Source organism: Crinia signifera, chromosome 6 (genome assembly GCF_055691185.1).
Source record: "Crinia signifera chromosome 6, ASM5569118v1, whole genome shotgun sequence".
Lineage (NCBI taxonomy): Eukaryota > Metazoa > Chordata > Amphibia > Anura > Myobatrachidae > Crinia > Crinia signifera.
The window spans coordinates 11,997,228-12,131,410 of NC_139222.1; the positions used below are offsets into that span (position 1 = coordinate 11,997,228).

A 134,183-nucleotide genomic window follows, 5' to 3' on the forward strand; every position below is an offset into this window, starting at 1 on the left:
AACAAATAATTATGCAAACAGAGATATAGAACAAACTTTCTGCCCCACCATACCGTTGCCCAGCATACTACACATGCGACCGTCAAACTACCCAACTGAAGTCTCTAATAATCCACTGATAATAACGACATGCCAGGCTTGGAGGATGACTCGCTCCAGACTGAAATTATCCACCCACCACACGATATTTAACTTCTTAAGCTACAATAGTCAATCTAACACACCGACAGTGCAAGACTCTAGACTGACCGCACATTGGGAGACGGAGGGACTGAGGCTAATGTATCACTTTATGAACGAAGATGGTGATACAATACTAACCCACCAGCAAATTCACGATAAATACCCTACAATAAATATACCCATCTTTGTTTACTTTCAATTAAGGAGCTACATTAAACATCAGTTCAGACAGATCCCGACAAATGACCTTTCTGCAGGGCTAGACGTAATGATAAGACATGCACATAACAGACCCAGCACAACCTCGTTGTTGTACCTACACATAAAGAGGCGACTGGACATAGAGGGGGAAATTTACTAAAGGAAATGTGTAAAAAATAGGTGTAAAAATATGTGTATTTGTATCCAGAAATACACTTATTTTTGACATTTTCTATCCCGAAAATACGGCAATTCGTATTGATAGCACATCAATACGAATTGCCGTATTTTCGGGATAGAAAATGTCAAAAATAAGTGTATTTCTGGATACAAATACACATATTTTTACACCTATTTTTTACACATTTCCTTTAGTAAATTTCCCCCAGAGAGTCTGGAATCAGGTATGAAAAAATTGTCAGTAGACCTGCCTGATCTTTTGTCAGCATTTGTTCGACTGGACAAAACTTTAGTTTCGGTCACATATATGGAAATGAACTATAAATTATTACACCGTGCTTATTACACACCAAAGCGTAGAATGCTGATGGGGACAGCGACAAACTCCTGCTGTTTCAAATGTGGAGCACCTGAAGCTGATATATTACACTGTATGTGGAGTTGTCCCGAAGTCAAAGCATTTTGGTTAACAGTAGCTAACTACATCCAGACCCAATATGGCATCTCCCATACCCCAACACCTGAGTGGGCATTGTGGGACATATACCCCGCTACCAATACCATCAGGCAGTCAGCGGATCAGAGAATACTTCTGGCTAAATTAGCGGCTGCAGCTCGTAAAACTATCCTATCACAATGGATCTCAACAAACACTCTGACCATCACGCTATTCTTACCGAGAGTCTCGTATCCTCTTCCAAATGGACTGGTTGGAGATGTCGCTCAATAAAGAGACAAAAGTGAAAAAATTCTTTGCAGTATGGTTACCCCATGTACGGTCATTACCCTCTCCCACCAAAGACCAACTTAGAAAAGCTGTCCAATTAACATCCTGGTATAATGTTATGTTTCTCCAATCCAATGCACCCCCTTTTTGATCAGTTGCCCCGTGTTCTTTACCCTCTCCTGATAAATTTAATGTCATGTATTGTGTGATTTGTATAGGATATGTTCTAAACAATTGGATTACTGACTAAGGATAATAGAAACAAAAAACTCCATGTTCTTAGATTCGTAGAACCTTTATTCATTATGTCAATTTTGCTTTGATATTACAATATGTCATACTGTCCTTTTCATTGTTTGTATGCTGCAGTTCTTCAATAAAATATTTAAAAAAAAAAATTGACCACATTTTATGGTATCCTTAATAATATGGTTGGGGGTTTACCAGATTCTGGTGATTTTGAAAGCCTATAGGATAGTTCTTTAAATCCTTGGAGGGCCCCTGGTTCTCCGGATAAACCTGGCTCTCAGGTACTTCCCAAATCTCCAGCTCTGGATACCTCTCTCCCATATGCAACACTCCAACCTCCTGCAACGCGTATCGGGAATTGCTTGTCCCTTCGTCAGGCAGTGAGGTAGGAGTGAACACTGTTGCTATATTTATACCCCATTCATGATTCATTTCCGGGTCGGGGGTCTTGTGCAATTTACTACTAAAAAAGCTCTTTAAAACGTCTTAATTAAAACCATATGATCCCTTCATATAAAATCCTAAAGTTGCACTGTTTCAATCTATGCATATATCAATTTACAACACCTTATAATTGCCCATACGGAGATCGCGGCCAAATGGAACGCAAGAACACGTTCCTATATCAAGTTTTTTAGTTCTAGCTTTGCAGAATCTGTACTGCACATCATGTGGGGCACTCACCCTATAGAAAAGTGTGGCTAACATACACAGAATTGCCAGCATTAGTGTTACACACTGACTTCCTGCCATAAGTTTAGACAGGAAATGACCTCACACTCAAAGGGGTATATAAGAGGTTCCTGTGGAGCAGTCCGTACACTGGCTCTCTAAGGACCTGTGCTACATAGCGATTTCCCTATTGAGGTAAGGTTGCACCTGGTCAGACTCCATTTATGTTTAATTGAATTGTATAGAAGTTTTTCTGATGTGAAGTTACCTTCTTCTAGTTTTATTGGAGTCTAAAGCAATTCCTGATCTATTTGGAGTTTGTATGCAGCATATGTAAAATCGGTATGTTTTATAACTTTATTTCAAATCCTTCCCCTCCCAATCTGGTTATTTGAAACCTATGATGCTCAAAAATCCAACATACTTTTTTGGTTTTAAAAAAGCTCATTTTATTTGTAGACGGCCTAGAAAATCTCTGTCGCATTTAAACAAAATCTTGCTGCATCATATGTAAAATCGGTATGTTATACAACTTTATTTCTATTCAAAACCCATGATGTTTTGTATTACCCAGTACATACTTTGGTTATTGAAAAACCCATTTTATTTATAGGCGGCCTAGAAAATTTCTGTCGCATTTAAACAACAACATCAAAAACTTGTTTTTGACACCATCTTCTCCATTTTTATCAGAGGATCTAGTACCTCTAGGTATGTAAACCTTTTCCCATTCCACATTTTTTCTCCTCCTCCTCCTTCCGGATCACTGTTCCTCCTATTCACTCTTTGGATCTAACGGATGTTTTATGATTTTTTTTATCTTTGTATATGTTATATTTTAATATGTGAGTAACGGCAGACTTCTCACTATTTGTAGAGATTTGTTTATTGCCCCTGATGAAGACCTGAGGGACGAAACGCGTTGGGCTGCGGATTGATCTTTCGTTTGACACCTGTGAAAAAGCTGATGAATTGTGAAACCCAATAAATGTCAAGGTATATAACACACAGGGGTGCTATGACCTAATTTACATACAGCCCAATACTGTCCCACCATGCTCTAATCCCCACTGTCTGATCACAGAACCTGGGGGAGCTGCTGCAGTCATAGATGCAGTTACTGGGAGACCAGGACATGCCGGAGCACAGCCCTGGCAGCAGCAGTAAGGAGCCTCCAGCAGCATGCATAGGCGCTAACTATATTAAAATGGCCGCCGGAGCCAAGTTTTAGCTGGGGAAGTGCCTGGGTCACTGGGAGCAAACCCCGCGGTAAGCTCCCCACCCTGCCAGCTCCGTCTCCTTACAATGGTGCTTTAGAAAAGTGGCCAAGGACCGCCTTTATAGTACCTGAACCCCTCCTCTGCTAGCAGGGGTCAGAGCATACTTACATCTACCTAGGCTGTCTGGTGGCGGTATGGCTGAGGGGAGCGTGACGCAAGCTGCAATGCAGTGGCATCCGGTAACTCTGGGACAGAGGTCTAAGGCGCCGGGGACCCTGCCGCAAACCGCATGCAATGGTGATGGGGTCCCCCCAGCAGCTCCCACGGTGCAGACAGGCAGTGTCTGTCCTCAGTGTAAAATCAGTAAAACGAACATAAAATCGAAAATAAAAATTTCGATTTGTCCTGAGAGAGCAAAACAATGCACCCAGCTCCTCCGGGCACAGTCTAAGACGGGCTGGGATGGGGAAGTAGAGAGGAGGAGTCAGCCACACTTGTAAATTTCTTAAAGTGCCCATGCTAATAGTGGTCGCCCTCTATTCCCCACTGTAACTCCAGTGCCACCCAGTGGATGAAGGAGAAAGATCATAAAATAGTCTCATAGCATTATACAAATAACCATCAGTGAGAAACCAGCAGGATAATATCACCCATGTCCCACAGCTTAATACATTCCACCCAAGTGATCTATTGGAGACTTATTCTATTATTACATGGTAATATATTGTGTAGCCCCCATATCCCAGTGATGACAATATATGATGTGTATTACAGCCAGCCTGTACCATGTCTCTTATCTCCCGTGTATTACATTACACCTGGGGTGGATTTTCTGGTGTTTAACAAGTTGTGATTTACCTGTATAACATTTCCCACACTCAGAACATGCATACGGCTTCTCCCCTGTGTGAGTTCTCTGATGTACAACAAGAGCTGATTTATGTCTATAACATTTCCCACACTCAGAACATGGAAATGGCTTCTTCCCTGTGTGAGTTCTCTGATGTTCAATAAGACTTCCTTTCACTGCAAAACATTTCCCACACTCAGAACACTGAAACGGCTTCTCCCCTGTGTGAGTTCTCTGATGTATGACAAGACCTGATTTATGTATAAAACATTTCCCACACTCGGAACACTGAAATGGCTTCTCCCCCTTGTGACTTCTCTGATGTCTTACAAGATGTGATTTAAGTCTAAAATAAATCCCGCACACAGAACATGGAAACGGCTTCTCCCCTGTGTGAGTTCTCTGATGTGCAACAAGACCTTCTTTAAGTCTAAAACATTTCCCACATTCAGAGCATGGAAACGGCTTCTCCCCGGTGTGAGTTCTCTGATGTACAATAAGAAGTGATAAATGTGTAAAACATTTCCCACACTCAGAGCATGTAAATGGCTTCTCCCCTGTGTGAGTTCTCTGATGTCTAACAAGACCATTTTTATATACAAAACATTTCCGACACTCAGAGCATGGAAACGGCCTCTCACCTGTGTGAGTTCTCTGATGTTGAACTAACTTTGCATTAGATGGATAACACTTATCACATTCACAACAGGCAAATATTTTGTGAGCTGCACCAGGTGTACTAACATCGGTGCCATCAGTGGTACATTCCTCACTATCACTGTCATCAGTGGAACATTCCTCACTATCAGAGGGAGCAGGCGATGTATCTGCACTGTGATGGACTGAATGTATAGTTAGAGGAATGCGGTTTTCTCCTGGATAACTTCCTGTGATGTCATCTTCTATTTTCAAATCTGAAAAACAAAATGGGGTTTATCCATCAGGGTTATTCCTTCTTTGGTGTCCTTGTGCTGGGAATACAATACATGCATGGAAAGAGGGATTTTGTACTTACCGTAAATCCTTTTCTCCGAGTGCACTGGAGTTACACTGGGGAATAGAAGGCGACCACAGGGAGCATGTGCACTTTAAATATAAAATTAGTGTGGCCAACTCCTCCCCTTCTACTTCCCCCCTCAGGCAGTCTCAAAGATTGTGCCCGAAAGGTAGCAGGAAGATAATAACACACTGAGTGAGAAAAAACACTGAAAACTAAAACATACAGAGTCAACAGACAACATAGTATTATAATATAATAGTTTTAACCCTAACAGGGAAACTCCAAGGTAATGATCATTGTAGGTAACATGCCCGAAGGCAACAGAGAACAGCGCTGAGGCGGGCGTCCAGTGACACCTGTGGACTCAGAGAAAAGGATTTACGGTAAGTACAAAACCCCTCTTTCTCCTTCATCCACTAGGTGTCACTGGAGTTACATTGGGGACGTCCCAGAGCTTGCAACCCGGGTGGGTGAGCGCCGAGAGCACCGTAATACCTTGCAGCCGAACACTGAAGCAGGAGCCTCAAAGATATTAAACCTGTAGAACAAAAGTTCTACTGCCTGACCAGGTAGCAGCTCTGCAGAGTTGCTGGAGGGAGACACCTCGGGCAGCCGCCAAAAGAGGGACTCACTAATCTGGTTGAATGCGCTGTGATACAAGCAGGAGTAGGCATAGTAGAGGCGATATAGGTCTGACGAATGGTCAGCTGAATCCACCTCGAAAGTGTTTGCTTAGAAGCTGGCCACCCGTGACATAGTGGGTCGTAGGTGACAAACTGAGTGTCAGACTTTCTAATGGGGTCTGTGCGTGATACATAGATGCGCAGAGCCCTGACAACATCCAATGATCTAGCCTCTGGCGAGTCATCTGTGAAAGCTGGAACCATGATGGGTTGGTTCAGGTGGAAAGCAGAGACTGCCTTTGGTCGAAAGGACAGACTAGTACGGAGCTCCGCTCTGTCAGAATGGAACTGAAGGAAGGGGGAACGACAAGAGAGCCCCCAGTTCAGATTCCCACCTGGCGGACACCAGAGCCAGTAACAGGACCACCTTCCATGTGAGATAACGGAGGTCCACCTCCTCCAAAGGCTCAAACACTGAAATCTTTAATTACTGGAGGACCAAGTCAAGGTCCCAGGGAGCCTTTGGAGGACGAATGGGTGGTTGTAAACGTACTACCCCCTGGAAAAAGGTTTGCACCTCAGGAAGGAAGGCCAATTTCCTCTGGAAAAAGATGGAGAGAGCGAAGACCTGTACCTTCAGGGTATTCAGCCTCAGCCCCGAATTCATTCCTGTAGAAAAAGGAGGAGTCTTGCTTTTTTGAACAAGGATGTGGAGACTCCAAGCCTCTCACACCAAACCACATAAGAACGCCATATGCGGTGATAGTGTGCCGAGGTGACCTCCTTTCTAGCATGTAGCATGGTGGGTATCACCGCTCTGGGGATACCAGCACGCCTCAAGATGGACCTTTCATCAGCCACGCCGTCAAATGAAGACTACCTAAATCTGGGAAGATGAAGGGTCCCTGGCGGAGAAGGTCACCCTGAAGAGGCAGAGGCCACGGCTTGTCTATCAGCAGTGCTGTAAGGTTGGTGTACCAAGACCGACGAGGCCAGTCTGGCGCTATCAACAGAGCCGTGACTCCTTCTCTCCGGATGTGTTGAAGAACTCAAGGTATCAACGGAAACGGTGGAAAGAGGTACACATACTGGAAGTGCCACGGAGCAACCAGCGCGTCCACCCCTTCTGCTTGTGGGTCTCACGTTCGAGTGAAGAACCTGGGGAGTTGAAAGTAGTGATGGGACGCCGTCAGGTCCACCCGAGAGGACCCCCATCGATAGATCACTCTGAAAAATCTGAGGGTGTAAGCACCACTCCCCCTGATGTACATCCTGCCGACTGAGAAAGTCGGCCTCCCAGTTTTCTATGCCGGGTATGAAAATGGCCAACAGAGTAGAGCGTGAGTCTGCGCTCAGAGCAGGATCCTGCTGACCTCCTTCATGGCTGCACAACTGCGGGTGCCTCCCCGCTTGTTGATATATGCCACGGCCGTGGCGTTGTCAGACTGGACACAGATGGCCTTGCCCTGAAGGAGACTTTTCATCTGGAGAAGAGCGTAATAGACGGCTCTTAGCTCCAGAACATTGATCGAGAGGAGACTTTCCTGTCGTGTCCACAACCCCTGGAACTGGTGTTCCAAGGTGACCGCTCCCCAACCCCGGAGACTGGCGTCCTTGGTGAGAAGGGTTTAATCCCAGATCACAAACCCCTTACTGGAGGTTGGAGGTGTTGAGCTATACGAGACAAATGCCTCAGACGAGCTTCCACCCTGGGGTCCCCCAGCTGGGACGAAAGACCGTCATGCTGTAGGCTTGGTGGTTTTTGGGTCGTGTGGTTGTAGAGGCACCTCTGCCGCAGCCTCTGGAACCTCGGACTGAAGGAGCACCCCCTCTGGATCGACCCCGAAGTCTGTTTGAGGGACAAAAGGACCGAAAGGATGAAACCTGGGCGGTCCTGCGAGAAGGAGGCGGTGCTGCAGAGAGGAGGAAGTGAGACTTACCTCCTGTCGCCTGGGATATCCATTTATCCAGCTCTGGGCCAAACAGGAGCTCCCCATTGAAAGCCAAGGACTCCACTGCACGCTTTGATTCAGCGTCCTCCTGCCACTGCCGTAGCCAGAGGGCTCTTCAAGCCACAATAGATAGTGCAGAACTCTATCTGCAACAATACAAACATCAGAGGAGGCCTCCATCAGAAAAGTGGAAGCCTCTTGAATCTGTTCTGACAACTGCATGATAGTAGCAGGGTCTGAGCCCTCACGTATCTCAGATGAGATTCGTGAGGCCCATATGCCTATGGTCTTATTAACGCAGCATCCGACTTGTGCCGGACGCTGAAATACCCCAGCAGCTGAATAAATATTTTTCAAGGTTAACTCCAACTTGGGGTCAGAGATGTCCTTGAGGGTGGTGGCCCCAGGAACTGGAAGGACTGTCTTTTTTGACACGGATGAGTCCACCGCTGGGGGTATTTCTACCTTCTTTCTGGCTTCAGGCAGTAAGGGATAATTTTGTAAAAACCTGTGAGGGGTTTGAAAACACTTGTCTGGATGTTTCCAGGCCTCGTTTACATGGTCATCTAATTCCTCCGCAGTGGGGAAGTTGGATGACTGCTTTTGTTTTTAGCCAAAAAGGGATGGTCGGCTAGGAGTATCTACTCCCTTTGTAACATTACAGGTGACTTTGACCATGTCAATTAAGTCCTCAATCCCCTGTGAGGGTTGGGCAGGGTCTTGTGTGTCAAAAGAGAATACATCCTGCACATCCTCTGGGGGTGCAAATTCACCCTCATCTAATTCTGGCTTTGTTGTCAGAATCAGGGGAGTTTTTATTGCAACAGCTGCATCCACCCAAGATGCCACCCCGCTGGGGTGCAAGCCTACTAGCAGCCAGGAGAATTACTATATTAAGGTATTCTCCAACTTCCATTGAACAGGAACCTTGAAAGTTATTCCTGGTGAAATTACAACTTCAGAGTCCAATGTTGGTGGAGTCTGCCATAGTGCCCTGTTCTATGTAGGAAAGGGGTTTGACCAATGGTTGTATGGGTGGATAAACAGACAAGGACTATGGCCATGCCGTGTTATAAAGTTTTGCAGAGGTCTATAACACATTACAAGTGTCTGGGCCAGAACTGTAACTAGCTCTGTATGTGTACACTGTATTAGGCCCAAAATATTGTTATTGTGCATGGGATGGGTTTGGGAGTGTGATTCCCTCTTTGTTGGTATGGCTGGTCTGCTCCAGGTTGACACACCCTAACACTTTATTAACATTTATGTTTTTCCCTATCACATTGTATGTATTATTTTAACCACACCTTCACTTCCCTACATAGCACTTATGTGCTTCTTATTAACCCTTACTAATTTTCATTTGTGTGCTGCCCTGGAGTACTCAGCCTGTGCCGGCATATTGGGGGCCCACACCCCAGACCCATACCCAGTGTTAGGGACCCCCAGTGACAGAGATGCCTTGACGTACGGCCTGGGGGCTTAGCCCTATATCTGCAGATATAAGCAACCAAGATCTCTGTATTATCTGATTATTATATGTATATTTCTCATTCAGTGTGCAATAGGGATACAAACTGTTTTTTTTCCTAACCAGATTTACCCCTCCCTGTTGGCACCTGAATGACAATACCTTTGATTGAGCAGCTTGCCAATAAAAGTGTTTTGCAGTTGAGAGGCATAGATGGGTCAGCATTAGGAGGGATTGCTGACACCTGAGTGCCATTGGAGAAGCCAGGGGTATCTCCAGGTAAGCTGGCTCTCAGATGTTGTAAGCCATTATCATGTGGCCTTACACTGGGCTATTAGGCCCAAAAATTTGTTATTGTGCATGGGATGGGTTTGGGAGTGTGATTCCCTCTTTGTTGGTATGGCTGGTCTGCTCCAGGGTAGCACACCCTAACACTTTATTAACATTTATGTTTTTCCCTATCACATTGTATGTATTATTTTAACCACACCTTCACCTCCTTACATAGCACTTATGTGCTTCTTATTTAACACCTACTAACTTTCATTTGTGTGCTGCCCTGGGGTAGTCAGCCTGTGCCGGCATATTGGGGGCCCACACCCCAGACCCATACCCAGTGTTAGGGACCCCCAGTGACAGAGATGCCTTGACGTACGGCCTGGGGGCTTAGCCCTATATCTGCAGATATATGCAACCAAGATCTCTGTATTATCTGATTATTATATGCATATTTCTCATTCAGTGTGCAATTGGGATACAAACTGTTTTTTTTCCTACACTGTAGTGTTACAAGCCCTGTACCTCTGCATCAGAGTAAGGCAGTGACCCGTGTCACCCTGAGGTAACATCAGCGTACATCTGATCTGATGAAACATTGTAACAGAACAGCTAGGCTGAAGCTTCCTGCTGTCCTCTGTACGACCCTGCAAACTGTCCCCCCTCAAACTGCATGTCCACACTGACTGTAATAATCTGAGGACACAGTGTATATTTCTTGCAGGAGAGGCAGTAACTAGGCTCTGCCAGCCGAGGCCGCCTCTCATTGTCCCTTTGGGAAGCAGTATCGCATAATAGCAGTGAGCTGAGTTAGTGTTCTACAAGTGGATGGCTGAAAGCATTCATCCTGGAGCCCAAACTCTAGTTATCCACAGCAGAGGCTTTTCTTGAAGTCTCTCTGTCCTGAGAAGTGTAAGCTCAGAGGATAAGCAGCCCAAGCAGGGCTATCCACAGGGGATTGTACCAAAGTGGGGTCACTGTGCACATATCACAAAGTAACATGCCTTTAAAAGCTTGTATAAATTTAGCATTGCATCTATACAATAATAGGGTTCTCTGTGTTACACTTCTTGTAAGCAACTCTCTTGGAGTTACCCCCTACCACTAGTAGTGGAGAGGCCCTCCTCCTCTGCAAGAGAGAGAGGGGGGGAAGGGTGAGGGTCAGAGTGCCCTGGAGCGAAGGCTCTGGTGAGGCTCTGTACCACAGAGACTAAATCACTCTGCTGGCTTTTAGAGGTCTCCATCTCTTTCGGAGACTGAGAGCACAGAAGATAAGCGTGTCATGACATTTGTAGGCTGTGTGGCCCAGAAAGGGGGGTCCACTGGGGCTTGTGACACGGGGGGGGGGGGGGGGGATTTACAGTGCATCTATCACAGTATACAGGGAGCGTTATAGCCCTAATGTTTAACACAGACCAACTGTCTACACCCAGCTCTAAACCCCCACTATACCTCACAGACCGGGTAGAGCTGTAGCAGGACGGTCACCAGGAGGGTATGGGTGTTGTAACATGCAGCCTTGGGAGAGCGTGCAGTGTAACACAGAGCCTCCAGCAGCGTGTCCAGCGGCGCCAAGTTTCAAGAAAATGGCCGCCGCCTGCACCCTGTAATGCTGGGGAGAGCTGGGGCTTGCTGGGAGCACCACGCGGTAGCTCCGCCCCCCGCCCGGCAGCTCCATCTCCAATGACGCCAGATTCAAAAGAATCCTCGGTACTTGTTTCCCAGCACGGCGCCCGTCGTAAGTGATCGCATACCTTAACTTAAGGTATACGATGGACACGACCGACACGATTTTAGGGCTATTTTTAGCCTTTTCCCCGACAATGAAAAAAATCGCATCCATCGCATGCCTTAAGTTAAGGTCCCGATGCGACCGACGCGATTTAACATTCAATGCATTGTATTCAATGTTAAATGCCTATGTAAAATCGGGTCCATTGTATGCCATTATAATGGCATATAATGCGACCGATGCGATGGACCCGATTTTACATAGGTAACAATGTTAAATGGGCCAATGGACCCAATCTTTCATTGTATACCCACCCTGATGGGTATTTTACATGACAAATGCCCCCCCATTGTTAACGCCACCCCACGATGAACGTCAACCCGAAACGTGGCGAGCGGCGGCGGTAAGCGTCCTCCGACCTTTTCATACCCCCACTATCCACGTTGGCGTGGAGTTGATTTTATATAGTGTACCTGTGAAGTTATGCACGTGCGCTCGCCACGCTTCGGGCTCGGTGGCTCGCCACACTATATAAAATCAACTTAATGCCGACGTGGATAGTGGGGGTATGAAAAGGTCAGAGGACGCATACCACTGCCCTCGCCACGCTTCGGGTTGGCGTTCATCATGGGGTGGCGTTAACAATGGGGGGGGGGGCATTTGACCCATCAGGGTGGGGATCCAATGAAAATTGGGGTCTGGGGGGCATTTAACATTGATTCCAATGTAAAAATCGCGTCGATCGCATAGCATGCAATTTGGTTGCATGCGATGCGATCTACGCAATTTTTTGGGTCCCGATGGGTACAGTTTTTATCGCTGGCGCTGTGCTAGTAAACAAGTGCCGAATCCTCTGCTTTAGCCGCCTTGTTTGTGCCCTGACCTCCGCTGCTAGTCAGTGAGGCAGGGTATACTCACAGTAGCTGCAGCCTGCTGTCGGCGGGGAGGATCGGGGCACGCACCTCGTTGAGCGGCGCCCATTACATCTCCAGAGACGGTGGTCTCTGCAGCCAGGGAGCCGGGCGCAAACCGTAGCAGCAGCCGGCTCCCTTCGGCAGGCTTTCCACGTAGCAGGCAGATAGTAGCAGCAACTATCTGCCTGCCGTGCAGCTCCAAACCCACTCCCGGCCGCCCGCCCGCTCCCTTATGTAAGTAGATGTGCGGGTCGGCCGGGGTGGGTCCAATGCTAATAAAGGGCTTTTTGGTTTGGATGCCAATCCCGGGATTGAGCATTTTTCAATCCCGGATCGCGGGATTGAAAAAATGCCCCGGGATTGGCATCCCTACTTGGGATGTAGTAGGGTCCGCAGTAGCAAAGGTACCGATGCTGACTTCTTTTGGAAAGCAGGCTCCTCCCTGCTGCATCCCAGAATGCTTCAGTTCAAACTTCAAAAGCCCACTAGGATAGACAACTCAGTACAAGGCCTGAACATCCAATCCATATAACCATTAACATGACAATATATGAACAGTGTGACTTACTGAGCGTAAGGGAGGGATCGCTGTGCCGCCAGGATGGACTTAGAGAAAGGGGTTTGAACGGTAAGTTCTTACAAGAATCCCCTTTTCTCTATCCTGGTGACACAGCTAACCTTGGGACGTTCACGAGCCGGTCCTTTGGGAGGGTACGCTCAGGCTTACAGTTCTCATCACTGCTTGCCCAATTGAGGCATCCTCTGACGCAAACTCATGAAATCTGTAAAATTTGGTAAAGGTAGGAACAGAGGACCAAGTGGCATCCCTGCACAACTGCTTCGCTGTAGCCTCATGACGCACAGCCCAAGAGGAAGCAACTGACCTGGTGGTATGTGCATTGATCCGCAAAAGAACAGGTCGACCTACCTTGGTGTAAGCAAAGGCAATCACTGACCTCAACCATCTGGCAATGGTCTGCTTAGAAGCAGGCCACCCAATCTTATGCACATCATACAGCACCAAAAGCAAATCCGATTTGCGAATTCCCTTTACTCTTTCCACGTAAATCCGCAAGGCGCGGACAACGTCCAACTTTTTTAAATTTGTCCCTATTTCTAACCCCTTCAGGAGGGTAAAACACCAGGAGCACAATCTCTTGGTTCAAATTAAAAGAAGAAACAACCTTTGGTAGAAACCTAGTGTAACGATCAGATCAGGTGATCGATCAAATTAACGTATGCCTCCTGTTATGATTATCTGTCCGGTCAATGTATGTCTGATATTGGTGTAATAGTTATGTCTCCTGTGAGTATTGGAATCAGGACATGTCTTGTATGTAAACTGTAGGTGACCCTGGTTTGAGTTTGAGGCCTGTATTTCCTCAGTGTGACATCTGTGGACTCCTCCGGAGTTAGGATGTAAGATAAGATCTGAGCCCTCATAAACCATGGTCCAGAAGAAGAGGTTAGAGTTTGTCCCCTTCCTTCACATCTCTTATCAGTGGGTCTGCTATGCAAAGAAAGAGGATCAATCACTTTGAAAACAGCAGACTGTACATTGCCAGGGACCTTCCACACTCCTTCAGCATGGAAAGAGTGGAATCCCAAGGGTGGGAGGGATGAGGGAGTCTGCAAGGTATAACTAAGACCCTTCTCCCTATAGTCAGAGTCACTACCTGGGGGTCTAGCAAAACAGGCTGTAGGCGACGAGAGATTTTTCTTGTGGAGGACCCCCCCACGTCAGGATCTGTATTTAAGTGTAAGATAGGTTCTGTCTTTTTTCCCTTTTTATTTTTGAAATTGCATTTAAAACTCGTGTGTACTTTTAAAATCATTGTAATGTCTTGTAAGCATTTTGTTTAAAGCTCTGTAGTATTTCTAGGAATAAATAATATATATTCCCAGTTCTGGTTCTGTGTTCCTAAGACTCATTAGCCTCGGAAGAGAACGGCTGAAAAACGTTACCATTGTTATCTTGTATTGTGTGGTCAGGGGCGAGCCAAGCCGCCCCTTGCGCAGTTTCAGGCGCTAAAATCAGGTTTTGGCTGGTGGCAGTGTACCTCAAGGAAAGGACCCGAGTGTCCTGAGTGAACCCCAGTCACGGCCGGCGCTGCTCAGATTGACGTATTGGAGCAGGCGACCGGTGGGTACCGTGACATTTGGTGGCAAGCGGTGGGGTGGAGAATTCATTTTTCTCTTTAAGAACTTAAGTGAGTGTGGGTAGAATTTTGTGAGAAATACCCACATCACCAGAATCAGAACTCAGAGCTTTACTATAGTTTTAAAAGTCACACAGTGGATGCAATTTCTGTTCCCTCCCTTCTCTTGTTTTTCTTTCCTATCATTTTATTTGACAAGTGTGAGACTCCGGATGGCTGATTACCAGCAGATGAGGAGAGATGACCTGGCGGTCGTGTGTGTGCAGAGGAATATCCCTTGGTCTGGCCAGAGTAGAAAACGTATGATTCAGGCACTAGTGGATGCCGATCGGACTCTAGCTGCTGGAGGAAACCAGTCCATGGACAATCCTACCCCAGGGGCTCAGTCAGCACTGGACAGTACAAACGATGTCGTGCCAGGGTCAGACACTTCTGCTGGACCCAGCAAGTCTACACTGCAGAGCGACCTTCTAGCTGCTAGCAGGCAATTGAAGGATGTGAACCCCGTATTCGCTTTGCAGCTGGTGCAGTTCTGCCAAGGCATTGTCGACAGAGAGGCTGCGGAGCGCAAAGCCGTACGAGAGGCTGCAGAGCGTCAGGCCCAGCGTGAGTACCAGTTGAAACTGGTGAGGCTCAGTGGCCTGATCGCTGTTGGTAAACCAGTGGAGGATGATACAGGGCATCATGATGGCGAACCTTTACGTGAGACTTTATCTGCCGTGGCTACTGAGTTAGCAGGAGATGGGCTTCGTACTGAACTTTTACTGTCTGCGGAAGTAAATAATGTGTTGGATCATGGTGTGGACTCTGTTATCAATCATGGGGAGCCTAACAAGGGACAGAGGTCCCAAATGACCGCTGACGCGAATTTCACCGGACCGCGTCATGCACAGTTCCCTGTCTTGGAAGCAGACAGAGGAAGCCAAGTGAGTGTCAGCTTGGTTGTGAGTAATGAGCTGACCCTGGACACTACAACCGATGCTCAGAGAGGTGACATCTCTGCTAGCACCAGGGAGACTGTAGGATGTGTGGCAGTCAGGGAGACTGCAGAGTACCAATCCCCTACAGCACCAGAAGAGCCCAGTGGGTATATTGACCCAGTGGAGGATGATGATATGTTTACCCTACTGAGCACAGAGGAACTAACGGAAGAATGCCAGCTGCAAGGTATCTCCTGCCACAACCATACTCGTGGGGAGATGATCATGCAGCTCACCCAGGCCAGGGACGATGAGTGCAATGCCTTCAGCCAGTATCGTGCAGCATTTCGTTTCTGGGGTCCATCCGCGTCTCCTTGGGTGCTGCTGAGAGAACTGGGACAATGTTACAAATTTGCGCAGCAGGAGGTCGATGCTTGGAGAAAGCTGGATACCCCATTTTGGGGAGATCAGTGCCGCCGGATAGGTGTGGAGTGGCGTCGCCTAGAACAGCTGCTGTTACCAGCTCTGAAAGCAAAGTTCCAGTTTAAACGGTTGAGAGAAGCAGAAGCTGAGGATGTCAGCAGCTTGCTCTCACCAGGGGTGCCCTACCAGGACAAGGTGCCTCTGCCTACTACAGTCGTCATGGAACCTGCTCAGGAGACCTCACATCACAAGGCCCAGTTTAAACTGCTGGAAGATGTGAGCAGCATGTTCCCACCCGTTGCTCCAGATTTGTTGCCGGAAGCGGCTGGCTGCATAGTGAAAGTATGCAGGGGAGAGACTATGTCGGAAATAGGAATGGGACTTTCTGACTGTATGCACACAAGTATGTGTGGGACTACTGATGTGGGACTTTTATTAACTCCACACATATCTGTCGCTAACCCTTCTGAACCATATGATGCATCTCAGGTAGTATGTAACCATGCTGAACATTGCAATGTTGTTATTTTGTGTGAAGCCCCTGGGATGATCTGTGATAGTGCCGTACCTTCGGTAGAGGTGGAGGGTGAGTTAGAGACAGGTATAGTGGGTAATCCTTGCCAGTTTGTGGGGTTAAATGAATGCCCTAATCTAGTTGGGAATGAGACACCCTCACTCACCAGTGGTAGGAGTGCTGCTGGTGATGTCATTAGGGTTGCTGTGCTAGAAGTTAACCCTGTTCTTCCAGTGATGTCTGGTTGTGACATGGTGCCATGGGACGCTAACTGCACCAATGGGACCGATCTGAGTTGGTTGCAGGCAGAGCATGTACCTGCCAATAAGTTACTGGTGATAACATGCTCAGATAACCCCATTCCTGCTCAGAGACAATGGGATCCAGATATAGTGTTTTTGCCACGGTGCAATTGTAAGCCAGCAGGATGGGCCCCATGTGTTGTGGAAGATGCACAGGCTGCCATATACCTGGGAAGTGGGAAAGATACCCCTGAGTACAGTGAGAGGGTTGTTTCAGGAATAGAGCCAGTGGCTAGTAGGGAAGCTGCTGTGTGTAACCAGAATGGTGGGAGGGCCTGCGAAGCACAGGTAAACTCAGCTCCATTAACCTCGGAAAAGCTGAGCTGGGATGTTTCAGAGACAGGTGACAATGACCTGCTGGTATTCCCCCTTGCAGAAACGTGCCCCCCTTCACAATTCACACACACAGACACAGAGGGCGAATCTCCTCACAAAAGGATGAGGTGTGAGGTGTTGAGTGAGTGGACCTTCCCCCCAGTGAAGGGGAGGGGGGGTCAGTCAGCTCAGGAGAGGTGCCGGGAAGACATGTTTAAGTCTGTATATAGTACTGGGAGAATGCCCCACACCTGTGGTACAGTTAAACGTGCCGAGTTACGAGTCCCAGGGGGATGGCCGTTTGGGGTGTGGCGGAATAGTCTGGTACTGATCTCAGTGAGTAAGGCCAAACTGCCAGCTGCAGGGGAGAATCCGTGTCCAGGAGTCCGACGCACAGCTGTGGTGGGCTGTGTCAATACCAGCCGGGATGGACACAGCTCCCACTATATCAGTGTGCTCACAGACTATGGGTTCGAGGACACCTGTGTGCTTTTAGTTTGCCATCTCCTGCGAGAGGGACAGGGACTATGCCCATTGCCCACCCTAGCCACGGCTATGGCGTCCGGTGGTGCCATGACAGACGTCAAGTATAGTGAAGTGTTAGTACAGATCCCGCAGAATCAGTGGCAGTCTGTCTCAGCACAGAGACCACTGCTACCTGTCCAGGTGATGTAGTTAATAGCGCACTGATGAGACGGTGACGTGGGTCACCGCCTCTGTGCGCCATTTTAAAAGGGGGAGGTGTAACGATCAGATCAGGTGATCGATCAAATTAACGTATGCCTCCTGTTATGATTATCTGTCCGGTCAATGTATGTCTGATATTGGTGTAATAGTTATGTCTCCTGTGAGTATTGGAATCAGGACATGTCTTGTATGTAAACTGTAGGTGACCCTGGTTTGAGTTTGAGGCCTGTATTTCCTCAGTGTGACATCTGTGGACTCCTCCGGAGTTAGGATGTAAGATAAGATCTGAGCCCTCATAAACCATGGTCCAGAAGAAGAGGTTAGAGTTTGTCCCCTTCCTTCTCATCTCTTATCAGTGGGTCTGCTATGCAAAGAAAGAGGATCAATCACTTTGAAAACAGCAGACTGTACATTGCCAGGGACCTTCCACACTCCTTCAGCATGGAAAGAGTGGAATCCCAAGGGTGGGAGGGATGAGGGAGTCTGCAAGGTATAACTAAGACCCTTCTCCCTATAGTCAGAGTCACTACCTGGGGGTCTAGCAAAACAGGCTGTAGGCGACGAGAGATTTTTCTTGTGGAGGACCCCCCCACGTCAGGATCTGTATTTAAGTGTAAGATAGGTTCTGTCTTTTTTCCCTTTTTATTTTTGAAATTGCATTTAAAACTCGTGTGTACTTTTAAAATCATTGTAATGTCTTGTAAGCATTTTGTTTAAAGCTCTGTAGTATTTCTAGGAATAAATAATATATATTCCCAGTTCTGGTTCTGTGTTCCTAAGACTCATTAGCCTCGGAAGAGAACGGCTGAAAAACGTTACCATTGTTATCTTGTATTGTGTGGTCAGGGGCGAGCCAAGCCGCCCCTTGCGCAGTTTCAGGCGCTAAAATCAGGTTTTGGCTGGTGGCAGTGTACCTCAAGGAAAGGACCCGAGTGTCCTGAGTGAACCCCAGTCACGGCCGGCGCTGCTCAGATTGACGTATTGGAGCAGGCGACCGGTGGGTACCGTGACACCTAGGTACTGTTCGAAGCACAGCCCTGTCATCATGAAAAATCAAAAATGGAGACTTGCAAGACAAAGCTCCCAACTCCGAAACACGTCTAGCCAAAGCAATGGCCAACAAAAAGGTAAGTTTCCATGAAACAAATTTAAGATCAGCCGATCTTAACGGTTCAAAAGGAGGATTTTGTAAAACGGACAAAACTAAAGCTAAATCCGAAGGCGCCACCGGCTGCCTATAAGGAGGTTTTAGTCTAGTTACCCCTTGTAAAAATGTCTGAACCTCATACTGGCATCGGTCGTAATCACCAGCCAAGTCCATGAGCGGAGGAATCATCCCAGCTGTAAAGTCTCCAGATCCGTACACCACACCAGAGACTCCTTTGTCTCCCGAGACAGCAACAACCTTTCCTGTTAAATGGTTTTCGCATTCCCTGACCAAAACGCTAGAATATTCCACTGGAGAATCCTCGAATGGAACCTCGCAAATTATAGCGTCTCGAAAGTCGCTACCATCTTGCCCAGAAGCTGTACTCCCTGCCAAACAGTCAGGCTCGGAGAACGCAGGATCTGTAGCACCAGTTGCCGGATGTCCACTGCTTTGGATTCTGGAAGAAATACCCTGTGTAGATGGGTATCCAGGATCACCCCAAGAAACTGAAGTATCTGTGTTGGTGTCAAATGAGACTTGGGTAGATTTAACACCCAACCCTGATCTTGCAAAAACGGAGTCGCAATCTTCAGATGTTCCAGGAGCTTCTCCACTGATTCCTCCTTGAACAGGAGGTCGTCCAGGTAAGGTATATTTACAATGCCTTTCAACCTGAGGGCTGCTGCCATCACCCCCATTATCTTGGTAAAGACCCTCGGGCCGTGGCCAGCCCGAACGGCAGGGCCTGGAACTGCAGATGTAACTGTCCTATTGCAAAGCGTAGTAAGGACTGATGTTCCTTGCAAATAGTTACATGTAGATAGGCATCTTGGATGTCCACTGATGCTAGAAACTCCCCTGGCTCTATGCTTAAGAGCACTGACTGAAGGGATTCCATGCGGAAATGGTCCACCCTCAGATGTAGATGTAAAGATTTCAAATTTAGAATGGGTCAGAAAGACCCATCTGGCTTGGTTACAAGTAAAAGAGTTGAATAAAAACCGCTTTTCCTCTCCTCCTGAGGTACCGGAACCACCACGCTCTTGTCCATGAGAGACGTTGCCGCTGCCAACAGGGAGTAGGAATAAATCTCCTTGGAGGGCCACCCCTTAGATTTATCCTGTAGCCCTGGGAGACAATAGAATAGACCCAAGGATCCATGACAGAACTTTTCCACCTGTCCCGAAACTGCAGGAGGCGACCGACCAATCTGAGCCCAGAATGGGGAGTCTCCGCCCCGTCACGCAGAGGATTTATCATCTCCTTTAGACTTGTTTTTCTTTGAGAAGGCCCCGAAACGTGATCTGGGTTCCTTCCCCATACTGGCTGTGAACCTTCCTCTACCTGCTTGTCCTCTGCTGGAAGCTCTACCCCAAAAGGAAGAACGAAAGGTGTAAAAACTAAAAATTTTGAACTGGCAGGCTTTGACGTAGGGGGAAGGTACTCTTACCCCCTGTGGCTTGCTTTATAATATCCTCAAGCTCTGAGCCAAACAGGAGTTCACCTTTAAAGGCCAAAGCCTCAAGCGACTTCTTTGATTCGCTATCCGCTTCCCAAGGCTTAAGCCAAAGAGCACGTCTCGCTGATACAGACGTGGCGGACACCTTTAACGCGATCTTGGCTCCTTCCTCCCCAGCCTCACAAATATATTCAGCTGCACATCTAAGCTTTTCTGCCAAAAGGAAAGCCTCAGATTCCGGCTGAAGCTGACCTACCAAGGCCTCAGCCCACTTATTCATCGCCTTGGAAACCCAAAACCCAATTATGGGACGCAGGGTGAAACCCACACCTTCAAACATCGCCTTAAGGCATCCTTCCACTTTTTTTATCAGCCGGATCCTTAAAAGCTGCTCCCCTGTATAGGAAGTGCAATGGCCTTTGATAATCTGGCCATGGGAGCATCTACCAAGGGAACCTTTTCCCATAACTTTAAATGGCTCTCCGGCATAGGATACAAATTAGCATACTTCCTGGACATAGTCAATTTCTTGTCCGGATTTTTCCAAGTCGTTTTCAACAAGGCTACCATGCCCTCATCCAAGGGAAAGGTTACAGAGTCCCTGCAAACCTTTTTAAAACACACAATGGGCTGGTACTTTGTACTCTTCTGACAGAGTCAATGTCTGCCTAACAGCACAAATGAAATCCTCAATGCCCGGCACAGAAACATCCTCCTCATTCTGTCCCCAGGGCACCTCTTCTTCACATACACCCTCCTCTTCAGAATCCACATTCAACAGGGGAGAAGAGGGTAATGGGTGTCTATGAGCAACACTATCCGAATTTTGGGCAAACTGCTCCATAAACACATTAAGTTAAACTGCACCAACATAGGGCCCCCTTGAGATGGGGTAATGGAGCCCAGTGAAGTCTGGGAGGAAGAAAGACGGCCAGGAGACTTTCCCAAACTCTCACTTTGCCTATTTAAATCCTTAACCAAGGCATCCATAGACCTCCCCAACGCAGCTGCCCACAGAGGCTCAGATTGCTCAGGCCTCTGGGCTTGTGCACCGCTGGGCACAGACTCACATGAGGGGCACAAATCCCCTTGGTCCATCTGTTCACATGTTAATTTAAGAATTTGCAGTCAACTAACATGACAGACGCTCTCTCCCCTAAGGCAACAGCAGTACACCCTTCAGTTATGACTAAAGCACAGTACACAATGTCAGGCAAATGTACAGAATTGTGTAACAGTGTACTTATCTGTCTACAAACGCTGCCAGAGATCCTCTGTGATCAGTGGGGGAAGCGCTGCCCAGGAGAAACTTTATCCTCTGTGTTGTATCTGAAAAACCCTGCTTCAGCTCCGCAGCCTGGAGAGAGAAGGCCCTACCACAGAGCAGGAAGAGACCAAGTCTCTGCATCAGCAGGGAAGATCAGCCTTTTGGCGCCTTACCCCTTCAGCCGCTCCCACTTGCGCTATCTCCTTTCTTCCAGTGCCTCCCCCTTCTTCAAGGGATCACTTGGAAGCGTCCAGCACCGCTGGACTCCTGTAACAGACTTCACCTCCCCTAGGGGATTTCAGTCTGTAAGCCCTGCAAGATGGCGGGGAGCCCATCCCCCATGATCCCCCTCTACAAGGGAGCTGGATCAGGACCCCCCCCCCCCCAGAGCCCAGGAAAAACCTCTTTTAAAAGAGATTTAAGCGCTGTGCAGAGGGAGCAGACAGCTTCCCTCTGCACACAGAGAGCTGACAGGACGTGCTTCTGTCAGCCTCTGCTGCGCTCTCAGTGTGTGGAATCTTCTCTTAAGTAGTAACACACTGGTAAAGCCTGTTCTTAACTAGTGCATTAATAACAAAAACAAACACCTAGCTATACTATTCCATCAGAAAAATGGCTGTAGTCAGCAGCCTGTCAGCAAAGCACCCAGTCCGGTGGGCACCTAAAACGAACTGAAGCATTCTGGGATGCAGCAGGGAGGAGCCTGCTTTCCAAAAGAAGTCAGCATAGGTGCCTTTGCTCCTGCGGACCCTACTACATCCCAAGGTTAGCTGTATCGCCAGGATGGACGAAAGAGAAAATCACCCTACCAAGGTAAACCCTTTGGGCCCGAACCACATCCAAACGCATCAATGCAATATCCAGAAGACACGCAAGCTTCCAAGTGAGAACCTTTGGGCGAGTTTTAATGTGATGCAGATTTTATCGCACTTTCCGAAATCACACGTTTTAAAATGAAAATTTTTTCCTGCGAATCCGCATATTTAATGATATGTAAATTTGCGGCAAAAACGTGCGATGCGGATCGATTTCTAGTCATGAAAATGAGAGAATTTGAGGACATGTGCAATTTTTGCTAAAAGATGAAAAAAAAAAGTCATATGTATCATGCTCACTGTGGCTGGTCAGCCCTGGACAGGGTTCCATGGAGACGCTTTAAACCAATTAAGGCTAGCTTAGCCCTGATTGGCTGAAAGCATCTCCATGGAGAGTCATAGAGCCAACCACGCTAACTGCATTTTTACTGCACCAGAATCCATGTGATTAAGGTCGGTCATCACAACTACCCAAGACCAGACCATCAGGAGCATGTCCAGGTCCGACCACCACTGGTGGGAAAGACAAGTCTCCCGAGACAACGTCAGACACTCCTGCTTCATGGACTTCGATCCCCAGACCAACTCCGTAGGATGTTCCCCTGAAAACTCTTGGGAGTGGAACCAAGCATACTGCAAGGTCTCGTAGGTAACCACCATTTTGCCCGACAGTCTGATACATGTCCAAACTGGTGGGTATAGGGTTAGATGGGGAGCTGGTTGGGGGGGGGGGGGGGGGGGGAAATGAGGCCCATGACTTCCTTACCAGATACATGGGAGAAGGATGTCAGAGTCGGTAAAGGGGGGGAAGGGGATTGTGAGGGAGAGGAAGTGGCAGGTTGCAGATGGTCTGGTTGGATGTGACATCTGACGTATGGAGTCAATTTTGGATGCAAAGTAAGTGGAAAAGTCAAGATCAGAGAGTGAGGAGGGGAGGGGGGGTGGGCAGAGGGGGGAGTTGACAGTGACAAAGAGGCGCCGGGGATTTTTAGACTGGGTGTAGATGAGGGTCTCCAAGTTTAGCAAGGAAACGGGCGGCACTGAAGGATGAAAGCATAAGTGTGAGATGGAGGAAGTCTGCCTTGGAGCGTGATCTCCTCCAATGTCAAGTTCTTAAGTGACGTTCTGCAGCCGGTCACATAGGCAGCGATAACAACAAGTCTCTCATTGCCACCAAATAGCCCCTCTTGGCGCACCACCCCCCATACACCTCACCCGCGCACAGCGTCTTTCTCACGTTACAGTTACATCTTAGCTGCACAAGTAAAACCACATTGAGGTAACACATGACATTGCTGGTGTGCACTGATCCCTGGGGTGTGCGACACTTCTAGATGTGTGTGAGTGTGACTCTGTGCAAGAAGGGCTCCGAGGCAGCGGGTGCATCTTATTCCCCTCGGTGAGGTCTGTTGTGCTTCCTCTGTGACACTGGTGTGTAATGTACCAATTCCTGTGCAGTTACTCGCAGCCAACTATCTCTAATACAATGACAGCGGATTATAGTTGTGTCTGCGCTATGACTAATATGCAGCATATACAGTAATATACAGTACGCTACAGCTCTCAGGCAGATACATCTCCCTTATTCCTACTGACAGAGGAGGGGGCGGGGTAAGAGATCAGGGGCAGTGACAGAGGAAGGGGCGGGGTAGGAGATCAGGGGCAGTGACAGAGGAGGGGGCGGGGTAAGAGATCAGGGGCAGTGACAGAGGAGGGGGCGGGGTAAGAGATCAGGGGCAGTGACAGAGGAGGGGGGGCGGGGTAAGAGATTAGGCCAGTGACAGAGGAGGGGGTGGGGTAAGAGATCAGGGGCAGTGACAGAGGAGGAGGGGCGGGGTAAGAGATTAGGCCAGTGACAGAGGGGGCGGGGTAAGAGATTAGGGGCGGTGACAGGGGAGGGGGGCGGGATAAGAGATTAGGGCAGTGACAGAGGAGGGGGGCGGGATAAGAGATTAGGGCAGTGACAGAGGAGGGGGGCGGGATAAGAGATTAGAGCAGTGACAGAGGAGGGGGGCGGGATAAGAGATTAGGGCAGTGACAGAGGAGGGGGGCGGGATAAGAGATTAGGGCAGTGACAGAGGAGGGGGGCGGGATAAGAGATTAGGGCAGTGACAGAGGAGGGGGGCGGGATAAGAGATTAGGGCAGTGACAGAGGAGGGGGGCGGGATAAGAGATTAGGGCAGTGACAGAGGAGGGGGCGGGATAAGAGATTAGGGGCAGTGACAGAGGAGGGGGCGGGATAAGAGATTAGGGGCAGTGACAGAGGAGGGGGCGGGATAGGAGATTAGGGCAGTGACAGAGGAGGGGGCGGGATATGAGATTAGGGGCAGTGACAGAGGAGGGGGCGGGATAAGAGATTAGGGCAGTGACAGAGGAGGGGGCAGGGTAAGAGATGAGGCCAGTGACAGAGGAGGGGGCGGGGTAAGAAATGAGGCCAGTGACAGAGGAGGGGGCGGGATAAGAGATGAGGTCAGTGACAAAGGAGGGGGCGGGATAAGGGGCAGTGACAGCGGAGGGGGCGGGATAAGAGATTAGGGCAGTGACAGAGGAGGGGGCGGGATAAGAGATTAGGTCAGTGACAGAGGAGGGGGCGGGAAAGAGATTGATGTAGTGACTGAATATATGCAGCTTCTATATACATAGGAGTAGATGTACTAAGCCGTAGAGAGCAACCAATCAGCTGCTGTCATTTTCCAAACACAGCCCTTAACATGGCAGCTAGGAGCTGATTGGCTGGTACTATACCACGCCCCTTATATTACTCACCTGTGCTGATACATGTAGGGATCTCCTCCTCCTTACACGGCTGATCTCCCCTCACATACGTCTCCTCTTCTCCTTCTAGGTTCTCCTCTTTAATATTAGTCAGAGCTTCCTCCTATTACCCCACAATACAATGAGATACAGAATGCAGAATACACAGAAGTCTATCAGTAAGACGCACACAGCCGCTGTACAGCAGGAAGTCACTGGTGTGTGATGGGAGCTAACCTCTATCTATGTGATACATGTGCAATGACACGTATGATCTGTGCACATAACACGGGTCTATGTTACACATAATTACTCTGTACAGGCTTTAGTAAAGGGGACATTGGTTTGCAGATTGGGGAAGAGACGGTATTTCCCTGTGTCTGATTATATTCCCCCGGAGTACGGCCATCGGCGTGGTGGACCTAAATGACCGCCATATATCCATCAGCGTGATTCCTTGTAAGGGGACCAGTGGCAGTTTTACTACCGGACCTTCCATCATCCACCACCAACAGACCCCGGGGATACCGACTCTCTGATATGTGATGTCACTGTGACGCTCCCAGACCCCCTCACCTCCCCAGTCAGGTCCCTGTGTCAGTAACAGAGATAAGAGTGATGTCACTGTGATGCTTCCAGACCCCCTCACCTCCCCGGTCAGGTCCCTGTGTCAGTAATAGAGATAAGAGTGATGTCACTGTGACGCTCCCAGACCCCCTCACCTCCCCAGTCAGGTCCCTGTGTCAGTAATAGAGATAAGAGTGATGTCACTGTGACGCTCCCAGACCCCCTCACCTCCCCAGTCAGGTCCCTGTGTCAGTAATAGAGATAAGAGTGATGTCACTGTGACGCTCCCAGACCCCCTCACCTCCCCAGTCAGGTCCCTGTGTCAGTAATAGAGATAAGAGTGATGTCACTGTGACGCTCCCAGACCCCCTCACCTCCCCAGTCAGGTCCCTGTGTCAGTAATAGAGATAAGAGTGATGTCACATGTGACCTCTGACCTTGTATATTACCGCTTCCATGATGGCGTCTCTACAGTCCTCTGTGTAACGTCTCTGTGCGCGTCTCGCAGCGTAATCCCTCTGCCAATAGGGGAGAATAAACACACATGTAACGAACGGAGCCGTAGCACAATGTGCATAAAGTGACAATAAGCAGCACAAAGTCCCCTAATACTGGGAACACGTCCCCCCCACGCTGCATTCTGTAGTAGGGTAGAGGGACTATGGCCGGCGCTAGCGTCCAGTGAGGATGTAATAATACCACAGATACCCCCATTAGGATTAATAACGTATGTACCAATAATTTATATTGTAACTATTCTTATCTTATTATGTGTGTTCTTATTATTATGCTATTACTCTTATCTGTACTCGAACCTTGCTGTAACACTGAAATTTCTCCATTGTGAGACGAATAAAGGAATTCTATTCTAATTACAGGACATAAATGTAAACAAGTTATTGTATACAAACTACATACATAATACACACATACATAGTGATAGCAGGGGTGGTGACCAATAGCAGCCTGGCGCCAGGTGTGGGCGCTGCGGTGGGATTAGGAAGTGCGGGGGGGTCCCGGTATTAGCGGTTTGGCGTCATCCTGATGCGTTTCATACACAGAGACCCATCATCCTGTATGGAGAGCGCGCACGTCACATTCCGGGGTATTTATACCTTTTACAAGCTCCCGATTGGTCAGATATAGGATCCCACCGGATCACACACACCATTGGTACACATACACAATGCTGGTGGGGGGAGCTACCATCAGATCAGCCCACTGATAGTACAATCGATGGTGGAAAGTTACAGTTCTCCACCATCGATGTAGCAAGTCTCTCTAGCACCGGACATTATACCATCGATGATGGAGGACCAGGCCCTACCTCCCCCCACACACACACAGGTGTAACCTGTAATAGGGACTGTGCGGGCTCCTTCTTCCCATCCACCGCACCCAGACCATCCTCATCCTCACACCCCGCCATGCTCACCCCCAGTGCCACCTCTCCCCCCGCCTCCCGGCAGCCGCTCCCCGTGGCTCTGACTCACACACACTGGGCACCGCCGCTGCTGCTGCTGTCCTCTGCCGGAGACTACAGGAAAATGGCCGCCGGTACTGGTCGCTGCCTGGCACTCGCTGCTCAGCTGCTGCAATGCATATGGGTAGCTCTCGTCAGCATCCGGCGGAGTCGCTGAATAACCGGAAGTGACGACATTACGTTTGTAGCGTTTCAGTTTCTAGAGTAATATAGCTTCAACTGTTCTTACTGAGAACGAACTAGCGGCGGCCATTTTCCTGTAGTCTCCGGCAGAGGACAGCAGCAGGCAGCGGCTGTGGTGCCCACTGCCCAGTGTGTGTGAGTCAGAGCCCCGGGGAGCGGCTGCCGGCGGGGGGAGAGGCGGCACTGTCTGGGGGTGATCATGGTAGAGACTAGTTCCCATGCAGTATTGGTTACAGGAAGTGATTTTCAGTGAGGGCGGAAGTTGTTAGATGCCCTCACAACGTTTTTTTTATTTTATCCGTAATTCACGTAGGTGTAGGTTATTTTGTTTTATTATAGGTACATTGTACCCTCGCGGGCTCGCTACGCTCGCATGCTTCAGGCACGGTGGCTCGCTTCCCTTGCCACAGATTTATATTCCACCCCCAGGTATACGTGGACCCAGGGCATACCTCCCAACTTTTGACGCTCTGCAGGCGGGAAGGTGCTCCTGCGGGGGGCGTGGCCTAATTTGGGGGCGTGACCTATACTCGCGGCTCTTCCGCTAGGCCACGCCCCCATTTTGCCGCTATGGGGGCATGACCCAGAGGCTCTGTGAGCCTCTAGCCATGCCCCCAGTCCCCTGGCTGCGGGAATACATACCTCCCAACTGTCACGATTCCGTCGGGACAGTCCCGATTTTCGGGTCCTGTCACGACGTCCCACCCGCGGCAGGCATTGTCCCGCTGCGGGGGGTGGCAGTTGGGAGACCCCCCAATCTAGTAGAATAGACGCTGTGCGCATGCGCACGGCGTCTATTCTCGTATGAAAATGATGTCGCTGCTAATTAGCATAAGCTGCGCCCTCATTTGCATACGCCCCGCCCCCTTTTCGGGCGCTCGCTATTTCCTCCGGACAGAAGTTGGGAGGTATGGGAATAGGCGCTGTGCGCATGCGCACAGCGTTTATTCCCCCGCTGCTTAGCAGCTGACAGGGGGGACTCCCACCAGCCCCCCCACACCGCGGGACACTGCCACCCGCGGGTGGGACATCGGGACAGGCCCCCGACAATCGGGACTGTCCCGATCAAATCGGGATTGTTGGGAGGTATGCAGGGCATGATGGGGAAAATTGTCAAAACTGAAGGGGATCTAGACACTACCGGGTGGGGGGGGGGGGACATGGGCGGTGTATGAGGATGGTCTGGGTGCGGTGGATGGGAAGAAGGAGCCCGCACAGTCCCTATTACAGGTTTCACCTGTGTGTGTGGGGGGAGGTAGGGCCTGGCCCTCGATCATCGATGGTTTAATGCTGGGTTCCAGAGACTTGCTCCATCGATGGTGGTAAACCGTATGACTATCCACCATCGATGGTACCACCAAGGTTTTTCTTAGTGATTAATGAGGGCTGTTCTGATGGCAGCTTCCAACCCCCCCAGCAGCAGTGTGTATGTGGGATCCTATATCTGACCAATCAAGAGCTTGTGAATGGTATAAATACCCCGGAATGTAACGTGCTCGCTCTCCATACAGGATGATGGGTCTCTGTGTACGAAACGCGTCAGGATGGTGCCAAGCCGCTAATACCGGGACCCCCCACGATTCCAAATCCCTCCACAGCACCCACACCTGGTGCCAGGCTGCTATTGGTCACCACCCTGCTATCACTATGTATGTGTGTATTATGTATGTAGTTTGTGTACAATAACTTGTTTACATTTATGTCCTGTAATTTGGGGTAATTATTGGTACATACGTTATTAATCCTAATGGGGGTATCTGTGGTATTATTACATCCTCACTGGACGCTAGCGCCGGCCATATTCCCTCTACCCTACTACAGAATGCAGCGTGGGGGCGTCGTGTTCCCGGTATTAGGGGACTTTGTGCTGCTTATTGTCACTTTATGCACATTGTGCTACGGCTCCGTTCTTTTGCTTCCGTTTACATGTGTGTTTATTCTCCCCTATTGGCAGAGGGATTACGCTGCGAGACGCCCACAGAGACGTTACACAGAGGACTGTAGAGGCGCCATCATGGAAACAGTAATATACAAGGTCAGAGGTCACTTGTGACATCACTCTTATCTCTATTACTGACACAGGGACCTGACTGGGGAGGAGAGGGGGTCTGGGAGCGTCACAGTGACATCACTCTTATCTCTATTACTGACACAGGGACCTGACGGGAGGTGAGGGGGTCTGGGAGCGTCACAGTGACATCACTCTTATCTCTATTACTGACACAGGGACCTGACGGGAGGTGAGGGGGTCTGGGAGCGTCACAGTGACATCACTCTTATCTCTATTACTAACACAGGGACCTGACTGGGGAGGTGAGGGAGTCTGGGAGCGTCACAGTGACATCACTCTTATCTCTATCACTGACACAGGGACCTGACTGGAGAGGTGAGGGGGTCTGGGAGCATCACAGTGACATCACTCTAATCTCTATTACTGACACAGGGACCTGACCGGGGAGGTGAGGGGGTCTGGGAGCGTCACAGTGACATCACTCTTATCTCTATCACTGACACAGGGACCTGACTGGGGAGGTGAGGGGGTCTGGGAGTGTCACAGTGACACTCCTATCTCTATTACTGACACAGGGATGTTGGTTGCCCATAGCAATATCCCTTGTGAACTCCCATTTTAGTACGTTTCTCCCCAAGACTGTACAGTGTCCACCTGCATCACCAATGCATTGCTGACGGTTGTTTGTTTTCATCATCCAAATTAGCCTAAAGGATAATAGAATATTCCCCTTACAGATGAGTAAAGGGAAGGCTGTATGATGAGGAGGGATAGGAGGCACCAGGGAGACAAGGATAACACTACGGGACATGTTAGCAGGGGCAAGCAGAGGACCCACGAGACATCCCAGATGGCTGAATCAAAGGCTCACTGGGACCTGGACCGATGTTGGGAGGTCACGCACTAGATCTAGGTCACGCTACACGTCGTCCACTCCACCTGACATCACATATCAGAGAGTCAGGGTCCCCGGGGTCTGTTGGTGGTGGATGATGGAAGGTCCGGTAGTAAAACTGCCACTGATCCCCTTACAAGGAATCACGCTGATGGATATATGGCGGTCATGTAGGTCCTCCACGCCGATGGCCATACTCCGGGGGAATATAATCCCGAGGTGACAGCGCTCCCCGGGGCAGGTGTCTACCACAGGGGAACACAGGCATGTGATCCCCGGTGCTGTAGCTGGGATAGGACCGAGGGTGGCAGCAGGTAGGACCTAGGCCTAAGTAATAACCAGACACAGGGAAATACCATCTCTTCCCCAATCTGCAAACCAATGTCCCCTGTACTAAAGCCTGTACATAGTAATTATGTGTAACATAGACCCGTGTTATGTGCACAGATCATACATGACATTGCACATGTATCACATAGATAGAGATTAGCTCCCATCACACACCAGTGACTTCCTGCTGTACAGCGGCTGTGTGCGTCTTACTGATAGACTTCTGTGTATTCTGCATTACTGACCATTACTCCTGTATCTCATTGTATTGTGGGGTAATAGGAGGAAGCTCTGACTAATATTAAAGAGGAGAACCTAGAAGGAGAAGAGGAGACGTATGTGAGGGGAGATCAGCCGTGTAAGGAGGAGGAGATCCCTACAGGTATCAGCACAGGTGAGTGGTATAAGGGGAGTGGTATAGTACCAGCCAATCAGATCCTAGCTGCCATGTTATGGGCTGTGTTTGATAAATGACAGGAGCTGATTGGTTGCTTTCTAAGGCTTAGTACATCTGCCCCTACGTACACATGAGTTGTATATGTTCAGTCACTACATCAGTCTCTTGTCCCGCCCCCTCCTCTGTCACTGACCTAATCTCTTACCCCGCCCCCTCCTCTGTCACTGCCCCATATCTCTTATCCCGCCCCCTCCTCTGTCACTGCCCTAATCTCTTATCCCGCCCCCTCCTCTGTCACTGCCCTAATCTCTTATCCCGCCCCCTCCTCTGTCACTGCCCTAATCTCTTATCCCGCCCCCTCCTCTGTCACTGCCCCTAATCTCTTATCCCGCCCCCTCCTCTGTCACTGCCCCTAATCTCTTATCCCGCCCCCTCCTCTGTCACTGCCTGAAGAGAATCGATCATACGCCGATGTATCGATTGTCTGATCTATTAATTACCTTATTTGACCTCAGTGTGAAGACCCCTTAGAGCTCCGTGAGAGTGCAACCTCATATGATATGACCAGTAACGATGACCACAGATACAAGGTTGAACTCTGATTTAATGATGACGAAAACAACATATTTATACACAACAAACGACGCTGGTTCAATTACATGATTGGTTAATATTTGGTGCAGAGGTAGGGCAATAGCAGTGTCTTTGTGGGGTGGCTTATACATCGCCTTGTGTAGTATTCGTTAGTTATGAGAAAGCACAGAATGTACAGTGTCTAAGGAAAGTAACAAAGTTTATGATAGCAGCGAGTACTGGAAAAGAGCCAGGATATAACCACCTTGAAATCAGCAGGGACAGACATAGAGAAACAAGATGGCTGATTAACCCTTCAATGAAAACAAGATGGCTGATTAACCCTTCAATCCCCTCTTAGAATCAATGTCCTTTTTAGACAATTTGATTCTTGTAGATGGCATCTTGTTTGGTACGATGGATTTTAACATATTCACTATAATCTTCTGGTGAGGGAAGGCTTTTGGCGAGATCAGTGTACATAGCAGGTGTTACATTATCCAGGTACTTGGAACCAATCTTCTTACATATGGGAAAGACACAATATCCTACTATCATAAGTACAATAATTATAATGAGAATAAACATGCCTATTTGTGTTAGTTAGTGCGTGTTTCCAATCGTTTAGCCATCCAAACCAGCTACTCCAGGGGTCCGTGACACCTGAGTTCTTCTTGAGTTCGATGGATAAATCTTCTAGATGTTTAATAGCTAGGGTAGTTTTCCCATTAGGACCTGTGTTGTCTGGGATATAAGTACAGCATCCATCAATCTTACCTATGTACACACAGGTTCCTCCTTTCTCGGCAAGCATCATATCTAAAGCCATACAATTCTGAAATGTCATTTGTGATGTAACTTCCAACTGTTCAGCAATACCTTTCAAAGCGTCCCTAGTATCATTAACGAAGCGCTGTTGATTATAATATATGTAATTTATCCAGTTCACATTTTTATTGATGGTTACCTGGGGAAACAGGGACTCGAAGCCGGCAGCGACCTCATCACGAGCCTTAAATTCTTTAGGAACTCCCCGGGGAACACCAATAGTGTCTATGTATATGTGTGGATCGAAGCTTTCCTTTGGAGCTTCTCTTTTGTTTCTGGAGTTTGTGTTAGGTTTATCTGTGGGAGGAGGCTCAGGCAAATCGGCTGGGAGAATGTGTATGGGCATAATGATCTTTGCCAGGGCACACTCTCCTTTCCAAGGATTATCCAGCTTTGTCCTGAGTCTCATGTCTCCACAAATAAAATAAATATCTCCCAAAGATTTCTTCATGGTGGGTATGGTGATATGTCTTCTTTCAGCACAATACCCATCAGGAAACAATTTCAATTGTACAACATTTTGATCAGTACTATTAGAGAAATAACAAGTGTAATTACCGGGGTAAATAGTTATAGTACTACCAGGGTTGGTATTCTTTGTCATAATGGGGTATTCCTTTTTCCATTGTTCACATTTGGCTTCTTCTATTACAGTGTCAGTGTATAAACTAAAAAAGCATTTATCCTGTTCAGGTGGTATGTGTATGGGTACAGTACCTAAATGGGGTCTGGACTTTCCACACACATAGCAATCAGTTTGATTAACCTTGCGGGCATTATTCTTCATCCATTCTAACCAATAGTTTACATCAGAGAAACCTGTTTCCATAGACATGGTATCTTCATACGTGGGATTATTAATGGCTAACATATCATTAAAAGTAGTGACATGTGGTTTAAGGAATGATGGTGGTGTTTTAGGTTTTACAGTGGCTTTGAGGGCGGTGTATTCTGGGTTATCGTACATGTCCTTTAAATGGAATTTTCCTCTTGGGCCCCCGTTTTCCCCTGATTGATATTTACCCAAGACATACAGTCCGGCATCACCGGGGGCCGGGTTTTCTAAGTTAATGATAAATTGGCCATTGCAGGTGCCCTTTTTTCGTAGGGACATACGGGCTAGTAAGGATCGACCATTGGACCATTTATGGATGCCAACATCGGGGTAATATCCCCAGTCTTGGCTGATATCAAAGGCAGTGGTATCTGCTCTAGTGTTCCACCCAACAGCCCCCCATGAGTTGCAAGAATCTCCCCAGTAAGTACTAGTGACACAGATATATACGTGACTTACAGCGTGTGGTGTGTGTTGGATGTTACACAGCCAGGGCAGCGGTGGTTCTTCTCGATTCCCGCCTTGATTGTTTGAACAAGATACAATATCACAATAAGAAAATATGAAAGTAGCAACAGTTGTACTAGAAGAATTATACCAGAAGGTAAAACGTCCATCATTCTGAGTAATATCAACTTCAGCAAAACAGTTATAAAGAACAAGCCCGAATAAAATCACTAGGGCTAAGGTGGGGGGAGTCATATCCTGTAGCGTCGTCCTCGGCTTCAGAATGTTGTACCCCTGATTCCTCATCACCTCCAGCCGGCAGGTCTTCTCCAAGTTGGAGGTCAGAGCCACTGGCTCCCGTTATTACCTCTCTCGTCCCGTCTGTGTCAGTCTCGGGATCGGTGTCGACCTCTGTGTTGACGTGTGGTGGAGGTGGAATTTTCTTCACTCTGGATGCATGGATCCACGTTGGTCCTTCGTCGGTGAGGACAGCCGTCCTGGTAACCGCGACCACTTCTGTTTCTGGACCGTAGGTGAAATCTCCGGGGTGCTTGTTTCTCGGCAACACTTTCACTACGACCTTGTCTCCAACCCTGAATGGGTGAGTGGGTATCTGTGGATGAGAAGGATTCTTAAAGATAACATTTTGTTCAACTTCATTAAGTTTCTGTATTAGGGATCTGACATACTCTTCTCTTATTATTTCTAAGTCTCCTTCTGTGGTAACTAAAGGGTTCTTTGCCCAGGGAGTGGGGAAAGGTCTGCCCATTAGTATTTCAAAGGGGGAGTAACCTAGAGTCTTTTGTGGAGTCATTCTCTGTGGGTGATATGGAATGTGAAACTTCCATTCTATTTGCAGTGCTTTGACTAGTTCTGCTGTGACTTTGGCTGTGAAGGCTGAACCTTTATCGCTATTGATTCGGAGCGGGCATCCTCAGCGCGGAATGATCTCTCGCGTGAGTATGCGGGCTACTGTTTTTGCATCTTCTGATTTAGTGGCATATGCTTCTGGCCACCGAGAAAACATGTCGACAATGACCAGGGCATATTCCTGTCTTCCTGCATTATTGATATGTGTAAAATCGATTTGCAGGTGAGTGAATGGAGTGGTTGGGTATTCTAGGTGCTGGTGTCTTGCTTTGTCTGGGTTATTTGGGTTGTTTCTGAGACATATTATACATCTACTGATGTATTGTTTAATGAGATCTTTTGCATTAGTAATGTAGAAATCATTGGAGAGGAGTAAAGTAGTTGTTACTATATTATGGTGTCCTACTCCGTGGTAGTGTGCTATGAACAATGATGCACTGGTTTGGGGTATACATGGTTTCCCCTCTTTGCAGATTAATCCAGTCCGTGGATTCTTCTGCAGTATTGGATATGTCCAATCTGATAGATCTGAATTAGAGGCAGCAGCCTGTAATTCTGTCAGTAGGTATGTATCATCTAACGAAGGAGGCGAGATGACAGCAAGAGTGAGGTTATATGTTGCTATAGTGGCAGCACGTTTAGCAGCGGTATCAGCAAGAGCGTTGCCTTTGCTGATATCATCCTTTCCTCCAGTGTGTGCTTTACAATGAAGGATGGCAATTTGAGATGGTAATGTAATGGCGTGTAAGAGATCTGTGATGAGTTGCGCATGTGATATGCCTTTCCCATCAGCGCCAGTGAAGCCTCGGCGTTGCCAGATCATACCATGATCATGAACAACTCCGTAAACGTATTTGGAGTCTGTGTAAATTGTGACAGGTTTGTCTTTGTAAATGTGACAAGCTCGAGTGAGTGCAATGAGTTCTGCAGCTTGTGCTGACTGTAAGGGGACTGTCTTTGCTTCAAGGGTGGTGTTTGGAAGTTTAACCACTGCATATCCTGCCTGGTACGTGTTGTCATTGGGACGGCTGCAGGAGCCGTCAACAAATATTATGTCGGCATCGGGGATAGGCACAGTCGACATGTCTTGTCTGGGTGAAGTTTCTGAGTCAATTGTCAGAGTACAGTCATGTTGAGGCGGCGCCTCGTCGTCAGGTCCTTTAAGACCTAAAAGTGCGTTTAGTACAGGGACAGGTCCTTCTGTGTTTGTTGCGTATTTTACAGTGAGAGAAGGGTTCCCTAGTAGGAGTACTTCATAGCCGCTGAGTCTTTGGGCAGACATGTGTTGTGTGTGTAGACCTTTAAGGATGGAGAGGACATTATGTGTGGTATGTAACACAGTAGGATGTCCTAATGTAAGTGATGTGGACATCTCAACAACCATTGCACAGGCAGCCAGTGCTCGAAGACAAGCTGGCATTCCTTGCACAGTGACAGGCATTACCTTTGAGAAGAATGCGACTGGGCGCATTTTGCCTCCATGAAGTTGGGTCAGTACACCCGCCATAGTTGTACATGTGTCCCTTGCAAACAAGTGAAATGATAACATATAGTCCGGGAGACCAAGCGCGGGACTCTGTACTAACATTTCTTTCAATTTTTTAAATGCAGAATACATTTCATCTGACCATTGTATAACCTTGGGTTTGTCTTTGAGTGTGCATTGTCTCAAGATATTATCATAGTAGGAACAATCAGAGATCCACTGTCTGCAGTAACTTACCATACCCAAGAAAGACAACATATCCTTCTGGGTAGTTGGGGTGACCAGGCCCAATACAGACTGTATGCGTTGTGGACTGATTTTTCTTTCTCCCTCAGAGAGTACAAAACCCAGGTAATTGACATGCGTTTTACACCATTGCAATTTTTCTCTTGACACTTTGTGTCCACATTCTGCTAACCAGTTTAACAATGAGATTCCATCTAACCGGCTGGTCTCCTCGGTGACACTACAGAGAAGCAGATCATCTGCATACTGTAGCAGGACAGAACTATGGGGGGGGTGCCATGGAGCCAATGTGGCTTGGAGGATTATGCTATAGACCACTGGAGAGTCAATATAGCCTTGGGGTAAACGACACCAGGTTAATTGTTTACCTTCAAATGAAAAAGTAAAGAGTAATTGGGTCTCTGTGTCTATAGGAATGCTAAAGATGCGTTTTTCAAATCTATGACATTAAAGTGGGTTGCGTTTGCAGGGATTGCTGAGATGAGTGAATTGATGTCAGGTACTATGGGTGCAATAGGAACAATGAGATCATTTACTTTTCTCAAGTCTTGTACGAATCTAACAGAGCCATCGGCCTTAGCAACAGGGTTGATAGGTGTCGAGTAAGGTGAGACAATGTACCTGAGTATGCCTTGTTCGAGGAAGTCATGTATCATAGGTCTAAGACCTTCAATCTTTTCTGGTGAGAGTGGATATTGTCTGCAAAACACGGGTTGTGTATCTGGTTTGAGCTTGGCTTTGTATGGTGTACAGGGTATGAAGCCAGTGTCATAAGGGCCAATGGCCCAAATTCTATCATCAATTTGATCAAGTGAGTTGTCCAGAGTATTTTGTAGTGACACAAAGTGTGGGGAGGTGACTTGGAGCTCACTCCCTTGTGGAGAGGGTGAGATGGAGATGTGGAATTTACTAAACAAGTCACGGCCCAGTAAGTTAACAGGACATTCTGGGATGATCCTGAATTGGTGTATCCCTAAGTGTTTTCCCTTGTCAGAGCGTATGATAACTGGGTCAGTCAGGTATGTGTCAGTGGGTATCCCGTTGATTCCCATTGAAGGAGTAGTCTTTTGCAGTTCACCATCATAGTTAAGAGAACACAAAACACTGGTTGTTGCCCCACTGTCTACTAGAAAGGACAGTTTTTTTTATCATCAACATATAATGTGATGAGGGGTGAATCTTCCCAATGAGTAGTGAACTGTGCAAAAGATGGGATACCCTCCTCCGGGCCCCGTCAATGTGCAGGGTCAGACCAGTCCACTCTGAAACGTACATGGTCTTGAACTGATGTTGAGTGTGGTCTGTATGGTCCCTGTTGGGGTCTGGGAATGTAAGGTTGTTGTGGTTTCTGGGGAGGGAGTGGACAGTCCCTAGCCCAGTGTGTATTCCGGCCACAGTTGAAACAAGTTGTTTGTCTTGGTACTGCACCAGTATTGTTGTAATCTCTGTTGTATGGAGGCGCACGGGGTGTTGGACCCTGAGGGGGTCTATATGGTCTTTTCTGGTTATTTTGTGGGATCCCCCTATTTGGTCTATTTGGTGGGCCTCTGTTATTATTTTGGAAGTTGTGAGTAGAAGTGACGACAGTCTTCTTCATATCAAAACATCCAGCAGATTCTTTTTCATATAAGTGCTCACTAAATTCAGTGAGTTTGTCAGATGTCCAGGTAGAGACATTCTGTTTGACTGGCGTGGAAATGGAGGGGTGTAGGTTATTGGTAAAGGTGGAAATGAGTAAAGGGAATATTTCAAGAAATAGTCCCGTTTCCTCAGTCCAGCATCTTTTAAATCTCTTCCAAAATTCAGTGACTGTAGGTTTCTATTTTCATGAAACTGCAATAGGCAGCGATGTTCAGTGTTAGGGAGAGAGAGGCCAATACTGCAGCTCCCCCCTCAGACCCCCCTCTTCCAGCAAAGACACAGAAGCCCAGCAGGAATCCGCCGTACACCCTGAGAGCTCAATAGAAAATAGATCTTTCAAAGCTGAACTGGTGTACGGTGATTTCATTCCACATGTCAGTTATCTCCTGTGCTTTGTTAAGGGGATAATCTGCAGCTGTTTACTATATTGCAGGGATCGGGGTATTAATACTGGGGACTTGATTCCAGTCCCATCTATTATATTGTCCACCTCATGGATTAACAAGGTAATAATTTGTGGGCAACATACTCCTTACATATTTCACTAGGTAATGGGGGTGGATAGACTGTTTTATTCTTACTATTATTTCCACCCATGTCGGGGTATGATTGTGTATCAATATTTCTGACTATGAATGGGAGCGTGGAAAGTTCTTAATACTCAGACCAGGGGCACCGTCTTCAGTCAGGCAGGTCGGGACCTGTGGCAGCAGACTGTGAGGGTTGGTCTTTATCTGAATATTATATGAACTATATTTCCTCTAGATACATCCCATTAAATATAAAAGTACAAAATGTTAGTGAAACAACAGACCGTCTACGTGACGGTGGACAGAGTCTTGTTGTTATGTTGCTGAGAACTGTATGTGAAGCCTCACGTTGCGTTACTCCGAGAAGGAGAGCATAAAGTCCGCAAGTCTGTTGGCATACAGTAGTCAGATTAGACAAATGGTGAAGTTATTGTGCGTGAACTTACCAGCCGCACGGTTTACAAGGAAATACAGATATCACGAGTGTGTATACTCACCAATCACACAGGGATATTGAATGAAAAAAAAACTTATACTTTAAGACAATACAATAAAGACAATTGGCCAATAAAGAATGGGCGTTCAAAGTGAGGTACTATTTAGACTAAAGACCCCAGGTCTCCTTCGTACTCCAAGTACGGCATCTGATCCCAGATCAGGTTATGTGCACAAAAATAGAAGACTTTAACTTCTATGATAGAAGACTCTAACTTCTATATAAGACATTCAACATACCCCAGGCATGGTGTCACAGGTTCGAAGACTTTAACTTCTATGATAGAAGACTCTAACTTCTATATAAGACATTCAACATACCCCAGGCATGGTGTCACAGGTTCAGGATCGAGTATGTCCGTAACCTCACAACAGATTCAGGCAGACTGTAAAATCTTTATGACATCTGTGTAGGAATGGACCTCGCATCCCGGTGGCCGAGCCCCCACTTGAAGAGAATCGATCATACGCCGATGTATCGATTGTCTGATCTATTAATTACCTTATTTGACCTCAGTGTGAAGACCCCTTAGAGCTCCGTGAGAGTGCAACCTCATATGATATGACCAGTAACGATGACCACAGATACAAGGTTGAACTCTGATTTAATGATGACGAAAACAACATATTTATACACAACAAACGACGCTGGTTCAATTACATGATTGGTTAATATTTGGTGCAGAGGTAGGGCAATAGCAGTGTCTTTGTGGGGTGGCTTATACATCGCCTTGTGTAGTATTCGTTAGTTATGAGAAAGCACAGAATGTACAGTGTCTAAGGAAAGTAACAAAGTTTATGATAGCAGCGAGTACTGGAAAAGAGCCAGGATATAACCACCTTGAAATCAGCAGGGACAGACATAGAGAAACAAGATGGCTGATTAACCCTTCAATGAAAACAAGATGGCTGATTAACCCTTCACTGCCCCTAATCTCTTATCCCGCCCCCTCCTCTGTCACTGCCTCTAATCTCTTATCCCGCCCCCTCCTCTGTCACTGGCCTAATCTCTTATCCCGCCCCCTCCTCTGTCACTGCCCCTAATCTCTTATCCCGCCCCCTCCTCTGTCACTGCCCCTAATCTCTTATCCCGCCCCCTCCTCTGTCACTGCCCCTAATCTTTTTTCTCCTTCGGGAGACATCAGGGGCCACAGCGTTACAGTGGGTAGTAAGGAGATGGGAGAGCACCAGCACCCTAGAGGTTAAACTTGAACTGCCTCCCAGGCAGTCGGGCTCCTCCCCTCCTCTACCCCGCCTCCAGGCCAGGAAGCTCAGTTTTTTCGGGTGCTGGCAGGAGCCAGATACACCTACTAGAGGGGCTGCTATTTTAGCAGCCTAAATTCATTTTTATATTTTATTTTTATTTTACACTGACTGCTGTCAGTGACAGAGCAGCAGCACTGGGGGTCTGTAAAGACCCCTGTGCTGCAGGCTCCATCACCCGGGTCCGGAGCTGCATCGCCACTCATGGGTGGGGACCTGCAGCGGCCCCAGGGCACTGGGGAGCATACAGCCACCACCGGACGCCGGGGACCACAAGTGCAGGGCAAGGCGCTCCCCGCCGGGAGCGCATGCGAGTAGCGCAACGAGGCGCACATAGCGGCTGTTCCAGCCGGCGAGGGGGTCCGCCGGCTGTGGCTAGCAAGCGGTCGGCCGGTTTGCCGCCAGTCCCGCTGGACCACCAGGGTAACTTGTTTGTGGACAGCAGCGCACGGTATGCGGGACCGCCCGGCGCGCGCCGGATCCCCACCATTTTACCAGCGCTGCATGAGGACTCAATCCCTGGTGGCCATTTGCTAGCAGGGGGAGAAGGCTCCCCCCCACATCAGCCTCTCCACCCGGGGACAGTAGGCAGGGAACTGTGTTTATAACACAGAGAGTTCCCGCCACTGACATCCCTTCCTGCCTGCTACATGTGAGAAGGGACACGGGGGAGCTCACAGCCACCCGAAGGTCCACTTCTTCACTGCCAGGTCATTTGGGCAAGTCCCCCCTGTACCCCTCCTTCGGGACACTGTACAGTATAGTGCTCCAGCCAGCCTTTGTTGCTGCATAGCCATTGTGCCATTATTGCATTGCATTCTGCTATGCTTGCCTGCATTGTATTACAGCATGTGTAGAGGGACACAGAGAGCTTATTGGCCAGTCTGGTGTTCCACTCTTTCACTGCCGGGCACCTGACCAGTCTCCCCTGTACCTCAGTCTCCTCAAAAACAGGAGTCAGGTTACAGACAGAGTTCATGCCCTAGTCGGCTATTGCAGCTGCAGAGCTCAGCCTCAGTGCAAAGTTGCAACAATGTATGGGTATATTAACATATGCCTAGTACAAGCAATGTACGACTAATACAAGCTTCCTGTGTACTGTATATAGCCTTAACACTATCACTGCCTGTCAGACTGTTGGCTGTACCATATAGGCCTATGCCTAATACAGGTCGGGTATCCCGTATCCGAATTTATTCCAAAAACCGTGTTTTTTTGGAATAATTCAAATTTTTTTTGTTTCCCCCCCCCCCCCCGCCTGGGAACTTACGCAAAGCACTCCTGGGACCGCTGGAGATGCCGGAGACGGTGCTGGTGGCCTGCCTTGGACGCCGGAGGACTCCATGGACGCCGAGGGACCATCGGTGGACCCACCAGGGGCAGGTAAGTATAGCTAAAAAAAAAATATTCCAAAAACCGGAATATTCCCTTATCCGGAATGCTCGTGGTCCCGAGCATTTCGGATAAGGGATACTCAACCTGTACAAACAATATTTGCCTAGTACATGCCTTGTACACACAGGTATGCTGTGTTATCGGCACCATATAGGCTGCCTGCCTATATCATTGCAATATGTGCTTAGTACAAGCTTACTGGGTACTGTGCGTAGCTTTCACAGGTATGATGTGTTGGTGGTGCCATATAGGCGTCCTGCCTATTTTATGGCATTGTTTGCCTTGTATGCTTGCTGTATATTGTGTACTGTATTAACACTATTCCTGCTTGTCAAAAGTATGTTGTGTTCACGGTGCCTTTAGCTGCCGGTTCACAGTGCAATAATACTGCAATACCTTCCAGGGGAGTCCCTGGGGCTCCGGCGCTGATGTCTGGTACATCCTGTGATGCTGGCCTAGGCCCCCATGACTGAGTAAAGCTTATACGCAAGCTGCTACAATGCGTGGGCGAAGCCTACAGCTACAGCCTCCTCTCAGGAGCCTGCTTGGCCCAAGTTCTTTACTCAGTTGACGGTGCAGCTAGTAGACAAAGCTCTCATCTACACCGCCCCTGCAGCCTTGGACTAGCATTATCCTCAGGGTGGAACCCCCTTGAGTGGGTGCTTCCCTGTCCATCCTTGGCGGGTGTGGCCCCACGCACAGGGGAAGCGTTCTGTACACACAGTCCTCCATCAGGAGAGACAGAAGTGAGGACACCTAGAATTAGGATTGTCTAGAGGGGGCCGTCGACGACGGTATTGTCGATGGGGGGGCCTGTGATGAGGTCAATCCAACTCCTCGTTTTGAGGTGCCGGCCTTCATCTCAGCTATCTAAGAGGTCCTTGCCCTAAATGACCCCGCTGAGTCGCCTACACCTTTGGGAACCTCCTTAGGTGTACTCTGGGTTTCTTCCGTAAATCAGTATACTCGACAAGTTATCCGTTGGGAAGTTTATCTTGCCATAAGCGGTTTCCCTTCCTTTTACCCACTTCCACAGGAGGATAGAGTCCCCTGGGAGACAGTCCCTAAGGTGGACGCACTCCTGCCCCAGGTGTCTGCTTAGGTGGCTATGGCCTTAGTTACGTGAGCAACTCCTCTTGCAGCGGACAGGTGTCTGGGGAAAACCTGTTGCCTTCTATTAAGTATCAGGTGACACTTTACCATGGGGGTGGCGGCTCTGGGCTGCACACACCTACTGGGGTCTGCGCTCTTGGAAGGCCCGAACTCAAAAACCCTTTTGAGGGTTCCTTCTTATTCGGGCCAGAGCCATTAGATACTGTTTGGCAGCGGATATCCCTTCTGGGGGATTGCCATCTGCCCTACAGTCCAGGATCAGCCATCTCTTCTCCCCCTGGCGGGTGTCTGTGCATGCCTGCATGGGGGGGCCCTACGGTTTGTGGTGTCGGCCTTTGCATTGGCAAAATAGGCTGTTCCATTCCTCTACATGGGAGGACTCTCTCCAGGGGGTTGGGACCCTACCACAATATCCGGCCCCAGAAGTTCACACAACAGTGCCTCTCTCTCTTTCAGGGTGGCTTCGGGGCGGAACTTCACTACGTGGATGGCCTTTCGGGATCCACCAGTGGACACTCTTTACCACGGAGGCTAGTCTCCATGTTTAGGGGGAGGTCATTTGTCAAAGGTCATTCCAGGGTATCTGGACCACTCTGTAGGCCCAGCTCTCCATCATCGTCCTCGAACTGAGGACAGTCTTCCGGGCTCTCCGCCTGGCGGAACCCTGACTTAAGGATCGCCCAGTGCAGGTTCAGTCGGACATTGCGACACGGGTGGCTTATGTTAACCACCAAGGTGGCACTCGCTGTCAGCCAGCAATGACAGAACCATCCTGCATCTTTTATGGGCTAAAGAAGAGGATCCCTGTTCTTTCTGCGATCTTTATCCTTGGAGCCCTATCTTGGGTAACGGTCTTCCTCGGCCATCAGACCCTTGATGCCGGCTACTTGACTCCATAAGGAGGTGTTTCAAATGCTGGTACCATGGTGGAGCCTAACCGAGGTGGCCTTGTTGCCCTCTCGCTATAACCACATATCTCCACTGGGCGGGTCCGGGTCTTATGACCTGGGGGGGCTTGCCTGGTGGAAGCCCTGTCCGCCCCGTGGCCGTCCACACTGATGGCGCATTTCCGCCATTCTTACTCCTCTTGCGAATGACTCGCAACCTTATGCCGGAGGATGGCACGTTGATGGCGCATTTCCACCATACTCACTCCTCTTGCGAATTACTCGCAAGCGGATGCCGGAGGAGGACACGTTGATCCTGGTTGCTCCACCGTGGCCCAGACGGATCTGGGTTTTGGATCTGCAGCCCCTGTCAGTAGCTCCTCCTATTCGCTTACCCCTATGCATAGGCCTGCTCTCTCAGGGTCCACGTCTAATTCTTGGCCTTGAGGCACCTGGCATTGACTGGGGGGCTGTTGAGACCTCCGGGTTAAAGACCCAGGGGCTTTCACTCAAGAGTGATCCCCACCATGCTCAAGGCGAGGAAACCTTCCTAGACGGGGGTGTACCATCGCATATGGAGGGCTTATCTTTCCTGGTGTCAAGCTCTACGCTACAAATTCCGGGACTTACTACCTGGCTTAGGGTTCTGTCCTTTTTGCAGAAGGGCCTGGAGGCTGGGTTGCATTTATCATCTTTAAAGGTTCAGATTTCGGCCTTGTACATCTGGTTCTGTCGACGGGTGGCCCTGTCAACGGATGTCTGCACATTCCTGCAGGGTGTCTTGCATATCCAGCCTCCCTTTGTTACCCAGTTGCCCCATGGGATCTCTCTAGTCCTGTCTGCTTCAGGGCCCACCTTTTGTGGCCTTTGCGGTAGGTGAACCGGTGTTGACTCGCCTGGAAGATCATTTTCTTCTACGATCCCCATGGCAGCCATTACCTAGGGATTTCATCCCACATCCTTGAGTTAGACAGGTTACTTTTTTCCTCGGGAACCTCCCCCTCTGGTATAAATCCCAGCTCCTCCCTCTCCTGAGTGTCTTTTTTTCCTGTCTCCTTGTTAGTTTGAGATAGGTAGTGTTATTTTTTTTCCTGGCTTACCTCATTAGAAGGGTTCACTCTGGTGGGAAGCAGCATGGAAGTGTGGCCCCTTTGGGGTGTCTGTTCATGTATATCCATGGTGGTGAAGCAGGCTGGGCTGTAAGACTTCAGGAGGTAAATGCTCTATTGTATGGGCGCCAAGAGCCGGGGTCCGGCCGGTATCTGGAGACGCTAGTACAGCGTGAGACCACAGGACGCGGCTAGAGAGCAGCGTGGTGCTGGACTCCATTTCCCAGCGGTCAGTGGGGCATCGCACGTGGACGGTGCGGTAAGACTATGCGCAACGTCACTTCCGGCCGCGGCAGCAGGGAGCCGGGACTACAGGTTCCAGGAGGCTGTGCGCGGCGGCAGGGGCTTCTGGTAGCGCGCTCTGCTGATTCTAGGCGGCTATTTAAACGGCAGCTAGACGCTGCTGTTCTAGGAGGTGAATGGCAGTCGGATTCTATACTGAGCTGGTCTGAGGCATCTGAAGACACGGTAAGACCTCCTGTCGGAGGCATGTGCAGGCATAGGTCTGCGGAAGCGGCATTTTATGCAATTATTGGTGTGGTGTATATATATTGATATATACTAATGCTATTATATGCTCATTAGGTGTGTATAGATGGATCTGCCTTCCCCCCCCCCCCCCCCAGGACTGATAGTGCCCCTGTGAGGTGAGCCATAGTATTTTTTGCCGCACTATAGGGTAGTGTTTTTATTTATAGTATAGTGATAGAAATCTTCTTCTTTCTTCTTAGTGTGCCTGTTGTAGTTCCTAAGAAGAAAACTGGGAAGAAGAAGCATATCAACCTTAATTGCATGGCTTGTGATAAATTATTTGAAGGGTCACAAGAGAAGACTTTATGTGAAGATTGTGATGTTCAGTCTACACCAGTGGATAGTCATAAGAAAATGTTAAGGGATCTGATGGACTGGATGAGGCAGTCGTTTGTATCTAAGGAGGAATTCAGTCAGTCACCGGGCCAGAAGAGGTCTAGGACACAGGCGGAGTTTGAAACCGTGTCATCTGAAGAGGAGTTTGAGGTAGTAGCGGATTCAGAAGAAGAACCAGGGGAAGTTAAAGAAGAGAATAGAGTCTTTAACTTCGAGATTGTAGAAAATGTATTGAAGAATATTTATAAAACAATGAACTATAAAGAAGAGGTAGTTCAGGCGGAAGGAGAAGATTTATTGTTTGAGGACAGGTCTAAGAAGACTAAATAAATATTTCCCAGTACATCAAGTTATGAAGACTCTGATATCATAAGAGTGGGTGAATGTTAAAAAGAAACAAGGAAAGTTATTTTGCATTGACCGTATGTATCCTGTGAAAGATGATCTGTTTTTACAATGGTGCGGACTACCGAAAGTAGATGCTGCGGTTGCAGAGATAACCTCTCGGACAACCATTCCACTGGAGGATGGTGCCTCCTTTAAGGACCCTATGGATAGGAGAATGGAGGGGTCTCTGAGAAAGTTACACTTGTCGGCAGCAGTATCCTTAAAGGCCAGTGTTTCTATTGCTTCAGTAGTTAGAGCCTTGAGGCTATGGTGTACTACGCTTCATTCTGATATTGGAGTTGGAACTTCTAGACAGTATATTCTTAAGAAATTAGAAACTGTTCAAAAAGCGATAGAATTTTTGTGTGAAGCATCCCTAGATGTCACGTCATTTTCCGCCAGATCAATGGCAGCGGGTGTAGCAACCAGAAGAGCGCTCTGGCTGAGATCTTGGTCGGCGGATGCACACTCGAAAAATAGACTGGTGTCACTCCCCTTTGAAGGGTCGTTTCTGTTTGGCTCAAAGTTAGATGCTCTCATACACAGACTAACAGGAGGGAAATCCTTAAAGTTACCACAAGAAAAGAAGTTTAAATATCCAGTTTCTTCTTTTTCAGCGAAGCAGACGTATAGAGAAGGGAAGGCATATAGGCCAGGAAGACCGTATTCGCAAAGAGGAGCGTTTGGCACTTCTAGAAGATTTTTTCGTTCCAATTTCAAGCGGGGAGCAAGACAATGACAGTCAGAGTCACCCATCAGTAGGAGCACGTCTTCTTCAGTTTGCAAGCATTTGGGAGGCTTCAATACAAGACAGATGGGTGAGAAATATAATACTAGAAGGTTACAAGATAGAATTTGTACAAGTACCGAGAGAAAGTCATTATTCGATCAAGGATGCCTACGGCGGTTTTGGAGAGAAAGGAGCTACTAAAGATTGTGAAGCAGTTGATAGACATCAAAGCAGTAGAAAGAGTTCCGTTCCATCAACAGAAGAAGGGGTTCTATTCCAGCCTGTTCTTGGTGGAGAAGGCGACAGGGGGGTACAGGACCATTATAGACCTAAGAAGACTAAATCGCTTTATAGAACTAAAGAAGTTCAGAATGGAAACGCTAAGGACAATTACAGCGGGCATAAAGAAGGGAAGTTTCATGGTCTCCTTTGACCTGAAGGACGCATACTATCATATACCAATACATCTCTCGCATCGACAGTTTCTAAGATTTTGTATCCAGGGGGAACACTTCCAGTTTACGTGCCTTCCATTCGGACTCACAACATCCCCAAGAGTGTTTACAAAGGTGCTGGTAACACTAATTGCGAATCTAAGAAGAACAGGGATTCAACTTTGGCCGTACCTTGACGACATTCTTATTGCAGCGTTGTCAAGAGAGAAAGTTCTGAGAGACCTGGATACAGTAATGAGCATGCTTCAGGAGCACGGGTGGTTAATAAACCTTCCCAAGAGTCAATTAATACCAACTCAGGAGATAAAATTTCTAGGAGTAATCATCGATGCAAAGAACTTCAAATTGCAACTATCGAAGGAGAGATGTACAAAGATTATTTCTCTGGCAAAGGACCTCACTGTAAGGACAACGGTTCCATTGAAGAAATGTCTACAACTTTTGGAAATGATGTCCTCTACAATTGGGGTTGTGCCTTGGGCACAGTGGAAAATGAGGTCACTACAATGGGCCGTGCTCTTGGTAGCTATTACCTCCGCCAGGAGAGTGAGTGAAATCCAAGCACCAAGGGGCGGAAGAGCCATACCTGAAGATTATGCCGGATAGGATTGTACTAAGAACCAATCCTCACTTCTTACCTAAGGTTGTCTCGGCGTTTCACCTTAATCAGGAGATCACGTTGCCGTCATTTTACCCAAATCCTGAAAATAAGGAGGAGGAATTATGGCACAACTTGGACGTGGTAAGAAGTATTACTACGTATTTGGACAGATCAAGAGAGATCAGAAAGTCCAAAAATTTATTTGTGATCCCAGAAGGGACAAGAAGTGGTCTTCCTCCAACAAAACAAACCATCTCGAGGTGGATAAGAGAACTGATAACGTTCGTATATAAGAGAGAAAATAAGGAAGTTCCTCCCATTATTAAGGCACACTCCACCAGGGCAATAGCGACTTCGTGGGCTTGGAAGGCGAAAGCTTCTATCAAAGATATATGTGATGCAGCGACTTGGTCCTCAGTACACACATTTACCAACCACTATGAGCTTGACGTATCTCAACCGCAATTTGGGGTGCAAGTCCTGCAAGGAGTCCTTGATGATTAAAAAATTAGTGAATTCAATCTATATTGGGTCCCTCCCTTATTTGTTCATATGCTTTGGTATTTCCCTAGGTAATGGCTGCCATGGGGATTGTAGAAGAAAACATCGGATTATGCTTACCGATAATTCCTTTTCTTCCTAGAGATCCCATGGCAGCCATCAAGTTGCCCTCCCTTGTTGTCTCTTTTTTCCTAGGAACCTTAAAAGAAGGAGACACTCGAAAAGACACTCAGGAGAGGGAGGAGCTGGGATTTATACCAGAGGGGGAGGTTCCCGAGGAAAAAAGTAAACTGTCTAACTCAAGGATGTGGGATGAAATCCCTAGGTAATGGCTGCCATGGGATCTCTAGGAAGAAAAGGAATTATCGGTAAGTATAATCCGATGTTTTCTTGTCTACAGTATGTGCGCCGTTCTGGGCCATTGCACTAGTTAGACTCTCTCTCTCTTTGTACTCCTATGGCTTTCAGATGAGAGGGTGGCCTGCCTCTACGCAAACTACTGCCCGCTGGATTCGCTCTGGCAGGCATATTTGGGAGCCTCCCTCCCGGTTCCGGTGGGGATTTGGGCACATTCCGTTAGGTTTGTGGGGGTGTCCTGGGCTGTTAGGGGCGGTGCTACAGTTGAACAAGCTTGCAGGGCGGCGACTTGGTTGTCCGCCAATACTGTCTTGCGTTTTTGACATGTTTGCCTCCCAGGACTCGGCCAGAGTGTGTTGGCTGCGGCACAGGCGCGTCCCCACCCATAGGTGGCTGCTTTAGGACGTCCCACTGTAACGCTGTGGCCCCTGATGTCTCCCGAAGGAGAAAATGAGATTTATGTCTTACCTGGTAAATCTCTTTCTTCGAGGACATCAGGGGCCACAGGGATCCCTCCCTGCCGCGCCTGCTTTACTTCCGTTACAGTTAAGTTATGATTATGTTATATTATCCCTCGGTTGAGGGTACTAACATCATGTTTCAGAATGTGTTTCTGTGCGGTGCTTCTCTTCCTTCTCTCTTGTCTCCTGTCTTGGCTTGTTAAAAAAACTGAGCTTCGCCTGGAGGCGGGGTAGAGGAGGGGAGGAGCCCGGCTGCCTGGGAGGCAGTTCAAGTTTAACCTGTAGGGTGCTGGTGCTCTCTCCCACTACCCACTGTAACGCTGTGGCCCCTGATGTCCTCGAAGAAAGAGATTTACCAGGCAAGACATAAATCTCATTATCCCGCCCCCTCCTCTGTCACTGCCCTAATCTCATTATCCCGCCCCCTCCTCTGTCACTGCCCTAATCTCTTATCCCTCCCCCTCCTCTGTCACTGCCCTAATCTCTTATCCCGCCCCCTCCTCTGTCACTGCCCTAATCTCTTATCCCGCCCCCTCCTCTGTCACTGCCCTAATCTCTTATCCCGCCCCCTCCTCTGTCACTGCCCTAATCTCTTATCCCTGCCCCCCCTCCTCTGCCCACTGGCCTAATCTCATCCCGCCCCCTCCTCTGCCCACTGCCCTAATCTCTTATCCCGCCCCCTCCTCTGTCACTGCCCTAATATCTTATCCCGCCCCCTCCTCTGTCACTGCCCTAATATCTTATCCCGCCCCCCCCCTCTGTCACTGCCCTAATCTCTTATCCCGCCCCCTTCTCTGTCACTGCCCCTGATCTCTTACCCCGCCCCCTCCTCTGTCACTGCCCCTGATCTCTTACCCGCCCCCCTCCTCTGTCACTGCCCCTGATCTCTTACCCCGCCCCCCTCCTCTGTCACTGCCCCTGATCTCTTACCTCGCCCCCCTCCTCTGTCAGTAGGAATAAGGGAGACGTATCTGCCTGAGAGCTGTAGTGTACTGTATATTATTGTATATTCTGCATATTAGTCGTAGCGCAGACACAACTATAATCCGCTGTCATTGTATTAGAGATAGTTGGCTGCAAATAACTGCACAGGAATTGGTACATTACACACCAGTGTCACAGAGGAAGCACAACAGACCTCACCGAGGGGAATTAGATGCACCCGCTGCCTCGGAGCCCTTCTTGCACAGACTCACACTCACACACATCTAGAAGTGTCGCACACCCCAGTGATCAGTGCACACCAGCAATGTCATGTGTTACCTCAATGTGGTTTTACTTGTGCAGACATCACATCCAACCAGACCATCTGCAACCTGCCACTTCCTCCCCCCCTACCGACTCTGACATCCTTCTCCCATGTATCTGGTAAGGAAGTCATGGGCTTCATCCACCCCCCCCCCCCCCCCCAACCAGCTCCCCATCTAACTCTATACCCACCAGTTTGGACATGTATCAGACTGTCGGGCAAAATGGTGATTACCTACGAGACCTTGCAGTATGCTTGGTTCCACTCAGAGTTTTCAGGGGAACATCCTACGGAGTTGGTCTGGGGATCGAAGTCCATGAAGCAGGAGTGTCTGACGTTGTCTCGGGAGACTTGTCTTTCCCACCAGTGGTGGTTGGATCTGGACATGCTCCTGATGGCCTGGTCTCTGGTAGTTGTGATGCCGACCTTAATCACATGGATTCTGGTGCAGTAAAAATTCATCTCAGGCTTCAGGGTCTCTGGTTACCAGAGAAGTCTCTTCTGGAGGCAGAAAAACGTTTAACAGGTTTGCGGGTTCAGAGTAAGCCCGACAATGCCACACGGGTGGCATACGTAAACCTCCAGGGAGGGACTAGCAGCTGGGCAGCAATGCTCGAGGTGTCCCAGATCTTGAGGTGGGTGAAATCCCATGTGCCGTCTGCCATTTTCTTTCCGGGGATCTGGAATGTAGAGGCGGATTTCCTGAGCAGGACTCCGTTACTGGAAGGGGAGTGGTCCATGCACCCGTGGTCGTTCAGAACCTGGTGGAGCGCTGGGGGTTGCCAGAGGTGGATCTGATGGCTTCCCGGCAGAATTGTCAGGTTCCACGGTTCTGTTCCAGAGTTAGAGATCCCAGAGCTTGGGACGGTTCCCTGGGTGTTCAGGATGGAGAATATTCCCTCCATTTTCCATGATAGCGAGAGTGCTGAAACTTAGTAGTCTCCGTTTTTTTTTATTGGTCCGGATTGGCAAAGGTCTTGGTACTCGGACATTCTCAGGTTGTCAGCAGCTCCGGGTTGGCGTCTTCCTCTGAGACCAGACTTGTTATGACAGGGTCTGTTTTTGCATCAGGACTTTGCTTGCTTGGCTTTGACAGTGTGGCTTTTGAGACCAACTTGTTGAGAAAGAAGTGTTTTTCGGAGGCCATAGTCCAGACTGTTACGGACTTGGAAGACTGTTTCTTCCACCAACTATCATAGGGTGTGGAAGAAATATATTCAGTGGTGTGAGCGCCAAAAGGTTCATACTTCCTGTTTTAAGCTGTCTAAAGTACTGGAGTTCCTTCAGGATGGCTTTTACAGTGGGGTTGAGTCTCAAATCTTGGAAGGTTCAGATTTCGGCCTTGTCTTTTTTCGTTTAGAAATGTGTGGCTTTTACCAGAGGTACAGACATTTTTGCAGGGCATGGTTTTTATGTATATATATATATGTATGTGACCAAAAGAAATCCGGCACTCCCACTGTAGGTCGAGTATGGCTCCGGTGCCTTCCCAGGGGGATCACCCCAAATATACAGCACAATAGCTCACCAAAGCAGGGGCGTCGTTCTTTATACAAAAAAGATATGAACAATCCAACAATTGTTTCGAGCCTACAATACGTGCCTTCGGGATTGAAAAATGCCCGATCCCGGGATTGGCTTTCCTAATGCAAAAACCCGCCCGCATATTTAATTACAGGTACGGCCGGGCGGATGCAGCCTGGGTGGGTGCCATGATGCAGCCTGGGCGGGTGATGGTACGGGGGTCAGCCTCGGTGGGTGGGCGGTCTCAGAGGCGGCGGGAGGTCAGCGCGGCGGGAGGTCAGCGCGTCAGGCTGTCGTGTGGCCTGCGCAGCGTGACCTCTGACGTCGTCACGCTGCGCAGAGCCGCACTGCCCGGGATGGGAGAAGCACAAGCTCAGACGCTGGCCGGCATTAGACTGCGCATGAGCAGTGTAATCATGAAATCCCGGGTTTGAACACTCCAATCCCGGGATTGAAATCCCGGCGTTTTAGGGACCAAATCCCGGGATCCCACCGATCCGGATCCCGGGATTGGCGACCCTAGCAGTGTGGCAAGATGTTGAATCCATTGAGCTTCACACCTCAGGAGCTGCGAGGAGTGATTGTTCCTGCAGGCAGAGGCAGCCACATTGTCGGTGATAATATACCTTTATGGGGTGTACACAAGTTGCAATTTACCCTTCAATTTTGACTATATAGTCAAAATTGAATCGGTAACGCATAGAATGGTGATTGAACCATGTTTTTAAGCTCCCGTTTCGATGCCGATGCTGATCAGCTGATCGAAAAGCCAAATAGACTATGACTATATAGTGCACAATGCATGTACTACTATTACTATTGTCTACTATTGTAAAGTGTTACGGAATCTGCTGCGCTATATAAGACAATGTAATGGAATCTGCTGCGCTATATGAAGCTGTAACGGAATCTGCTGCTCTATATAAGACGCTGTAACGGAATCTGCTGCGCTATATAAGATGCTGTAACGGAATCTGCTGCGCTATATAAGACGCTGTAACGGAATCTGCTGCGCTATACAAGACGCTGTAACGGAATCTGCTGCGCTATACAAGACGCTGTAACGGAATCTGCTGCGCTATACAAGACGCTGTAACGGAATCTGCTGCGCTATACAAGACGCTGTAACGGAATCTGCTGCGCTATACAAGACGCTGTAACGGAATCTGCTGCCCTATACAAGACGCTGTAACGGAATCTGCTGCCCTATACAAGACGCTGTAACGGAATCTGCTGCCCTATATAAGACGCTGTAACGGAATCTGCTGCCCTATAGAAGACGCTGTAACGGAATCTGCTGCCCTATAGAAGACGCTGTAACGGAATCTGCTGCCCTATACAAGACGCTGTAACGGAATCTGCTGCCCTATACAAGACGCTGTAACGGAATCTGCTGCGCTATACAAGACGCTGTAACGGAATCTGCTGCGCTATACAAGACGCTGTAACGGAATCTGCTGCGCTATACAAGACGCTGTAACGGAATCTGCTGCGCTATACAAGACGCTGTAACGGAATCTGCTGCGCTATACAAGACGCTGTAACGGAATCTGCTGCGCTATACAAGACGCTGTAACGGAATCTGCTGCGCTATACAAGACGCTGTAACGGAATCTGCTGCGCTATACAAGACGCTGTAACGGAATCTGCTGCGCTATACAAGACGCTGTAACGGAATCTGCTGCGCTATACAAGACGCTGTAACGGAATCTGCTGCGCTATACAAGACGCTGTAACGGAATCTGCTGCGCTATACAAGACGCTGTAACGGAATCTGCTGCGCTATACAAGACGCTGTAACGGAATCTGCTGCGCTATACAAGACGCTGTAACGGAATCTGCTGCGCTATACAAGACGCTGTAACGGAATCTGCTGCGCTATACAAGACGCTGTAACGGAATCTGCTGCGCTATACAAGACGCTGTAACGGAATCTGCTGCGCTATATAAGACGCTGTAACGGAATCTATATAAGACGCTGTAACGGAATCTGCTGCGCTATACAAGACGCTGTAACGGAATCTGCTGCGCTATACAAGACGCTGTAACGGAATCTGCTGCGCTATACAAGACGCTGTAACGGAATCTGCTGCGCTATACAAGACGCTGTAACGGAATCTGCTGCGCTATACAAGACGCTGTAACGGAATCTATATAAGACGCTGTAACGGAATCTGCTGCGCTATAAAGGACGCTGTAACGGAATCTATATAAGACGCTGTAACGGAATCTGCTGCGCTATAAAGGACGCTGTAACGGAATCTGCTGCGCTATAAAGGACGCTGTAACGGAATCTGCTGCGCTATAAAGGACGCTGTAACGGAATCTGCTGCGCTATACAAGACGCTGTAACGGAATCTGCTGCGCTATACAAGACGCTGTAACGGAATCAGCTGCGCTATACAAGACGCTGTAACGGAATCTGCTGCGCTATACAAGACGCTGTAACGGAATCTGCTGCGCTATACAAGACGCTGTAACAGAATCTGCTGCGCTATACAAGACGCTGTAACGGAATCTGCTGCGCTATATAAGACGCTGTAACGGAATCTATATAAGACGCTGTAACGGAATCTGCTGCGCTATAAAGGACGCTGTAACGGAATCTGCTGCGCTATAAAGGACGCTGTAACGGAATCTATATAAGACGCTGTAACGGAATCTGCTGCGCTATAAAGGACGCTGTAACGGAATCTGCTGCGCTATAAAGGACGCTGTAACGGAATCTGCTGCGCTATACAAGACGCTGTAACGGAATCAGCTGCGCTATACAAGACGCTGTAACGGAATCTGCTGCGCTATACAAGACGCTGTAACGGAATCTGCTGCGCTATACAAGACGCTGTAACGGAATCTGCTGCGCTATACAAGACGCTGTAACGGAATCTGCTGCGCTATACAAGACGCTGTAACGGAATCTGCTGCGCTATACAAGACGCTGTAACGGAATCTGCTGCGCTATACAAGACGCTGTAACGGAATCTGCTGCGCTATACAAGACGCTGTAACGGAATCTGCTGCGCTATACAAGACGCTGTAACGGAATCTGCTGCGCTATACAAGACGCTGTAACGGAATCTGCTGCGCTATACAAGACGCTGTAACGGAATCTGCTGCGCTATACAAGACGCTGTAACGGAATCTGCTGCGCTATACAAGACGCTGTAACGGAATCTATATAAGACGCTGTAAAGGAATCTGCCGCGCTATATAAGACGCTGTAACGGAATCTGCCGCGCTATATAAGGCGCTGTAACGGAATCTGCCGCGCTATATAAGGCGCTGTAACGGAATCTGCCGCGCTATATAAGGCGCTGTAACGGAATCTGCCGCGCTATATAAGGCGTTGTAACGGAATCTGCTGCTCTATATAAGGCGCTGTAAATATATAAATGTAGATAGTATGAATTGAGAGCATAGCAATCGAATCGTAGTGGAATAGCATAGGAATCTCACCGTGTACGCACCATTCGAGTGGCCGCACTGTGACCCGTCGGCATGAAATGACGGGCCACCATCTAGGCACCCTGCTCTTTTCTCAATGTCCAGTTTAATTCGTGACCTGTGGGCAGCTATCCGCTGGCGTAGGTGGCTGTGGCACTGCTTTTTCTACGACTGGTAATGTAAAGACCGTACTGTTTCTTACATCGCAACATCTTCTGCACAGCACCTTACGTTTGGGTCCTGCTTGTTCAGCCTGCAACATTGATGCCTTTGAACCCGCTCCCAGTGAGTGCTGAGGTCAGCACCTTAAGATGCGCTTGTTCATCTGTATAGACCCCTTGCTACAAACGGGCACTTGCATAAACGACATTTGGACCCTGCACCCCTGTAAAGATGGCCGCTGCAGCAAAGGAGACAGCCGCTAGAGGCGCAGAAGTACTTCTAGCATGTCTTCTCTGTGATGGCGGCACAGACTCTGCGCCTCTGCGATGCTGCTCCCTCCCGCTGCCGCGCAGGTACAGTGGTGGAAGGTGGGAGTGAGATTAACTACAGGGGGAAAACTGGAAGAAAGGAGAGAGGCACAGGGGTGAGAGGTACACAAAGACACTGCAGCCAGACACGCCTGAAATTCTGATCCCTCACCTTATTGTACAGGATGAGGACAGTCGGACAGGCCGCCTTCACGGAGCTTTGTGGTGTGCTGCTCGGCCTGGCTCTGATGTGCGGGTACGGCTGAGTGTGGCAGCTGCTGCAGGACAAGGGCCTTCATGACATCATATGCAAAACGTCTCCCCGCCCGCAGGAGGAGCCAAGTATGTGGCGCAGGGAGGAGGAGGACTAGAAGAGCCTTCCGCTGCGCCGCCATGAGAGTTCAACTGGATACACTATATGCCGATGTCTGCATTCTTGTCACAGGTGACTGGTACAGTGGCTGTGTTGTTGAGGCCGGAGGGGGCGGGGCTTAGGAGGCTGGGGGCTGCAGAAGAAGGATTTTTTTTTCCCTGGCTTCTGCAGCAGAGAATCACTGCAGATGCTGTGGGACGGTTTGCAGTGTGGTCCTGGAGCTGCAGCTCCATCAGGCCCATTGTTATTCGGCCCTGGTTTTCTCAGTGTTGTGACCAGATGACTTATATCATTAGCCCCCTCCCCCACAGCGGTTTACCACGAATCGCTGTAAAATGCGGGTTGTGCACAACGATACCCCGTTCCCTAGCTTCTCTGTCCTGCAGGGGCTTCTCTGCTGCTTTTCGTGGAGGACTCCAGTGCTGCTGTGCCCAGTCGGGAGTCCCCAGCTGTCATCCCAACCTCAGCTCCACCATCAGATGAGCTGCTGCTGCTGCTGGTGTTAGCTCCGCTGACTAGCACATTGCTGGAGCCGGGGAACTGCCTCCGGGCTACCCATAACTCTGCGGTGGCCGGCCCCTTGTTTCCTGCCATCCATTACCTTAGTGATGGGGCAGTGCAGTGCAGTGGGGGATTGCTAATATCCGGGCCTCAGGGTCAGACGGCTTCCCGGGAAACTTCCATGTAACTTTATTGGCCAATCCGCCCCTTGTTGGCTGGCCTCGAAGCAGACAGTTGCTCGTTGGCTGATGACGGGATTCTTTTTGCTTATACAGACCGCTTCCATCTAGGATCAATGCCCATACCACGAGCTCGGTAGCCTCTTCCTGGGCTTGGCGTCACGGAGCTTCGGCAGAGAAGCTGTGCAAGGCTGCTACCTGGTCCTCACACTTACCAAATTCTACCGGTTTCATGAGTTTGCATCTGAGAATTTCCTTAGAATGACTTCCTATAAATGTGGAGATGATCTGACGACCTCCTGGACACGTCACATAAAGATACACAGAAGTAACACATTGCACACAGGAGTACAGGCAACAGCTCGCTCCTGCCATCAGCGGTTTCCTTCTGCATCACCCCCGGCAGAGTCTCCCGCTCATCAGCGGCCATCTCTGGTGAACAGGAGACACTGAGCAATATATTGCACCGTGTGTACACAGCTTTATATAGATTTATGCTTTGTGCAGTGCTCCTAGGTGTATATACATTGATGTCATCCTACAACTGTGCTTACAGCACTACAGATATAGAATGTTACCACATGTTCTAAACATGACAAGAGCCCGCTTTCGTGTAAAGATGGCGCTGCAGCACAGGGATTAACCCCATCAGCGCAGGGGCGTCCATTTTGTTCGGTGTGGGAGGGGGTCTCCGGAAATGCTCCCTGGTGTAAAAATAAGATAGCTATTTCCTTGCATATATGGTATTCCCAGCACAAGGACACCAAAGTAGGAATAACCGACGGAGAACACTTCCCCCCCCCCCTTTTTTTTTTTTAGGTTTGAAAATAGAAGATGACATCACAGGAAGTTCTCCAGGAGAAAGTCGCATTCCTCTAACTATACATTCAGTCCATCACAGTGCAGATACATCGCCTGCTCCCTCCGATAGTGAGGAATGTTCCACTGTTGCCACCGATAATGAGGAATGTACCACTGATGGCACCGATGTTGGTACACCTGGTGCAGCTCACAAAATATTTGCCTGTTGTGAATGTGATAAGCATTTTCTGTGTAAGTCAAAGTTAGTTGAACATCAGAGAACTCACACAGGTGAGAGGCCGTTTCCATGCTCTGACTGTGGGAAATGTTTTGCATATAAAAAAGTTCTTGTTACACATAAGAGAACTCACACAGGGGAGAAGCCGTTTCCATGTTCTGAGTGTGGGATTTGTTTTGCACAAAGCTCACAACTTGTAAAACATCAGAGAGGTCACACGGGTGAGAAGCCATTTGCATGCTCTGAATGTGGGAAATGTTTTTCCGGGAAACCTGGTCTTCTTGCACATCAGAGAACTCACACAGGGGAGAAGCCATTTACATGCTCTGAATGTGGAAACTGTTTTACACTTAAATCAGGCTTTGTCCGACATCTTAGAACTCACACAGGGGAGAAGCCATTTTCATGTTCCGAGTGCTGTAAATGTTTTATACGTAAATCAGCTCTTGCTGTACATCAGAGAAGTCACACAGGGGTGAAGCCGTTTCAGTGTTCTGAGTGTGAGAAATGTTGTGCATCGAAAGCTCATCTTGATGAACATCAGAAAACTCACACAGGGGAGAAGCCGTTTCAGTGTTCTGAGTGTGGGAAATGTTTTATACGTAAATCAGCTCTTGTTGAACATCAGAAAACTCACACAGGGGAGAAGCCGTTTAAGTGTTCTGAGTGTGGGAAATGTTTTATACGTAAATCAGCTCTTGTTGCACATCAGAGAACTCACACAGGGGAGAAGCCATTTCCGTGTTCTGAGTGTGGGAAATGTTTTATACGTAAATCAGCTCTTGTTGAACATCAGAGAACTCACACAGGGGAGAAGCCGTTTAAGTGTTCTGAGTGTGGGAAATGTTTTATACGTAAATCAGCTCTTGTTGAACATCAGAGAACTCACACAGGGGAGAAGCCGTTTCAGTGTTCTGAGTGTGAGAAATGTTGTGCATCGAAAGCTCATCTTGCTGTACATCAGAGAACCCACACAGGGGAGAAGCCGTTTCAGTGTTCTGAGTGTGAGAAATGTTGTGCATCGAAAGCTCATCTTGATAAACATCAGAGAACTCACACGGGAGAGAAGCCATTTCAGTGTTCTGAGTGTGGGAAATGTTTTTCAGAAATACATGAACTTCATAGGCATCAGAAAACTCACACAGGGGAGAAGCCATTTCTGTGTTCTGAGTGTGGGAAATGTTTTATACATAAATCAGCTCTTGTTATACATCAGAGATCTCACACAGGGGAGAAGCCGTAGGCATGTTCTGAGTGTGGGATATGTTATACAGGTAAATCACAACTTGCTAGACACCAGAAAATCCACACACAGGTGTAATGTAATACACGGAGGATGAGAGACATGGTACAGGCTGGCTGTAATACACATCATATATTGTCATCACTGAGACATGGGGGCTACACAATATATTAGTAGTAGTAGTTTGTTTATTTATAAGGTGCCACAAAGTGTCCGCAGCGCCGTACATAGCAAACAAAAAAAAACAAATTACAAGGTAACGTATAGGGTGTGTTGATAAAATACAGCATAAATAGGGGTATAGCTGGTAGAACTAAGATCAACATCAGTTCAGAGGTAGGTGTGGAAATTTTTGAGACTGAAAATGAAGTAGAGGAAGGGAAGAACAGGGCAGGAGCGCTGGTGAGGTAAAGAGGTAGGGTGAGTACGTGAGGAAGGAGGGCCCTACTCATAAGAGTTAACAGACTAAAAGGAGGTGGGTGGACGAACGAAAAACAATAGGATAAGTAGGAACGGATGAAGGGGTAGGGTAGGCAGGATAGGAGGAGCGGAAGAGGTTAGGAGGAGGAGGAGGGACAGGCTAGTCGGAAGAAGTGGGTTTTGAGGGAGCGCTTGAAGGAGGTAAGGGAATCAGAAAACCTGATGGGTGGCGGGAGGTTGTTCCAGTGCAGGGGGGGCAGCGGGAGAGAAGTCTTGGACACGGGAGTTGAAGGAGGTGATTAGGTGAGAGGTCAGGCGGCGGAGCGAAGAGGACGGAAGGGAGTGTGGATAGAGATCAGTGAAGAGCGGTGGAGGAGGAGAGAGCCTTGTAGGTGGTGGTGAGGAGTTTAAAGAGAACTCGGAAAGGAATGGGGAGCCAGTGAAGAGATAGACAGAGGGGGGAGGTGGAGGTAGAGTGGCGGGAGATGAAGATGAGCCTAGCAGCGGCATTAAGAATGGATTGGAGAGGGGCGAGAGGTAGCCCGGAGAGCAGGATGTTTCAGTAGTCAAGGCGGGAGATGACAAGAGAGTGAATGAGAATTTTGATTGCGTCATGTGAAGAGGAATGGTCTGATGTGCGAGATGTTGCAGAGGTGAAAGAGAGGGAGGATTCAATGATGACACCGAGGCAGCACGTTTGGTCGGTGGAGGTGATCTCTGTTTCACCAATGCTGATGGAGATAGTGGGAGAAGAGGGGATGGAAGACTAGAAGTTCTGTTTTAGCCATGTTTAGTTTCAGGAAGCGTTGGGTCATCCAGGCTGAGATGGCCATGAGGCATTCGGAGACCTTGGACAGGAGTGATGGGGATAGGTCAGAGGAGGAGAGATAGATTAAGGTATCATCAGCATAAAGGTGGTAATGGAAGACGTAGGAGCTGATGAGGGTGCCCAGAGAGGTGGTGTAGAGGGAGAAGAGGAGAGGGCCAAGGACTGACCCTTGGGGAACACTGATTGGCATCGGAGAAGGAGCGATTGGAGAGGTATGAGGTGAACCAGGAGAAGACTGTGCCAGTGATGCCAAAGGAGCAGAGGGTGTTGAGCAGGAGAGGGTGGTTAACCGTGTTAAAGGCAGCCAACAGATCAAGCTGGATGAGGATAGAGAAGAGGCCTTTGGATTTAGCCGATAGTATGTCGTTAGTGACTTTGGTCAAGGCAGTTTCAGTGGAATGTAAAGGGCGGAACCCGGATTGGAGGGGGTCTAGAATGGAGTTAGCAGTAAGGTGGCTTAGGAGACAATTCTAGGCCAGACGTTCTAGGAGCTTGGAGGCAAAAGGGAGGAGGGAGATGGGCCTGTAGTTGGATGGAGATTTGGGGTCCAGATTTTTGTGTTTTGAGAATTGGGGAGACAAGAGCGTGTTTGAAGAAGGAGGGGAAGATCCCAGAGGATAGGGAAAGATTAAAGAGGTGAGCCAGGTGAGAGCAGACCGACGGACTAAGATGACGGATAATATTGGAGGGAATAGGATCGAGCGGGCAGGTGGAGGGAGAAGCGGGTTGAAGGATAGAATGGACTTCAGTGGTAGGGTAAAATGAGGACAGGGGTGGGAAGGAGGGGAGTGGAGAGGGTGAGGTCATGGCAGCAGTGACCTCACCCCCTATATTACCATGTAATAATATAATAAGTCTCCAATAGATCACTTGGGTGGAATGTATTAAGCTGTGGGACATGGGTGATATTATCCTGCTGGTTTCTCACTGATGGTTATTTGTATAATGCTAGGAGACTATTTTATGATCTTTTTCCTGTATACTGTATGTTTCCTCCTTTGTGTGCATAGATTTTCCAGCTCATGGTAGCTAGTGTTGCTCAGGTTTGGTTGAGCTTTACTTGAACTTTACCCTTCGCTTGGTTTTTTTTTGTTGTTTTTTTTTTAAGTGTTTTTATTAAACAGGGTGAAAGTACAGAACAGAGCTTCACTTAAAGTTATATGCATAAACAAATATCAGAGCATTATCAATATTCGCAGATATGGATTGTACATCGTCTTTGTATTACATATTCATATAGAAATAAAAATCTTTAATAAAAGGTATATGGTTTCTCCGTTCTGTGCAAACTTGATAATAATACTATGAATTATCGATTTAAATGATTTAAGTGTAACAGTAGAGAGAAAATAGAAGAAAGCAATTATCATGCAATGAGCGTGTAAAGTAGGGCTTCATCCAACAGAGGGCAATGTAAGTTTCATCTTAATAATATAAAGTAGATATTGCTGAACAGTACGTTACAGCTGTTTATACCCACAGTGGTTCAAACACCCAATTCCCCAGGGTTAGGAATGTGCGGAGACTCCGACCATCGACTCTATATCTTTTCAAATTTCAGCAGGGTGCCACGTGTCATGTAAACATATTTTTCGTGTTGCACAATAGCGTTTACAAGAGCCCTCCATTCCAACAGTGCAGGCCCCGATGCGGCCATCCAGGACCTGGCTATGATGACTTTGGCCAGGGAGCAGATTGATTACAAATTGGCCTTCCGAATTATTCAGTGGGGTGTTTTCCTTGCTTCCCAGTACACACAATTTAGGCGTCAGAGCCTGCTCTGGGTTCCCGGTGGACACTATCGTTGACCTTACCAGGGGACAATCCCAGAGGAGGTGCCAGAAGGTCCCCTGTGGGAAATGACACTTTGGACAGTCTGGTGAGGCTCGACCCCCAAATTTAACTAGTCTACATGGGGTCAGGTATGTTCTATGTAAAATAGTTGGATTTGTTGGAATCTCGCAAAGACTGTGGCATGCCGTGGAAGTGTCAGAGCCTCCTCCCACTCCTCCTCAAAACCACCCACATCAGCCTCCCACCGGGTTTTTATGGTAGATAACGAATCCTTGTGCACAAAAGATAGCAGAAATGAGTAGGCTAGAGAGATGGTCTTAATTTGTCCCAGATTAGTTAGAAATATTTTTGCAGGAGAGGACGACAAAACAGGGGGGCTGTTGTTAAACTGAGTATTGAGAGCATGTCGCAACTGCAAATACCTGAAAAAAAATAACTGAGATAGCCCGTACTCCTCCTTCAGCTGTTGGAGTGATTTTAACACATTCGCCTCATACAACTGTCCAACCGTCACAACTCCCCGAGACGACCAAAGTCGCCTGCCCGATAAACAGGCAAGCTTGGATAGTCTGATAGAATGCCAGAGGGGAGCCTCAGGATCAATAGCTGTGTATCCCATCAAGGATTGAGCCTCCTGCCAGATCTTAATAGCCTGACCGACCAATAGAGGGGCACCCTGCTACCCAACAGTTGCTGTGGAGGTGAGACTGTGAGACATACCTGGTGCAAGAACGCGACTGGAAGCGATGTCTGGGCAATATCCTGCAGCCAATGTCGGAAATGTGAGAATTGACTAGCATACCCGCCCGAACTGCGGCAGGGCCAAACCCCCATCGGTCCTTGGTCTAGTGAGGGTGCTGATGCTGATCCTAGGACGCTTTTTTGCCCATATCAGGGAGGCTAGTAAACTATTCAGATGTCTTACGAAGGAGGCCGGTACATACACCGGGCACTGGTGAAGGACATATAACACTTCGGGCTGTAGGACCATTTTGATTAAATTGACCCTGCCAATAACATTTAAGGGCAATTTAGTCCACACTAGCAATTTGTCCTTGATGAGGGATAAAAGTGGAAGCAGGTTCTTGGGGATGAAATCCCAACTATCATTGGTGATAATAATCCCCAAATATTTCAATTGAGAAACCCAGCTAAGCGGGAGAGGGGGTTCAGTAACAAGGGGTGGGGGACCACGCAAGGGCATTATAGAGGATTTGGACCAATTCACGGTGAGACCAGAGAATCCACCAAACTCCTCCATCACCTGCAGAGCGATTGGCTTGGATAGTTTATAGTCTTTTAGGAGAAGTAATAAGTCGTCAGCATATAATGCCACAGTATCGGTCCTCTGTCCCAGCTGGAGTCCAACTATGTTATGGTGATCACTAAGAATACATGCAAGCGGTTCGATGGCTACAGCAAAAAGACCTGGGGAGAGTGGACATCCCTGTCTAGTACCCCTACCCAGAGCAAAAGGGAGTGAGACATGACTATTAACAGAAATCCTGGCCTTCGGATGAAGGTATAATAACTGTACCCATTTTAGGAATTGTGGGCCAAAGCCCATGCGTCCCAGTACCTGCCACAGGTAAGGCATGTGTAGCCTGGATATGTGTAAACAGCCACCTTAAATTCGTACTGGTAGACATACCCGGCATAAAGCTGGTTTGGTCCGGGTGAATGATGGATAGTATCACATTACGTTCCTCTAGATGGGAGACCCAAGCAGTCTGAGCTTGCTCCCACCGCACCCTAGATTCCTCCAAGCCATCCCGCAGATGTGTAATCTCCAGATGACGACACTCGCCCTCCAGCTCCGCACCCCAAGTCCTATGCGCCTGTTTAAGGGAAGCAATTTTAGATATGAGAGTGCCCCTCAGAAATGCCATAAATGCATCCTAAACCACTGGGGTAGAGGCCGTGCCTACATTGTCGCTAAAGTATCCCTCCCAGAGAGTCTGGAGGCCTGGGGATTTCCCAAACTGAAGCAACCATGATGAATGTAGTATCCAGAAGGACTGTCCCCTCTGGCATTCCATCTCCATCGTTACAGTAAAGGAGAATGGTCTGAGACACCGCTCACCTTGTAAGAGACAGCCTGGACTCTAGGCAATAACGAGGGAGAAACCAAAGCAAGGTCTATTCGTGAGAAGGAGTGGTGAGTCCTGGAGAAACAGGAGAACTGAGTGATAGTTGGGTTTTTCAGTCGTCAGGCATCTTGTAAACCAATCAACTCTACATATTTGGCAAAACTCGAGGGGCTATAATCCGGGGGGACAGAGCCAGGAGGCCACCATTTGTCCAAACCGTGGTTCATTAGTTTATTAAAATCCCCGAGGCATATAACTGGTGTGTTAGGTGATTAGGCCACATATGCAGCTGCGTTGTCTTAAGACATCATAAGTAAAGGGGGGAGGAACGTAGACTGCCAATATAAAAAAAGGCTGTGAGTACAACTTGCAGTTTAGAAAGACCTATCTCTCAATTGGGTCTGTTTTAATATCAAGTAATACAAATTGCACCGACTTATTAATAAGTATCGAGACACCCCTAGAATGGGTAGTATGAGAGGTGTGATAGGTCCATCCCACCCAGGGCCTGCGCAAAGACAATAATCTGTTCCCCTCCAGGTGGGTCTCCACCAGGCAAGTAATGTCTGAACCATATTGTTTGACCAATTTGAGAACCAGGGAACGTTTAACCCTATCATTTATCCCATGGACATTCCAGGTTAGAATATTAAGTTGTGTCATACCAGAATAAGAAGCGTGACATATTGAAGGCTGTGTGACATATTGAAGGCAGGCACAGTGCAGATAACCACCCCGGTTCATAAGGTGCACCACACTTGTCAATCCGGCAGCCGCCGGACCCTCCTTGCCTAGATGTAATAAGCTAATATTTGTTGCATGATAGATAAGAGAGAGAAAAACAAGAATAAAACAATCCCAAAAAAACATACCCCCTCCTGTTATACCTCCACAAACTGCGGCGTAACTACCAGAAAAAAAACAACCAGAAAGATCAGGGAATACCCAGTTAACCTTAGAAGGCTATCAAGTCATACCCACCAATGCAAGCTTCGGGGCTCCCGACCATAAAATGGAACTGCAAACGTCTTAAGTGACACTTATTCAAGGAGATATAGTGTAAATGGTAAAAAACATTTCCCCAATATAACAAATCAGAAGCATATCAGCCATATCACATATATGATTATAATCACGTGGACTGGGTATGGTTGACCACAGGCCGATAGTTAGGTGGATTCCTAAGAATAACTGAGGATACTGCAACACATCCCCGGGGCAGCAGACCACAGCCACCTCCCGACCAATGTGGATGTCAGGCCGGAGCCAGCTGTCTAATACCAGGAGCAAACCGATCAAGCCAGGTCGCCGCCTCGCGAGGGTTGCTGTAGACCTTCGTCTCCCCATCCGCCACCACCGCAGCCGAGCCGGGAAAAGCAGGGAGTATGGAAGGTTCAAATCTCGCAGTCTGCGCTTCACGGGTATAAATAGAGCCCTCTCCTTCTGTACATCCATGGCAAAATCGGGGAAGGTAGAGATGGTCACACCATTTCTGACCATGGGGCTTTTAATGCGGTTCAACCGTAGGACTGCATCACGGTCTTTGCAGTGCAGGAATTTGGCTATAAATGTCATAGGAGGGGCCCCTGGAGGAAGTGGGCAAGTAGGAATCCTGTGGGCTCTTTCAACAGCAAACAGGGTTGAAGGACTGCTTTCCATATATCTCGATGAGCCAGGCCTCCAGGAATGATTCAGGCGCTGAGCCCTCCTCCCTCTCTGGTAGGCCAACAAATCTGACATTGTTTCTTCTAAAATGTCCCTCCATGTCCATAAGTTTATTCTGTATGCCTGCAACCTGCTGCGTCAAGGTAGAAACAGTGGTTTTCAGGGGTTCAACTGCATCCTCCACTGTAGAGACCCGCGTCTCTACTTCTCCCACTCGCTCCCTGATGCGCCGCACGTCCTGTCTAAGCAGTGACAGATCGCACTGCACCTTCTCCATTTTATCCGATAACCATTTCTCACTGCCAGCAATGGCGTCTAAAACTTGATGAAAGGATGGGGGCGCAGGTGGGGTATCATCAGAGGGGACATTAGGTCGGGACATTAGCGGCCGGGGTGCAGCACACTCAGGGGCAGCCGAATGCGGGGAACAATCAATGTCACCAGACTCAGAATGATGATTCAGGATGGGTGGCCGGGGAGCTCCGGCAGCACACGTCCTATTAGCTTGCCGCCGTAGTCACGCCCCCCACCCTTTTCTTGTTTTAAGCTTGACCGCTATTCCAACATATGCATGAGGTGGCTGCCTAATTATATATATATATATATATATAGTCAACAGGTTGGGTGTGCTGCAGCACAATAACGGAGGCAGATCAGCGTGGGTACAAGTAAATAATTTACTGCGTGGCAAAAAACATCTCTAATGCCGACGTTTCGGGGTTCCGTATGCCCCGTTTTCAAGGAAGAAAGATCTCTTTATCTCTTTCTTCCTTGAAAACGGGGCATACGGAACCCCGAAACGTCGGCATTAGAGATGTTTGTTGCCACGCAGTAAATTATTTACTTGTACCCACGCTGATCTGCCTCCGTTATTGTGCTGCAGCACACCCAACCTGTTGACTATCTCCCACTAGCTGCGAGCACCGGAGCACACAAAGATAGAAGCTGGAGTGCCGGGCCACACCTGCAAGATCTCCTATATATTTGGCTACATCTGTCACTCAAAGTGGGTGTCTGTGTCTATAACGCTCTGTTCCTGGACTTTCCTCTTAATGTGTGATTGCCTTCATCTGTGCTGAACACCTTTCTGAGAAATTAACCTGTTTAAAACAGGTGATGGCAATCATACATTAAGGGGAAGTCTAGAAACAGAGCATTGGGTCATGTTGGGAGGTATGTGACAGAGAACCAGCCCAGTGAGCCCACAGACAGTGCCAGACACCCACTGACTTCCCATGTTGCCCAGCACTGCTACTCCACAGCCACCAGGTGAGCGCCCCCCTCCCGTGATTTGCGGCAAAACCTCCCCCCCCGTGCGCCCCCCCCCCCTCCCGCGATTCGCGGCAAAAACACCCGCTCCCCCGCGACCCCCCCTACCGCGATTCGCAGCAAAAACACCCCCGCGACCCCCCCTCCCACGATTCGCTGCAAAAAGAACCCCCCCACGACCCCTCCCGCAATTCGCGGCATAACCACCACCCCGCGACCTCCCCCTCCCGCGGCAAACCCTCCCCCGTGACCCCCCCCCGATTCGCGGAAACCCCCCCCCCCGCGACCTCCCTCCCGCGATTCGCGGCAAAAAGAACCCCCCCGTGACCCCCCCTTGCACGATTGGCGGCACCCCCCCTGCGACCCCCCTCCCGCGATTCGCGGCACCCCCCCCCCCCCACAATTCGCAGCAGCCCCAGGATTAAATGGCACATGCAAAACACTGACATGGCTATGGTCGACAATGAAAAAGGTTGACATGAGTTTTTGAAGATTTATTTTTAATTTAATTTTTTCATATTCATTGTCATGTGTCGACATGGACACCAATGAAGTGGCACACTTATGTCAACATTTACATGTGTTGACCTTTCTGTGTTGATTTTTTCTTGTGGCGATTTGCGTCACACCCCCCCGCAACCCCCCCTCCCGCGATTCGCGGCACCCCCCGTGACCCCCCACCTCCCGCAATTCGCGGCAACCCCCCACCGGAACCCCTGTGAACCCCGCCCTCCCGCGATTCACGGCACCCAGCCCTGCGACCCCCCCTCCCGCAATTCGCGGCACCCCCCCCCCCGTGATTCGCGGCAGCTCCAGAATTAAATTGCACATGGAAAACACTGACATGGCTATGGTCGACAATGAAAAAGGTTGACATGAGTTTTTGAAGTTTTTTTGTCATTTTTTGAATATTTTCATATTCATTCTCATGTGTCGACATGGACACCAATGAAGTGCCACACTTATGTCAACATTTACATGTGTTGACCTTTCTGTGTTGATTTTTTTCTTGTGGCGATTCGCGTCACACCCCCCGCAACCCCCCGTCCGGCGATTCCCGGCACCCCCCCGCGACCCCCCTTCCTCCCGCAATTCGCGGCAACCCCCCACCGGAACCCCCATGAACCCCGCTCTCCCGCGATTCGCAGCACCCACCCCCCGCAAACCCCCCCCCCCTCCCGCAAATCGCGGCACCCCCCGCAATTCGCGGCATAACCACCACCCCGCGACCCCCCCCCCTCCCGCGAATCGCGGCAAACCCTCCCCCGTGACACCCCCCCCCCCCCCGATTCGCGGAAAAAACACCCCCCCCGCGATTCGCGGCAAAAAGATCCCCCCCGCGACCCCCCCTTGCACGATTGGCGGCACCCCCCCTGCGACCCCCCTCCCGCGATTCGCGGCACCCCCCCCCCGCAATTCGCAGCAGCCCCAGGATTAAATGGCACATGCAAAACACTGACATGGCTATGGTCGACAATGAAAAAGGTTGACATGAGTTTTTGAAGATTTATTTTTAATTTTTTTAATTTTTTCATATTCATTGTCATGTGTCGACATGGACACCAATGAAGTGGCACACTTATGTCAACATTTACATGTGTTGACCTTTCTGTGTTGATTTTTTCTTGTGGCGATTCGCGTCACACACCCCCGCATCCCCCCCTCCCGCGATTCGCGGCACCCCCCGTGACCCCCCACCTCCCGCAATTCGCGGCAACCCCCCACCGGAACCCCTGTGAACCCCGCCCTCCCGCGATTCGCGGCACCCACCCCCGCGACCCCCCCCTCCCGCAATTCGCGGCACCCCCCCATGATTCGCGGCAGCTCCAGAATTAAATTGCACATGGAAAACACTGACATGGCTATGGTCGACAATGAAAAAGGTTGACATGAGTTTTTGAAGTTTTTTTTTTCATTTTTTGAATATTTTCATATTCATTCTCATGTGTCGACATGGACACCAATGAAGTGCCACACTTATGTCAACATTTACATGTGTTGACCTTTCTGTGTTGATTTTTTTCTTGTGGCGATTCGCATCACACCCCCCGCAACCCCCCCTCCGGCGATTCGCGGCACCCCGGCACCCCCCCCCCGCGACCCCCCCCCCCTCCCGCAATTCGCGGCAACCCCCCACCGGAACCCCCATGAACCTCGCTCTCCCGCGATTCGCGGCACCCACCCCCCGCAATTCCCCCCCCGCAAATCGCGGCACCCCCCGCGATTCGCGGCAGCCCCAGGATTAAATGGCACATGCAAAACCCTGGCACGGCTATGGTCGACAATGAAAAAGGTTGACATGAGTTTTTGAAGATTTATTTCATTTTTTGAATGTTTTCATATTCATTGTCATGTGTCAACATGGACACCAATGAAGTGGCACACTTATGTCAACATTTACATGTGTTGACCTTTCTGTGTTGATTTTTTCTTGTGGCGATTCGCGTCACACCCCCCCGCAACCCCCCCTCCCGCGATTCGCGTCACCCCCGTGACCCCCCACCTCCCGCAATTCGCGGCAACCCCCCACCGGAACCCCTGTGAACCCCGCCCTCCCGCGATTCGCGGCACCCAACCCCGCGACCCCCCCCTCCCGCAATTCGCGGCACCCCCCGTGATTCGCGGCAGCTCCAGAATTAAATTGCACATGGAAAACACTGACATGGCTATGGTCGACAATGAAAAAGGTTGACATGAGTTTTTGAAGTTTTTTTTTTTCATTTTTTGAATATTTTCATATTCATTCTCATGTGTCGACATGGACACCAATGAAGTGCCACACTTATGTCAACATTTACATGTGTTGACCTTTCTGTGTTGATTTTTTCTTGTGGCGATTTGCGTCACACCCCCCCCCCACCCCCACAACCCCCACTCCCGCGATTCACGGCACACACACACACACACCTCCCCCGCGATTCTCGGCACCCCACCCCGTGACCCCCCCTCCCGTGATTCACGGAACACCCCTGCGACCCCCCCTCCCATGATTCGCCGCAACCCCCGCCCCGTAACCCCCCCTCCCGCGATTCGCGGCACCCACCCCCGCGACCCCCCTCCCGCGATTCTCTGCAATCCCTCCCCTCCCGCGATTCGCAGCATCCACCCCCCGCAACCCCCCCTCCTGCAATTCGCGGCACCCCCCGCGACCCCCCCTCCTGCAATTCGCGGCACCCTCTGCGACCCCCCTCCCGCGATTCGCGGACACCTAAGTTGCAATACAGGCATCTTTCATACAATTCTAACCATATTTCTCATATACAAACGTTCACAAATTAAGGGGGCGCAGCCCCTTACGACGGTGTGAAGAGCGCCCGTAGGGCGCGATGAATCACCTAGTATATATATATATATATATATATATATATATATATATATATGACAGCAGGTAGTGGACCAACGGCGCTGACAGGTGCAACTACTCCAGCCAATTTAGAAGAACTTGGTAATCAGGTTGATTTAACAACTCGGCACTAAATCCAATTTTTAGGACTGCAGCCTCCTCCAAACTCCCTGGACTCTGGGAGTAAGTAATGGATCAGTCAAAAAAGAGGATAGGAGGGGCGCTCCATAGTGCATAAATGACAGTTTTATAAAAATGATCATAAAACCACTTTAAAAAAAGAGACAAACAATTGCTTGTACCATAAAAAAGAACGCTGTGGGCTGGGTACCACAAGGCGTTTGTATATACAACACGACCCGGCAAACTCCTACCAGCCGTCTGGAGCACTATCGCCAACCAGGATCACCCACTGGGAACACCGATGGTGAGAACAGCGTGTCGTTGGAAGCCGTAGGAACAGAGGCATGCAGGGGAGCCGGGTACACACACAGCAGATGTCACAGGCCCTGCCCTAACTAGTTTCGTAGTAAAACTTCGTCAGAGGGAGACATAGCTTGTTTTGCAGCGTGAAAGTTATTGGACCTATACGTTACAATCCATGGCACCTTTAGGTTTTAATGAAGAGTTGAATTTAGCGGTGTTTCTTTAATTGTAGACCCGACAGTCTAGTATCTTCTATTTAGCCCTATCATTGTAGAAAATTATTTTGTACTGGTTGTTTATGCCTTTTTCTGTTTCTTCTTACTTCCTTATTGATGTATTATGTATGTTTGTAGTAGTGAGTGTGTAGATGGTTGCCAGGGCAACGTCATACAGCGTAACTATATTGCAGCATATGGATTCAGCTTACTGGGCAGATGGAGATTAATATCTCACAACAGGTGCCTGCTGAAATGTTATCCACATTGCCGCAGCGATAGCAGATTAATTCTGCAGTCTGCGGGCATTTGCTTAGAGTTACTAGCCGCGTTGCCGTGGCAACCGCTTGTACACTTCCGGCGCCTAGGAACTTCCTCTGCTTCCCCGGGCACTTAGAACTTGCATGTTGGTTCCGGCTCCCTTGGAGACTTCCGGGACGCCGTGGACACATGCCTGCAGTGCGGGAAGGGTGAGTGTAATGTCCTGGCGCAGTTTGGTAATTGTCATTTAGTTAATTCAGGTGTGTTTCTATGATAAATACTTTGAGGATTCAGTGTATGGTTGATGCCCTATGAGGAAGGTGATTTGACACCGAAACGGCCCGTCAGGGCTAAGCCTGTGGATTTGAAATGTATAGCTGCCCAATGCTACTGCCACAGATATGATGAGTATATTGAATTCTTATACTTTGCTCCATTAAATCGTTTTTACTTGAATGTTACATGCTTTGGTGTGCTGGACCTGTCTGTCCCAGGATTGGATTTGTCTGTCTGAGGACTGATATACAATATTATATATATATATATATATATTCTCCAGTATTTAAGGAATCACCGAAGAATCAACATTTCGGTCCGCCCCTGGACCTTTGTCAAGATGTCTTAATCACAGAAGGTACAATAGTATTTATGCTCCCACTGACCCGGAAGTGGTACTCACATCATTAGCATGTTTGTGAATCGATATATGTGCCAAGACAGAAATAGATTTCTCCCTAGCCTATATCTTCCCTCCGTTCTCTTTCATCCACAGAGTAAGAGAGAAGAGCCAAGTAATAATTGTGCTACCTTATTGGCCCAGGAGGGCAGTAGCGGAACCATCATTCCTACCAGTGTCTGTGAACCTTCTCACTCAGGGTCCTGTCAATTGCCAAGTTAGAAGTTATGTTTGACGGCTTGGAGATTGAGAGGCAACAACTGAAGTGTAAGAATTTGGCTCCTGAAGTGATCGAGATACTTCTTCTTCAAGCTCGGAAAAAGGTCTCGTCCGCCACCTATTACAGAATTTGGAAAATATTTGCAAAGTGGTCCAAGGACAAGTTTAATTTCCCCAAAGCAGATATATCTGTTTCTGACACTAGATGTCACGAGTTTGTATTCCAACATCCCACATGAGTTGGGTATACAGACCACAACCAAAAAATTACAAATAGATGGAGACCTGGGGGTGAGACACCAGCAATTTATCACTCTATATAGCCTATATACTTTAACACAATCATTTCTTATTTCAAGACACTTTTTATTTGCAAGTAATGGGTATGGCCATGGGGACTAAACTCGCACCAAGCTACACAATTTTCTATATGGGAGAAGTAGAACAACAACTGGTTTGGGACAGCGAGTTCGGTATGAGTCTGGTTCTCTATGGCAGTTACATAGATTTATTATTTGGGATGGCACACATCTTGGCACACCTTAATTCTAACACTTTTAATTTTCAACCACACACTTCACTCAGAGCGGACCACCTTCCTGGACTTAACCATAGAAATAGTGAATGATACTATTGTTACGTCCAACTTCATAAAAGAAGTTGGATCAACTGCGTATCTGCATTAAAAGAGCGCCCACCACCTACAGTGGAAAAAGGGAATCCCTAAGGGTCAACTACTCCGTCTTTATATGAAATGTACAAATATTTATACTTTTAAATATCAAGCTGTTGATAGGCTTGATTCATTTGAACAAAGTGGCTATACGAAACATCTTCTTACCAAAGCATATAATGAAATAGTCTCTAGATAGAGAAACCCTCCTTAAGAAGACAGTGACCACCAATAGGAAGAGTCTAGCAGAAAATAATACCAACCACCAGATTACCTTAATCTCTTCATTTAATAATCAGTCTAACCAAATCAAAAAGATTATCGGAAATAACTATAATAGATTGCGACAAGACACTTTTCCACACTGATGTGATCTCAACTAGACCCCAATTTGTCTTTAAGAGGATCAAAACTCTTAGGAGCCATTTGGCACCCAGTTTTTTAAAACCAGATAGTAAAACATCTTCCTCCCAACAGAAACCGGGGATGCGGCTTGGTTCGAAGCCCAAAGGGTTTTTCAAATGTCTAGGAGAAAACTGCCTTACCTGCAATTATATTAAAACTAAATCCAACCATCCTATCTTGGACAGTGAAGGAAATTCCATCAGCATTAACTGTAATACTGACTATAGTATTTATACTCTTAGCTGCCCTTGTATCTTAAGATATATATTGGATGTACAACAAGGAAACTGAAAATCAGGTTCCTTAAACACCGCCGCCGCAATATTTTGAAACACATATTATTTCAAGGCACTTCCATGAAAACCATGCTGGTGACCCAAAAGGCCTAAATATTATCGGCCTACAACCTATTCCCAGGACCCAACGTGGGGGGATTGCTATGGAAGGTTAAGCAAGCAGGTGGTGTACTGGATGTTCAAAATGCAAACTATACATCCACAGTTTCCGGTTTGCTGCTGCACTTGAGCAGTGTGCACTATTACCCAATTTTTCATCTATGATGACCCCCAAGTCCTTCTCTACAGCTGAATTCCCTATAATAACTCCATTTAGCCTATAAGTAGCTCCCTACCCCGTAAACGTTTGAGGGGGACCATGGTGCCTATACAATGTGGTGTCCTGAATGTTCGGGCGCAACGGCGCCTCAACTAAAAACGGAAGCTCCGTGCGTTCCATTCACAGGAAGCTTCCGGAAGTTATATCATGCCCCCTCAGTATAACATATGGCTGAAAACGGAAGCTGGTATTTTTAAAACTTGTTCAGGCTTTTAAAGTATTTTCAAAACTCATTTTTAATCTTAACTATATATAAGGATACTAGGCTGACCATTGAAAGCTGACTATTGATATTTTGTCAGATTATAAAGTAGGAAGATTTTTAAGTAGGGAGAAAACAGTGTTAAAGGTATATGATTCTAGCCATTGTATAGTCATGGCTCTATTCAAAATCAGGTCATACACAGTTTTTCAGTTTGTAACGATGACTTGCATATTTTATTTAACTAATAAAATCCAGATGTTCTGTATAAAACAACAGGATATGTTATTTGGAAATGAACCTCCACACACATTGAAACTAAGGGGGTTATTTTGGTTCACTCTTTCTGGAAAATTCCTTCTTAGATGGACAAAACCATGTGCACTGCAGGTGGGGTAGATGTTACTTGTGCAGAGATAATTCGATTTGGGTGTGGTTTTACTTCCAAGTGAGATCTATATTGCAGTGTAAGAATAAAGCAGCACAGAAACAAAATAACTCACCCAAATCTAATTCTCTCTGCACTTGTTACATCTGCCCCACCTGCAGTGCACACGGTTTTGTCCATCCAAGAAGGAATTTGCCAGAAGGAGTGAACCAGAATAACCCCTTAAGTCATAAGACCGGCCTCTATAGCGCCAATAGATCTTCACGCAGTTACAATTACCATATATGTACTTGTATGTCCTAAGGAAATGCTGGTTATGACGTATTATTAGGAGTGCCTGCCCAAATCATCATAAGTTATAAAACAAGCCACAGCTGCCCCCAGGTTCAGGTTGTCGTATGGTGGTCGTGGGTGTCACACGAGGAGAGAAGCAGAGATGAGGGAGCAGGAATGGGAAGATGTCTTGTCATGTGGTATTGTATTGCATTACATTCTTGTGTATGATGAAGAAATAAATAATTATATCTTTTATAATACTTCCGGTAAATGTCCTTCTTGCATCAGCGTTGCAATAGCACTAAGTGGAAAACCACGACCTTTCACAACAGTTACATAGCTTAAAGCCTGGATTAAGCCTGGACAGAAACTGCCAACCAACTTGATATCTTGGTATCAAAGTGACACAGAAAGACAGAAAACACCAGCAACTCAGAAAACCAAGGGACTGCTTTGAGTGAGCTCACTTCATTCTCACTACATACTACTCCTGGCTGCTTAATCTGACTATTCAGCCGTAATATCACCATCTCTACAACTGCTAAAACTTTGAACATCACTCTTTATGCTTGTATGTGCACTGTCTGTTTTGAAAATGCACAGCTGCACCTCTAATGCCTCCACCTCTCCTGCTCTTCCATTGATAGTAGGTGTCCCCCAGCATTATACTCTTGGTCCTCTTTGGGTGAGCTTATTTGCTCACTTGACTTCCACTATCACCTCTATGCTGATAACACTGAAATCTACCTCTCCTTTCCTGACCTCTCTCCCTCTATCCTCACTCATATCTCCAACTGTCTCTCTGCTGTCTACTCTTGGATGACCCAGCGCTTTTTTAGACTTAAAATATCAAGGACTAAGCTGTCATCTTCCCACCCTCCTGCATAAAACCTGACCATCTCTCATCCTAACCTGTTTATGCCCACTTCTTTCCCTCCTGTGTCACCCGTCTGTCTGTCTAACCCTCCCCTTTAGAATGTAAGCTCTCACGAGCAGGGCCCTCTCTCCTCTTGTGCCTTTCTTAGAATATATAAACCACTGCCACCCTGATGATTGCTTCAGTGTCCTGTCCCCTGATGCAACTATCCATATTTACCATGTACTTGTCCTAAATTGTCTTGTACTGTAAGTTATGTGTTTTTGCTCATAACTATGCTCTGTAAAGCGCTGTGGAATATGTGTGCGCTATATAAGAAACTTAAAAAATAAATATTCTTCTATTGTCTCCTGCTCAATATATTTATGTTGGTAATTGGTTTATCCTTTAGTCGATTGCATCATGAACACTGTAGTAGGTGCACAACATTATGCACTTACCAATGGTATTTAAACCCCAACCGTGGAACCAGCAACACCACCTTGAATAAAGTTGCAACGAAACGCGTCGGTGTATCTTGCAGGTGACCATCTCCCATCTCCTAATCAACCTATACAGCTCAGAAACGTATATCATTTGGGGGCCAGTTATGGAACTGCGCTAGATATCAACTAGTTGACTTGTTATAAGGAGATTATAGACCATTCCCACAGAGGTATGTTTACAGTCTAACAATATTAACACTTACACAAAGATGAAAAATGCTCGAAAAGGCATCTGTAAAAAGTAGACCGTGTAGTCAATACCAAGTCACCTTTTGGATATATTTATTGGAAAACTTATGTGGCGTATGTCACGTTTTAGACACGGAAGGGTGAATACCAGACCGGGAATTGGCTTGACCTGACTCAGGGGTGCGGAGACTAACCGTATTGGTGGTTTTCGCCAGTGACCCCTCCAAGCAGGATTTGGGCTTCGCTGCGCTCGGTACGCCGGTCTCAGTCCCCTGATCAGGTTTCCCACATGGTGCTGGTAAACACTGGGCATAAGGCAGGGTAAGCTCTGGAATGCTCATGGTCACACTAGCCGGGTCAGGAACTTGCAGACAGATACGGGTCAGGAACTTGCAGACAGATACAGGTAATGAAGGAGCAAGAGTCCAAGTACTAGCCGGGTCATACACTGGGAGTCACTGGATGCAGTACACAGGAAGCAGGCAGGAGAATGTTCACAGAGCAAGCCAAGGTCATACACAGGATGTCACGGATGCAGTACACAGGGAGCCAACCGTAGAATAGTCACCAGGATAGCCGAGGTCATACACTGGAAATCACTAGACACGGTACCAAAGGATCAGGCATGAGAATAGTCAGGAGAATAGCCGGAATCATGCACTGGAAACACAGGATATCAGACCAAGGGCAGTATTCAATGGTAATATTCTCCGTGCACGGCGAGCATTTTTTTTTGCTCGCCGTGCACTCTCCGTGTTCCGGAGGGCTCGTTGCCTCTCCTGCTGCCACTATTCAATGTTTATAAGACTCGCCGCCACTCGCGGCGAGTCTTAACCCCTGCAGCGGACGAGCGTCCGCAGCAGGGAGCTGACAGGGACGTGGCATCCAGGGAGATTAAAGTCTCCCTGGATGCCACAGAACATATGTGAGGGTAGGGGGCCCCCCTGGGACCCAGGCAGCACAGGCTGCCCCCCTCTATAGCCAGCGGGGGACCCAGTATTCACTGTACCCGAACGTGCTTCGGGTGCAGTGAATATATGAATATCTAATGAGCGGCTCGAGCGCTCTGGCCCCCTGCTGGCTGCACTGTGTAAAAAAAAGAAAAAAAAAAATGTAAAAAAATATTTTTTTAAAAATTAAATATATATTCATGTGCTATAGGCACATGAATAAAAATAACATGGCCCTCCACAGAAAAAAAAACCTGATTTTTTGACACCAAAATTAAAAAAAACACCCTTTTAGTTTAAAAGTTCACATTCCTGCTCTCCATCAAAAGATGGAGAATTTCTTCACGGAGAGAGACGGCGAGAATCACTAAGAAAGACGGAGAATATTTCACATTGAATAGGGTGGCTCGCCTTTGGAGAAAAAAAACCTCTCTCCACGGCGAAAAAAGCACAAGTTCTCCACAAAAGACGGAGAACTTTTCTCATTGAATACTGCCCCAAGCACTGGGAACGCTGGAGCAGGTTAGTGAACCTATACTCTGGCAGGGTCTGTCTGCCAGAGGCTGCCTTTTATAGGAAGCACAAGGAACTGGATTCTCACAGGTGCCTCAATCAATGAGGGCTGAGCATGTCTCTCACTCAGGTGCTTTAATCAACAAGCACTGGTCAGGTTACACAGAACTGCCTGGCAGCATGGACTCACCCAGGTGCTGTAATCAGCCTGCAGTGTTCAAACTAACACAGAGCTGTCAGCAGCATGAGAGAGCAGAACCAGCAGGATTTCACAAGCAGGTAACATTAAAATACTCGAATGTTGTGACAGCGTGACACAGTGGGATTTATAATATAAATAACCTTAACGTTATTCTTCAAGGGATTCCTGTAAACATGCATGCAACTTTAACATTTCAAACTAAACCGTACTGGGCAAGGCAGACGAGGACTTTGCCTTCTCAATAAAAGATGAACTAATTCCATGTTTGCTATGGTTCTAGCGGATCAACACCGTCTAGATCCGCTATATCTAGCAGATGGTATAGCGGATCAACATCATCTAGATCAGTGGTTCCCAACCCTGGTCCTCAAGTACCCCCAACAGTGCACGGTTTCCAGGTCACCCAGCAGGTGCACTCATATTCACACATATTTTAAAAGCTCCACAGGTGGAACTAATTATGTCACTTGTCGTTCTGGGTGGAGACCTGGAAAACGTGCACTGTTGGGGGTACTTGAGGACCAGGGTTGGGAACCACTGATCTAGATTGTCAATCACATGGTCCCCCACTCTTGGTCAAACGAGTCTATTTAAAAGCCTAAAGTTAGTCGACAGCATCTAGACCAACAGTAATGAAAGTTAGACACAAGTGTTAGACAGATGGGTATGTGATCGAGAGTTGCTAGGTCAACACAAGTTTTTCACATTTGTTTATGTGGACACCAAATAAGTGTACTGTACTCACCATGCTTCAGGCACATTATTATAATCTAAGACTATGCCCACTTGGTGAAGTGATAAAGTGAAAGGCCACTTTATCACTTCACCAGGCTTAACAATTCTGCCCTTCTACCCTAATACTTACCTGAGTGTCACATATAGAGGTGTATTAATTGTCATTGAGTAAGAAACAAGGCCGTATAGTCAGAATATATCAGGAATATTACATTCCCAAACACCATTTATGGGAGGTTAACGCCCACATCTTGCAATGAGCCGGTACCCAGGCGGCCCACAGACAAGTGGAGTGACGTGGTTTAACCTCAAGCAGTTTAACCAATAGACGTATGTAGTATAGTATTTTAGTATGCGTTATGTAAGTTGTGTAGAGGACTATGGAGAACTTTGGCTGCTTGTGAGATTACGCCTCTGCAGCTTCAGGACTAAGATGGAGTCCACTAGGGGCCACGTGATGGACCAAAGTACTCGTTTTTGTGCTAAAAGATAGGGACTGGGTGGTGGGGTGGAAATATTGTCACAGCTAAAAGTGCATTGCAGAAGCCACCATATGACGGGCTTTTAACCTGTCAAATATAAAACATTAAAAAGTATCTTTACATTTGCACTGGATTGGTGATATGTTTTACCTGCATTTATTAATTTGCTTTGTGGGGGGGGATTCAATGGCTGGGCGCCATTTCCAACACCCATGTGTGCCCACAGCCAGTATTCAAATGTTTCTGGGACAGGTGCTTCCGGGGCTAGTGAGCATAAAAGTAAGATATATACGTGCAACATTTAGCCCCATAATTGGTCTTTAATAGCATACAGTCCACCCTCCACGTGGTCAAATAATCAAGTGTCAGCCTGTGTTGTATGAGCTCTACCTTGACTTTCTTAAGGCTTCAGATTCCCTTCCTTTTCCCTGTGTAGACACCCTTTGTCGGAGGAGCCTGTTATACTGTTTGTAATTGTCATGTTATCCCGCTCTACAAAGAGCAATGATACATCAATATGTTTTCATGTCATCAACGGTAGAGGCAGAAGACAAGACACTAGATCACCATTTGACCAGGAGATATCCAAGAACATATTCCAGTGACTAAACAGATGTAAACACGTAAAAATACCATTTAAACTGCATTTCTAAAACACATACTCCCACCACAATGCCAAGACGCCTGTCTCTCAATGCTAACAGCTGTTCTCTGGTCCAGGCATTCAAAATGCTTCACAGACCTTCTGCTGGGCATCCCTTGATGAAATCCCACTCAGGAACGGTGTAAAAGAAAACAAGAGCCCATTTTCATATGACATTTCTTTTATTGAGTTCACATATGAGGGTTTGTCAGTTTAATGTTGGAACTTTCCTCCAGCTCCCCATATATATATGTGCATGCATTTGAGGAGCCAGCAAGCTATACCTTTCCAGATGCTGACTGTAGAAAGTCAATTATTGGGGGGGAAGGGTATTCAATTGTTTCATGATTGACCATAATTGCATTTCCTTCCTCACTTTAGATGGGGCAGTATACAATTGTTTGGTTGCCCAATATTCTAGCTCGCCAAGGAGTGCCAGGATTAGCCACGCAAATGGCTACACCCTAACTAAAGTGCTGCCCGCGACGCAACGTTTCGGTGCTATTAGCATGCACACCCAATGGACAGTACAAATGAATTGCTGCCAGAGGGTGTCCTCTAGTGAGGGTGCCCATTAAACAATTGAATAGCTCCACAGGGGGCGTCTTATTTTAAGTCTTTCATTACGATGCGCAGGAATACGGTCTCTTCCCATCATGAATCATCTGATGCTTGATAAGCTGGGAGTTCCGGGTGAAACTCTTCCCGCACTCGGAACATAGAAAGGGCTTCTCCCCTGTGTGAGTCCTCTGATGTCTGACCAGCACCGAGCTGTTGGTGAAGAACTTCCCGCACTGGGTGCAAGAGTAAGGCTTCTCCCCCGTGTGGATCCTCTGGTGCGACATAAGATTGGGGCTACTCCGGAACCGCTTCCCGCACACGGAGCAGGAGTACGGCTTCTCCCCGGTGTGGACACGCTGGTGCAAGGTGAGGTTGGTGCTGCTCGTGAAGCACTTCCCGCAGTCAGAGCAGACGAAGGGCTTCTCCCCCGTGTGGGTCCTCCGATGCTTAATGAGCGACGCCTTCTGGCTGAAGGACTTCCCGCAGTCTGAGCAGGCGAAGGGCTTCTCCCCAGTGTGGGTTCTCCGATGGGTGGAAAGGTGCGCGCTGACCGAAAAACACTTGCCGCACTCGGAGCAGGAGAAGGGCTTCTCCCCGGTGTGGATCCTCTGATGGCGGACGTACATGGAGTTCTTGGCGAAACACTTGCCACAGTCCGAACATATGAAGGACTGCGACCTGCTGTGAGCCCTCTGGTGTTTCAGCAAATCAGAGTTCCTGGTAAAACATTTATCACACTCGGCGCACTGATAGCGCCGGTCGGTGGCGGGCATTGATCGGGGAGATAAGGGGAATGGTTCGTTATATAGCCGCTCATCGTAGGCGGCTTCCGTCACGGAGGAATTCGCTTCATGCAATTGCGGGTCGCAGTCCTCCTCTCTGTTGCACTCGTCAACCGGCGGAGAAGAGTAATCCGCGGGTGTAAAAATGTCAATTTCGGAGACGTCTCCTTTTCCGGAAGCCGATTCCTCCTTGATGTGGGTAGGACGATACTGTGTGCAGTGGTCTGCGAGGGATGTGCAAGCGCTATCATCCGGGCGGTCTCTAGCCCCCGATGACACAGATTCCTCCTTAAAATGAGATGTATACTGAGTAACGTCCTCGGGCGTATAAAGGTCTGCGTCACCGAAGTTTCTTTCTTCCCGTAACATAGACCTCTCCTTTAGACGATCAGACGTATGTGTTTGCAGGAGATCTGTGGGTGTGGGACTGCCGGCGTTGGTGAGGTTTCCTACGTTGCAGACCGCAGATTCCTTCTTGATGTGAAACACAGGTGTGGGTGACGCACAATCGGTATCTGCGCCCGCGATGGGAGACTCGGGCCCCTGCTCGTTAGGGCTTTCCGTGTGCTGTTGTGCGCGAGTGTACGCGGGGACGTTCATTTCGCCATCTGTGAGTCTTCCTTCTGCGTATAATACTGATTCATTCTTAATACTAGTAGGTACGTCCCCAGGCCGCGTGCACTCTGTAGACACTGGTAGGAAAAAAAACATACAATTTATTTATTACAATTTATTTATTAAGAATAGGAAATTGGGTGTTAACCACTTACTGAAGAATTGGATTAATTAGAAATGGTTTTGTTTTTAATAATATGAAAAACACCTATAAAACTTATTTAACAAATCTAGGAACCATCCTATGGACATGTGTAGTAGACTAATGTAGCATTACCACCAATCCCTGCTCCCTGCAGAAAAGAGGAATATTCCCATTGGTCGTTATCGCAGTGTGGGGCCTGTCTTGTGCCAAGTGAGTGGTTAACCACTTGTCTGTCACGGTCGTGCCGTATGCAACCGCACCAAACACTGCAATATATGAACTGGTTTGAATAATCCTAATGTTTACTCCAACAAAAGTTAAACCAGTTCAGTTGGAGTACAACCAATCGGTTGTATAGAAGTAATAAGAGCTTAAACCTCCTCTCACCCGGTAATGTGATTTGCTGGTGATTGTCCTGTCCGGTGTCATTGCTTAGAGCAGTGTTTCCCAAAAACTTCCAAACCTGAGAAACAGAGCATTAGGATCAGTGCGCACACACAATAAAATCATCATCCAGATATATTCCCCGGTGTTACTGTATAACGTCCCATTCCCAGCAGTCACCTCTCCAGTCACATCCCCCCCCCGGTGTTACTGTATAATGTCCCATTCCCAGCAGTCACCTCTCCGGTCACATCCCCCGGTGTTACTGTATAATGTCCCATTCCCAGCAGTCACCTCTCCGGTCACATCCCCCGGTGTTACTGTATAACGTCCCATTCCCAGCAGTCACCTCTCCAGTCACATCCCCCCCCCCGGTGTTACTGTATAATGTCCCATTCCCAGCAGTCACATCTCCGGTCACATCCCCTGGTGTTACTGTATAACGGCCCATTCCCAGCAGTCACCTCTCCGGTCACATCCCCCGGTGTTACTGTATAACATCCCATTCCCAGCAGTCACATCTCCGGTCACATCCCCCAGTGTTACTGTATAACGTCCCATTCCCAGCAGTCACCTCTCTGGTCACATCCTCCGGTGTTACTGTATAACGTCCCATTCCCAGCAGTCACCTCTCTGGTCACATCCCCCGTGTTACTGTATAACGTCCCATTCCCAGCAGTCACCTCTCCGGTCACATCCCCCCGTTACTGTATAACGCCCCATTCCCAGCAGTCACCTCTCCGGTCACATCCCCCAGTGTTATTGTATAACGTCCCATTCCCAGCAGTCACCTCTCCGGCCAGATCCCCCGATCTTACTGTATAACGTCCCATTCCCAGCAGTCACCTCCCCGGTCACATCCCCTGGTGTTACTGTATAACGTCCCATTCCCAGCAGTCACCTCTCCGGTCACATCCCCGGTGTTACTGTATAACGTAACATTCCCAGCAGTCACCTCTCCGGTCACATCCCCCGGTGTTACTGTATAACGGTCCAATTCCCAGCAGTCACCTCTCCGGTCAGATCCCCCGGTGTTACTGTATAACGTCCCATTCCCAACAGTCACCTCTCCGGTCACATACCCCGGTCTTACTGTATAACGTCCCATTCCCAGCAGTCACCTCTCCGGTCACATCCCCCGGTGTTAGTGTATAATGTCACATACCCAGCAGTCACCTCTCCGGTCACATCCCCCGTTGTTAGTGTATAATGTCCCATTCCCAGCAGTCACCTCTCCGGTCACATCCCCTAGGATTACTGTATAACGTCCCATTCCCAGCAGTCACCTCTCCAGTCACATCCCCCTGTGTTACTGTATAACGCCCCATTCACCTCTCCGGTCTCATCCCCCGGTATTACGGTATAATGTTCTATTACCAGCAGTGACCTCTCCGGTCACATACCGAGGTGTTACTGTATAATGTCCCATTCCCAGCGGTCACCTATCCGGGCACATGCCCCGGTGTTACTGTATAAAGTCCCACTCCCAGCAGTCACCTCTCCGATCACATCCCCCGGTGTTACTGTATAACGCCCCATTCCCAGCAGTCACCTTTCCGGTCACATCCCCCGGTGTTACTGTATAACGCCCCATTCACAGCAGTCACCTCCCCGGTCAGATCCCCCAATCTTACTGTTTAACGTCCCATTCCCAGCAGTCACCTCTCCTGTCACATCCCCCAGTGTTACTGTATAACGCCCCATTCACAGCAGTCACCTCCCCGGTCAGATCCCCCAATCTTACTGTTTAACGTCCCATTCCCAGCAGTCACCTCTCCGGTCACATCCCTCGGTGTTAGTGTATAATGTCCCATTCCCAGCAGTCACCTCTCCAGTCACATCCCCCGGTGTTAGTGTATAATGTCCCATTCCCAGCAATCACCTCTCCGGTCACATCCCCCGGTATTACTGTATAACGTCCCATTCCCAGCAGTCACCTCTCCAGTCACATCCCCCTGTGTTACTCTATAACGCCCAATTCCCAGCAGTCACCTTTCCGGTCACATCCCCCGGTGTTACTGTATAACGCGCCATTCACAGCAGTCAGATCTCCGGTCTCATCCCCCGGTATTACGGTATAATGTCCTATTACCAGCAGTCACCTCTCCGGTCACATCCCCCGGTGTTACTGTATAACGTCCCATTCCCAGCAGTCACCTCTCCGGTCACATCCCCGGTGTTACTGTATAACGTCCCATTCCCAGCAGTCACCTCTCCGGTCACATCCCCCAGTGTTACTGTATATCGTCCCATTCCCAGCAGTCACCTCTCCGGTCACATCCCCCGGTGTTACTGTATAACATCCCATTCCCAGCAGTCACCTCTCCGGTCACATCCCCTGGTGTTACTATATAACGTCCCATTCCCAGCAGTCACCTCTCCGGTCACATCCCCCGGTGTTACTGTATCATATCCCCGGTGCTCCTGTATAAAGTCCCATTCCCAGCAGTCACCTCTCCGGTCACATCCCCCGGTGTTACTGTATCATATCCCCGGTGCTCCTGTATAAAGTCCCATTCCCAGCAGTCACCTCTCCTGTCACATCCCCCGGTGTTACTGTATAACGTCCCATTCCCAGCAGTCACCTCTCCGGTCACATCCCCCGGTGTTACTGTATAATGTCTTATTCCCAGCAGTCACCTCTCCCGTCACATCCCCCGGTGTTACTGTATAACTCCTCCATTCCCAGCAGTCACCTCTCCGGTCACATCCCCCGGTGTTACTGTATAACGTCCCATGCCCAGCAGTCACCTCTCCGGTCACATCCCCCCGTGTTACTGTATAACGTCCCATTCCCAGCAGTCACCTCTCCTGTCACATCCCCCGGTGTTACTGTATAACGTCCCATTCCCAGCAGTCACCTCTCCGGTCACATCCCCCGGTGTTACTGTATAACGTCTCATGCCCAGCAGTCACCTCTCCGGTCACATCCCCCCGTGTTACTGTATAACGTCCCATTCCCAGCAGTCACCTCTCTGGTCACATCCCCCGGTGTTACTGTATAATGTCCCATTCCCAGCAGTCACCTCTCCGGTCACATCCCCCGGTGTTACTGTATCATATCCCCGGTGTTACTGTATAACGTCCCATTCCCAGCAGTCACCTCTCCGATCACATCCCCCGGTGTTACTGTATAACACCCCATTCCCAGCAGTCACCTCTCCGGTCACATCCCCCGGTGTTACTGTATAACATCCCATTCCCAGCAGTCACCTCTCCGGTCACATCCCCTGGTGTTACTATATAACGTCCCATTCCCAGCAGTCACCTCTCCGGTCACATCCCCCGGTGTTACTGTATCATATCCCCGGTGCTCCTGTATAAAGTCCCATTCCCAGCAGTCACCTCTCCGGTCACATCCCCCGGTGTTACTGTATCATATCCCCGGTGCTCCTGTATAAAGTCCCATTCCCAGCAGTCACCTCTCCTGTCACATCCCCCGGTGTTACTGTATAACGTCCCATTCCCAGCAGTCACCTCTCCGGTCACATCCCCCGGTGTTACTGTATAATGTCTTATTCCCAGCAGTCACCTCTCCCGTCACATCCCCCGGTGTTACTGTATAACTCCTCCATTCCCAGCAGTCACCTCTCCGGTCACATCCCCCGGTGTTACTGTATAACGTCCCATGCCCAGCAGTCACCTCTCCGGTCACATCCCCCCGTGTTACTGTATAACGTCCCATTCCCAGCAGTCACCTCTCCTGTCACATCCCCCGGTGTTACTGTATAACGTCCCATTCCCAGCAGTCACCTCTCCGGTCACATCCCCCGGTGTTACTGTATAACGTCTCATGCCCAGCAGTCACCTCTCCGGTCACATCCCCCCGTGTTACTGTATAACGTCCCATTCCCAGCAGTCACCTCTCTGGTCACATCCCCCGGTGTTACTGTATAATGTCCCATTCCCAGCAGTCACCTCTCCGGTCACATCCCCCGGTGTTACTGTATCATATCCCCGGTGTTACTGTATAACGTCCCATTCCCAGCAGTCACCTCTCCGATCACATCCCCCGGTGTTACTGTATAACACCCCATTCCCAGCAGTCACCTCTCCGGTCACATCCCCCGGTGTTACTGTATAACGGCCCATTCCCAGCAGTCACCTCTCCGGTCACATCCTCCCGGTGTTACTGTATAATGTCCCATTCCCAGCAGTCACCTCTCCTGTCACATCCCCGGTGTTACCGTATAACGTCCCATTCCCAGCAGTCACCTCTCCAGTCACATCCCCGGTGTTACTGTATAATGTCCCATTCCCAGCAGTCACCTCTCCGGTCACATCCCCCGGTGTTACTGTATAATGTCCCATTCCCAGCAGTCACCTCTCCGGTAACATCCCCGGTGTTACTGTATAATGTCCTATTCCCAGCAGCCACCTCTCCGGTCACATCCCCAGTGTTACTATATAACGTCCCATTCCCAGCAGTCACCTCTCCGGTCACATCCCCCGGTGTTACTGTATAACGCCCCATTCCCAGCAGTCACCTCTCCAGTCACATCCCCGGTGTTACCGTATAACGTCCCATTCCCAGCAGTCACCTCTCCAGTCACATCCCCGGTGTTACTGTATAATGTCCCATTCCCAGCAGTCACCTCTCCGGTCACATCCCCCGGTGTTACTGTATAACGCCCCATTCCCAGCAGTCACCTCTCCAGTCACATCCCCGGTGTTACCGTATAACGTCCCATTCCCAGCAGTCACCTCTCCAGTCACATCCCCGGTGTTACTGTATAATGTCCCATTCCCAGCAGTCACCTCTCCGGTCACATCCCCCGGTGTTACTGTATAATGTCCCATTCCCAGCAGTCACCTCTCCGGTCACATCCCCCGGTGTTACTGTATAACGTCCCATTCCCAGCAGTCACCTCTCCGGTCACATCCCCCAGTGTTACTGTATAATGTCCCATTCCCAGCAGTCACCTCTCCGGTCACATCCCCCGGTGTTACTGTATAACGTCCCATTCCCAGCAGTCACCTCTCCGGTCAGCAGATGAACGATCTTGTTAGTGAGTTCCAGGATCTTCCGGTCATTACTTGGCTCATGTATCAGGGAATGAGGTGGAGGCGCCATGTTGAGGTTCTGAGTCTCGGCCAATCCTCTTGGCACACAGAAGTTGCTGATGGGTGTGTCCTGCTCCCCAGTCTTCTTTACCACTGTATAGCCCTACATATCGACAAACGACACTAACAATTATTACTATACAAAAACAACTACTGCCTGAGATGATGAAGAAGCATTAACCCACGCTGGCTTCAGCATATCACTAATAATTATCTTTTACCCACATACCTTCACGCATGGTATCACTGGTCAAGCTACTAGTCATGAAAATCTTAGATACTGGCAACAAACAAGAAGAATGTTGTCCTGTGGTGGTCGGCAACATACTCAATGCTTGACTGTCGTCTTTGATTCCCAGTCAACAAAAAGTTATGTGACCCAGGACTGTATTATAGGACAAGGGACCAATTCATTCATGATTTCTAGGTACGCTGCCCTTATCTGCCATTGCTTCAGATTGTCTAGGTACAGAGAAGCTCTATATTTAAGCCCGGGGCTTGGACTATCTACCTGTTCTTTTTGTTGTAACTACTTGGTCTTTGATGAAGGGTACACTTGCTATTTAGAGGCTTTTGCGACCCTCCATAAACTCTTACAAAGATATTAGACTCCCCAGTACCGCCGAACCAATAACAAGTAGCCAGTATGAAAGATCACTTACGATTGGCTACTAGAAGAGGGGAGAATACCCTACTTTCAGTTTCAGGTGTCAACTAATGTGTAACAAGGCTTATGTAAGGGGGCGGGGACAATGTGAGTAGCTAACCCCTCTTGTTCGAACGCGTCTAGTGGCCTAAAAATAGTCAAAAACGTCTAGATGAACAGTATCAAAAGTTTAACGCAAGCGTTTGATCGATGGCGATGTCGACGCTAAGTCGACACAAGTTTTCACCTTTTGTTGGTGCCTATTTCGACATAAGTCTACATGGACACTGTATAAGTGTACAGTGTCCGCTTGCCGTGCTTCAAGTCGGTCTAAAGCACAAAAAAAAACATGAAAAACTCATATTGTCGATCACGTTCCCGTCCATCTATCGCTTATGTATAACTTTCGTTACTGATGATCTAGACGCGTTCGACCAAGAGAATTGGATGACGTGATTGTAGATCTAGACGACATTGATTGGATACGAGGTAGATTCCTTACACAGGACACTTACAATGAGCTACAGTCACCTGATGAGACGTTTCCCAAGTATTGCTCCGCGCAAGCCAAACCCCCATAATGCAACACTTCGGACGCAGAGACATCATGCCGCCTGGTGCATCAGCCTGGTGTACGGGTAACCCGCCAACTGAATGATATATACATTTTCATAATACTGAAATGTAATCCAGAGAAGGATACAGGCCTCAAGGATTTCCTCACCTCCCCAGTCAGCAGAAAGACGACCTCCAGGGTGCTATTTATTATGCTCTCTGTCATTTGCCCCTGGTCATTCTCCATCTCTCCGTTCAAGCGATGATTCATGAAGGGTCACCTCATAGAGAGAAAGAGAGGGCGCGTTTCACTTCCTCGTGAGATGTCTAACGCAGAGACCAGCCACGACTCCCAGGACAAATGCTTGGAAGCTGAAGAAAAGGGGGGAAAAGTTGGCAAGAATGAGTGCCCATGGTGCATTATATGTGACTGACAGGGATATAACCAACGTGGGTATAATGTGTATTATATGTGACTGACAGGGATATGACCAGCTCCCATGTGTATAATGTGTATTATATGTGACTGACAGGGATATAATCGGCCCACATGTGTATAATGTGTATTATGTGTGACTGACAGGGATATAACCAGCTCCCATGTGTATAATGTGTACTATATGTGACTGACAGGGATATAACCGGCCCCCATGTGTATAATGTGTATTATATGTGACTGACAGGGATATGACCAGCTCCCATGTGTATAATGTGTATTATATGTGACTGACAGGGATATAATCGGCCCACATGTGTATAATGTGTATTATGTGTGACTGACAGGGATATAACCATCTCCCATGTGTATAATGTGTATTATATGTGACTGACAGGGATATCACCAGCCCCCATGTGTATAATGTGTATTATATGTGACTGACGGGGATATAACCATCTCCCATGTGTATAATGTGTATTATATGTGACTGACGGGGATATAACCAGCTCCCATGTGTATAATGTGTATATGTGACTGACAGGGATATAACCAGCCCCTATGTATATAATGTGTATTATATGTGACTGACAGGGATATAACCAGCTCCCATGTGTATAATGTGTATATGTGACTGACAGGGATATAACCAGCCCCCATGTGTATAATGTGTATTATATGTGAGTGACAGGGATATAACCAGCTGCCATGTGTATAATGTGCATTATATGTGAACGACAGGGATATAACCGGCCCCCATGTGTATAATGTGTGACTGACATGGATATAACCAACGTGGGTATAATGTGTATTATATGTGACTGACAGGGATATAACCAGCCTTCATGTGTATAATGTGTATTATATGTGACTGACAGGGATATAACCAGCCCCCATGTGTATAATGTGTATTATATGTGACTGACAGGGATATAACCAGCTCCCATGTGTATAATGTGTACTATATGTGACTGACAGGGATATAACCGGCCCCCATGTGTATAATGTGTGACTGACATGGATATAACCAACGTGGGTATAATGTGTATTATATGTGACTGACAGGGATATAACCAGCCTTCATGTGTATAATGTGTATTATATGTGACTGACAGGGATATAACCAGCTCCCATGTGTATAATGTGTATTATATGTGAATGACAGGGATATAATCGGCTCCCATGTGTATAATGTGTATTATATGTGACTGTCAGGGATATAACCAACATGGGTATAATGTGTATTATATTTGACTGACAGGGATATAACCAGCCCCCATGTGTGTAATGTGTATTATATGTGACTGACAGGGATATAACCAGCCCCATGTGTATAATGTGTATTATGTGTGACTGACAGGGATATAACCTGCCCCATGTGTGTAATGTGTATTATATGTGACTGACAGGGATATAACCAGCCCCCATGTGTATAATGTGTATTATATGTGACTGACAGGGATATAACCGGCCCCCATGTGTATAATGTGTATTATATGTGACTGACAGGGATATAACCAGCTCCCATGTGTAAAATGTGTATTATATGTGACTGACAGGGATATAACCATCCCCCATGTGTATAATGTGTATTATATGTGACTGACAGGGATATAACCGGCCCCCATGTGTGTAATGTGTATTATATGTGACTGTCAGGGATGTAACCGGCTCCCATGTGTAATGTGTATTATATGTGACTGTCAGGGATATAACCAGCCCCCATGTGTATAATGTGTATTATACGTGACTGACAGGGATGTAACCAGCTCCCATGTGTATAATGTGTATTATATGTGACTGACAGGGATATAACCGGCCCCATGTGTATAATGTGTATTGTATGTGACTGACAGGGATATAACCAGCTCCCATGTGTGTAATGTGTATTATATGTGACTGACAGGGATATAACCAGCCCCCATGTGTACTATGTGTATTATATGTGACTGACAGGGATATAACCAGCTCCCATGTGTACTATGTGTATTATATGTGACTGACAGGGATATAACCAGCTCCCATGTGTATAATGTGTATTATATGTGACTGACAGGGATATAACCAGCCCCCATGTGTATAATGTGTATTATATGTGACTGACAGGGATATAACCGGCCCCCATGTGTGTAATGTGTATTATATGTGACTGTCAGGGATATAACCAGCCCCCATGTATATAATGTGTATTATATGTGACTGACAGGGATATAACCAGCCCCCATGTGTATAATGTGTATTATATGTGAGTGACAGGGATATAACCAGCCCCCATGTGTGTAATGTGTATTATGTGTGACTGACAGGGATATAACCGGCCCCCATGTGTATAATGTGTATTATATGTGACTGACAGGGATATAACCAGCCCCCATGTGTATAATGTGTATTATATGTGAGTGACAGGGATATAACCAGCCCCCATGTGTGTAATGTGTATTATGTGTGACTGACAGGGATATAACCAGCCCCCATGTGTGTAATGTGTATTATGTGTGACTGACAGGGATATAACCGGCCCCCATGTGTGTAATGTGTATTATATGTGACTGACAGGGATGTAACCAGCTCCCATGTGTATAATGTGTATTATATGTGACTGACAGGGATATAACCAGCCCCCATGTGTACTATGTGTATTATATGTGACTGACAGGGATATAACCAGCTCCCATGTGTATAATGTGTATTATATGTGACTGACAGGGATATAACCAGCCCCCATGTGTATAATGTGTATTATATGTGACTGACAGGGATATAACCGGCCCCCATGTGTGTAATGTGTATTATATGTGACTGTCAGGGATATAACCAGCCCCCATGTATATAATGTGTATTATATGTGACTGACAGGGATATAACCAGCCCCCATGTGTATAATGTGTATTATATGTGAGTGACAGGGATATAACCAGCCCCCATGTGTGTAATGTGTATTATGTGTGACTGACAGGGATATAACCGTCCCCCATGTGTGTAATGTGTATTATATGTGACTGTCAGGGATATAACCAACATGGGTATAATGTGTATTATATTTGACTGACAGGGATATAACCAGCCCCCATGTGTGTAATGTGTATTATATGTGACTGACAGGGATATAACCAGCCCCATGTGTATAATGTGTATTATGTGTGACTGACAGGGATATAACCTGCCCCATGTGTGTAATGTGTATTATGTGTGACTGACAGGGATATAACCAGCCCCCATGTGTATAATGTGTATTATATTTGACTGACAGGGATATAACCAGCCCCCATGTGTGTAATGTGTATTATATGTGACTGACAGGGATATAACCGGCCCCCATGTGTATAATGTGTATTATATGTGACTGACAGGGATATAACCGGCTCCCATGTGTATAATGTGTACTATATGTGACTGACAGGGATATAACCAGCTCCCATGTGTATAATGTGTATTATATGTGAGTGACAGGGATATAACCGGCCCCATGTGTATAATGTGTATTATGTGTGACTGACAGGGATATAACCTGCCCCATGTGTGTAATGTGTATTATGTGTGACTGACAGGGATATAACCAGTCCCCATGTGTATAATGTGTATTATGTGTGACTGACAGGGATATAACCAGCCCCCATGTGTATAATGTGTATTATATGTGACTGACAGGGATATAACCAGCTCCCATGTGTAAAATGTGTATTATATGTGACTGACAGGGATATAACCATCCCCCATGTGTACTATATGTGACTGACAGGGATATAACCAGCCCCCATGTGTATAATGTGTATTATATGTGACTGACAGGGATATAACCGGCCCCCATGTGTGTAATGTGTATTATATGTGACTGTCAGGGATATAACCAGCCCCCATGTATATAATGTGTATTATATGTGACTGACAGGGATATAACCAGCCCCCATGTGTATAATGTGTATTATATGTGAGTGACAGGGATATAACCAGCCCCCATGTGTGTAATGTGTATTATATGTGACTGACAGGGATATAACCAGCCCCCATGTGTATAATGTGTATTATATGTGAGTGACAGGGATATAACCAGCCCCCATGTGTATAATGTGTATTATATGTGACTGACAGGGATATAACCAGCCCCCATGTGTATAATGTGTATTATATGTGAGTGACAGGGATATAACCAGCCCCCATGTGTATAATGTGTAATATATGTGACTGACAGGGATATAACCAGCCCCCATGTGTATAATGTGTATTATATGTGACTGACAGGGATATAACCAGCTCCCATGTATATAATGTGTATTATATGTGACTGACAGGGATATAACCATCCCCATGTGTATAATGTGTATTATATGTGACTGGCAGGGATATAACCATCCCCATGTGTATAATGTGTATTATATGTGACTGGCAGGGATATAACCAGCCCCATGTGTATAATGTGTATTATACGTGACTGACAGGGATATAACCGGCCCCCATGTGTATAATGTGTATTATATGTGACTGACAGGGATATAACCAGCCCCCATGTGTATAATGTGTATTATATGTGACTGACAGGGATATAACCGGCCCCCATGTGTATTATATGTGACTGACAGGGATATAACCGGCCCCCATGTGTGTAATGTGTATTATATGTGACTGACAGGGATATAACCGGCCCCCATGTGTATAATGTGTACTATATTTGACTGACAGGGATATAACCAGCCCCCATGTGTATAATGTGTATTATATGTGACTGACAGGGATATAACCAGCTCCCATGTGTATAATGTGTATTATATATGACTGACAGGGATATAACCAGCCCCCATGTGTATAATGTGTATTATATGTGACGGTACTCTTTACTTAGAAGGGCGCCCACGATTTTGATCGTGGGCATCGTTAGTAAAAAATCTCGGGCATCTCGGGGATTGAATGCACTAAAAAATCGGGTGCGATCAACCGACGAGATGCCCGAGATTTCCCATAGGGAACAATGTTAAATGTCTCAATTGACCCAATTTTCCTGTTCAATGCCTCAATTGACCCGATTTTTCCATAGGAAACAATGTTAAATGGGCCACAGAGGCCAAATAGGCACCCTGAAGTGTATAATGGCCACCCGAATTGTTAACGCCACCCCACGATCAACGTCAACCCGATGCGTGGCGAGCGCAGCGAGCCCGCGAGGGGCGGTGGTACGCGTCCTACGACCTTTTCATACCCCCACTATCCACGTCGGCGTGGAGTTGAGAATAGAAAGTGTGGCGAGCGCAGCGAGCCACCGAGCCCGAAGCGTGGCGAGCGCAGCGAGCCCCGCGAGGGTACGCGGACAGCTGTGAAGCCCGCGAGGGGACGCGGATACCTGTGAAGGTATCCGCGTCCGCTCGCCACACTTTCTATTCTCAACTCCACGCCGACGTGGATAGTGGGGGTATGAAAAGGTCGTAGGACGCGTACCGCCGCCCCTCGCAGGGGATCGCTGCGCTCGCCACGCTTCGGGTTGACGTTGATCATGGGGTGGCGTTAACAATTCGGGTGGCCATTATTCACTTCAGGGTGCCTATTTGGCCTCTGTGGCCCATTTAACATTGTTTCCTATGGAAAAATTGGGTCAATTGAGGCATTGAACAGGAAAATCGGGTCAATTGAGACATTTAACATTGTTCCCTATGGGAAATCTCGGGCATCTCGTCGGTTGATCGCACCCGATTTTTTAGTGCATTCAATCCCCGAGATGCCCGAGATGGGCGCCCTTCTAAGTAAAGAGTACCTATGTGACTGACAGGGATATAACCAGCTCCCATGTGTATAATGTGTATTGTATGTGAGTGACAGGGATATAACCAGCCCCCATGTGTATAATGTGTATTATATGTAAATGACAGGGATATAACCAGCCCCCATGTGTATAATGTGTATTATATGTGACTGACAGGGATATAACCAGCTCCCATGTGTATAATGTGTATTGTATGTGACTGACAGGGATATAACCGGCCCCCATGTGTATAATGTGTATTGTATGTGACTGACAGGGATATAACCAGCTCCCATGTGTATAATGTGTATTGTATGTGACTGACAGGGATATAACCAGCCCCCATGTGTATAATGTGTATTATATGTGACTGATAGGGATATAACCAGCTCCCATGTGTATAATGTGTATTATATGTGAATGACAGGGATATAATCGGCTCCCATGTGTATAATGTGTATTATATGTGACTGACAGGGATATAACCAGCCCCCATGTGTATAATGTGTATTATATGTGACTGACAGGGATATAACCAGCTCCCATGTGTATAATGTGTATTACATGTGACTGACAGGGATATAACCAGCCCCCATGTGTATAACGTGTATTATATGTGACTGACAGGGATATAACCAGTCCCCATGTGTATAATGTGTATTATATGTGAATGACAGGGATATAATCGGCTCCCATGTGTATAATGTGTATTATATGTGACTGACAGGGATGTAACCAGCTTCCATGTGTATAATGTGTATTATATGTGACTGACAGGGATATAACCAGCTCCCATGTGTATAATGTGTATTATATGTGACTGACAGGGATATAACCAGCCCCCATGTGTATAATGTGTATTATATGTGACTGACAGGGATATAACCAGCTCCCATGTGTATAATGTGTATTACATGTGACTGACAGGGATATAACCAGCCCCCATGTGTATAACGTGTATTATATGTGACTGACAGGGATATAACCAGCTCCCATGTGTATAATGTGTATTATATGTGACTGACAGGGATATAACCAGCCCCCATGTGTATAACGTGTATTATATGTGACTGACAGGGATATAACCAGCTCCCATGTGTATAATGTGTATTATATGTGACTGACAGGGATATAACCAGCTCCCATGTGTATAATGTGTATTATATGTGAATGACAGGGATATAACCAGCTCCCATGTGTATAATGTGTATTATATGTGACTGACAGGGATATAACCAGCCCCCATGTGTATAACGTGTATTATATGTGACTGACAGGGATATAACCAGCCCCCATGTGTATAACGTGTATTATATGTGACTGACAGGGATATAACCGGCCCCCATGTGTATAACGTGTATTATATGTGACTGACAGGGATATAACCGGCTCCCATGTGTATGATGTGTATTATATGTGACTGACAGGGATATAACCGGCCCCCATGTGTATAATGTGTATTATATGTGACTGACAGGGATATAACCGGCCCCCATGTGTATAATGTGTATTATATGTGACTGACAGGGATGTAACCGGCCCCCATGTGTATAATGTGTATTATATGTGACTGACAGGGATGTAACCGGCCCCCATGTGTATAATGTGTATTATATGTGACTGACAGGGATGTAACCAGCCCCCATGTGTATTATATGTGACTGACGGGGATATAACCAGCTCCCATGTGTATAATGTGTATTATATGTGACTGACAGGGATATAACCGGCTCCCATGTGTATAATGTGTATTATACGTGACTAACCAGCATAACCCCAGCTATGTATAGAATGTAAAGTATGTGACTGGCTGAACAGAATAGAAGTGTAAAGGTGTAGTATATATACACAATAATGTATATGTAAATATGTATTCCTACTTGGAGGAAGGAATACACCAGGAGTGCATGGCTGACATAAAATCATAGCAGTGGGGGCGCAGTGCATGCTCACCTGGAATGAATGAGAACCAGCCTCTTTCTCCCCTATGAGCCACATGTAACACCAACAATACAATCGCCAGCAGGGTGAAGAATACAAAATCCGGGTTTCAAAGATGGTACTTCCGGGTTGCCATGCGTTCCACGGCGCTTCCTGCTCGTGCGATCCATGGGTCATCATGCGTTTCACTGGACTTCCTCATAGTGCGTTCCACGGGACTTGCTACTCAGGCGTGGCACGGGACTTCCGGCTCCAGCGTTCCACGCCTCATTCAGAACCTCTCGCCAGTGATTGGCAGTGACGGTATGAATGATTTTGGTGCTGTGTCATGTTACGGGCTATACTACAGTAATTACAGCGCCCTCTTCCCTTTTTATTGTGCATCACTGTGTTGGATAATATTAATGCTAATTTATTCATCTATAATAAAATTGGTCCCTGCTTAAAAAAAAAATAATAATAATAAAATTGGAGCTCCTCATAATTAGACTTATTCACAGTGTCGACATGTTGACATAGTAAAAGTATGTTGATAAAATATATCACGCACATTTTACAACCCTTATGGGCCTGGGGTCTGAGACATAAGCAGAAGTGTCTATGTGGGCCGGGGGGGGGGTTGTGTCGGCAGTAATAAGCATATCGACATATATGGACGCACAGCTGTGTTTTTATAAAGCTACAGCCTCAATCGGCACAAGCATACAGACCAGGCCTGCCCTGTGGGCGTGTAGCCAGCGTTGCGTGCTGGTGTGAGGTACGAGCACAGAAAAAGGACCCCTGTCAACACTATAGGGTCGACAGTCAAAATGTCGACGGGTGAAAAATAGCAATAGGTACAGATGGTTCTCCTACCATTGAGAACAAATTGGGCTCTGTAACATTAGAAGATGTTTCCTCTCCACCTGAAATAACACGGTTACACCATACAATGGCAGCACGGATGGTGTAATGGTTAGCATTGCTGCCTCACAGCACTGAGGTCATGGGTTCTATTCCCACCATGGCTCTATCTGTGCGGAGTTTGTATATTCTCCCCGTACTTGCGTGGGTTTCCTCCGGGTACTCCGGTTTCCTCCCACATTCCAAAAATATACTGGTAGTTTAATTGGCTCCCAACAAATTAACCCTAGACTGTCTGTGTGTACATGTGGTAGGGAATATAGATTGTGAGCACCACTGGAACAGGGACTGATGTGAATGGTGAAATAATCTCTGTACAGCGCTGCAGAATATGTGTGCGCTTTATAAATAAACGGTAATAATATTGGCCCAGTCATGTCGGTCCATTGTCTTCTTCTGTATGCAGACCCACCTACTGTATGTGAAGTACTGCATATCTAGTACAAAGGTTACAACTTGGCCTCTTGCCTCCACATTAGTCCTCTGTACCACTGTCCTCTAATAAGCTATTCAGCTTCACCATATTGGCGAATCCCGGGGTCCCCTCCAGGTTAAATGGATCTTAACCCTTCGAGTGACAAGTGAATTTGTGAAAATTGCCCAGCAAACATTTTTACTCATCATAATGACCTGTCATAATGACCTTCTATAAGAAATATTATATTTTTTTAACACAACATTTTTTATTTGACTTTATATAACAAATAAGCGGGACGCTGGCATTTTTAGATTTGGTTGAGCTATTTTGTTTCTGTGCAGGGTAAATACTGGATGCATTATTTTTACACTGCAATTTAGATTTCAGTTTCAACACACCCCACCAAAATGTAAATCTCTCTGCACATGTTACATCTGCCCCACCTGCAGTGCACATGGTTTTGCCCATTTTGAGAACAAATTTGTACTGCGATCAGATCTGAATAAGGGCCAATGGGTATAACATATTACAAACTTCCCTCCAAATTATACTTCCATGTTATATGACTCCAACAGTACAGGCAACATAGAAAGTCTATAAAACATTTCTGTTTATTAAGATATTATTTTTTTACATATAAACTGTTACCAGCCACTAACAAGTGAGGTTATTGCTTTGTGTGGTGCATATAATGCACTGCCAGCAGAGAATCATGGGTAAAACTTTATCCACAAACTGAGCATCAAAATGGCTCCCCTCTGGCGTGGATTTTCTGGTGCTTCGCCAGGTTTGATCTGCAGGCGAAGCCTTTACTGCAGCTGGAGCAGGTGAAGGGTTTGGCGCCTGTGTGGACATTCTCATGTTTAGAACGTTCTGAGTTAGTAATGAAGCGTTTCCCACATTCGCGGCAGGGGTACGGCTTCTCCCCGGTGTGAGTCCGTTGGTGCACTATGAGGCTGGCGCTGCAGCTGAACGACTTCCTGCATGCAGAGCAGCGATAGGGCCTCTCTCCGGTGTGGATCCTGTGGTGCACCGTCAGGTGGGCATTACGGTTGAAGCACTTTCCGCATACAGGGCAGGAAAAGGGCCTCTCACCTGTGTGTATACGCCGGTGCAGGGTAAGGTGGGCACTGCAGCCGAAACACTTCCCGCATTCAGTGCAGGGGTAGATCTTCATTCCTTTGTGAATTCTCTGATGTACAGCGAGACGAGAACTGGTCGATAAACATTCCCCGCAATCCGAACACACAAAAGGCCGGGGGCTCTTATGGACAATCTGGTGGCAGAGAAGATCTGAGATCTTAGTCAAACTTTGCTGACATTCAGAGCAGTAACATCTCTGACCTGTGACGTGTGCGGTTTGGTAAATAGGCGTATATTGTACCCTTGTGCTATCTGTTGGTGTGTACATGTCAGTGTCTGTGAGGTCTTCTCTGTCGCATGAGGCTGGTTCCTCCTTAATATGAGTAGATCTATACTGTATATGACCTGTGGGTGTATATATGTCAGTGTCTGTGAGGTATTCTCTACCACATGAGACTGGTTCCTCCTTAATATGAGTAGATGTATACTGTATATGACCTGTGGGTGTATATGTGTCAGTGTCTGTGAGGCCTTCTCCATCGCATGAGGCTGGTTCCTCCTTAATATGAGTAGATGTATACGGTGTATGATCTGTGGGTGTATATGTGTCAGTGTCTGTGAGGCCTTCTCCATCACATGAGGCCGGTTCCTCCTTAATATTAGTAGATGTATATGGTGTATGACATGTGGATGTATATATGTCAGTGTCTGTGAGGTCTCCTCCATCACAAGAGGCCGGTTCCTCCTTAATATGAGTAGATGTATACAGTGTATGATCTGTGGGTGTATATATGTCAGTGTCTGTAAGGTCTTCTCTGTCGCATGAGTTCGGTTCCTCCTTAATATGAGTAGATGTATACTGTGTATGACATGTGGGTGTATATATGTCAGTGTCTGTGAGATCTTCTCCATCACGTGAGACCGGTTCCTCCTTAGTACGAGTAGATGTGTACTGTGTATGACCTGCGGGTGTATACATGTCAGTGTCTGTGAGGTCTCCTCCATCACATGAGACCGGTTCCTCCCTAGCATGAGTAGATGTATCCTGTGTATGACCTGTGGGTGTATATATGTCAGTGTCTGTGAGGTCTCCTCCATCACATGAGACCGGTTCCTCCTGAATATTAGTGGATACACATTCATTTGCAGCATCAGAAGTTAAATCTGTTGGAAACAAAAGCATTCTAGTCATATATCTAAAATTCTATCTTCTCTCTTGATATATATGAGAGCAATTTAACTTCCTTACCAGGTGATGTGAGGGGCATTTCATCCTCCATCAGAACATCCTTGTACAGACCCCTGTGTTCCTCTATATACTCCCACTCCTCCATGGAGAGATAGACAGTGACATCCTCACACCTTATAGGAACCTGACACACACAATGATACAGTCATCACCAGACACATCCCCCGGTGTTACTGTATAATGTCCCATTCCCAGCAGTCACCTCTCCGGTCACATCCCCCGGTGTTACTGTATAACGTCCCATTCCCCGCAGTCACTTCTCCGGTCACATCCCCCGATGTTACTGTATAACATCCCATTCCCAGCAGTCACCTCTCCTGTCACATCCCCGGTGTTACTGTATAATGTCCCATTCCCAGCAGTCACCTCTCCTGTCACATTCCCGGTGTTACTGTATAATGTCCCATTCCCAGCAGTCACCTCTCCGGTCACATCCCCCGGTGTTACTGTATAACATCCCATTCCCAGCAGTCACCTCTCCGGTCACATCCCCCGGTGTTACTGTATAACATCCCATTCCCAGCAGTCACCTCTCCAGTCACATCCCCCGGTGTTACTGTATAACGTCCCATTCCCAGCAGTCACCTCTCCTGTCACATTCCCCGGTGTTACTGTATAACGTCCCATTCCCAGCAGTCACCTCTCAGGTCACATCCCCCGGTGTTACTGTATAACATCCCATTCCCAGCGGTCACCTCTCCGGTCACATCCCCCGGTGTTACTGTGTAATGTCCCATTCCCAGCAGTCACCTCTCCTGTGACATCCCCCGGTGTTACTGTGTAACGTCCCATTCCCAGCAGTCACCTCTCCTGTCACATCCCCCAGTGTTACTGTATAACGTCCCATTCCCAGCAGTCACCTCTCCGGTCACATCCCCGGTGTTACTGTATAATGTAACATTCCCAGCAGTCACCTCTCCGGTCACATTCCCCGGTGTTACTGTATAATGTCCCATTCCCAGCAGTCACCTCTCCGGTCACATCCCCCGTTGTTACTGTATAATGTCCCATTCCCAGCAGTCACCTCTCCTGTCACATCCCCCAGTGTTACTGTATAATGTCCCATTCCCAGCAGTCACCTCTCCCGTCACATCCCTTGGTGTTACTGTATAACGTCCCATTCCCAGCAGTCACCTCTCCTGTCACATCCCCCAGTGTTACTGTATAATGTCCCATTCCCAGCAGTCACCTCTCCCGTCACATCCCCCAGTGTTACTGTATAATGTCCCATTCCCAGCAGTCACCTCTCCCGTCACATCCCTTGGTGTTACTGTATAATGTCCCATTCCCAGCAGTGACCTCTCCGGTCACATCCCCCGGTGTTACTGTATAATGTCCCATTCCCAGCAGTCACCTCCCCCGGTATTACTGTATGATGCCCCATTCCCAGCAGTCACCTCTCTGGTCAGCAGCTGAATGATCTTGTTGGCGAGTTTCAGGATCTTCTGCTCATTGTTCCTCTCATGTATCAGTGAGTGAGGTGGAGGTTTCATGATGGGGCTCTTGGGTTTTCTAAAATTTCCTGCTACACGGGGACGGCTAAATGGGGCATGAACACTTGACTTCTTCACAAGTTTGTAATCCTGTGTACAGGGGGAGAGATAGTAATAAATATCCATATTTAAACAACAGAGAAAATATCTTATGCATATACATTGATTGCAAAGATATTACAAAGTTATCAATTTCCCATTCAGGTCCCTGTTTCAGTAACAGAGATAAGAGTGATGTCACTGTGATGCTCTCAGACCCCCTCACCTCCCCAGTCAGGTCCCTGTGTCAGTAATAGAGATAAGAGTGATGTCACTGTGACGCTCCCAGACCCCCTCACCTCCCCGGTCAGGTCCCTGTGTCAGTGACAGAGATAAGAGTGATGTCACTGTGATGCTCTCAGACCCCCTCACCTCCCCAATCAGGTCCCTGTGTCAGTAATAGAGATAACAGTGATGTCACTGTGATGCTCCCAGACCCCCTCACCTCCCCAGTCAGGTCCCTGTGTCAGTGATAGAGATAAGTGATGTCACTGTGACGCTCCCAGACCCCCTCACCTCCCCAGTCAGGTCCCTGTGTCAGTAATAGAGATAAGAGTGATGTCACTGTGACGCTCCCACACCCCCTCACCTCCCCGGTCAGGTCACTGTGTCAGTAAAAGAGATAAGAGTGATGTCACTGTGACGCTCCCAGAACCCCTCACCTCCCCCGTCAGGTCCCTGTGTTAGTAATAGAGATAAGAGTGACGTCACTGTGACGCTTTTAGAACCTTTGACCCTTCATAGTATGGATCCCACTGTATCTTATTTTGGTGATGGTCGGCGCCTTTTATCACTGAAATAAATGATATCGCCATGAAAATCCTAGCAGCATTATTATTCACCTCTCCAGTTAGAAGGAAAATGATTTCCAGGGTAAGGTTTAATATTCCGTCACCAGTGTGATTCCGCTCTCTGTCCATCCTCATTACTTTAGATGATGCAGGTATGACTCCTTAATACATAGACCGGTAAATGTTCTGTATGGATTCGTATAGATGCAGCATCTCAGATAGAGAAGAGGCACCAAACAGTCAATATAATGGCAAACAAAGGTATAAAATAAATAAAAACACAATTTTAACATATAAAATGTGCATTATACGTGGCTAAGGGGAGTAAAACAGCTACAATACGTATGTTGTATATATTATGTAACTGTGAGAAATGAAACAGCATTAGCAACACTATGTATACAAATGTGCATAATAATACCATATTCAAAGAATCAAGACATTAATAATCTTATTATCAGTTAGTATAACCATTAGTTACCTGTAGTGATACTTTGTATCAGTCTTTCCTCAGTGACAGGAAGAAAATGCAACATAATTTTCCCCTGCCCACCTACTTCCTGATCTGCGTTCCACCCACTTCCTGGTTTTGTGTTCCATCCCACTTCCTGGTCCTGCGTTCCATCCCACTTCCTGGTCCTGCGTTCCACCCCACTTCCTGGTCCTGCGTTCCAAACCTCTTTATCGTTCTACCTTTGTTTGCAAACTTAAAATACCGTCGCACTACATGTTCCATGGTGCATTGCTGCTGTGTACGTCAACCAATGGCATTATACACAGCCTCTGGGTTTCATTTAATAATAAAACTGATATTGTTTTGCACTGTTTGGTAATAATGGTCTTATATTCATTTATTTTTACAGTGTATTTTCAAGTTCTAATTTTTGGGATGATTATTATTGTTTGTATCATGGTTATTATTTGTTATTCTTATGGGTTTCTTTTAATGGTAATAAAAAATACCAGTAAAAATCACCAAAAATGTATTTTATAATGATTTTTGATATTAAAGCTTTTGTTATATTTATTATTTTTATTGATTTTATTTATGGGTATTACTGTTGTTGTAATTATTATGCAGCACAAATCCTCTTATCGATGCTTATAGTGCTATGGTCATGTGACCTCATCTGATCTCTCGTAGACCATAGATGGTTCCATCATTAGCCATGGAATCCCGTGCATGCAGATTGCAGGGCCAGCACTCACCATTGGAGATTGTCCAGTAATACTATTGTGTCCTCCCATTGATGGTGAAAATACTTACCGTTGCCATCAGACCATCGCTGGTTGCTAACCAACAGTGATCAGTGGCCACCTCTTAGCAGCTTAGGGTGGTCACTGTTCAGTAGGCAGTCATGCATATGCTCACTGTACCTACACCTTCTGGCAGTTGGTAATGACTGCACATGTGCACCAACTAAGTGGTCTGGGAAATGTGACACTTAGTAATGACTGCACCTGTCCACCAGCTAGGTGGTCCAGGAAATGTGACAGTTAGTAATTATTGCACCTGTGCTCCAGCTAGGGGGTCTGGGAAATGTGAAAGGTAGTAATGACTGCACATGTGCTCCTGCTAGGGGGTCTGTGAAATGTGACAGTTAGTAATGACTGCACCTGTCTACCAGCTAGGTGGTCTGGGAAATGTAACAGTTAGTAATGACTGCAGCTGTGCACCAGTTAGGTGGTCTGGGAAATGTGACAGTTAGTAATGACTGCAGCTGTGCACCAGTTAGGTGGTCTGGGAAATGTGACAGTAATGACTACACCTGTGCACCAGCTAGGTGGTCTGGGAAATGTGACAGTAATGACTACACCTGTGCACCAGCTAGATGGTCTGGGAAACATGACAGTTACTAATGACTGCACCTGTGCACCTGCTAGGGGGTCTGGGAAATGTGACAGTTAGTAATGACTGCAGCTGTGCACCAGTTAGGTGGTCTGGGAAATGTGACAGTTACTAATGACTGCACCTGTGCACCTGCTAGGGGGTCTGGGAAATGTGACAGTTAGTAATGACTGCAGCTGTGCACCAGTTAGGTGGTCTGGGAAATGTGACAGTAATGACTACACCTGTGCAACAGCTAGATGGTCTGGGAAACATGACAGTTACTAATGACTGCACCTGTGCACCTGCTAGGAGGTCTGGGAAATGTGACAGCTAGTTATGACTGCACCTGTCCACCAGCTAGGTAGTCTGGGAAACGTGAGAGTTAGTAATGACTGTACCTGTGTCCCAGCAAGAAGGTCTGGGAAATGTGACAGTTATTAATGACTGTACCTGTGCACCAGCTAGGTGGTCAGGGCAATGTGACAGTTAGTAATGACTGCACCTGTGTCCCAGCTAGGTGGTCTGGGAAATGTGACAGTAATGACTGAACCTGTGCACTAACTAGGTGGTCTGGGTCACGTGACAGTTAGTAATGACTGAACCTGTGCTCCAGCTATGTGGCCTGGGAAATATGACAGTTAGTGATGGCTGCACCTCTGCACCAGCTAGGGGTCTGGGAAACGTGAGTTAGTAATGACTGCACCTGTGCTCCAGCTAGGCGGTGTGGGAAACGTGACAATTAGTAATGACTGCTTCTGTGCCCCAGCTAAGTGGTCTGGTATGGGAAATGTGACAGTAATGACTACACCTGTGCACCAGCTCAGTGGTCTGGGAAACATGACATTTACTAATGACTGCACCTGTGCACCAGCTAGGTGGTCTGGAAAACGTGACCGTTAGTAATGACTGCACCTGTGCACCAGCTAGGGCAGGGGTGGGCAATTAATTTCTGTTGGGGGCCGTATGAAAAATCTGAAGTGTGTCGGAGGGCCGAACCAATGATAACTTGAACTTAATTATACTTAATATTATATGTCTACCATTATAAAAACGGGCATGTAACACGCATGTGACCAGACTACACATGGAAGATGGCACCTGTCCTATGTCCTGATAATGGAATCTGCTGTGCTATAGAAGATGCTGTAAATAAAAAAATAAATATATATATATCCCACTGTATGCCGGCACTCAGGGGTCTCAGGGTCAACTGGCTTGGGTGCACTTTAAATTCATACAAACAGTCCTCCAATGAAAAGGCACTCCAACACTTCATTGGAGGACTGTTTGTATGAATTTAAAGTGCACCCAGAGAGATGCACTCTGCCCCCCCCCCCCCTCCCCCACGAATCCCCTAAACCCCACGTTTATTGCATAATTTATTAGCAGCTGTACCAAAATAAATCCACCTTGAATTATTGGCGGCAGCCTGCAGCAGAAGTCCTTCTCTTCCTCCAGGCTACAGCCAGCGCTTGGGTAGGCTGATGACGCTGCTGTAGCCTGGGAGGAGGGAGTGAGGCAGGTGACTGTCTGGGAGGAGTCTGGAGTTCTGCTGCGCTGCCCGGAAGCTGGACCGAGCAGCAGCAGCAGGCAGCAACAATTTGCCTTGGCGGCAGGGACCGGGCGGCGAGCAGGACAGGAGGAAGGTGCCGGGGAGGGCAGCCACTGGTGCCCGCGTTAGTAGTACTACTGCTACAGGCGGGATCATTTGCGGAGGGGGGGGGGCGCCCGCAGCGCGACTGCACTCATATTAGACTGGGGTCAGTGCGGCGGGCCGGACCTCAGTGGCTCGCGGGCCGCCATTTGCCCACCTCTGAGCTAGGGGGTCTGGGAAATGTGACAGTTAGTAATGACTGCAGCGGTGCACCAGCTAGCTAGTCTGGTAACGTGACAGTTAGTAATGACTGCACCAGTGCACAAGCTAGGGGGTCTGGGAAATATGTTGTTAGTAATGACTGCACCTGTGCACCAGCTAGGTGGTCTGGGCAATGTGACAGTTAGTAATGACTGCACCTGTGTCCCAGCTAGGTGGTCTGGGAAATGGGACAGTAATGACTGAACCTGTGCACTAACTAGGTGGTCTGGGTCACGTGACAGTTAGTAATGATTGCACCTGTGCTCCAGCTATGTGGTCTGGGAAATTTGACAGTTAGTGATGACTGAACCTGTGCTCCAGCTGAGGGTCTGGTAAATGTGACAGTTAGTAATGGCTGCACCTGTGCACCAGCTAGTGGGTCTGGGAAACGTGACAATTAGTAATGACTGCACCTGTGCTCCAGCTAGGGGGTCTGGGAAATGTGAGAGTAAGTAATTACTACACCTGTGCACCAGATAGGTGCGCTGTGAACTGTGTCAGTAATGACTGCACCTGTGCACCAGCTAGGTGGTCTGGGAAATGTGACAGTTAATAATGACTGCACCTGTTTTCCAGCTAGGTGGTCTGGGAAATGTGACAGTTAGTAATGACTGCACCTGTTTTCCAGCTAGGTGGTCTGGGAAACATGACAGTAAGTAATGACTGCATCTGTGCACCAGTTAGTGGGTCTTTGAAATGTGACAGACACACACAGTGTAGGTTTAAAAAGGATCCTTTTTAAACCTACACTGTGTGTGTCTTTGTGTGTCACTGTCTGTCTATATTTCGCTACATTCTTTTAAACATATCCAAATAAAAGTTACATTTTACTTTCTTAATAACCTGTGCACCACACAGAGACATACTTTCTCTTCTTTCCAAAAATTGTCAAACCAGTGGTAGCACACCCTCCCTACTCACGGTTAACCAACCGATGTACAAATACACTGAGGGTAAATGAGAACAATACTGCTTTGATAAAACCTGTGCGACTGATTGCCCCACGTTCCCCTTTCCCCAAAACTCATTGAGAACTTTTCCAACTTCAAATATTTGTAATATTAACACCACGATCACAGTAAATTCTTTATATTTTATTCAAGCATTTATGTTACGAAATTTGTTTCAAAATAAATAAATAAAAATTCCCCCTTCTAAGTACCATGGTTTTTTTTTATTGACGAGTATACATGACAAGAAATTCATCTACATTTTTGAGACAGAAATAAAAGGTTAGGTTTTAAATTGAACAAATCATATCAGTCACATAAATGTGCCCCCATAAAGGAAATCCCCTTTGGCGATGACATCTTGCACTTCACCCACAGCTACCGGTTGGATTACCGGCGGAACTCCCAGCATACAGATGAATTAATTGACATTAATATTTGTCACCATGCACAGATATTGTTGGTTTTTCTAACCAATTCCTGTGCGGGATAACTTTCCTTTTAGCATTTTTAATTGATAAACAGTGGATGACCGTTCTTTATATTACCAGTACAGAACTACATAAAACCAATACACCTAAATAGTCAGGTGCATTGCACCACGACAACAAAGATGGCATGTGACCGAGAAATCACCTCAAAGCTCCAAGAATCCCAAACCCCTCCTTCCTACACCAATCTCGTAACCACGCATTAACCTTCCTGATCGCTCTCCCTGGACTAGTGCGTGGAACAGGTAGAATTTCCGAAAAAATCACCTTGGACGTCCTTGCCTTAAGCTTATGACCGGGGTCCCTGAAATCATTCTTTAGGATACCCCATCTTCCTCCAACTTGGTTGTTAGTGCCAACATGCCCAAAACCACTAGTTCGTTCCCAGACCCTCCCAACAATCTGTCAACCCAATCCACAATATGTTGTACCCACACAACCGGTAGACACGGTTAAGCATTTGCAGTCCTGGGAACAGATTGCCCAGGACCCTGAGTAACTTTGGTCCCCTCTAATTTGGTAAATGCTTGCTAGCCAAATCAGTCTCACCCAGCTCAACCAATGAATTGATATCCACAGTATCATTATCCTATTTGGCAAATCTGCTGAGCTTGCTCAGACTCTTTCGCCCTCTTCTACCCCTTATACCTGTTACCCAACTGCCTACCTCTACATCCTCCTCCATCTCTGCTCCACCTGGCTCAGCTAATGCTTCAATGGTGAGCTTCAAACTTTGCTCAAGATTGGTGATCTCCCTCAGTATTGCAATGGGTCTGCCCTCGATCAGTTGACTGGGCTTCCAAAGAAACCAATTTCACACATTTCTCAGATACTTTGGAACAATTGCTCCACAATGTGTATACATATGATACTAGTATTCATTTTAGCGCCCAGCATCTTTCAAAACCCACCTTATGACTAACTTAACCCCTTACAACCCAACAGTGGACTTGGAAAAGGCTAGCAAGGCCTAGTAGTTTCAATATGCAACCCTTTTCTGGGTAAAACTCTACACTTAAAATCAAAAAGCAGCTGAACTTGCAAACTCAATTAATTCACTTACCTCCTCCTGTAAAATACAGCTGAAACACCTGTGTAATTAACCACACCCACTACTACAAGAAAAAAAAAAAATATTCCCACCAATCCTTTCACCCATCCCCATTTCTCCCCTTCCATCCCATAATACTAAACATGAAGGGCCATAAAAGTTTCATAGTTCAAAATAAGATATACACTGTAAAACTGCTAAGGTAGTACTTAAAAAAGAGGCATTTCAATTTGGAGTATTCAAGAACCAACCATTAAAATATATTTATAAATAGTGCATTTTATGCATTTGTCTTGTTCCTGGAAGATGGTTTTTGTTGAAACCTGACTTTGAGGTGTGCTGCAGAGTTGGACCAGATCACGCTATTAGGTCCATAATTGCAGGTGCCATAGAAGACCCCATCGCAGTCCCTATCCATTGCAGGTAGTATTCACATTTAAAAACCAAAAAAGTCACTTGCAGTCAGTCCTACGCCCAAGAAAGTAAAGAGGAAGCACCAAGATGACCAAATAATTTGACAACACATGGTTGTAAGAAAGAATCCATAAATTGGCTAAGGGTTAGTTTGAGGAGACTCGTGTATATTAGGTATGGAGTATAGATGAAAAGGACATTTGGGTGGTGGAACAGTAAGAAAATTGACTAATTTTTGGACTATTGGATTGTTTTTGGGTAATTATATTGGCATCCAAACCATGCTCAATCTCTTAACTCCTTGAAAGACGTAGTTGGGTCCTGTTTGAGGTCTGAGCCGGGAGATGGTTTTATCTCGATATTTGCAATAATCCTGAAGCACCATCGCTCCACCTTTATCAGCTGGCCGGAACACAATGCCTTGTAGGTTAGATAGTCAAGAGGGCTTCCTCATGTGGCAAGTGGTTTCAAAATTTGGTTGTGCAATGAGTCTTTTAAAAAGGCATTTCCCCCTCCTGCCACTTCTAGTACTTATATTTTTGGGGGGGCTCTGGTGGACGTTGTCCCAAGAAATCAGGCCAACCATTTAGGTAGCAGACCAATCACTTTGGTCCATTATGCCCTTGTTAAATAGTTCTTTGTCAGATTGAGCGGATCTCCAAATAAAAGGTGTTCTGCATCATGGTCCCCGTCTTTGGCATTGTGGTTTGCTCTTAGAGCAATATCCACCGATGGAGTAGTCCTTTCCGACTCTATAGCAATCTTTCTGTAATCATTATTATATTCATCCAATCTCATCCACCACCAGGAAGATCACACAGGAGAGAAACCACCTCTAGGTCTTGAATGCGGGAAGAGTTTTACCAGTCACACCAAGCTTATTAAGCTCCAGAGAATCCTGAAATCTTCTGCCAGCAAAGGAAACCTTGGTGTACATCAGAGAGCTCACACGGGAGAAAAACCATTCTTGTGCTAAGGACCGAGGAACGATTCACCAGTAAGAGAAGCCTCCCGGTGCGTCAGAGGAGTCTGCACAGGACAGAAAACATTTTTAGTCTGGGAAACGTTTATTTTTACAAAAAAAAAAGTGCTTAGGGCCCATTTCATAATGAAGCTGAACATTTTGCTTACTATATTGCAGTTATAGTTGGATTCGAAGATACCCGCACAGACCACTATTTTAACTATTTGTCAATTAGTCCTTTCCTGTATGTGTATTAGTCTATTTTTCTTAAATGACAAAGTCACAATTGAAGATGCTCCCAGGAATATTTGGTACTACCATGAAGTGAAGAAAAAAAGAAAGGGTACTCTTTTCCTAGAACGGCGCCCACGATTTTGATCTTAGGCATCGCAAGGTAAAAAAATCGCGTCGGTCGCATTGCACGCGGCCAAAAAAAAAAAAAAAAAATCGCATGCGATGCGTCCGACGCGATTACCGCGATTTTACATAGGAAACAATGTTAAATGGCCCAATTGACCCGATTTTACATAGGGAAACAATGTTATATGGCCCACAGACCCCAAATAGCCACCCTGAAGTGTGAAATGGCCCCCCCCCCCCAATTGTTAACGCCACCCCACGATCAACGTCAACCCGAAGCGTGGCGAGCGCAGCGAGCCCGCGAGGGGTGGCGGTACGCGTCCTCCGACCTTTTCATACCCCCACTATCCACGTCGGCGTGGAGTTCAGAATAGAAAGTGTGGCGAGCGCAGCGAGCCACCGAGCCCGAAGCGTGGCGAGCATAGCAAGCCCCGCGGATACCTTCACAGGTATCCGCATCCCCTCGCGGGCTTCACAGGTATCCGCGTCCGCTCGCCACACTTTCTATTCTCAACTCCACACCGACGTGGATAGTGGGGGTATGAAAAGGTCGGAGGACGCGTAACGCCGCCGCTCGCCACTCTTCGGGTTGACGTTGATCGTGGGGTGGCGTTAACAATTGGGGGGGCCATTTCACACTTCAGGGTGGCTATTTGTGATCTGTGGGCCATTTAACATTGTTCCCTATGTAAAATCGCGGTAATCGCGTCGGTCGCATCACATGCGATTTTTTGCCCGCATGCGATGCGACCGACGCGATTTACATTTTAACATGCCCAAGAAAGTCAAGAGGAAGCACCAAGATTACCAAATAATTTGACAACACATGGTTGTAAGAAAGAATCCATAAATTGGCCAAGGGTTAGTTTGACGAGACTTGTGTATATTATTAGGTATGGAGTATAGATGAAAAGGACATTTGGGTGGTGGAACAGTAAGAAAATTGACTAATTTTTGGACTATTGGATTGTTTTTGGGTAATTATATTGGCATCCAAACCATGCTCGATCTCTTAACTCCTTGAAAGACATAGTTGGGTCCTGTTTGAGGTCTGAGCCGGGAGATGGTTTTATCTCGATATTTGCAATAATCCTGAAGCACAATCGCTCCACCTTTATCAGCTGGCCGGAACACAATGCCTTGTAGGTTAGATAGTCAAGAGGGCTTCCTCATGTGGTAAGTGGTTTCAAAATTTGGTTGTGCAATGAGTCTTTTAAAAAGGCATTTCCCCCTCCTGCCACTTCTAGTACTTATATTTTTTGGGGGGCTCTGGTGGACGTTGTCCCAAGAAATCAGGCCAACCATTTAGGTAGCAGACCAATCACTTTGGTCCATTATGCCCTTGTTACATAGTTCTTTGTCAGATTGAGGGGATCTCCAAATAAAAGGTGTTCTGCATCATGGTCCCCGTCTTTGGCATTGTGGTTTGCTCTTAGAGCAATATCCACCGATGGAGTAGTCCTTTCCGACTCTATAGCAATCTTTCTGTAATCATTATTATATTCATCCAATCTCATCCACCACCAGGAAGATCACACAGGAGAGAAACCACCTCTATGTCTTGAATGCGGGAAGAGTTTTACCAGTCACACCAAGCTTATTAAGCTCCAGAGAATCCTGAAATCTTCTGCCAGCAAAGGAAACCTTGATGTACATCAGAGAGCTCAAACGGGAGAAAAACCATTCTTGTGCTCAGGACCGAGGAACGATTCACCAGTAAGAGAAGCCTCCCGGTGCGTCAGAGGAGTCTGGACAGGAGAGAAAACATTTTTAGTCTGGGAAACGTTTATTTTTACAAAAAAAAAAAAAAAATGTGCTTAGGGCCCATTTAATAATGAAGCTGAACATTTTGCTTACTATATTGCAGTTATAGTTGGATTTGAAGATACGGTACTTGTGAGTTATCCGGGCGTCCGATTTTAAAATCGGGTCGGATCGGGACATCGCATCGCATCGCATGCGACCATCGGATGCGATGCGATGCCCCGATTTTTCCATAGGAATCAATGTTAAAATGGACTGAGTCCATTTTAACATGGCATTCAATGGGAAAAAGGGGTCCTTTTCATACCCCTACTATCCAAGTGGGCATGGAGTTGGATATAAACCTGTGGCGAGCGTAGCGAGCCACCGAGCCCGAAGCGTGGCGAGCGTAGCGAGCCCCGCGAGGGGACACGGAATACCGTCCCCTCGCGGGGCTCGCTTCGCTCGGCTCGCTACGCTCGCCACAGGTTTATATCCAACTCCATGCCCACTTGGATAGTAGGGGTATGAAAAGGACCCCTTTTTCCCATTGAATTCCATGTTAAAATGGACTCAGTCCATTTTAACATTGATTCCTATGGAAAAATCGGGTCATCGCATCCGATGGTCGCATGCGATGCGATGCGATATCGTATCGCATCGCATCTGATTGTATGCCTTAACTTAAGGCATACAATTTTAAAATCGGACGCCCGGATAACTCACAAGTACCGAAGATACTATTTTAACTATTTGTCAATTAGTCCTTTCCTGTATGTGTTTTAGTCTATTTTTCTTAAATGACAAAGTCACAATTGAAGGTGCTCCCAGGAATATTTGGTACTACCATGAAGTAAAGAAAAAAAGAAAGGGTACTCTTTACCTAGAACGGCGCCCACGATTTTGATCTTAGGCATCGCAAGGTAAAAAATCGCATCGGTCGCATTGCACGCGGCCAAAAAAAATCGCATGCGATGCGACCGACGCGATTACCGCGATTTTACATAGGAAACAATGTTAAATGGCCCAATTGACCCGATTTTACATAGGGAACAATGTTAAATGGCCCACAGACCCCAAATAGCCACCCTGAAGTGTGAAATGACCCCCCCCCCCATTGTTAACGCCACCCCACGATCAACGTCAACCCGAAGCGTGGCGAGTGCAGCGAGCCCGCGAGGGGCGGCGGTACGCGTCCTCCGACCTTTTCATACCCCCACTATCCACGTCGGCGTGGAGTTCAGAATAGAAAGTGTGGCGAGCGCAGCGAGCCATCGAGCCCGAAGCGTGGCGAGCATAGCGAGCCCCGCGGATACCTTCACGGGTATCCGCATCCCCTTTGCGGGCTTCACAGGTATCCGCGTCCGCTCGCCACACTTTCTATTCTCAACTCCACGCCGACATGGATAGTGGGGGTATGAAAAGGTCGGAGGACACGTAACGCCGCCCCTCGCCACGCTTCGGGTTGACGTTGATCGTGGGGTGGCGTTAACAATTGGGGGGGCCATTTCACACTTCAGGGTGGCTATTTAACATTGTTCCCTATGTAAAATCGGGTCAATTGGGCCATTTAACATTGTTCCCTATGTAAAATCGCGGTAATCGCGTCGGTCGCATCACATGCAATTTTTTGCCCGCAAGCACCAAGATTACCAAATAATTTGACAACACATGGTTGTAAGAAAGAATCCATAAATTGGCCAAGGGTTAGTTTGACGAGACTCGTGTATATTAGGTATGGAGTATAGATGAAAAGGACATTTGGGTGGTGGAACAGTAAGAAAATTGACTAATTTTTGGACTATTGGATTGTTTGTGGGTAATTATATTGGCATCCAAACCATGCTCGATCTCTTAACTCCTTGAAAGACATAGTTGGGTCCTGTTTGAGGTGGCGTGGCATCTGAGCCGGGAGATGGTTTTACCTCGATATTTGCAATAATCCTGAAGCACCATCGCTCCACCCTTGTCAGCTGGCCGGAACACAATGCCTTGTAGGTTAGATAGTCAAGAGGGCTTCCTCATGTGGCAAGTGGTTTCAAAATTTGGTTGTGCAATGAGTCTTTTAAAAAGGCATTTCCCCCCTCCTGCCACTTCTAGTACTTATATTTTTGGGGGGGCTCTGGTGGATGTTGTCCCAAGAAATCAGGCCAACCATTTAGGTAGCAGACCAATCACTTTGGTCCATTATGCCCTTGTTAAATAGTTCTTTGTCAGATTGAGCGGATCTCCAAATGAAAGGTGTTCTGCATCATGGTCCCCGTCTTTGGCATTGTGGTTTGCTCTTAGAGCTACCCAATATCCACCGATGGAGTAGTCCTTTCTGACTCTATAGCAATCTTTCTGTAATCATTATTATATTCATCCAATCTCATCCACCACCAGGAAGATCACACAGGAGAGAAACCACCTCTATGTCTTGAATGCGGGAAGAGTTTTACCAGTCACACCAAGCTTATTAAGCTCCAGAGAATCCTGAAATCATCTGCCAGCAAAGGAAACCTTGATGTACATCAGAGAGCTCACACGGGAGAAAAACCATTCTTGTGCTCAGGACCGAGGAACGATTCACCAGTAAGAGAAGCCTCCCGGTGCGTCAGAGGAGTCTGCACAGGAGAGAAAACATTTTTAGTCTGGAAAACGTTTATTTTTAACAAAAATTCCAAAAATGTGCTTAGGGCAAATTTAATAATGAAGCTGAACATTTTGCTTTTTATTATATTGCAGTTATAGTTGGATTTGAAGATACCCGCACAGACCACTATTTTAACTATTTGTCAATTAGTCCTTTCCTGTATGTATATTAGTCTATTTTTCTTAAATGACAAAAAGTCACAATTAGAGGTGCTCCCGGGAATATTCGGTACTACCATGAAGTGAAGAAAAAAGAAAGAAAGGAATTCCTATATTGGAGGCACACTATTACGTAGTGAAACCGCATCGCATTGAATCGCATGCCGTTATGGTATGGCATATGTCATGGTATATGTAATTTTACCATTAAATGGCATTATTCTAGGTTCCATCAGAACCGATATCTCATCGCATGCCATACGATGCAATTTCACTACCCTGAATAGCCCTCTACGCAAATGGAGTAGTGGGCGCCGTGATAATACACAAGTACCACAATGTGTGCTGAAAACACATATAGTATCAGCCAATCAGCTCCTGACTGCCATTTTACAGGATGTGTTTGAAAAACACCAGCTAGGAGATTATTGGCTGGTACTTTACCTCTCTCCACTTTATTTGGCCAAACATACTTTAGGCACGCAGCGGTGTTATTAGATAAAGTCACTGGAATATTTATATACATTTTACATGTGAGGTTTTTAGACTGCATAAATAATACGGCACTTGGATAACAAGCCTCCGGCCCGTCCCTACACTGATGCACATAACCATGAGGGTCCATGGGGGGTAACTACCATATGTGTGTGCAGCTGCTATGGAGCCCAGAGCTGAGAGGGGCCACCTTCCCTGTCACAGTTACATGTGTTATATACCGGGGTGTAGCTACTATAGGTGCAGGGAGTGCGGCTACTATGGGGCCAGAGCTGAGAGGGGCCACCTTCCCTGTCACAGTTACATGTGTTATATACAGGGTGTAGCTACCATAGGTGCAGGGAGTGCAGCTGCTCTGGGGCCCAGAACTGAGAGGGGCCACCTTCCCTGTCACAGTTACATGTGTTATATACATGGGTGTGGCTACCATAGGTGCAGGGGGTGTAGCTGCTATGGGGCCCAGAGCTGAGAGGGGCCACCTTCCCTGTCACAGTTACATGTGTTATATACAGGGTGTAGCTACCATAAGTACAGGGGGTACAGCTGCTATGGGGCCCAGAGCTGAGAGGGGCCACCTTCCCTGTCACAGTTACATGTGTTATATACAGGGGTGTAGCTACCATAGGTGCAGGGGGTGCAGCTGCTATGGGGCCCAGAGCTGAGAAGGGCCACCTTCCCTGTCGCAGTTACATGTGTTATATACAGAGTGTAGCTACCATAGGTGCAGGGAGTGCAGCTGCTATGGGGCCAGAGCTGAGAGGGGCCACCTTCCCTGTCACCGTTACATGTGTTATATACAGGAATGTAGCTACCATAGGTGCAGCTGCTATGGGGCCCAGAGCTGAGAGGGGCCACCTTCCCTGTCACAGTTACATGTGTTATATACAGGGTGTAACTACCATAGGTGCAGGGAGTGCAGCTGCTATGGGGCCAGAGCTGAGAGGGGCCACCTTCCCTGTCACCGTTACATGTGTTATATACAGGAATGTAGCTACCATAGGTGCAGCTGCTATGGGGCCCAGAGCTGAGAGGGGCCACCTTCCCTGTCACAGTTACATGTGTTATATACAGGGTGTAACTACCATAGGTGCAGGGAGTGCAGCTGCTATGGGGCCAGAGCTGAGAGGGGCCACCTTCCCTGTCACCGTTACATGTGTTATATACAGGGTGTAACTACCATAGGTGCAGGGAGTGCAGCTGCTATGGGGCCCAGAGCTGAGAGGGGCCACCTTCCCGGTCACCGTTACATGTGTTATATACAGGGTGTAGCTACCATAGGTGCAGGGAGTGCAGCTGCTATGGGGCCCAGAGCTGAGAGGGGCCACCTTCCCTGTCACCGTTACATGTGTTATATACAGGGTGTAGCTACCATAGGTGCAGGAGGTGCAGCTGCTATGGGGCCCAGAGCTGAGAGGGGCCACCTTCCCTGTCACCGTTACAAGTGTTATATACAGGGGTGTAGCTACCATAGGTGCAGGGAGTGCAGCTGCTATGGGGCCCAGAGCTGAGAGGGGCCACCTTCCCTGTCACAGTTACATGTGTTATATACAGGGGTGTAACTACCATTGGTGCAGGGGGTGCAGCTGCTATGGGGCCCAGAACTGAGAGGGGCCACCTTCCCTGTCACAGTTACATGTGTTATATACAGGGTGTAGCTACCATAGGTGCAGGGGGTGCAGCTGCTATGGGGCCCAGAGCCGAGAGGGGCCACCTTCCCTGTCACAGTTACATGTGTTATATACAGGGGTGTAGCTACCATAGGTGCAGCTGCTATGGGCCCAGAGCCGAGAGGGGCCACCTTCCCTGTCACAGTTACATGTGTTATATACAGGGGTGTAGCTACCATAGGTGCAGGGGGTGCAGCTGCTATGGGGCCAGAGCTGAGAGGGGCCACCTTCCCTGTCACAGTTACATGTGTTATATACAGGGTGTAACTACCATAGGTGCAGGGGGTGCAGCTGCTATGGGGCCCAGAGCTGAGAGGGGCCATCTTCCCTGTCACAGTTACATGTGTTATATACAGGGGTGTAGCTACCATAGGTGCAGGGAGTGCAGCTGCTATGGGGCCCAGTGCTGAGAGGGGCCACCTTCCCTGTCACAGTTACATGTGTTATATACAGAGGTGTAACTACCATAGGTGCAGGGAGTGCAGCTGCTATGGGGCCCAGAGCTGAGAGGGGCCACCTTCCCTGTCACAGTTACAAGTGTTATATACAGGGGTGTAACTACCATTGGTGCAGGGGGTGCAGCTACTATGGGGCCCAGAACTGAGAGGGGCCACCTTCCCTGTCACAGTTACATGTGTTATATACAGGGGTGTAGCTACCATAGGTGCAGGGAGTGCAGCTGCTATGGGGCCCAGAGCCGAGAGGGGCCACCTTCCCTGTCACAGTTACATGTGTTATATACAGGGTGTAACTACCATAGGTGCAGGGGGTGCAGCTGCTATGGGGCCCAGAGCTGAGAGGGGCCACCTTCCCTGTCACAGTTACATGTGTTATATACAGGGTGTAGCTACCATAGGTGCAGGGGGTGCAGCTGCTATGGGGCCCAGAGCTGAGAGGGGCCACCTTCCCTGTCACAGTTACATGTGTTATATACAGGGGTGTAGCTACCATAGGTGCAGGGAGTGCAGCTGCTGTGGGGCCCAGAGCTGAGAGGGGCCACCTTTCCTGTCACAGTTACATGTGTTATATACAGGGTGTAGCTACCATAGGTGCAGGGGGTGCAGCTGCTATGGGGCCCACAGCTGAGAGGGCACCTTCCCTGTCACAGTTACATGTGTTATATACAGGGTGTAGCTACCATAGGTGCAGGGGGTGCAGCTGCTATGGGGTCCAGAGCTGAGAGGGGCCACCTTCCCTGTCACAGTTACATGTGTTATATACAGGGTGTAGCTACCATAGGTGCAGGGGGTGCAGCTGCTATGGGGCCCAGAGCTGAGAGGGGCCACCTTCCCTGTCACAGTTACATGTGTTATATACAGGGTGTAGCTACCATAGGTGCAGGGGGTGCAGCTGCTATGGGGTCCAGAGCTGAGAGGGGCCACCTTCTCTGTCACACATGTGTTATATACAGGGGTGTAGCTACCATAGGTGCAGGGGGTGCAGCTGCTATGGGGCCCAGAGCTGAGAGGGGCCACCTTCCCTGTCACAGTTACATGTGGTATATACAGGGTGTAGCTTTACTTTCATAAATAAGAAAGTTGATAGTATTAGATTATATAACACAAATATCCCAGAAATACTTAAATTAAACCAGAGTTGCTCAGAGGACCACATTGTAACACAGCTCCATATAAAGGACTGTGGCAGAGAACACAAAGAAGACTTGGGGCACAATACTGTGTAAGCTCACTTGCCGACATCCCTGTAAGTAAGCCACCAGCCTCCGTCAGCAGCTGTGTAGTCAGCATGTACCTGGTCAGGCCTCCCTGAGGATCCATATACACAGTCTGCAGCAGCCATGAGGGGTGGGGTCAGAGTGTGACTTCTCCTACCCCCTCCAACCAATGACATAACAGTGCTATACAGGTGCTACCATTAATTATATTAATGAGACATGTGTGTGTGTGTGTGCTCCTGGCTGCCCTCCCATATGTGACACCCACTCAGGAAACAGTTACAGATCTTTCATCTTACATTTATAGAAAATATAGTGATGCATTAATAAATTACTGCAGGAAATCTATGGCATGGTTACCTACCCGACTCTCTCCATGAGGGAGAAAATTTTAGGGTGACCAACTCATCCCTTTAATCCGGGACACACATTAATTACACAGGTTCTGTGGCAGTTTAAACCAGGTGAAAGCCAGCCACAGAACCTGTGTAATTAATATGTGTCCCGGATTAAAGGGATGAGTTGGTCACCCTAGAGAAAATGCTCTGTTCCTGGGCTTCCCTGGTAATGTATGATTGGCAGCACCTGTGGGGAGCTGGGTAACTGATAAGAAAGGTGTCACCACAGGTGCTGGCAATCATACATTACCAGGGAAGCCAAGGAGCAGAGCATTGTGTCCTCCTGGAGAGGGGCATGCTGGGAGGTATGGATAATGTAGGATTGCCAGCACCTGTGGGGAGCTGTGTAACTGATAAGAAAGGTGTCACCACAGGTGCTGGCAATCATACATTACCAGGGAAGTCCAGGAACAGAGCATTGTGTCCTCCTGGAGAGGGGCATGCTGGGAGGTATGGATAATGTATGATTGCCATCACCTGTGGAGAGCTAGGTAACTGATAAGAAAGGTGTCACCACAGGTGCTGGCAATCCTACATTACCAGGGAAGGCCAGGAACAGAGCATTGTGTCCTCCTGGAGAGGGGCATGCTGGGAGGTATGGATAATGTATGATTGCCATCACCTGTGGGGAGCTAGGTAACTGATAAGAAAGGTGTCACCACAGGTGCTGGCAATCATACATTACCAGGGAAGCCCAGGAACAGAGCACTGTGTCCTCCTGGAGAGGGGCAGGCTGGGAGGTATGGATAATGTATGATTGCCAGCACCTGTGGGGAGCTAGGTAACTGATAAGAAAGGTGTCACCACAGGTGCTGGCAATCATACATTACCAGGGAAGCCCAGGAACAGAGCATTTTCTCCCTCATGCGGAGGGTCAGGTAGGCAACCCTGCGTATAATACCTGACCCGGCACCAGCTCCTGTGTATAATACCTGACCCGGCACCAGCTCCTGCGTATAATACCTGACCCGGCACCAGCTCCTGCGTATAATACCTGACCCGGCACCTGCTCCTGCGTATAATACCTGACCCGGCACCAGCTCCTGCGTATAATACCTGACCCGGCACCAGCTCCTGCGTATAATACCTGACCCGGCACCAGCTTCTGCGTATAATACCTGACCCGGCACCAGCTCCTGCGTATAATACCTGACCCGGCACCAGCTCCTGCGTATAATACCTGACCCGGCACCAGCTCCTGCGTATAATACCTGACCCGGCACCAGCTCCTGCGTATAATACCTGACCCGGCACCAGCTCCTGCGTATAATACCCGACCCAGCTCCTGCATATAATACCTGACCTGGCACCAGCTCCTGCGTATAATACCTGACCCGGCACCAGCTCCTGCGTATAATACCTGACCCGGCACCAGCTCCTGCATATAATACCTGACCCGGCACCAGCTCCTGCGTATAATACCTGACCCGGCACCAGCTCCTGCGTATAATACCTGACCCGGCACCGGCTCCTGCGTATAATACCTGACCCGGCACCGGCTCCTGCGTATAATACCTGACCCGGCACCGGCTCCTGCGTATAATACCTGACCCGGCACCAGCTCCTGCGTATAATACCTGACCCGGCACCAGCTCCTGCGTATAATACCTGACCCAGCACCAGCTCCTGCGTATAATACCTGACCCAGCACCAGCTCCTGCGTATAATACCTGACCCAGCACCAGCTCCTGCGTATAACACCTGACCCGGCACCAGCTCCTGCGTATAATACCTGACCCGGCACCAGCTCCTGCGTATAATACCTGACCCAGCACCAGCTCCTGCGTATAACACCTGACCCGGCACCAGCTCCTGCGTATAATACCTGACCCGGCACCAGCTCCTGCGTATAATACCTGACCCAGCACCAGCTCCTGCGTATAACACCTGACCCGGCACCAGCTCCCGCGTATAATACCTGACCCAGCACCAGCTCCTGCGTATAATACCTGACCCAGCACCAGCTCCTGCGTATAATACCTGACCCAGCACCAGCTCCTGCGTATAATACCTGACCCAGCACCAGCTCCTGCGTATAATACCTGACCCAGCACCAGCTCCTGCGTATAATACCTGACCCAGCACCAGCTCCTGCGTATAATACCTGACCCAGCACCAGCTCCTGCGTATAATACCTGACCCAGCACCAGCTCCTGCGTATAATACCTGACCCAGCTCCTGTGTATAATACCTGACCCAGCACCAGCTCCTGCGTATAACACCTGACCTGGCACCAGCTCCTGCGTATAACACCTGACCCGGCACCAGCTCCTGCGTATAACACCTGACCCGGCTCCTGCGTATAATACCTGACCTGGCACCAGCTCCTGCGTATAATACCTGACCCGGCACCAGCTCCTGCGTATAATACCTGACCCGGCTCCTGCGTATAATACCTGACCCAGCACCAGCTCCTGTGTATAATACCTGACCCAGCACCAGCTCCTGCGTATAATACCTGACCCAGCACCAGCTCCTGCGTATAATACCTGACCCGGCACCTGCTCCTGCGTATAATACCTGACCCGGCACCAGCTCCTGCGTATAATACCTGACCCGGCACCAGCTCCTGCGTATAATACCTGACCCGGCACCAGCTTCTGCGTATAATACCTGACCCGGCACCAGCTCCTGCGTATAATACCTGACCCAGCACCAGCTCCTGCGTATAATACCTGACCCAGCACCAGCTCCTGCGTATAATACCTGACCCAGCACCAGCTCCTGCGTATAATACCTGACCCAGCACCAGCTCCTGCGTATAATACCTGACCCAGCACCAGCTCCTGCGTATAATACCTGACCCGGCACCAGCTCCCGCGTATAATACCTGACACGGCACCAGCTCCCGCGTATAATACCTGACACGGCACCAGCACCTGCATATAATACCTGACCCGGCACCAGCTCCCACGTATAATACCTGACCCAGCACCAGCTCCCGTGTATAATACCTGACCCAGCACCAGCTCCCGTGTATAATACCTGACCCCGGCACCAGCTCCTGCGTATAATACATGACCCGGCACCAGCTCCTGCGTATAATACATGACCCGGCACCAGCTCCTGCGTATAATACCTGACCCCGGCACCAGCTCCTGCGTATAATACCTGACCCGGCACCAGCTCCTGCGTATAATACCTGACCCCGGCACCAGCTCCTGCGTATAATACCTGACCCGGCACCAGCTCATGCGTATAATACCTGACCCCGGCACCAGCTCCTGCGTATAATACCTGACCCAGGCACCAGCTCCTGCGTATAATACCTGACCCGGCACCAGCTCCTGCGTATAATACCTGACCCCGGCACCAGCTCCTGCGTATAATACCTGACCCCGGCACCAGCTCCTGCGTATAATACCTGACCCGGCACCAGCTCATGCGTATAATACCTGACCCCGGCACCAGCTCCTGCGTATAATACCTGACCCAGGCACCAGCTCCTGCGTATAATACCTGACCCAGCACCAGCTCCCGCGTATAATACCTGACCCGGCACCAGCTCCGCGTATAATACCTGACCCCGGCACCAGCTCCGCGTATAATACCTGACCCCGGCACCAGCTCCTGCGTATAATACCTGACCCGGCACCAGCTCCTGCGTATAATACCTGACCCGGCACCAGCTCCCGCGTATAATACCTGACCCCGGCACCAGCTCCTGTGTATAATACCTGACCCGGCACCAGCTCCTGCGTATATACATTGTGGGGACTAGTAAACTCATTCAAAAGTCATGCAGAACCTGGAACTTAGCTTAAAAGATAAACTGGAAAGCAAAAGCCTATATTATACCACCGCTGCTGTGTCAGATACTGCCCAGGTCTCTAAACTACCGGTGACAGAAACACTCGTCGTCTATTTAGGCAAAGCTCTAAAATACCTACTGTAGGAGACAACCGGGAAGTCGCGTTGGACCGCAGGAGACGGAAGTCGCTGTGGAACGCACAGCGCTGAAGTCCTGGCGGAACACACAACCCGGAAGTCGCAGTGGAACGCATGAAGGTTTTTTAGCAGTTACACCCGGTTACAGGTGACCCGGGAAGTGGTTGGCAGCTGCCAGTGACTTCCGGTCCGTGTGAGAGCAAATAATAAGGTGAGAGTTAACTAATGATCATATATTATAATAATAAGCAATAGTCCAAGATGGCTGCTGAGTGTCTATAGAATTTAGGAGGAGGAGGCTTCCTGGTGATATATTAATTAGTTTACATGTGTATAGGGAGATGGCTACTCTGTCTGTCTATCTATATCTATACTATATATGTCTAGGAAACACTGCCATCTGTTGGCAAGAAGTGAAACGACATCTCTTTCTCTCACATGCACAAACACAGAAGGTAGCAGACTAGCTTTTGAAACTTTTGCTTAGTGCGGGCTTACTTGTATCTGTATATATGTATATATATATATATATATATATATATATATATATATATATATATATATATATATATTTATATTTATTTACAGTTTCTTATATAGCGCACACATATTCTGCAGCGCTTTACAGAGAATATTTGACAATTCACATCAGTCCCTGCCCCAATGGAGTTTACAATCTATATTCCCTACCACATGTACACGCACACACAGACATTCTAGGGTTAATTTTTGTTGGAAGCCAATTAACCTGGTCCTATCTGTATATTTTTGGATTGTGGGAGGAAACTGGAGTACCCGGAGTGAAACCACGCAAGCGGGGGGAGAATATACAAACTCTGCACAGAGGCATGGTGGGGATCGAACCCATGACCTCAGCGCTGTGAGGCAGTAATGCTAACCATTACACCATCCGTGCTGCCTATATATATATATATATATCTTACCACGTCCAGTCCTGGCACCACCTTTTGATGGGTCAGGTGTCACCCGTCTTACCACGTCCGATCCTGGCACCACCTTCTGATGGGTCAGGTGTCACCCGTCTTACCACGTCCGATCCTGGCACCACCTTCTGATGGGTCAGGTGTCACCCGTCTTACCACGTCCGATCCTGGCACCACCTTCTGATGGGTCAGGTGTCACCCGTCTTACCACGTCCGGTCCTGGCACCACCTTCTGATGGGTCAGTTGTCACCCGTCTTACCACGTCCGGTCCTGGCACCACCTTTTGATGGGTCAGGTGTCACCCGTCTTACCACGTCCGGTCCTGGCACCACCTTCTGATGGGTCAGGTGTCACCCGTCTTACCACGTCCGGTCCTGGCACCACCTTCTGATGGGTCAGGTGTCACCCGTCTTACCACGTCCGGTCCTGGCACCACCTTCTGATGGGTCAGGTGTCACCCGTCTTACCACGTCCGGTCCTGGCACCACCTTCTGATGGGTCAGGTGTCACCCGTCTTACCACGTCCGGTCCTGGCACCACCTTCTGATGGGTCAGTTGTCACCCGTCTTACCACGTCCGGTCCTGGCACCACTTTCTGATGGGTCAGGTGTCACCCGTCTTACCACGTCCGGTCCTGGCACCACCTTCTGATGGGTCAGGTGTCACCCGTCTTACCACGTCCGGTCCTGGCACCACCTTCTGATGGGTCAGGTGTCACCCGTCTTACCACGTCCGGTCCTGGCATCACCTTCTGATGGGTCAGGTGTCACCCGTCTTACCACGTCCGGTCCTGGCATCACCTTCTGATGGGTCAGTTGTCACCCGTCTTACCACGTCCGGTCCTGGCACCACCTTCTGATGGGTCAGGTGTCACCCGTCTTACCACGTCCGGTCCTGGCACCACCTTCTGATGGGTCAGGTGTCACCCGTCTTACCACGTCCGGTCCTGGCACCACCTTCTGATGGGTCACGTGTCACCCGTCTTACCACGTCTGGTCCTGGCACCACCTTCTGATGGGTCAGGTGTCACCCGTCTTACCACGTCCGATCCTGGCACCACATCTGATGGGTCAGGTGTCACCCGTCTTACCACGTCCGGTCCTGGCACCACCTTCTGATGGGTCAGGTGTCACCCGTCTTACCACGTCCGGTCCTGGCACCACCTTCTGATGGGTCAGGTGTTACCTATAGCATTAGACTATAGATCCAGCTGTTGTGAAACTAAAATTCCCATCATGCCTTGCCACAGTTTTTACTATTAGTGAGTTCTAAAACTATGGCAAGGCATGCTGGGATATGTAGTTTCACAACAGCTGGAGGGCCATAGTTTGGTCATGACTGTACTAGTGTATCCGTGCTCCTTCCATACAGTGTAAGCTATCACAGGCTGGTTATTACATGTAGGTATTGCTGCTAAGTCATTGTATATCCCTGTATAACATGGTGCAATACACGTAGTGGAGACAATGACTCCTCTCATCTATACGTTGTAGGCTTGTCAGGTTGCGTGCGTACACAATGACTTTTCACTGTTGTTAGGTTCTATAATTTGTGTTCACTTTTACCATTTCCAGGTTGACTAAGCTCAATAGGGGAAACTACAGCCCTAGGGGAAAGAACCCTTAATGGATCCTCTAGGGTTGGACAAGAGCAGGAGTCACATGACTGAGAGGATATTAAACCTCACCCTGGAGATCATCTACCTGCTGACTGGGGAGGTGAGGTCACAGTGACATCACTCTTATCTCTATTACTGACACAGGGACCTGAATGGGAGGTGAGGGGTCTGGGAGCATCACAGTGACATCACTCTTATCTCTATTACTGATACAGGGACCTGACTGGGGAGGTGAGGGGGTCTGGGAGCGTCACAGTGACGTCATTGTTTTCTCTATTACTGACACAGGGACCTGACTGGGGAGGTGAGGGGGTCTGGGGGCGTCACAGTGACGTCACTCTTATCTCTATTACTGACACATGGACCTGACCGGGGAGGTGAGGGGGTCTGGGAGGGTCACAGTGACATCACTCTTATCTCTATTACTGACACAGGGACCTGACTGGGGAGGTGAGGGGGTCTGGGAGCGTCACAGTGACATCACTCTTATCTCTATTACTGACACAGGGACCTGACCGGGGAGGTGAGGTGGTCTGGGAGCGTCACAGTGACATCACTCTTATCTCTATTACTGACACAGGGACCTGACTGGGGAGGTGAGGGGGTCTGGGAGCGTCACAGTGACATCACTCTTATCTCTATTACTGACACAGGGACCTGACCGGGGAGGTGAGGGGGTCTGGGAGTGTCACAGTGACATCACTCTTATCTCTATCACTGACACAGGGACCTGACTGGGGAGGTGAGGGGGTCTGGGAGTGTCACAGTGACATCACTCTTATCTCTATTACTGACACAGGGACCTGGCTGGGGAGGTGAGGGGGTCTGGGAGTGTCACAGTGACATCACTCTTATCTCTATTACTGACACAGGGACCTGACCGGGGAGGTGAGGGGGTCTGGGAGCGTCACAGTGACATCACTCTTATCTCTATTACTGACACAGGGACCAGACTGGGGAGGTGAGGGGGTCTGGGGGCGTCACAGTGACATCACTGTTATCTCTATTACTGACACAGGGACCTGACTGGAGAGGTGAGGGGGTCTGGGAGAGTCACAGTGACGTCACTCTTATCTCTATTACTGACACAGGGACCTGACCGGGGAGGTGAGGGGGTCTGGGAGCGTCACAGTGACATCACTCTTATCTCTATAGCTAACACAGGGATCTGACTGGGGAGGTAAGGGGGTCTGGGAGTGTCACAGTGACATCACTCTTATCTCTATCACTGACACAGGGACCTGACTGGGGAGGTGAGGGGGTCTGGGAGTGTCACAGTGACATCACTCTTATCTCTATTACTGACACAGGGACCTGGCTGGGGAGGTGAGGGGGTCTGGGAGTGTCACAGTGACATCACTCTTATCTCTATTACTGACACAGGGACCTGACCGGGGAGGTGAGGGGGTCTGGGAGCGTCACAGTGACATCACTCTTATCTCTATTACTGACACAGGGACCTGACCGGGGAGGTGAAGGTGTCTGGGAGCGTCACAGTGACATCACTCTTATCTCTATTACTGACACAGGGATCTGACTGGGGAGGTGAGGGGGTCTGGGAGCGTCACAGTGACATCACTCTTATCTCTATTACTGACACAGGAACCTGACCGGGGAGGTGAGGGGGTCTAGGAGCGTCACAGTGACATCACTCTTATCTCTATTACTGACACAGGGACCTGACTGGGGAGGTGAGGGGGTCTGGGAGCGTCACAGTGACATCACTCTTATCTCTATTACTGACACAGGAACCTGACCGGGGAGGTGAGGGGGTCTGGGAGCGTCACAGTGACATCACTCTTATCTCTATTACTGACACAGGAACCTGACCGGGGAGGTGAGGGGGTCTGGGAGCGTCACAGTGACATCACTCTTATCTCTATTACTGACACAGGGACCTGACCGGGGAGGTGAGGGGGTCTGGGAGCGTGACAGTGACATCACTCTTATCTCTATTACTGACACAGGGACCTGACTGAAGAAATAATGGAAACAGGACTAACGCAAGAATTAGGGTATTCTGAAAACTAATATTGTGGTATTAATTAGTATATCTCCATACACAGGACTACAAGTTAATGAAGAAGACATATGATAATTTTGAGATATCTAGCAGTGATCCCAATGTGCCTGAAGGCTTGATCCCTATCATGGTGCCTCCACCTCACCCACTGATACATGAGAGGCACAATGACCAGAAGATCCTGGAACTCACCAATAAGATCATTCAGCTGCTGACAGGAGAGGTGACTGCTGGGAATGGGACATTATACAGTAACACTGGGGGCTGTGACCGGAGAGGTGATTGCTGGGAATGTGATGTTATACAGTAACACCGGGGGATGTGACCGGAGAGGTGACTGCTGGGAATGGACGTTATACAGTAACACCGGGGGATGTGACCGGAGAGGTGACTGCTGGGAATGGGGCATTATACAGTAACACTGGGGGCTGTGACCGGAGAGGTGATTGCTGGGAATGTGATGTTATACAGTAACACCGGGGGATGTGACCGGAGAGGTGACTGCTGGGAATGGACGTTATACAGTAACACCGGGGGATGTGACCGGAGAGGTGACTGCTGGGAATGGGGCATTATACAGTAACGGGGATGTGACCGGAGAGGTGACTGCTGGGAATGGGACATTATACAGTAACACCGGGGATGTGACCGGAGAGGTGACTGCTGGGAATGGGACGTTATACAGTAACACCGGGGGATGTGACCGGAGAGGTGACTGCAGGGAATGGGACGTTATACAGTAACATCGGGGGATGTGACCGGAGAGGTGACTGCTGGGAATGGGACGTTATACAGTAACACCGGGGGATGTGACAGGAGAGGTGACTGCTGGGAATGGGACGTTATACAGTAACACCGGGGGATGTGACCGGAGAGGTGACTGTTGGGAATGGGACATTATACAGTAACACCGGGGGATGTGACCAGAGAGGTGACTGCTGGGAATGGGACATTATACAGTAACGGGGATGTGACCGGAGAGGTGACTGCTGGGAATGGGACGTTATACAGTAACACCGGGGGGATGTGACCGGAGAGGTGATTGCTGGGAATGTGACGTTATACAGTAACACCGGGGAATGTGACCGGAGAGGTGACTCCTGGGAATGGGACATTATACAGTAACACCGGGGGATGTGACCGGAGAGGTGACTGCTGGGAATGGGACGTTATACAGTAACACCGGCGGATGTGACCGGAGAGGTGACTACTGGGAATGGGACGTTATACAGTAACACCGGGGGGATGTGACCGGAGAGGTGACTGCTGGGAATGGGACGTTATACAGTAACACCGGGGGATGTGACCGGAGAGGTGACTGCTGGGAATGGGACATTATACAGTAACACCGGGGATGTGACCGGAGAGGTGACTGCTGGGAATGGTACGTTATATAGTAACACCGGGGGATGTGACTGGAAAGATGACTGCTGGGAATGGGACGTTATAGAGTAACACCGGGGGATGTGACCGGAGAGGTGACTGCTGGGAATGGGACGTTATACAGTAACACCGGGGGATGTGACCGGAGAGGTGACTGCTGGGAATGGGACGTTATACAGTAACACCGGGGGATGTGACCGGAGAGGTGACTGCTGGGAATGGGACATTATACAGTAACACCGGGGGATGTGACCGGAGAGGTGACTGCTGGTAATGGGACGCTATACAGTAACACCGGGGGGATGTGACCGGAGAGGTGACTGCTGGGAATGGGACGTTATACAGTTACACCGGGGGAGGTGACCGGACAGGTGACTGCTGGGAATGGGACATTATACAGTAACACCGGGGGATGTGTCTGGGTGATGACTATCATTGTGTGCATCAGATTCCTATAAGGTGTGAGGATGTCACTATTTCTCCATGCAGGAAAAGGAGTATATTGAAGACGACACAGATGCGTACAAGAAAGTGAAAATAGAGAATCACCAGTCCGTCACATCACTGGGTAAGACGATTTTTATTTCTCTGACTACGCATTGAATGTCCAGAAGGGGGGAGCACTCTATTACGCGGAGAACACACTTACCAAGCGTCTGCCTGTGACAGTACCTGTGGCTAGGCACAATATACCCTTATTAGCGTGTTTCGCTGGAGAAAAATACACACCACACGTACAAACAATACTACATATAATAATTCCATCCTCCACTGATAATACATCTAGAGATCCTTATGGTAAACGTTTATAATGACTTGTAGTGAGAATGTATAATAATTCAGGATCTGACCACAACGTATTTCCAGCAGGTCCATCCAATGATGCTCCAACTAAGTGGTCGTCTTCTCATGTTGACAAAGTGTCGGTTAAATCCGAGGTTGAAAAGTGTACAGACGCTGACATTACCACACCAACAGGTCACACGCCGTATACATCTACTCATATTAAGGAGGAACCGGCCTCCTGTGACGGAGGAAGTCTGGTAGATACGGAAGTTTCTTTATCCAATGTAAACACGCAATCCTCTACCAATGATGTTGACCTTGTCCAGTGCCGGGAAGGTCACACACGGAAGAGGCTACATTCTTGCTCGGACTGCGGGAAATGTTTTAACACTAAGTCACATCTCATTCGACATATAAAAACTCACACTGGAGAGAGGCCGTATAATTGCTCCGAATGCAAGAAATGTTTTACCCGCCAGCCCGACCTGTACAGGCACCAGAGGCTGCACACCAAGAAGCAGCCATATTGTTGCACCGAGTGCGGGAGATGTTTCCACCGTAGGTCCGATCTGATGAGTCACCAGAGGGTGCACCCTATCGGTTCTAACAGCAAGTCGCAGCTTAGTGGTCAAGATGGAGGTCCCACGGAAGTGAAGCCGTATTCTTGCACAGAATGCGGGAAATGTTTTACAACCAAGTCCCATCTCGTCCGACACTGGAAAATCCACACGGGCGAGAGGCCTTACCCCTGCTCCGAATGCGATAAACGCTTTTACCGTAAGTCCGATCTGGTCAATCATCACAGAATGCACACCGGAGAGAAGCCATTTTTTTGCTCCGATTGTGGAAAGTTTTTCAAATGCACCTCCGCACTGTTTTTGCACAAGAAGGTGCACACAGGGGAGAAGCCCTATGACTGCACTCAGTGTGGGGAACGTTTTAGGATCAAACCGGAGCTCCTCGCTCACCACAAGGTTCACGCCGAAGATAGACCGCATGCTTGCCCTCAGTGCAGGAAGCGTTTCAGAAACAAGTCCGTTCTTCGGAAGCACGAGATGATTCACACCGGAGTCAAGCCATATTCTTGCTCCGAGTGCGGGAAAAGATTTCGGCGAAAAGATACTTTAAAGACGCACATGAGACAACACATCCGGATCACGCCAGTGTCAGAAAAAAGGGTACTCTTTACCTAGAAGGGCACCCATCGTGGCCATCTCGGGCATTGAATGCACTAAAAAATTGGGTGCGATGCGACCGACGCGATGCCCTCGATTTCCCATAGGGAACGATGTTAAATGTCTCAATTGACCCGATTTTCCTGTTCAATGCCTCAGTTGACCCGATTTTTCCATAGGAAAATGTTAAATGGGCCACAGAGGCCAAATAGGCACCCTGAAGTGTGAAATGGCCTCCACAATTGTTAACGCCACCCCACGATCAACGTCAACCCGAAGCGTGGCGAGCGGCGGCGGTACGCGTCCTAAGACCTTTTCATACCCCCACTATCCACGTCGGCGTGGAGTTGAGAATAGAAAGTGTGGCGAGCCCCATGAGGGGACGCAGATACCTTCACAGGTATCCGCGTCCCCTCGCGGGCTTCACAGCTGTCCGCGTCCCCTCGCGGGCTTCACAGCTGTCCGCGTCCCCTCGCAGGCTTCACAGCTGTCCGCGTCCCCTCGCGGAGCTCGCCCCGCTTCGGGCTCGCCACACTTTCTATTCTCAACTCCACGCCGACGTGGATAGTGGGGGTATGAAAAGGTCGTAGGACGCGTACCGCCGCCCCTCGCGGGCTCGCCACGCTTCGGGTTGACGTTCATCGTGGGGTGCCGTTAACAATTGTGGGGGCCATTTCACACTTCAGGGTGACTATTTGGCCTCTGTGGGCCATTTAACATTGTTTCCTATGGAAAAATCGGGTTAATTGAGACATTTAACATTGTTCCCTATGGGAAATCGCGGGCATCGCACCCGATTTTTTAGTGCATTCAATGCCCGAGATGCCCCCGATTTTTTACTAACGATGCCCACGATCAAAATCGTGTGCGCCGTTCTAAGTAAAGAGTACCGAAAAAAGTTGACCTCTAGAGAGGCGTCTCACTGCCTTCCGCCACAGCAGTCTAACCGGTTCTGTTATTACTTGATTGGTCAAATGTCACAGCGAAAACTGGTACAGAGATTCTCAATATAGCAATGTGCTCTACGGTAACGATGCAACGGACATTGGCAATCACCTAGCAGTGAGTGTTAGACCGGACTGATTTCTCGTGCTGGGAGATGACGATCCGAGTCTATAAGATATTGCTGCCAACCTGTCCATTTATTGGGTGATTTCTTCTCCTCAGCCTGTGAGCAACTGTACTTTAAAATGTGACTTCAATTCTGTTCTTCAGTCTGCTCCAATTACCTTGTTTCTTGGACTGCTTTTTGTTTTTGGGTCTAGTTGTCTCTAACTACAGCAATCGCTGACATTTCTGTCGATAGGAAATCTCTTATGTTTGTTTCAGTTTTATGTCTACGTTTGTACATAGTGGGGGTCTGATGATGTGTAATGCAATATCTTACTTATTTTCTACATATTTGTAAACCCAGTAAAAAAAGATTGTCATTTCAATTAAACCGTCCCATGTACTTTGGCATCATCACAGATTAGCAGTAGAATATAGGTGTTATTTATAACGTGTGACATTTATAACAGTGAAATGATGTGAGGGGGAGAGCAGGAGTATAACAGGGGCCGATGGATCCTGATGTATGAGATACACCAGAGAGTGCGGGGAGGAGACTGGTCAGATCTCTGGCTGGTAACACACAGTGACATGATGTGAGGGGGAGAGCAGGAGTATAATAGGGGCTGATGGCTCCTGATGTATGAGATACACCAGAGAGTGTGGGGAGGATACTGGTCAGATCTCTGGGCTGGTAACACACAGTGACATGATGTGAGGGGAGAGCAGGAGTATAATAGGGGCTGATGGCTCCTGATGTATGATATACACCAGAGAGTGTGGGGAGGAGACTGGTCAGATCTCTGGGCTGGTAACACACAGTGACATGATGTGAGGGGAGAGCAGGAGTATAATAGGGACTGATGGCTCCTGATGTATGAGATACACCAGAGAGTGCGGGGAGGAGACTGGTCAGATCTCTGGGCTGGTAACACTTAGTGACATGATGTGAGGGGGAGAGCATGAGTATAATAGGGACTGATGGCTCCTGATGTATGAGATACACCAGAGAGTGCGGGGAGGAGACTGTCAGATCTCTGGGCTGGTAACACACAGTGACATGATGTGAGGGGGAGAGCAGGAGTATAATAGGGGCTGATGGCTCCTGATGTATGAGATACACCAGAGAGTGCGGGGAGGAGACTGGTCAGATCTCTGGGCTGGTAACACACAGTGACATGATGTGAGGGGTAGAGCAGGAGTATAATAGGGGCTGATGGCTCCTGATGTATGAGATACACCAGAGAGTGCGGAAGGAGACTGGTCAGATCTCTGGGCTGGTAACACACAGTGACATGATGTGAGGGGGAGAGCAGGAGTATAATAGGGGCTGATGGCTCCTGATGTATGAGATACACCAGAGAGTGCGGGCAGGAGACTGGTCAGATCTCTGGGCTGGTAACACACAGTGACATGATGTGAGGGGGAGAGCAGGAGTATAATAGGGGCTGATGGCTCCTGATGTATGAGATACACCAGAGAGTGCAGGGAGGAGACTGGTCAGATCTCTGGGCTGGTAACACACAGTGACATGATGTGAGGGGGAGAGCAGGAGTATAATAGGGGCTGATGGCTCCTGATGTATGAGATACACCAGAGAGTGCTGGTAGGAGACTGGTCAGATCTCTGGGCTGGTAACACACAGTGACATGATGTGAGGGGGAGAGCAGGAGTATAATAGGGGCTGATGGCTCCTGATGTATTAGATACACTAGAGAGTGTGGGGAGGAGACTGGTCAGATTTCTGGGCTTACACTGCTGATCACCCTTCATATACATCTCTTCTCTCTCTCTATATATATATATATATTCTAACTTAATATCAGTCAGACCTTCACTCTAATTTTTGCACAAAACAAATAAGTATATTTAATATCTAATGAATAAACTATAGAGACATCAGGAAAACATCACAGCACAGACATATCTCCTCTAAAAAGCATACATTAAACAGTCACCTCCCTACTGTGGTA

At 48.1% G+C, this 134,183-nt stretch overlaps 5 protein-coding genes and 2 long non-coding RNA genes across 14 annotated transcripts; 2 read left to right on the forward strand and 5 right to left on the reverse strand.

Moving 5' to 3' along the window:
- Positions 1-3,022: 3,022 nt before the first annotated feature.
- On the reverse strand, positions 3,023-27,277 carry LOC146009985 (uncharacterized). Of its 2 annotated transcripts, none has more exons than XM_083150701.1 (4): positions 27,076-27,277; positions 26,020-26,100; positions 25,028-25,139; positions 3,023-5,196 (listed from the first exon to the last, which is right to left on the reverse strand). In XM_083150701.1, the coding sequence occupies exons 2-4, from the start codon at positions 26,038-26,040 to the stop codon at positions 4,226-4,228; spliced, it is 1,104 nt and encodes a 367-aa protein (XP_083006827.1). In that variant the 5' UTR covers positions 26,041-26,100; positions 27,076-27,277; the 3' UTR covers positions 3,023-4,225. The 2 variants fall into 2 exon arrangements, with proteins under 2 accessions (XP_083006827.1, XP_083006828.1); XM_083150702.1 differs by lacking the exon at positions 27,076-27,277 and adding an exon at positions 26,516-26,958.
- A 1,196-nt stretch (positions 27,278-28,473) lies between these two features.
- On the forward strand, positions 28,474-61,458 carry LOC146009954 (uncharacterized). The gene is made up of 4 exons (XM_083150631.1): positions 28,474-28,897; positions 29,203-29,283; positions 30,767-30,878; positions 57,518-61,458. The coding sequence occupies exons 2-4, from the start codon at positions 29,263-29,265 to the stop codon at positions 58,978-58,980; spliced, it is 1,596 nt and encodes a 531-aa protein (XP_083006757.1). The 5' UTR covers positions 28,474-28,897; positions 29,203-29,262; the 3' UTR covers positions 58,981-61,458.
- On the reverse strand, positions 33,681-39,751 carry LOC146009994 (uncharacterized). The gene is made up of 2 exons (XR_014444711.1): positions 39,335-39,751; positions 33,681-34,177 (listed from the first exon to the last, which is right to left on the reverse strand). It is a non-coding gene; the product is annotated as an uncharacterized LOC146009994 (long non-coding RNA).
- An 18,527-nt stretch (positions 61,459-79,985) lies between the features above and the next one.
- LOC146009937 (gastrula zinc finger protein XlCGF48.2-like) lies at positions 79,986-96,903 on the reverse strand. The gene is made up of 5 exons (XM_083150603.1): positions 96,692-96,903; positions 88,744-88,946; positions 87,288-87,476; positions 82,313-82,388; positions 79,986-81,857 (listed from the first exon to the last, which is right to left on the reverse strand). The coding sequence occupies exons 2-5, from the start codon at positions 88,843-88,845 to the stop codon at positions 80,446-80,448; spliced, it is 1,779 nt and encodes a 592-aa protein (XP_083006729.1). The 5' UTR covers positions 88,846-88,946; positions 96,692-96,903; the 3' UTR covers positions 79,986-80,445.
- Positions 96,904-98,593: 1,690 nt separating this feature from the next.
- Positions 98,594-103,293, reverse strand: LOC146009927 (uncharacterized). Of its 2 annotated transcripts, none has more exons than XM_083150568.1 (5): positions 103,137-103,293; positions 102,707-102,841; positions 101,730-101,915; positions 100,333-100,456; positions 98,594-100,247 (listed from the first exon to the last, which is right to left on the reverse strand). In XM_083150568.1, the coding sequence occupies exons 2-5, from the start codon at positions 102,788-102,790 to the stop codon at positions 98,743-98,745; spliced, it is 1,899 nt and encodes a 632-aa protein (XP_083006694.1). In that variant the 5' UTR covers positions 102,791-102,841; positions 103,137-103,293; the 3' UTR covers positions 98,594-98,742. The 2 variants fall into 2 exon arrangements, with proteins under 2 accessions (XP_083006694.1, XP_083006693.1); XM_083150567.1 differs by having other exon boundaries at positions 102,707-102,868; positions 103,137-103,272.
- An 8,039-nt stretch (positions 103,294-111,332) lies between these two features.
- On the reverse strand, positions 111,333-123,284 carry LOC146009993 (uncharacterized). Of its 3 annotated transcripts, none has more exons than XR_014444708.1 (3): positions 123,233-123,284; positions 114,240-114,920; positions 111,333-112,319 (listed from the first exon to the last, which is right to left on the reverse strand). It is a non-coding gene; the product is annotated as an uncharacterized LOC146009993 (long non-coding RNA). The 3 variants fall into 3 exon arrangements; XR_014444710.1 differs by lacking the exon at positions 123,233-123,284 and adding an exon at positions 123,141-123,206; XR_014444709.1 differs by lacking the exon at positions 123,233-123,284 and adding an exon at positions 118,960-119,153.
- Positions 123,272-131,349, forward strand: LOC146009964 (uncharacterized). 4 transcript variants are annotated; one of them, XM_083150649.1, is made up of 5 exons: positions 123,272-123,441; positions 125,750-125,893; positions 127,860-128,039; positions 129,689-129,767; positions 130,067-131,347. In XM_083150649.1, the coding sequence occupies exons 2-5, from the start codon at positions 125,801-125,803 to the stop codon at positions 131,176-131,178; spliced, it is 1,464 nt and encodes a 487-aa protein (XP_083006775.1). In that variant the 5' UTR covers positions 123,272-123,441; positions 125,750-125,800; the 3' UTR covers positions 131,179-131,347. The 4 variants fall into 4 exon arrangements, with proteins under 4 accessions (XP_083006775.1, XP_083006776.1, XP_083006778.1 ...); XM_083150650.1 differs by having other exon boundaries at positions 130,070-131,347; XM_083150652.1 differs by lacking the exon at positions 127,860-128,039 and having other exon boundaries at positions 130,070-131,349.
- Positions 131,350-134,183: the final 2,834 nt, after the last annotated feature.

Excerpts from the sequence above, each read along its gene's own strand:
- LOC146009937 (XM_083150603.1), bottom strand. The coding sequence starts at position 88,845 with ATGAATCATCGCTTGAACGGAGAGATGGAGAATGACCAGGGGCAAATG. Across the intron at positions 87,477-88,743 it reads TCTTTCTGCTGACTGGGGAG|GGCTATACAGTGGTAAAGAA; the intron begins GTGAGGAAATCC and ends GTCGATATGTAG. Across the intron at positions 82,389-87,287 it reads TTCATCTGCTGACCGGAGAG|GTTTGGAAGTTTTTGGGAAA; the intron begins GTGACTGCTGGG and ends TCTGTTTCTCAG.
- LOC146009927 (XM_083150568.1), bottom strand. The coding sequence starts at position 102,790 with ATGAGGATGGACAGAGAGCGGAATCACACTGGTGACGGAATATTAAAC. Across the intron at positions 100,457-101,729 it reads TTCAGCTGCTGACCAGAGAG|GTTCCTATAAGGTGTGAGGA; the intron begins GTGACTGCTGGG and ends TGTGTGTGTCAG. Across the intron at positions 100,248-100,332 it reads AATGCCCCTCACATCACCTG|ATTTAACTTCTGATGCTGCA; the intron begins GTAAGGAAGTTA and ends TGTTTCCAACAG.
- LOC146009954 (XM_083150631.1), top strand. The coding sequence starts at position 29,263 with ATGGAAACAGTAATATACAAG. Across the intron at positions 29,284-30,766 it reads TGGAAACAGTAATATACAAG|GAGGAAGCTCTGACTAATAT; the intron begins GTCAGAGGTCAC and ends GTGGGGTAATAG. Across the intron at positions 30,879-57,517 it reads CCCTACAGGTATCAGCACAG|GTTTGAAAATAGAAGATGAC; the intron begins GTGAGTGGTATA and ends TTTTTTTTTTAG.
- LOC146009985 (XM_083150701.1), bottom strand. The coding sequence starts at position 26,040 with ATGGAAGCGGTAATATACAAG. Across the intron at positions 25,140-26,019 it reads TGGAAGCGGTAATATACAAG|GAGGAAGCTCTGACTAATAT; the intron begins GTCAGAGGTCAC and ends GTGGGGTAATAG. Across the intron at positions 5,197-25,027 it reads CCCTACATGTATCAGCACAG|ATTTGAAAATAGAAGATGAC; the intron begins GTGAGTAATATA and ends TTTGTTTTTCAG.
- LOC146009964 (XM_083150649.1), top strand. The coding sequence starts at position 125,801 with ATGGATCCTCTAGGGTTGGACAAGAGCAGGAGTCACATGACTGAGAGG. Across the intron at positions 125,894-127,859 it reads TCTACCTGCTGACTGGGGAG|GACTACAAGTTAATGAAGAA; the intron begins GTGAGGTCACAG and ends CTCCATACACAG. Across the intron at positions 129,768-130,066 it reads CCAGTCCGTCACATCACTGG|CAGGTCCATCCAATGATGCT; the intron begins GTAAGACGATTT and ends ACGTATTTCCAG.